At 46.0% G+C, this 117,606-nt stretch overlaps 2 protein-coding genes across 9 annotated transcripts; one reads left to right on the plus strand and one right to left on the minus strand.

Moving 5' to 3' along the window:
* Positions 1 to 24,269: 24,269 nt before the first annotated feature.
* Positions 24,270 to 83,739, minus strand: Snap47 (synaptosome associated protein 47). 6 transcript variants are annotated; one of them, XM_076855604.2, is made up of 8 exons: positions 83,655 to 83,726; positions 82,432 to 82,494; positions 67,822 to 68,365; positions 49,370 to 49,860; positions 40,413 to 40,537; positions 29,918 to 29,995; positions 26,229 to 26,398; positions 24,270 to 25,911 (listed from the first exon to the last, which is right to left on the minus strand). In XM_076855604.2, exons 3-7 carry the CDS (start codon positions 68,319 to 68,321, stop codon positions 26,252 to 26,254), a joined length of 1,341 nt encoding a protein of 446 aa, XP_076711719.1. In that variant the 5' UTR covers positions 68,322 to 68,365; positions 82,432 to 82,494; positions 83,655 to 83,726; the 3' UTR covers positions 24,270 to 25,911; positions 26,229 to 26,251. The 6 variants fall into 6 exon arrangements, with proteins under 6 accessions (XP_076711719.1, XP_076965481.1, XP_076711718.1 ...); XM_077109366.1 differs by lacking the exon at positions 83,655 to 83,726 and adding an exon at positions 83,606 to 83,621; XM_076855603.2 differs by lacking the exon at positions 82,432 to 82,494 and having other exon boundaries at positions 83,655 to 83,739.
* Positions 83,740 to 83,828: 89 nt separating this feature from the next.
* Jmjd4 (jumonji domain containing 4) lies at positions 83,829 to 91,280 on the plus strand. 3 transcript variants are annotated; one of them, XM_076856274.2, is made up of 6 exons: positions 83,829 to 84,238; positions 85,319 to 85,484; positions 87,594 to 87,728; positions 87,835 to 88,102; positions 88,431 to 88,577; positions 88,778 to 91,280. In XM_076856274.2, exons 1-6 carry the CDS (start codon positions 83,974 to 83,976, stop codon positions 89,075 to 89,077), a joined length of 1,281 nt encoding a protein of 426 aa, XP_076712389.2. In that variant the 5' UTR covers positions 83,829 to 83,973; the 3' UTR covers positions 89,078 to 91,280. The 3 variants fall into 3 exon arrangements, with proteins under 3 accessions (XP_076712389.2, XP_076712390.2, XP_076712392.2); XM_076856275.2 differs by having other exon boundaries at positions 88,503 to 88,577; XM_076856277.2 differs by lacking the exon at positions 88,431 to 88,577.
* Positions 91,281 to 117,606: the final 26,326 nt, after the last annotated feature.

Below are 117,606 nucleotides of genomic sequence, written 5' to 3' on the forward strand. Positions count from 1 at the left end.
GTATTTTCCTTGTAGACTTAACTATTGTCTGTTAGTGCCTTACAGAAGTACAACTTTCAATATAACAACCTGAGGTAATTTGAGATAGTAGGCCATCATCTATAGACAGAGAGGATGTAAGGCTAACTTCCAGTACTCATACAGACCCCCGTTGAACAGAAGGGGTAAAGTTATAAACATTAAAGTTAAAACCCAGTACTCTTTCTGTAAGGCTGATGAAACTGGCTTGCTGAATGTTTAAGACAAAGTTAAGAAAGTAAAAGGGCCAAGAAAGAAAATAGCCAACATTTGATTCTTGCCCTCCAAGTCAGTTTAAACCCATGGAATAAGGGAAATTCTCCTATGAGACCCTGGAGAACAGAACACTGCCAGTGCACATGCTGCAAAGATGGGGGGCATTGGATAAGGGAGACATTCCTGATGCTTCCAAGGGAAGCCACAGTGTCAAGGAGACCCTGGTCCATCCTGGCAAATGACACTCAAGAGGCTGATCACAAGCTCCTAAGAGTGACCCTGAGGGAACTCAGCTGATTCTTAACAGCAGATAGGAACAAGATCAGTATGCCAACTTGATCTTGAATACCTAGCAAAAACAGTCATAACCAAGTTACAGCCATTCCTGAGCATTTAAAAGAAAATACAATGGTTCTTTTAATGGAACTTAAGATGTACACTTGTGTCAGGCCCACAGCCCTGGTGTCCCCTGAATTCTGAGGCATTTTTTCCTTTGTGAAGCTCATATTTACCTGCCTACCAAAAATTGGACTGGCCTCTGTACCTTTGTCCTCAAATTGATGTTTGACCTGAAAACCAAAGTTTGCTTATCCTGATAATGGTGTACACCTGACACCGTGATGATGCATGCCTGTTATCCCAGTGACTCAGAAGACTGAGGCAGGAGGATCACGGATTCAAAACCAGCTTCAACAACTTAGCAAGGCCCTGTCTCAAAATAAAAATGGCTGGAAATGTGGCTCCATGGGAAAGTGCTCCTGGGTTCAAGCCCAAGTACAAACAAAAACAAAAACAAACCATGAAAGAAAATATTGCTCAACTCAATAGAGGCACAGAAACATAAGTCTAATACCCATTCCACATTTTTAAAAATGTCTAGTATTATCAGCCATCAGGGATGTGTAAATCAAAACCACACAAGATGCCATTTCACACCCACTCAGATGGCGATAATTTTAAAAATGAAAAATAACAACTGCTTATGAGGACATGGGAGAAATCACACCTTGCTGGCAGGAATATAAAGTATTGTACTCTGTGGTATTGCACTGGGGATGAAGTTTTCAACACAGGTTTTTGGAGAAACACATCCAAGCTGTAGCAGGTTGACTCATTACAAAGACAGAACAATTACAAACATATGTGCATCTAACTATGGCCCCCAAAACCATGCAACAAGAACAGACAGAATTAAAGAGAGAAGCAGACACAGTAACACTCAAGATTCTTCAGAAATCCACTCTCAGCAGTGTATCAAATAACCAGCAAAGTGCAATGGGGAGACACAGATGGGAGCCATACTGTGGACAGCAAGGCCCAGAAGATGGAGGGCACTTCACCCAACAAGCAGGATCCACATTCTTCTCTAGACATGTGAACTTTCTCCAGGATAGACCAACATGCAAGGTCAAAGATGAACTTTAACTCATGAAAAAGGATCGAAATTATACCAATGTGTACTCTCCCCAAAGTAGAAGTAAATATGAAAAGCAAAGCAGAAAAAACTGGAGGAAGTTCATGAATGTGTGAGAATTAAACAATATACTGTTATGTAACCCAGGATGGGGATGGGGTTCCAAGAAGATACCACAGGGTAAGTTAAAAATATTTTGAGATAAATGAAATGAAAGAATATCATGTCAAAAAAATAAGAGATGTAGCTAAAGTAGTTCTTTTTTAAAAAAAATATTTATTTTTTAGGTGCAGAGGGACACAACACAATGCCTTTATTTTTATGTGGGGCTGAGGATCGAACCTGGGTCCTGCCTGTGCTAGGCGAACACTCTACCACTGAGCCACAATCCCAGCCCCTAAAGTAGTTCTTATAGGCAAATTTATAGCTTTATCAATTAATTAGGTACTGGGTTTTATTTTTTATTTTAAGGCTAGGCTTTGCAAAGTTGCCTAGGTCGTGATCCTACTGTCTCAGTCTCCTGAGGCACTGGAATTATAGGCATGTGCCACTGTGTCCAGCAAATTTATAGCTTTAAATACCTATATTAGAAAAGAAAGCTCTCGCTCTTTTTTTTCAGAAGTCCTCTGAAAGTTGCTTTGCCTCCCACTTCCCAAGATTGCCCACAGCCCAGCTCATACACTTCGGAGCCTGGTCTGTCATCTCCCAGCCTGGTCTATCATCTCCAAGCCCATGTGTGTCCTGACTCAAGTTCCTCCAGGATCTATCTGGACTGAAGCACCTCACTAAATGCTATCTCCCACTGTGTAGTGAGTTTGCTCTGGGACTCCCGTCCCACATTCTCTCAGTCTGCAAGCTGACTCTCTTGCTCATATCTGGGCTGCACACCTACAGTGGGATTCTCAGAAGACTTCCAGACTGCTGGCCACTCTGGGTCTTGCCCAGCAGTTTTCATCTCTGCCCTCCCTCTGAGATCTTTCCAGGTCTAAACCCCTTCTCCAGTGTTCTGGACCAAGGGGATTTCCCTGAGTACACATACTCTCTCTTAAGGCCCTCATCAGTCTAGTGGGGGAGACGGATCTTGTAATATCAGGGCCCTGAGCTCCCTAACCCTCCCAAGCTTCCCAGCAACAGCACCAATAGTGCCAAGAACAGTCCACACTGGAAACAATGCTGACTAGCCCAGGAGGACAATGATGGCCCTGCTCTCAACTCTGCCTGGCCACAGAGGGTCAGAAGTCCAGGCAGGAGCAATGCTTCTCTCTGGGTCTATATGTCCCTTTTGGACTATACTGAACTCACTTCTTCATTCTTCCTTTCTTCTCTTCCTCCTCCTCTTCCTCATTCTTTTCTTCTTTTCTCCTCCTTCTTATTTTGCATTTAAGGGATGGCAAGAATCCTGCATGTTGCAGATGCAATGTGCACCAGTTGTTTTCACTTTTGTTCTCTTCTTGCTGTGATGAAGGCTATGGGCTGACCCTGCTCCACACCTTACAGGGACCTGGGCTTCAGATGTGGGTACATTCACCTTGTGCAGTGACTTGTTTTCCCCACTGTCTTGCACTACACACTGTGAAATGCAGGTTCTCAGAGCACTGTTTGACAATGAATCCCTGCTACTGCTGAGTCAGCCCCCAAGGCACAGCATTTGCATTTCCCTGGAGAATTCCTGGGGACCCTTATCCTTTCCTGTCTCCAGGCTGGGGACATCTTCTGCCTTAATTTGCAGTTGAGGGGGCCTCTGTGTCCTCTCTTGAGAAGGATCCCACATGCCCACCTGACAGGAGGGTGGGGAGGAGTCAGTGAGGAGGATCTGTCTACAGCAGTGCTCCAGGTCCCTCTGGTCTATGACAGCAGCAGGTACTATCCATGCTTTCTGCTTGGGTGGAGCATGCTGGAAGCCTGTGGCTAGGATGACTTGCTCCACCCCAGCTTTGTCCAGGGTCACTAGGTGAGTCCTCCATAGACAGAGACATGGAGGCAGGGCCGAGATTGGCCAGAGGGGGTTTCTGAGCTGGGACACTGGACACTTGGGCAGGGGATGGATCTGAGAATTGATCCCAGGCTGGACCTTGCCACATCTTGAGGCTTGAGGTGGGAATACATGTTTCCTTCCCAGGAGGGTTTGAGGCTAGGCTGTTGTGTCCTGGGAAGTTTTTGGCCTCTTTGGACAAGACATAGGGAAGGCAGGGCAGTTGTGGGCTTCCCCCAGGGAGAAGCCACTGGATGGCTAGATTCCATGTAGCTGAGAGTTGCAGGGCGGGCTCTCCATTCCTTATGGGTCTTCTGCCATGTGCATGTGCTCCTGAGATATACACACCTAGTGCTCAGTTTGGGATGACCAGCTTCTCTGGCTTTGTGCACCTGCGCCCAAACTCTCAACATGCTTTGACACTTCGACGTCTTTTGCACCCCCAACACCTGCCACCACATCATCCACACCCTTCCCAGGGGACCACCTCCTGGATCTGCCCCAGGAAGGCCCCTTCCAAGCTCCTCAGGGCAAGCCAGTGTCCCTCTTGGCACTGAGTTAGGAAACAGGATGAGGCTGGCAGAAGACCAAGTGTAGATAGGTGGAGTAGGTCAAGAGGGCCCCTGCCAAGGGCTATAGTCCATAGGAGAGCTGGGCAGCTATAACAGTGCCAGCCATGCGTCACCATGCACCATGCACCATGTGAAACATCCCAGATCAACTTCAAGGTGTGGGATGCAAAGAGCCCTGAGCTCCATTCAAGCACCCCAAAACTAGTGTCCTCACCCTCATGTTCCCACAGCCTGCCAGGGGCCAAGGACCAGAGACCAGCCCACCAAGTGGGGGTAAAGGCTCATGCCAAGTTCTTGCAAAGTGGCGGGAGCCAGCTGCAGGAGGGAAGGTGGAGATTCAGTGTGGGTGACCCAGGGTGGCAGGAAGAAGACTCACTACAGAAATGGCAACTAGAACCTTGCAGTATCTTCCCTTATAACTCTGCCTTGGCTACTCTGTAGAACAGAAGACACCCATCACAGCTATGTGACTCAGCTCCAGGTCCATACCTCCCCTTGGCCTTAAAAGTAGAAGCCCTGTGCCACGTTGGCTGGCACATGCCTGCAATCCCACTGACTTGGAGGTTGAAGTAGAGGAATTGTGTATTCAAGGCTACCTTGACAACTTAGCAAGATCCTGTCTCAAAATAATAAATGAGGCTGGGGATGTAGTTCAGTGGTACCTTGCCCTGGGTTCAACCCCTGGGACCAAGGGGGAAAAAAAAGTAGAAGCCCTTTCTTCCCAGCTCTAGGGCCAGCCTTGGAAGGTTGACCTCCCCCTTGCCCTGTAGGATAAGGCAACCCCACAGCCTTTAGGACCTGTATCCCACATGTACCTTTGAAAAATCTCTTGTACTGGGTAGGTGGTGGCACTGGAAGCCTTGCTCAGTCTATAGGAGCTGCAGGTTGTGGAGCCACAGTTTTCTGAAGGCCATGGGCATCCCTTGGGTCAGCTGAGAAATGTTGAGCCCTGTCCCAAGTTCCCATGCCCGAGTCTGTGCAGAGCTTGGTGTCCTGATCAGCTGGCCCTTGCATAAATCAGGGGCTACCAGGCCACAGGAGAACATGCCCAGCCTGTGGGAGCTTGCAGATGGTCCCTGAATCCATGGCCCACCTGCAGCCATCGCCGGCTGTTAGACAGGCGGCCCTGACACGTGGCTTCAATCACAGCAGGGCTGGGAGGAAGGGGGGCCAGACTGACGTGACTCTTCTCTTCCCAGACCAGAATCCAGACGGGACAGCACACCCAGCAGCAGGCCAGCCCACCCAGCGCTGCTGCCTGCCAACTGTCTGCCTTTGAACTTGGGGAAATCGGAGGCAGATGCCTGTGGTCAAAAGAGTGTGTGCAGGTGGGGCTCAATCCTCTGAGGGGACAGGAGATAGGGAGAGGGGCTGGGCTGGCCACACTGATCTCCCTAGCCACCTTCATGTGCCTGTTGTTTGCCCACGGCTCATCTAAGCCTCATCCATCCCAGGATGGACCTGCCAAGCAAATGATCACCCCTCCCTCAACACACACACTGACTCTGCAGGGGGAGCATCTGCGATTACTGACCCTGGGGTGGCACAAGAACATCACCCCCATCCCAGACAAGTCTCCTCAAAGAGCGTTGTCAGGAAGGGCCTGGTGGCCTTGCCAACTGACCTCTGCAGCTGTCCAGGAGCCTCGAGGCAGAGGAACGCCCTGCCTTTGTGCAGGGTCAGCCAGAGGCCTTGGGAGGCACCGCCCACCATGCCGGGCCTGTTCCCAGCCTGCTGAGGAAGGCCAGGCAACCAGCATGCCTGGAATGTTCACAGCATCCAGCTTCACCTCAGGCTAGAATGGCCCCTAGGTCACCCCTGGAGCCCCACGCTGCTTGCTTGCCCCTGGGACATGGTCCAGGGCAAAGCTGGCTCCCTGTCTGTACTTGGTCAAGAATGCACTGGGGTCTTCCCAGGACAGACAGTACTGGGACAGACTGTGATATGGAAAGGGAAATGCCCAACCCCTGATGGCCTCTGCTCAGGTGTCCTGGATAGACTCAGGTGGGAACGCTGGCAGTACCTGCAGAAGCCGCATGATAAAGCTGCCACTTTTCCGGGCCCTCGGGCCCCTCCAACCCCTCTGGTTCAACACTACAAACAGTTGCCTTTTTGTTTACTGTTGCAGATTGAGCATCCGTAATCCAAAAATCTGAAATACAAATGCTCAAAAGTCCAAGACTTTTTGAGGGTTGACATGACAACCCAAGAGGAACATTCCACATAAGACTTCATGGATAGGTCCAAGTCAGAGTCCAAGTGCACTACAAGTCCTGCCTACAGGAGTTTCAGACTGTTCTTAAGTGGCCCTGAGGCATATATGAAGTGTGTGTTGAGATGTACATCACACCTACAAGATGAATATGTGTATGTAAACATTCCAAAATCCAAAAACCAAAAATCTGAAATCTAAAACACTTCTGGGACCAGCATTTTAGACGAGGGATGCTCGTCTACTTTTCTTTATTTCTCCGTGTTTGGGGGTGGGTAGGTACGGGGTGGACTCAGTGTCACTTGCATGTTAGGCAAGCACTCTGCACCGAGCTTACCCCACCCTACAAGCTGCATGAATACACTCTGAGACAACTTCTTAAAGCCCAACATACTTTTCTGTAGGACATAATTATTACTAATGGATTTGTATTGAACAGGTAATCCCAGATTCAAGTTGGTAAGCACTGCCAAAAGCCAAAAAAACAAAACCTGAAAATAACTATTTCCACTGTGGCCAAGTGATACTGCAAGGAAATACAGTGTGTTTTCAAAAAACAGGCAGGGCAAAACCTCACAGAACACTGGAAAATATTTAGCAGGGCAAAACCTCACAGAACACTGGAAAATATTTAATATTTAAATATAATAATAGAATGACGATATGATTTTTGGTACCAGGGATTGAGCCCAGGGATGCTTAACCACTGGGCCATATCCCCAGCCCTTATTTTTTATTTTGAGACAGTGTCTCACTAAGTTGCTTACAGAATTGCTAAATTGATGAGGCTGCCCTCAAACTTGTGATCCTCTGCCTCAGCTCCCGAGTTGCTGGCACTACAGGCATGCACCACTGCACCTGGCTAACATTTTCGTAAGTTTACTGTTCTAGAAAGAGTCTTAACAACTGTTGGACACTGCACTGTGCTCTTAGCCCTGCTCCTTCTCCTCCTGCTGCTGCTTCCTCCTCTTGGCATATCCATCTCTGTATAGATTCTTGAGATACTGAACTTACTAAGTTCCATCACTTTTGATTTGGGTTTGTTATACAGCCTAAACTAACTGATCCATAGCCAATTTGTGGCAGTTGGACTTGGTTTAATCTGTCACCAAGTTCTGGGCGTGGTCGCCTCACACAGCTGCAGGTGGCAGTATCCTCCAGGGGCCTAGCTTGTTCCTCCATGGCTGTAAATCGAATGCCCATCCTCAGGCTGACCCTCATCTTTGCTACCAACAGCATGAACCTGCTGGGCCTGGGAAGAGGCCCCTCCAAGGACACAGTAACAGTCTTTCCTGGATATTGGGCTCAATCCCTGGTACCAAAAATCATATCGTCATTCTATTATTATATTTAAATATTAAATATTTTCCAGATATTACCCACCCCCAAACACGGAGCCTGGTCCCAGCTCTGGCAGGGGCCCTGGGGTCATAAATGTACACCTGAGTTGGTGGTTGTTATTTTTCTGCCTGCCTGTGTGAGCATGTGTCAAAGCCTAGCAACAGATGAGAGAGGTTCTGCAGAGAGAATGGAGCCTCCTGGGAATGTCCTTGTAATAAGAACACACGTGCCACAGTCAACTATCCTGAAGAAGTGGAGGCAAAGGGACTTCTTGAGGCAAAATGAAGAGAAGTCTATAATTTGTTCTGTTAAAATGATTCTTGGCCACAGGATCAATACTAAGCTAGGTGTCAATAACAAGAGTCGCTCTACCCAGGGTTGTACATCTGCCCAGATGTCCCTAAAGAAGTAACTTCTGTGCAAGGCTGCACTCTTCTGACAGTCCCTGCATTAGTCCCTATTGCCAAGCAGCCAGTGCGGGAGCTCTTCAGGCCTCCCCGGCTCTGCTTTGTCACTGTTTTAAACCTAATAGTTTTCAGTTGGTCCATGAGTCTCTGTGTGCAAGGGCATGTGTGCGTGTAAGGGCATGTGCACACACACTGCTCTGCTAGGGGCTGAGCCTCCACTACACTTGACTGGGGGTCAGAGAGGTGCTGGGGACTCTCCCCACAGTGGTTTTGGTGGACTGGCCCCAGGAACTGTGGCATGGAGGCACATCCAGCGTGAGTGGCCAGGAGAGCCGACTCAGAGATTTTCCCCTCTCAGGCCCTGCTCATGAGTATGGAGTGGACAAGGCTGAAATGAGTACAATGAGCGTCCCCCAACAGTCCAAAAACACATGCCAGGCTGCTCTCAGCACTCCGGTGGCCCCAAAGGGTGTCCATCATGAACTCAAAAGACAGATTCCCAAATGCTGAGATTCTCAAAGAGCAAAAATCCCAGAAATCTAAAATTCCCAAAATTGCAATCTCAAAAGATTAAAATCCCCAATATTACAAGCTGAATTCCCCCAAACTGCAAATCCCATAGGAAAAAAAGGGGGTGCTATATTCAGGATTGTATCTCAGAATCATGGGCAGCACCACAATTTATGGGAGGTTTTGTCACAAAGACAATACCTTAGTAAAAGAAGTCAGTTCAAATGTATGTTCTTGATCTCACATTGGAGACTTAAGAGGTTATTTTGTGTCTACTGTGCATACTAAAGGTCTGCAGAGGAGATAAAACAGAGAGCAATGCAGACAGACAATTTATTGATATAATGCTGATATAAGGCCAGTTCTTTTGTCTTATAATCCTTCCACAACCTGAAATTTGGTTTATGGTGCATTTATTTTTAGCACTGCTTGAGCCTTTCTCTTTTCTTTGGACTGAGACCTCCACAAAGGATGAGTGGGTTGCCCTGTTCTTTTCTTCACTGTATCCCTAACAGCAATGCTTGACCCCTAGCAGACACTCTAATAAATGTCTTATAAAGGGATTCAAATCATTTTTACAAATATACAGTGTATGCATAAAGCCTTCAGTACTAGAAAAAAGGGGGTGCACCACACTACCGTATCACAATTTGCTATATTATTTATTTTATCTTAGCATCACTTCCAACACTGGAGGTATAAGTTGTATTACAACTTTTAGAGAAAGTTCAAATTCATTTTGTGCAAATTTGACTCAGAGAAAATGCATTGACATGCTGACTTTGTGTGTACATAAAATAAATGAAGAGATGCCCTTTTTGTACATCTGCATTTACAAAAGACAATTTCTCAAGATCTGGGCTCCCTGAGTGACTGCATATTCAGTGGTAACCAATCTCAGTTTTTATCAATCTCATCAAAAGACTTAGTATTTCAGATGACTGCAGTTATAAACCTGAATGTGCACAATTACCAACCATGGTGATAATACATTTATATATTTTGCTTTTTGACCTGTTTCTTTGTAATATTGTTTACTTCCTGTAGCTACTAACCCCGTGACTGTTAGTACATCTGAATGTTCATGTTTGCAAAAATGTGTATATTATTATTGCCTATTTTATTCTGTAAAGTGGCCTACGAAGTATTCTCTTGTGTTTTCATGTTTCTCAAATAAATCTGCTTTTTTAAAAATGCAATTTGATGTCTTTAAAGAATTTAAATTTTTTTCTAGAAATATATGTATGTATACATATATATGTATACGTGTGTTATATATATATATAAATTTGATATCACAGATTGAACCCAGGGTCCCTTAACCACTGAGTCACATCTGCAGCCATTGTTTACATTTTATTTAGAGACAAAATCTCACTAAGCTGCTTAGGGCTTCACTAAGTTGCTGAGGCTGACTTTGAACTTTCAGTCCTCCTGCCTCACCCTCCTGAGCTGCTGGGATTACAGGCATGTACCACTGTGCCCAGCCCAGAATTATATTTTTAGGATTTTCTAACTCTAAAGTCAGAGTTACAGTGTTTGGGATTGTTGTTTGGGATTACAGCCCAAATCAAACTGAAAATTCATCCAAGGCTCTTGGACTTGGGCTCTGCCCCAACACCCACATTCTGTCTACATGTCTGAGTCCTGCTTGAAAGTAATCTCCTTTTCCTTATGGAGACTTAAAACACAAAGCAGGGAAGAATACTCCTATCCAGCATCCACTCCCTTTCCTTCCTCTCACAGAGTGTCAACTAATAGATTTGGAAATGTCCCCTGGAGGTGTAACACCAACAGGTGTGGGCTCTGGAGGGGACCCATAGGTGGGAATGTTCCTACACAGAAATGACTGAAGGAAGATCTTCAGGGCCAATGATAGTAAACTAGTGTTTGGATGTCAACTCCATCAGTAGAGAAAAACAAGGGAAGAACAATCCCCAGGAAGGGATCAGGGACACCAAACTTGCTTTTAGCAATGAAACAGATGAAGTCTGTATTTTAAATTCTGCAAATATTGTTATATGCTTTAGTGTATAACATTTATAAAGACAAAGACAATAAGTAAGAATATATTGAGTCACATAAAAATATGAAATCTGAGATTGAGTCTCAGCTACAATGCATTCTTGTGCGGTAAATTCGATGTTATTTTATTTGACTGGTAATATCAAAACACATTTTGATCAGATTGAACTAGAAGCTCAAGAGAAGGAACACTTTTGTTGCAAATCAGTCACAATTGCTTTCTGGGCATGGTCATCAAGAAGCTGGGTATGGTGTTATGTTACAGTCCCAGCTGCTCAGGAGACTGAGGCAGGGGAATGGCTTGAGCCCAAAAGTTCAAGGCAAGCCTTGGCAACAGTAAGAACTGGTCAAAAAAAGAAAAAAAAAAAAGTCAGCAGGAGACACCCAAAACAAGACCTTGAAACCAGCCAAATATGTGAAAGCATTCAGTTCAAACACAGGGCCAGGGCCAGAGCCAGGATCAGGGCCAGGGACATGGGCACTGAGGCACCAGGGCCATATCAAGGAGCCCTGGACCAGCTCTGCTTCTACTTCAGAGAACCCTGAGGCCTGCGCTTGAGGAGTCATGGCCTGGAGGGAGCCTCTCTCCTCCCACTCCCAAGCTTACCTGTGTCCATGTAGAGAGACAGCAGACACAATCGCTGCCCCATGTCTTGGACCCCAGGAAACTTGGTGGTCCCTGCTGAGCTCAGTAATAGCCAGTCTACTTTGTCTTCTGTTCCACCAAATGGTTGTGCTGTTGTTATTTCAGCTTTTGGTGTTCTGTATACAGTCCTGCTTGGCATAATACTATTTTGGCCAATGATAGATGGCTTGTATGGTGGAAGTCCCCTCAGACTATATATATGAAAATTTTCCTATCATGTGACTGACCCCTGCAGTTGTGGTGCAATATGTTCCTCTCGTGTTTGTAGTGAGTTTGGGAGACCAGGTGGTGTTCACATCGGACTCAGCATCCGGGCCTTTCTTCCCCTACAAGCTGTGCAGGGTGGGGGCAGCACCTTGGTTCTCTGTTGCTAATGACACGACACTGTGGGCTGGGTGGGCCATGGAGAAGACAGATTTGTTGCGGCCCGCGGTTCTGGAGGCCTAAGGTCAAGGCGCACGCCTGGAGCGGGCCTGCTTGCCAGCAGAGTCCCAGGGTGGTGCAGGGCACCAGGGGGCTAGAGACAGGGGGTGGGTGCACGTCTCTTCTGGTCTCTCTTACAGAGTCACCAGGATTCAGTCATGAGCTTACCTAGCCTGGACCACCTTCCCAAGGCCCACCTCTGAAAACCATGGTGGACAAGCTTCCTCCCTCTTTGCACCTCACAAGGGGACTGCCTTCCACATACGGAGCCAGGGCAGAGGAGCACTCAAACCATTTCCAAACAGCAGCTGTCAACAGCACTGATGTCCAGCCCCAGTGTCACAGGGGCCTCTGGATGCGGGTGCAAGAATGGCTCCCATCCAAGCCAGAAGTGACCAGGCATAGGGTACCTGGCCCAGTATTCTTCGCGGGGTCTGTGTGAGCCCCTGCCCGCCATTCAGTAGGGCTCTGGGGATCTGGCAGGAGGTGGCCTGAGTCCTTCTCTCAGCAGTACAGATGGGTATGGTTGCACTGTCCAGAACCCACCCAAAGTCTGAGGGCTGGAGGTGGGGTGTAGATGTGAGGCCCACCTCTCACAGGGAGAAATAAAGGGGACACTACATGTCAGGGTCTTTGCTCCTCGGTGGGTAGGGGCAGCAGAAGAAACAAGAGCTGGACCTCAGAGGAGCAGCTGCACCCCAGAACCTTCCAGGAGAGGGAGGAAGAGGCTGCAGCTCATGCAGGTAGGCTCTGGGAACTTGAGTCAGTTCTTGTTGATGAACTGCTGGACCCTCTGACACTGCCCTCCCTCAGAAGGAGGGGCTGTGCATTTCCAGGGTTCCTTGAGGGCAAGGTCTGCTGACATGGTTCTGGGTGGCCTAGGATTGTCTTGATTTTAGCATTACAATCTCAAGTCCTGGAAATTGCTCCTGAAGTACTGTGGCAACCCCCAAGCTAGGAGTTGAGCAGGTCCATTGGATACCACCCCACACTCTCACACACATCCTGGTACACATGTGCACACAGGTATTCATACACACAGACCTGAGTATGCCCATCACAATTGTACAAACACATATACACACACACCACAGCACACAATCAAGTATACAAACACCCGAGAACACACTTAGGTAAGCACACGTCAGCACACTCCTCACTCTTGCACACCCCCCACCCCCAGTACATTGGCCTCACCCTTGGTGTGCTAGTGCTCACCAGAGCCTGGAACCCTGACAGTCACTGGGGAGGCTCTGGGGACTGCCCAGGAAGCCCTCACACCACCTCCTCCCAGGCTCTATCTACCTGATCATACCTACCTCTGCTGAGGCTGGAGAGGCCACTCTGCATTGAGAAGTCCTGGGACTTGTGCTCTGCATTTGTCAGTGTGTCCCCTTGGAGCTGGGACCTGCCTGTGCATTCTAGCAGTTCCCCACCAGTGTGGGTGCAAAGGTCACTCAGCTCCCATGCCTCCTGGCCCTGGGCAGGGTTTCGCCAAGGGATGGTCCTGTCCTCCCATACCTGGACAGTCAGTTCCCTCCCTCCGTATGCTGGGCTCGAGATGCAGGAACCCCCACCCACCAGTCTTGGACACCCTTGCTCCACTCCCCTTATTCCCTTTCTAAGCCCCCACCATTGGACACCCTTGCTCCCCGGGGTCTCTACCCCAGTCCACCGTCCCACGGTGCCCCTAAAGCGGACACCGTGTGCCTGGGGCCCCTCCTCTACCCTATACTGCCACGGTGGGTGGATGCCCTTGCTCCCCTGGGCTCCTGGGCCGCCCAGCCAGTGGCCTGATCCATCCTTGGGATTTGAGGGTGTCCGCAGGCAAATGAGCGATAGGCCTCCCCACAAAGGACTCTGTGGACTCTTTACCCGCCGGGTGTGCAGCAGGGTGGTGTTCAAATGGGCCTCTCTCTCTCTCTTTTTATCAGGCTCCAAACATAAGGAAGGAATTAATCTCTGAGGAGGTATCATTTCCAAATCTAGAGATTCTTGTTTTGGAAACGTCTCCTTTGGAAAGCAGAGAATTGCGGAGACTCATATTTATTTGTTCAGGCAGTGCGCTCTCCAGGATAGCCTCTGGAGACCAACATCTGCTTCTCATGAGAGCCAGGGAGTTGTGGTGCCCAGCACACTGGCACCGCATCATGCAACCCGCTGGTCCACCAGGCGGTCTGTCAACAGCCCTCACTGCTGGTCACGGCAGAATTTCAGCCACAGACTAGCTCTGCCTGCTGTACAGCCTTTCCTCTTACCAGAGGTTGTGATTTCCAGGGTTTCGGTTGGCCACTGTCTGAAAATATTAAGTGGAAAATTCCAGAAATGATTCTTTTCTGAGTAGCATGGCAAAATTTCACACTCCCTTGCTCTGTCCTGCTCATTTGGGATGTGAATTGTCCCTTCGTCCAGAGTCTCCATATAGTATATGCTACCTATCTGTCAGTTACTTGGGAGCTGTCTTGGTTATCAAAGTAACCATGCTGGTGTGTAGGGGATGTCAAAGAGAAGCCAGGAAGTGCTTCCTTGAGGCAGAAAGGTAAATGTTTTTGACTTAAGCAAAGGAAAAAAATGAATATGAGGTTGCAAAGATCTACCATAAATTGTAAATCTCTTACTGTGTCTGATTTATAAACTTTACCAGTTATGTGTCCACAGGAAAAACAGTAAAGCTAAAGGGAATGTAGGGAGGAAAGGAAAAGGGGAAGCACTGGGGAAAGAAATGGAGCAAGTTATATTCATGTAACATAATCATGTATTCATATGTTGCCATGAACCCCATTATTATGTATGATTATAATGTGCTAATAAAAACCAGGAGAGCTAGAGTTTGGTACTATCTGAGGTTTCAGGCTCCACCAGGGGTCTTGAACGTATCCCTTACAGATAAGGGGATGCTGTATGGTATTTCACAGTCAGACAAAGCCAGCCAGGGAGGGGTCATCCTGTCTCAGCACCCCAGCACATTCACTGTGGGGCCACAGGGAAACTTCATTTCCCCACCCAGAAGGCCACCTTCTCCTAGATGCAGCCAGGGACCTGCCCTCCTTGTGCCCTGGTCTATGGTTCTCCCTCCTGAGGAAAGCCCTTGTGTCCAGATCCTTCCTCTCTGGACACCAGCCCCCTGAGCCCAAGACAGCTTCTTGTCCCCTCTCAAGGAGCGGGGTTGGGGGAATTGAATGATTTCAAAGCCAGAAAAGTCAGATTCTTCTGGAGCCCAAACATGAGCTCTGTGAGGCCAGGGGCCTTGTAAGATGTAGTTAGGAAGATGGGATTTTGAGCTGCAGTGTTACGAGGGGTCCCAGAAGCCCCCATATCTATTTTCCCCCAAAGCAGAAGCTATGTTTCACATAGCTCGAAACATCAGAAGTGTATTCTCTTAACTCCCAAGGCCAGAATTTGATATCAAGGTATTGGCAGGCTGTGTCCTCAACTGGGGTTCATCTGGGGCTCCCCCAAGTTCATCTAAGTTGTTGGCATAATTCAGCTCCTTGTGGCAGTAGGGCTGAGGGCTCTCTAGCTACCCTGGATGTCAGGAAGTGTTTCCTTGAGGTAGAAAGGTGAATGTTTTTTACTTAAGCAAAGGAAAAAAATGAATATGAGGTTGCAAAGATCTACCATAAATTGTTAATCTCTTACTGTGCCTGATTTATAAACTTCACCAGTTATGTGTCCACAGGAAAAACAGTAGCCTAAAGGGAATGGGGGGGGGTCTGTGTAGGGTGTCCTGACTCCAGAACCTCCCTGGTCCCATGGTCTACAACATGAAGTGTGCGAGAGTCAAAGGCAGTTGGGAATGGATTCCTCACACATGGAAAGGACTGAGGTGAGGTGAGGCAGAGAGAGCTCAGAGACCAAACCCCTCATGTCTCCATCTCCTCCCCACTTTTTCCTCTGTTGGGATTGATGTAGCCATGAGGCAACCTACACCTCTGACCAGTGAACCAAGCATGATGTCCTCCTTTAAACCAGCCTGCGTGCTGGGCACGATTCCGGGGCCCACAATTCCTCTGTCTCTTGCTGACTTCACAGCCGTAAACACATCTACCACAACATAAACCATTAAATTAAAAACATGCCTGACATGTGGAACAAATCCTGACGTCTCTGTGCACAGGCTATGCATTTACTGTCTTTTCTCACTGCGAGTCGACAAAGCAGGAAAGCCCCTCCTCTCCCTGGCCTGGAAGTTGCTGTGGCTGCTGAAATCACTCTGCCCGGGAGCTCAAAGCCAGCAGTGCCCTTGGAGGTGATGAAGCACCAACTGCCTCCTCAGCAGAGATGAAGGCACCAAGGGGTGGTCCCACTTATGACTGCACTGTGTTCTTCGTCTCCTGCTGACACCATCATGGAAGCAGGGGGTGTCTGGGAGCCTGCCAGCTCTGAGCAGCTCCTGGAACAGGAGCAGCCTTCAGGAAGAAAGTTTACCACATCTCCGTCAGCCTCTGAAGCCACATGAAGAGGACAGGAGGAACTGCGGAGAAGTGGCCCACACAAGCTGGGTCTGGGTCAGGGGCTTTGCCTAGTTGGGTCAACTAGTCTTCCGAACTGTACATGGGAGGGAGGGACATCTCCACGTTACAGATGCAGAAACAGATGTTCAGAGAGAAGTAACTTCCTGGGGCCCACAATCCATGTGGCACAGCTAGCATTAAAGAAAAAGGCCTGATATACACAGGAGAGCCTCGGGTTTTTGAGAAGGCTATAGCAGTAGAAACACAGTTTGGGCTGAAAAGGTACAGCGGCAGGACCAAGTCAAAAAGGGGTGGTGCAAATGAGAGTGGCAGCCAGAGCACGGCCTCCTGGGTGGAAGAAACACAGAGACCCGGAGGTTCTAGCCTGGTGTCCACAGCTCTTATGAGTTATCAACCCAATACAAACTAAGTGCTGGTGAAAGGTTCTGCAGATGTCATCAAGGTCCTGGATGAGTGGATCAGAGACAGGAGAGTCCCAGTGGGACTTGCGTTGTCACACCAGCCCCTTTAAGACCAAAGTGTTCTCCAGGTGGTTGCAGGAGAGACCCAGGTCTGCAGCAGCAGGAGGAAGATTTGCGCTGCTGCTAGTGAAAAGACAAAGGGACAAGGGTCGAGGACATCCAGGGTAGCTGCAGGGGATACCTCAGCCCTACTGCCACAAGGAGCTGAATTATGCCAACAACCTATATGAACTTGGGGGAGCCTCAGATGAGCCCCAATTGAGGACACAGCCTGCCAACCCCTTGATATCAAATCCTGGCCTTGGGAGTTAAGAGAACCCATTTCTGTTGTTTCAAGCTCTGCAATTTGTGGTACTTGTCAAGGTCACCCTGGGAAGTGAATACAGAAGTGGTGAGTGGCTGTAACAAATGTATAAACAAAGTGGCTCTGGAACTAGGAAGATGAAAAAATGGAGACACATGATGGAAAAAGTCTAGGCTACCTTGAGCAGACTGTTGGTAGAAACTTAGATGTTAAAGACTCTGCCAGTGCCTTCAAAAGGAAATGAGGAATATGTTATTGGAAACTGGAGGAAACTTGTTATAAACGGCAAAGCAGTTGATTGAAATGTGTTCTCCTGTTGAGTGGAAAGCAGAACTCATAAAACATATACCTGAGGAGATTTCTATGCATAGCGTTGAAGGTGTAGCCTGGTTTCTCCTTGTGCTGTTTATAGCAAAATACAAAGGAAAGAGATAAATCAAGGACAGAACTATTAGGAAAAACAAGCGAAAATAGCACTTAACAACTTGGAGAAATTCTCGGCCTGTCAGGGAGCAAAGTTGCTAAATTAGGATATTCACTATTAATAATATGCTCTGGAAAGAGGGCCAGGGTGGCTGGACAAATTTGGTGATTAGTTGTGGCTCATGATGTACGCAGCCATCTTAACAGAAGCAGTAAGAAAGATGGGGCTTCCTGGGAAAGGGCTGTAAAGAACTTCTTGTCTAATGACATTAGTGCCCATGATATGCACAGGAGACCTACAAGAGATTTGAGAATGTTTTATCATCCAATACACAGGCAGCTTGGACTGAAAGGTACAGACAGGATGAAGCAAAAAAGAAATGTTGGATTTCCAGAATCCTACAGAAAGGAGAACAGGCTGATAGAGCTGGTGGGCTGTGGACAAATTCTATCCTTAAAGGAGGAGAAAGAATGACTCCAAGGGTGGAATTCGGGGCCCAGAGGATTATTTTCAAGGCCTTGAAACCTAAAGAAATTTGCTCTGCTGATTTTTGGACATTGCTTGAGATGGATGACTCCTCCCTCCCTGCCTCCTCCTCCTCCTCTTTCTTCCTTCTCTTACTTTAAAAGCAGTTGTAGGTTCACAAAATTTGAGTGGAAGATTCAGAGTTCTTATATACCCTGTTGCTATGACATCCACACAGCTTCCCCCAGTGTTAAAACAGATCTTCCATCAAGCAGTACATTGGGTACAGTTAGTGAGCCCACATTACATTGGGGTTCATCCTAGTGTTTTTACTCTTTGGGTTTTGACCAATGTGTAGTACTGTTGTTGCCCTAAAACCCCTCTGTGCTCCCTCTCTTCCCCACAACTCCTGGAAATCACCCATCTTATGTTCCCCTAGTTTTCTTTTCCACAATGTCATGGAGTTAGAATCACACCTGATGAAGCCTTTTCAGGTCGACCTCTCTCCCTTAGGCTCTTCCATGTTTTTTTCTTGGTTTAATAAATCATTTCTTTTGAGGGATGATTAGTATTGCATTGTCTGAATGTACGCAGTTCACCCATTTGCCTACTGAAGGATATCTTAGTGGCTTCCAAGTTTGGGCAATTATGAAGAATGTGCATGCACAGGTTTTGTGTGGATATTAAGTGTTCAATTCATTTGGGTAATCACCAAAGAGCATAATTTCTGGATCATAGGGTAAGAGTATAGTTTTGGAAGACACTGCCAAACTGTCTTCCAAAGTGACTGTACCATTTTGCATTTTTCACTAACAATGAGAATTCCTGATGTCTGCATCCTTACCAACATTTGGTGGTATCTGTTTTGGAATTTGGCTATTAGAATACGGGTGTTGATTCTCTGTTTCTACTAACAGTCTGTTTAAGGTAGCCTAACTTTTTCCTCATTGCTTTAATCTGCAATTCTTTAACAACATGAAATTAGAGATGCTGAACAACTCTTCATATGCTTATTTGCCATCTGTATATCTTCTTTAATGATGTATGTTAATACACATTTTTAATTACATTTTTCATTCTAATGAGCTTTAAGAATTCTTTGTGTATTATGGATAATAGTTCTTTATCAGACATGTTGTTTGCAAAGACTTCTCCCAATCTGTGGCTTGTCATCTTTGTCTCAAGTGTCAATTGCAGGGCAGATTGTCAACTCATTCTTTCATGGATCATGGGCTTTGATAGTCTATCTAAAGAGAAGTTCTTTTTGTTGTTTTTATTGTTGTAACAGGGATTAAACCCAGGGTACTTCACCACTGAGCTACCTCCCCAGCCCTTTTTATTTTGAGAAAGGGTCTCAAAATAGTCATAAGTTACTTAGGGCCTCACTAAGTTGCTGAGTTTGGCTTTGAACTTGCACTCCTCCTGCCTCAGCTTCCCAAGTTGCTGGGATTAAGGGCATGCACTACCTTGCCCAGCAATTTGAACAGCTTTTAAGAAGCCTATCAAGGTAAATCTACTGACAACATACTCTCTCAAGTTACTTGTCTGTGGATGTCTTTATTGACGTTTGAAAGATAATTTCACAGGATAAAAATTGGTGGATTTTCCACTTTAAGTATTTTGTTCCATTCTCTTCTTGCTGGCGTGGTTTGGGAGGAAAAATCAGATGTTAGCTACTCTGTAACTATCGAGTGGTTCCCCCCCTCTGGCTTCTTTTGAGATTTAAAAAAAATATTTGATTTCCCTTGTTTTATTTTTGAATATACTAGGTATAGGTGTAGTCATTTGGTACTTCTCCTGCTTGCTGTTCTCTGAACCTCCTGGATCTATATCTTTGTGTCTGACATTAACTGGAGGGAAATTCTCAGTTATTACCACCTCAAAACACTTTCTGTTCCTTTCTTTATTCTCCTTTATTATTCTCATATGTGCATGTTATAATTTTGTAATTGTCCCACAAGTCTGGGTATTCCATTTCTGACTCTGATGAACCCATCAAAAGCATCTTGATTTCTGTTAAAAGTCTTTGATTTCTGGCACCCTTTTTACTCTTAGAATATTCGTCCTCCTGCTTTATATCATCCGTGTTTTTATACGTTGTGTCTTTGTCAGCTTTTTGGCTGCTGTAACTAAAGGATCTGACCAACACAACTGTAGGGGAGAGCTTACAATTTCAGGGGTCTTAGTCCAGAGAAGGCCAGCTTCATTCATTGGGCTCGAGGTGAGGCAGAACATCATGGCAGGAGAGGGTGGTGGAGGAAAGCAGCTTACGTCATGGTGATCAAGAAGCAGAGAGACTGCACACTCCAAATACAGATGCATACCCACAGCCATGCCCCAATTCCCACCTCCTCCAGCCACACCCCTATCATGGGATTAAATCACTGATTGGGTTAAAACTCTTACAACCCAATCATTTCTTCTCTGAACCTTCTTGCATTGTCTCACATGTGAGCTTTTGGAGGACACCCTTACCATAGCTATCATAGTATTTTTGGAAAGATCTTGGTCTGATAATTTCAAAATTCCTATTATCCAACTCGGTTCTGATGCTAGTTCTCTCTTCAGTCTTTTCTTTTTTTACTGGTGTATTATAATTATACATGATGGTGGGATTCATTATTCCATATTCATACATGCACATGAATGTACTTCTTTTAGTATGTAGTTTTTTGTTGTTGTTGTTGGAGGGACATTATGTGCTAGGTAAAAGCAACTGCTGCACACAGGATTTTGGTAATGTGGTGTAAGATGTGGGGGAGGGAACTATTCTATAATGATTAAGTCTTGGTAAGTTAATGTCCCTGGTTCATGGACTTTACGATTGCTTCTCAGCACAGACCCTGCCCCCCAACAACCTCTCAGGTAAGACAGAATGGTTGGAAGGACCTGCAGTTGGATACTTCCCCTTCCCCAGGTCAGCCAGGCCTTTGTAGAATGGTTTCTCTTGAGGTCAGAGCTCAAGAATAGAATGCTCTTGTATACTTCAAAAATGGTTACTTAATATTTTCCCTGGGGAAGCCCCAAATGGATCTTTCTCCAACGTTTACTGTGAGAACATGATTGAGCTGCTAAAGGTGAACTCACAAAAGGCCATGGTCTTCCCTCTTACCATGTCTCCTGTGGTTTTATCTTTCAGGATTGAGTACAATGAGGCTCCAACAATTTGTCATTTATGGTGCAGATTTTCCTACCCCAATTTGGTCTCCAGAGAAAATTCTGACATGAGTTTCTGCTCCAGGAAGAGGGAATCTGTCTTTGCTGTCTGTTGCCAGCAATCATGGCGGCAGTGTTGGCCCTGTGACCTCATTTCCCTGAGAGATCTAGGAAAGTCTGTTCAAACTTTTACTTCTTGTTAGGCAGAGGGATAATGCCAAGGTCCTCAATGCATGACTGCAAAGGGAAAGCCCAGTGGCTCCTTTCTAATTTCTATTTTTTCCTCTCATCATTGCAGTCATATGCCAATTCCACCACTGGATTTTGGTAGCAGACATGTTTCTACAAGTCAGGTTCCACAGGTTCATGGATGAAAGGGTTTTGCCCCAAGGAGAAGAAACCGAGCAAATCCTTACTAACAGCAGACTCAGGAGACCACAACCCAGAGTGTGACATTCTGTGGCAGTGAATGGACATGAGAGACCCTATACCACAGCATGAGGTTCTGTGCAGTAAGCACACAGGGGAGACTTCATCCCAGCGATACTGAGGACACCTGCCACTCACAGCATGAGGTCCTGCATCAGGGAGGTGTCAAGGGATGTAGAACACCCTATGTGTCACTCTGATCCGGGTCCTGGTAAATGGATGGGGAGCCATCCAAGCCAGAGACGTGGGACAGATGTGCATCCCTAGGTGGTGGGATGCCAGCAGAGATGAGTTCTCTGCTGTTGGTCAGAGGAAGTTAAGTGGGGATGGGACTCACTGCCAACATGTTCTCTAACTGCAGACCACACGCTCTGGGTTGCTGACAGTGAGCTGCACATGCTGCTCACGTGGGGTGCCTGGCAAGAGCGTCTTCTCCATTAGTACTGTCATGCCTGGCAGCATCCCCAGCACTGCCCTACTAGTGGTCTTCCCACCTGCAACTCCCAGCTCTGGAGCTGGCTTCTCCTTGTCTACCCAGGACCAAAAAGTTTCCTGTCAGGCAGTGTCCTTTCAGGGATGAACTAATGGGGAAAACAGGTGGTAATACCTCATATAGGAAACAGTCTATGCGACACGAGAAAAAGGGGTCAGTTTGAGTCTAACACCATAGTCTCCAAATGTCTGCATTTTACACTGTTGTAGCCCTAGACCTGCTCTTCAGGCTGGCTCTTCCTATGTCGATCAGATCTAACGAACTTACAGAGAGGCTCTAAGGAAGACTCTAGAAGATGTAGGTCCTGGGGCAGGTGCACACTGCCTGTCCCTTTTTTGTCAAAAGTGCACAGAGCTCTCCTTCCACAATACCAGCATTTGATTAACAGAAATGCGGCATTCAACAAGGAAGGACCTGGGTCCAGGTGGAACAGGCTGGTGCCCTCCAGGCCTCCTGGTATCATACTGGCACTCCACGTGTAGCCTCAATGTTCTCTGAGAGTTGTTTTCTACAGACTCTGCATCTCTGACACTTATCCCAGGGCCAGCTCAAGTGCTGCCTCTACAGAAGACTTCATCCTGGGATTCCCAAGTAGAGTCCCTCGAGTCTGGGATCCTCAATGACCCAACATGTGGTTTTCCAGTCACCACAATCCTATCCCTATGGCCACTGCACTGTCACATACTGGAAGAGGCAGCCCATGGTCCAAACAACTTCCTGCAAGGTACTCCTGGGGTCCTACCTGTCATTATCTGAGGGATACCCACAACACAAGCTTCTGTACCCTGAACTTTGAAGGGTCCAACATCTGCTTTCCCCATGCCCATGCTCAAAGCACTAGCTATACCAAAGGTGAATTTCTGCCACCTGGGAGCTGGCTCCTTTAGTGGCAGGGTGTGGTCAGGAGTGCCCATGCACAGGGTAGAAGCTCTACCAGGGCAGCTGTGGTTCTGTGTGCAGCTCCTCCCCCGCATATCCAGTTTTCAGAGGGTTCCGAGAGCTGAAAAGACAACGTGGATGTAGAAATCTGCGGCCAACATGAGAACTGACTGAGCAGAACTTCTGCTGTGCACAGGAGGCCCTGGGTGTTGGGAAGCATTTCCAGGAGCTGGAGTATGGTGCTTTCTCCTAGAACACGAGAGGGATCACTGTGGATGGCACTCCACTTCCACTCACCGGCCCTTTCTCAGCCTCTTCCTTTTTTGTTTTTATTTTTTTAAACCTTCATTTTATTTGTTTTTTATTTTTTTATGTGGTACCGGGTATTGAACCCAGTGCCTCACACATGCTAGGCAATTGCTCTACCACCAAGCCACATCCCTGGTCCCCGCTTTTTTTGTTTTTAATTGCCACAATAATGGCACCTATTGCCTTAGTGCCTGCTGAAGGGGGAAAACACCAACGTTTCAGTATGACATTTCAGAGCAAGTCTACCATGTGTAATGGTCAGATCAGGGGTAATTAATATATCCATCTCCTTAAACATCCATCAATTCTCTGGGTAAGAATACTCAGAATCACCTCTTCTAGCTGTTTTGCAATATGCTACTCACTAGAGTCACTCTACCATGCAAGAGAACACCAGAATCTTTTCTTTCTAACTAGTTTTGTTCCTGTTTTCTACCTTCCTTCTGACCCCTAGTAACCACTATCCATTCTACTTCTGTGAGATCAGCTTTTGCAGTTCCACATGACCAAGATCACATGGTATGAATAAAGAAACTATGGTGTGTATACACAAAGGAATATTATTCAGCTCCCCGCAAAAGATGAAATCCTGTCACAGCAATATGGATAAACCAGGAGGATGTCATGCTAATGAAATGAGTCAGGCACAGAAATACAGGCACTGCCCATTCTCGCCCATGCAGAGACAAAAAGCTGATCTCATAGGAGTAGAGAGTAGAATGGTTTAGCTTTCAAATGTATTTCATTTTTTTGCAATTATGTAATTTTTTATATAAATTATTGCACTTATTTTCATAGTGATAATACCTCAGCTGTCTGATAGAATATCAAAACATAAATAATATTAAATTCAGTTCAAATTAAATTTTGAATCTTTACCTATTTGTAAAAGTAAATGTTTAGATATTAATAAAAATCAAATTGAGAGGCTATATTATGAACAAATCTCAGATGATTAGATTTACTGGAGATTTCTTGTGATCATCAAACTTACCAGAATTTCAAGGATGTCAGAAACTATGTTGAATCAGGCATTCAGCTTTTTATAGCCTTCTAAGATCAAAGCTAAATTCAAAGATATGTGGTAAAATATGGTTTAATAGAAGAACTGGACATATAATTTAATTCTTCACTTTTCATTATATGATAACAGATTAAAGTTCATATGTTCTTTGTTATTTTTTCAGATTAAAAAAATCCACTTTGATTTACATCGTATACCATACCACATATTTTGTTTTGTGACTATTTTATTATGCCTGTGATTTTATTGTTAGATGGTTCAATAATAATAAAGGAAATAAATACACCATAATAAATGTTATAGAAATGGAAAAAAAAAAAGAGAGTAGAATGGTGATCACTAGAGGCTGGGGACACAGGGGAGAGGACAGATGGAGGGAGGCCGGATAGCAGGAACTAAAACACAGCTAGAAAGGAGAAATCAGCCTTCATGTTCTACAGCCCTGTCAAGTGACTATAGTTCACAACAGTCTGTTATCTATTTTAGGAAGAAGAAGAAGAGAGGATTTTGAAGTCTCCTAATACCAATAAATAACAAATGTTTGAGGAAACTGAAATACTTATTGCCCTGATTTGATGACCACACTCATATACATGTATGAGACTGTCACACTAGAGCTCACTGTTAGCTTACCACTGCTGTGATACAATGCCTGAGGAAAACAATTTAAAGGAGGAAAGCTTTGTTTTAGCCTATGGTTTCAGAGGCTTAGTCCACGGTTGGTTGTCTCTGTTGTTTAGGCCTGAAGTGAAGCAGAACACCATGGCTGAAGAGTGGAGGGAAGGAGCTGCTCAGCTCATTATTGCCAGGACGTGTGAGGCAGCAGGAAGAGGGGTGTGGTGCTGAGGTCAAGATGCACCATTCCAGGGCACATACCCAGGGACCCACTCCCTCCAACTAGGGCCACCTCCTACAGCTCTACACCTCCTGACACTCTACTCGATTGGAATTCCTCCATCGATTAATCCACTGGTAAGGTCAGAGCCCTCATGATGGGTTCACTTCCCAAAAGGCCCCACTTCTGAACACTGAAGCATTGGGGACCATCCATACAGGAGTGTTTGAGGGACATTCCAGTCCAAACCATAACACCCACAAACATGCAGTCATTATGTGTACATTAAATACACAGATGGGTGACAGTGGCCTGCTGTGATGTGGCTTATGAAAGGACCATCTTTCTCTCTCCCAGGGGCCCCCTGGAAGAGGTATAAGTGTCCTAAGACATAAAACATGAAGGCCAAGAGTAGGATGCAGCTGCAAAACCTATTTTAAAACTAGCATTTCTGGGCTGGGGATCTAGCTCAGTAGGTAGAGTGCTTGCCTTTCATGCACAAGGCCCTGGGTTCAATCCCCAGCACCACAAAACAAACACCACCACCCCCACTGCAAAAAAATTATCACTTTTTTCCTATTACTGGAGAGACCTCGGGTCTGTCCAGAAGACAGAACTCTGCACTTTTTGTTAAGGGTGCTGTCACTTTTCTCTTGGGGGCAAAGACCAGGCAGGTGTTTGTTGAGTGCTCTGGAGGTGTATTGGACTTCGTAACGCACGGGGAGCGACAAGAGCTGTCCACCAGAGGAAGCCAGAGCAGGATGTGGTGGTGAGTCTGTGGCTGCAGTTCCCACTGGGGGGGCTTGAGTATCACTCCCAGAGCGTGCCCGTGATGCTGTGATGGAAGAGCAGAAATGTGCAGTCGTGTTCCTTCAGGAGGACTTGGGTATTGCCTTAGTGCCTGCCGAAGGGGGAAAACACCAGCGTTTCATGTTGGATAGCTTGGGCTGCAGCCCTGCAATGGCAGCACCAGGCTGGGATCTCACAGCTTCAGGGACAGCAAAGATGGTCATACTGTATTGGCTGCCCTCACCAGGACAGGGCTCTGCCTCCATGCTCATGACACCCAGGAGGCACCTCATGTGTACAGTGGCTCCCTCCTTCGGCTGCCTGTCCTGGGGCAAGGTGGGTTCCCAGACAGGACTTCAAACACCCATAGCCCTGGAATGGCTTCCCAGGCCCTACTGCAAGGGACACACAGGCTTGGGAAGTGCAAACCTGGAGGTGCAGTGTGTCTCCTCCTAGGTCAGCCTCTTCATGCGTCGGTTATGCTTGTCCACGGTCAGGGTCGCACGGTCCACGGCTGCTGTGATGCCACCCAGGGCCTCATCCTGCCGCTCTAGCTCCGTCTCAGTGTCCAGCGCCAGCCCCTTCAGCTTTGTCAGGATCTGGGGAGAAGTGCAGATAACACACAAGCAGCTTTCCTGAGGATGTTCAGGAGCACACACACCACTCACAGACCTCAGGAGCTGCATGTGAATGCACGAAGTTTTCTGAGTTGATGGCAACAGAGCCCACAGAGCCAGCTCCTGAGCGTGGCCGCAGCATATAGAACTCAACCCTGCCAGCCGCCAGCACACAGGACCACCTGGAGAGCTTTCTCTGTCTGCCCATGCCTCTGGCCTTGTGGCAATATACTCCATGAACGTGGGTGCCTGGGTGTTGTGTCAGGTGGCTGGGAGTGTGGGGCTCAGTCCAGGTTCTTGGTCCCATCCAGTCACCATGTATGTTACCTGTCTGTGCCCATCTGGATGTGGATTAAACAAGACTTAAAAGGAAGAGCAGAGTACTGTTTTCCATGTGTAGAAGATGTCACACACAAATATAACAGGCAGAAAAAAACAAGTTCTGACATGTACCACACAGTGACTCTCCATCAGTAGTGGACTACACATGTGACAGTGGTCCCATGGGATGGTGACAGCTGAGAAGCCCTTGTCACATGATGCTGTAGCAACATCACCCTCTTCATATCTGTGGCTGTGCTTCATATCTGTGGGCAGAGCTAGTGTGCTGCTAGCATGCAAACTGCAGGGCAAGTCATCGTGCCAGCACGTGACACTTAGTAATAATGACCAGGGCTATGGTATGCTCTGGCTTATGCATCTACCATTCCACACGCTTCATGTTAGAGTGCACTCCTCCTACAAACAGTGTGCGGTGTCTTGCTGGCCACAACCTCATGCACCTTGTTACTACCTCTTGGTGGCAGTGAGGCCACAGCAGTGACTGCTCCACATCTTCTAAGTGTGTGTAGGTCACTCTGTGACGTTCACATGAGGATGCAATTGCCTCACAGCATCTTTCTCAGATTATGTCCCACTTGTCATCAACAGGATGAGGAGCTGTACAACACAAACCCACCAGAGTGGGGGCACCTGGCTGCACTGACCTGTGAGTGGGAGGTTCACTGAGCATGAGGGCCTGGGGACTGTAGGGATATGCCCAGGTCACGGAGGAAGACTGCCTGGGCCACTGCTGGCCAGCTCCTGTGTGCTGTGACTCACGTCATGTTTCATGGAGTCTTGTTCCATCTCCATTCTGTGGACACTCATCACACTGTGCAGTACTGCTGTTGACCTCATGCTTACAGAGTGCACTGGTCAAAACCTTGATAGACTCAGGCTGACAGCAGGAAGGAGAACATTTCAAAAGAAATAGTAATGACAACTACTTGAGATACACACAATCACCCACTGTCAAGGGCAGTTTCAGAGCACCATGAGGTCACTGAAGAGGGCCTGCAGGGCCTAATTCATAGGAGGAGCCCCTGTTGTACTGGCAGCCTCCCCAGAAGAGAGTTGTAGAAGATCCACTTACAGCACATTGAGTGTGCGCAAGGACTGCCTAGGTGGTGACTCTGGAGGGCCAGCAGAGCTCCTCTAGAGACTATAGCTGTGCCTGCGGCCTTCCCCAGGCCCCCAGATGACACAGGTAGGAGTTCTGAGTCCACAGGTGCCAGAGTGGGTAAGGCTGAGCCATCAGCACAGAGTTAGCTGTTACACCAGTAGGTGTCTGCAGGTATCTGGAGATGACCCAACAGATGCTCCATGGCCAAATAGCAGGCACTCAGGTTCTAGCATCATTAACCCCTTGTTCACAGGTCTGGCCTCTAAAGACAGGGAGACTTCCCTGTGCTCTGTGTCTGACCAACCAAAACAAAACAGGAAACAGGAGCCTGAGACAGTAAGACTCAATAGCTTCCCTGTAAGGTGAGGTTCGCATGAACACACCACGTAAATGAGCTCCAGAGACTGAAGATCAGATGTACAAAATCAGATGGCCACTCTGCAGATCCCAGAGGAGCCCGTCCTGAGCATGTGCATTCTGCAAGTGGGCTATGACAAAGGGGCCGTCTATCCCTCTCCAACATATAGTGCCTGCGCTGGGCTCGCTGTCACGAGACATTGCTGACTGCAGATGGCCGCCCCAGATGAGCCTTCTCACTCCCTCTGGTAACTGGTGGAAACTCCATCAGGTGAGTCATTTCTTAGGAACTGGCCAGAGCTCTGGAAAGTATACTGTGGGGTCAGCTGGCTCTGGGGGATGGGCTGGATGACCTCATACAAAAGTAGGTCTTTTCCATCTCCTAGGCCTATGACCTCACATGGCGGATGCCCAGACTGCACATTAAAGAAGGAAAAATAAACCCCAGCCCACTGCCAGGGTAGATGGGCTCCTCCCTGCCACTTTTCCTGGTCAATGACTTCTTTCTCACTTACCTCTACTCTCAGTGCAGGAGGAAGGTCACCTTGTCAGAAACTGGCACAAAGGGTTGGCCTTTGCCACCCACCTGCTTGTCACTTGATGTCCCCAGACAAGGCCCTCAGCCGCCCACAGTTGGGTCACAAACAGCCCCTGGCAGCGTGTATGTGGTTTCTAGGTCCCAAAGATCTCTCTGAAATGTGATTGAGTTTATGGCCACCCACTGTATAATGACGTCTTAATTAGTGATGGGCCTATATATGACAGGGGTCCTGTAAGATCACATAGCCTGGTGACACAGTGGCCATCTGATTTTGTACATCTGATCTGTGATGCTCCCACAGTGGTGCACTTCTCTGACTGTGTCCCCACTCTCAAGCAGATACAGGACCGTATTGGAAGTGGAGATGTACTGTGGACTGCAAAGCTCTAAGCTATGTAACCTGACTTCTTTGCACATGAGCTGAGAGCTGAGCCTTTAGAAATATACCTGCACTGGAAGTCCAAGTCCTGGCTAGAACTCTTGGTACTGAGGCTTCTGCAGGTGACATATGGGTCCTATAATCCCTCAGCCACTTGGCTCCCTTTAGTGGAGATTACTGTTTGTCTTCTTATTGTAAGAATAGTATGTGTAAAAAGAAAAAAGTTGAAGAAGAAAATAATTGTTCATGATCCAGATTATTGTCTGTCCCATTAGCATCCCTGTTCCCAAAATCCACAACCTGGACCTTCTGACCTGAGGCCGCAGTGCGCGTTCCACCCCTGGCTTTGTGAGACAGGCTGCAGCTGAAACACTGGTGCACCAAGAACTGTCCTAGGTCACCTTCAGACTCTGTCTGTAAGGTATATGTGAGACAGAAATGGATTTTGTGTTTAGAATCAGTTCCCCATCTCAAGAGAGCTCATTATGGCTATGCAAATATTCACAGTCCTGAACAATCTGAAACGCATAGGACTCTTGTCCTGAGTACTTCAGAGAAGGGTGCTCAGCCTGTGTAAATCATATCTTTTCCCATCACCATATTCATATGCCCCCACAATATCCAGGAATATGGGATTAGAGTACACACAGTTTTGTTTCCTGTCTTTTTCATTCCCTAGCCATCCTGAATAGAAGCTCATAGTTAGGAAACCCAATGTCAGGCACCCAAACATTGTTTCAAGACTTCACATGTATCATCTCAAATAATTCTCAAACAAACCTTTTTTATAAATGAGGCCAAGAAAGGCTGGACACTGGCTGGAACTCTGGGGTGCACTGGATCCAGGCTAAGCCAGTTCTAGAAGAAGCAGAAACACCTTTCTGACATCAGATTCAGAGGTCTGATGATGCACACACAGTAACTAGGACACTGCAGAAACTGCATGCTCCTGAAGAACACAGTGCAGACCTCACCAGGGGTTGGCAGGAGGGAAAGAAATGTCCCAGGGGTACTGGGTTTCAAGACCCTTGCTCTTGTCCATAGCCCTGAGCATTCACAAAAGCTCTCTGCTGAAAGGCCAGCTCAATAAGCAACTATAGATTTTTAAATACCCACATAATAAGGAGAAAAAATAAATATATCCCCAATACTACATTTCAAAATGAAGTCAATAAAAGCAATGATTGATTATGTATAGTATTTTAGTTCAACGAATGTGTATAAAGTCCTGCTATGTCAGTGTGAATGTTAGACTTAACACATATTTCAACTAGGACAGACAGGTGAACGCTGGATACACGTAACACGAGATCACAGGACCACAGGACCATCCCTCCAGAGGACCATCTCATCGACAGACCCTGTGTGGCCAACACTTATGTCTCCATCATCCTCACATAACTCTGCCCACAAGGACTATCTCCACGTTAGACTTCCATCTCCATCTTTCTGAAAGGAATCAATTGCCTTGTCCCTATGCACAGTGAAACTGTGGCAAAGGTAAGAATATATATATATTCCTTGGTCTTTGCCTAATAAGCAAAGTAATATATGCACCTATAATTCACCAGGGGCCAAAATCTGCTGACCACTTGTAAAATTTTGGGAATTTTATTACATAAATCATGAAATACAGAGTAGTTCCATTCAACTTTTGACTTGGAAAAAAGTCTCACTGAATTTTAAGCCTAAATAATAGAACTCATTCTAAATGGCCTGTTAAGACCCTTGCCCTGTCTGCCAAAAAATGCACTTGGAAAATAATTAAATATTACAAATTCAAAAGAGATCTTTATAGTTACTACGTATGCAGACAAAGAAAATTACCAAGTTAACCTTCAAAGAATTAGTACCTCTGGAATATTGGTAGCCTTTTTCCTTTAAGAGAGGGACTGAAGTAATTAAACAGCATCGTGTGCATTCCATATAACAGTATGGAAAGAATGGAGCTCATGAAGTCTGGCCAAACCTTAAAAACAGTTGTTCCCTCTGTGGCTCAGGATGACAAGCTGTCTAGTCATCCATGTTAATGTTGCCAGCCGCTGAAATAACCAGGGGCCCCTCCGATGAGCCCTCTCTGGTTGTGAGTCAAAGACCAGGCTCCAAACAAACACGTCCCCAAATCCCTGCTACACAAACAAAGTAACCAGGCAGCTTTACCTACTCAGAAATTATCTGATTGGAAGTGCTTTAATTTTGGGGAGAAAGAAACATATAGCTCACATAGCACAGGCAAGACACAAAACCATGCATGAGTGTCAGGGGAACCATTTTGGGGGGAAAAAAAAAAAACCAAAGGAATGCCAAGGGCTCTTCTGCTTGGGGCGTGTGGGCGTGTGTGTGTGTGTGTGTAACGATGGGCAGTGAGCATGGCTGTCCACTGAAGGCACTGGGTTCCCTTAGTATCTGTGGCAGGGAAGGGTAATGAATGACCTGAGTGACTCAGGCAGGAACCAGACAGGAAGTGAAAACACAACCTGAACAAATAAACTCAGGGAAGGAAGCAGACAAAGAGTTAAGAGCTGTGGCCCTTCAGGGTAGCACAAAAGCTACTGACCCTCCATGAATGACCCTCAAGGAAGACTTGGCTCTCCTGGCCCTGCCAGTCCCTGGGGTCCCTGAAAATGCTCTGGGCCAAGAGCCTACAGTCTACTGTAGTATACACTGGCCACTTTACATGCTCACAGTTCCTTGAACTCAGGATGAGATCTATCCACAGTGTCCAGGTTGAGCAATGGCACACCAGGGCACTGCAGGAGCAAATACAGAAAGAGCTCAGCCTTGCCATTTCCATTTATTCATATAGGAAATAAATTATGGAAACATGGCTTACTGATAGCCATGGGTACTTACCAAAAGAGATTCATGTGCATGCATGCACCAGCAAGGGGCAAGGCCTGTGCCCCACCAGGAATGGAGCTTGGGCCCTAACCATTGGTGGCTGTGCTGTCATAGCATAATAGGGCTCAGGAAGACCCACCCTACACTCCCAAACACACAGTGATGTATTAGTTGTTGTCTCTGCATAGAATTTGAAAGATGTTCCGCTCCACCCCATCATACAGCCCTAGGATTCAGGGTACAACTGTGTGAATATTAACAGCCTACAGGGAGTGAGTATTAGTGAGGCTGTCTGCCCTGAACTGTTATTACTCTGACTCACCTAGAAACTGAATTTTCTTGCAGTGAGAAATTAGCACCCATTGAAGAACAGAGAGGGACAAATCAAGCTGTCTGTACCTCTCAGTAGTTATTAGATGCTGTGGAGAAGACAAGGAGAGAAAGCTGGCAGTCCTGTAGCAAGGCCCAGGGGGCTTCAGGAACATGCTCTGCTGTGATCCATCACAGGCAGCACTCACAGGACACCCCAGACCCTCATCCCAGTGGCTATATTCCTGAGAGTCCCCAAGTGGCCTGGGGCTGGAAGGAGGATGGGTGGGAGGGTTCCCCTGCCCCAGGATACCCCCATACTGCAAAGACTAGTATCCCTGTGCCATTTCTGAGGGGACTTGGAGACAGCAGAGCAGCTGAGCTCAGGTCTTCAGGGATCCATGGATCTCAAGATACATCTGGGGGCTGGCTGCCAGTGAAAGCATTCTCACTTGAGGCCTGGATAGAGAAATGGTGCTGTTATATAGTAAGGGACCAGGGGATGGCCTGGGTCACACCATCTATCCATGCAACTCCCTGTTACCAGGCCATAATTCCATAAAGAGCAATAAGTTATGGTTTAGATGTGAGGTATTCCCCAAAAGCTCATGTATGAGACAATACAAGACGGTTCAGAGGTGAAATGACAAGTTATGAGAGCCTTAGCCTCACCAGTGCATTAATCCTCTGCTAGAGGTTAACCTGTAACTGTAGCCAGGTAGGCTGTGGCTGGAGGAGGTGGCCCCTGGGGACATGTCTTTGGGGTGTATATTTTGTCCTTGAACAGGGCTCTCTCTCTCTCTCTCTTTCCTTCCTGGTACCATGTTCTGAGCCATTTTCCTCCACCACATCCTTCCACCATAATGTTCTGCCTCACTGCGGCTCTGAAGGAATGGAGTTGGCTGTCTATAGACTGAGACTTCTGAAACCATGAACCCAAATAAAATTTTCCCTCTCTCATTGTTCTTGTCAGATCTTTTGGTTACAGCGGCAAACAAACAAATAAACCAAACCAAATCAAACCAAACCAAACCTGACTAAAATAGTTCTCGCTAAATGAAACACATGCTGCATCTGCATGGAGCATCACCGAAGCTCATCTCACACAAGGAAGTGCATATTCAGAAGTCATATTAAACTGGGAATCTTCACAGTGACCAGAGGCTCAGCGACACACAGGCATAGAAAGGTACTGCGTCACCTTTATTCTTACCAACACCCTAGGAATGACTGTTCTATGATGAGATGATACTGAAGCCAAGTGCTAGGACAAGGAGTGAATGGCTGAGAGTCAGCTAACAATCCCTTGCCCCATCTCAGTCCTCCTGCCCTCCTGCTGCAAATGGAACAGACAGACAGGCGTGTGCTGCTAGGGCCCACAGCCAGCAGCCACCTCAACTTTGCTTTCTCATTTAATATGATTCAATGGCATCAAAAACCCAAGGCCTGGTTCCCAGCCTAAACCAAAGACTGAATCATACCTGCTATATATATTTTAAAAGTTAATGAAAAAGATGTCAATAATGAATAGATCATCTAGACAGAAGATCAATAAGGAAACAGGACCTAAACAACACTATAAACCCACTGAATCTAAGAGACGTATACAGAACATTCCACCCCAAAACAGTAAGCCTGTAATCCCAGATTTTGGAGGCTGAGGCAGAAGGACTGCAAGTTCAAGGTCAGCCTGGACAACATAGCAATATCTGATCTCAAAAAAAAAAAATTTTACAGAAGATGCAGATGAAGAGACACATCAGTGAGGTAGGGGAAGAGGCCTTCATGCCTTCCAAGCTCCAGGAACCTCCACAGGTCCAGCCACCAGGCTCTCAGAACCCTGTGCCTTTGGGGGTTTATAGAGGTTTCTTTCCATGGGCGTGACAGATTAAATCACTGGCCACTGGTGGTCTACTCAGCCCGCAGCCCCTCTCTCTTCCCTGGAGGCTGACCCTGCCTTGGTCTTTCAGGGACCAGCCCCATCCTGAAGCTGCCTGAGCTGCCAGTCAGCAGCGGGCTCAACAGCAGACAAGACACATCACTTCAGAGACTCCCAGGACTCTAGGAGCTGTGGAAGACAGACCAAAAACCTCTATCAGTACACAAGCAGCACGCCTGCTTCAGTGCACACCAACACTCTCCAGTTATGCCGCACGGCCAGAGAGGAGTCTCCATGAATTCACCAAGACTAAACAACAGAACCTTCTCTGAACACAGTGGACCAGAAACATGGAAATCCAGAACATTCGCAAATAGGTAGCAATTAAACAGCACACTCTTAAAACTACCAATGGAAGGAAATTTCTAATTTTTTTTGACATGATTAAAAACAAAAATACAACATACTAAGCAAACCAAATCCATGTGGGACTAAGCTGGAGGGCAGGGGGCTCAACATGAGAAGACAGTGTGACATACCATATCAAGAGATCGAGGAGAAAAGCCACAAATGGTCTGAATTGACAGAGAAGCATCACCAAAGTCCCCAATCCCCTCCTGATACAAATGCTTAGAAAGCAGGAATAGAGGGCACCTCTCTAACACGGGAAAGGGTGTTTGTGAGAAGCACAGAACTGACATGGCTGCAAGCTCTCCCCCAAGATCAGGACCAAGAGATAGCCGAGACCTGTGTCCACCACTGCAATGTGGTGCCCCCACCCCAGAAGCCAGAACGGTAGGACAAAAAAGGAAAAAGGCAACCATATCAGAAAGGCGGCAGCACAGCCATCTCTGGGCAGACGACGACCTACCTGCAGAAAGCCCCAGATTCCACAAATAGCAGCCAGAACAGACACCAACCTAGCGCAGCTGAGAACCAGCACAACGGCCATCAGTCTTCATACGGCAGCAACAATCAAAGAAAGAAGTTGAGAAAATAACTGCATTTATAATGGCATTCAAAAGAATAAAACAGCAAAGTTTACCCAAGAAGGTGAAAGGTTTGTACACAGCAAAGGACAAGCACTGTTGAAAGAAGCTGGAGAAGGAAACAAATGAGAAGACATTCTCTGCTCTTGGGTTGGAAGACTTCATACTGGGGAGGACAAACAACAAGAGGGGGGAAAAAAAAGATAAACTACGTTTCACCAGAATTAAAAACTTTTGTGTACTTGTTCTATTATAAAGAATTTGATTGGCCTTTGTCCCTGGTTCCTGGGGACAAAACTAAATCTTTGAAATTTTCCTAGCAACGGGACTGTTATCCAGAGTACTGGGACCAAACCTGAGTTTATGCAAACGCAATGACATAAACACAGGAAGAGCTGGAAAGACCAGCCAGGTGACTGGAGATAGGGGCTGTGGGCCACCTGATCCCAGTCCTATCTCCTGGAAAGGACGGGGGCTAGGGATTCAGTTCAGGCATGGAACTGATGATTCAATCAATGATGCCCCACAATGAAGTCCCAGTAAAGATTCTGGACCTTGAAGCCCAATGGAGCGTTTTGGTTGGTGCCACACTGATGTGACTGGAGGGTGATGTGCTGGCTCCATGGGAGACAACACAGAGGCTCCAAACTTGGGATCCCCTGGAACCTCACTATGTCTCTTCATTTGGCTGCTCCTATCTGCACCCTTCAAAAACTAAATTTTAATAGAATACTGCTGGGAGTGGCGACGGCACACACCTCAGGAGGCTGAGGCAAGAGGATCACAAGTTCCAGGCCAGCCTCTGCAACCTGGAAAGACTCCGACTCAAAATAAAATGAAAACAGCTGGGGATGTGGCTCAGTGATAGAGCACCTCTGGGTTCAATCCCCAGTGCCCCGAACAAGAATCAAACAAACAAGCAAACCACAATGAGATACCATTTTATACCTACAAGGATGGCTTTTTTTTTTTTTTTAAATTAAAGTAAGTGTTGGTGAGGATGTACAAAACTGGAATTCTCATATACTGCTGTTAGCAAGGCAAAGTGTTGCAGCTGTTGTGAAGTACGGTGGTTTACCAAAAAGCTAAGCCTAGAGTTACCACGTGAGCCAGGGATCTCACTTCCACACCCAGGAGAGCTAGAAGTCAGGACCTAATTGCTTCTTATATGTGAATATTCACATAGCACTATTCACAGTAACCAAAAGTTAGAAACAATCCAACTGTCCATCAACAAATGAATGGATAAGCAAAATGTAGCTATCCAAAGTTATATAGCAAAATGAAGCAATGACACATGCTATAACAGACCAATAGCCATTCTTGAAAGCCATTCAGAAAAGTCATAGGCCATGTTGTCAGGAGCACTTAACAATTAAAGTACATGTAGATCCTCCCCTGCACAGGACCAGAAGCATTTTTAATTTTAGAATAATTGCATAGACATTATAATGAGATATCTTGGGGATGGGACCCAAATCCAAATGTAAAATTTGTTTCTGTTTCATGCATACCTTATACACTGAACCTGAAGGTGATCTTATTAATGTTTTTAGTGTACCTGCATTTGGATTGTGACCCATCCTGTGAGGTCAGGTATGGAATTTTCTACCTGTGGCGTCATCATATTGGTGCTCTAAAGGATTTGGATTTGGGATCACTTCAGATTTTTGGATTAGGGATGCTCAACTCGTGACTGAGATATGTAGCTGAGTTCAGCAACTAACATCTGGATTGAAATCAAAGCTGTCTATAAGAACGACATTAACTACCCTTCTCACCCCCAAAGCCGACGTCTGGCTATGCCCTGTAACGAGGGAAAGAATGGATGGTCTGGAAAGCCTTTAGAGCAAAGCTGCGGCAGTGTGAGGAAGCCGAGGAGAGGAGGCAAACCCCGCCGTGTGCCAGCACGTACTCTGCATGTCCTCCACCCTAACGCTCGAAGAGCAGAGCCTGCTTCCCTGGAGGTCAGTCTGGCTGTCCTGCCTGAGGCAGTGTGACTTCTTCCAGGACACATACTGGTTCCTTTGCAGCCTACGCTGACAGTCATGCAGAGAAACAGGCTGTCATCTCTGTGCAGACAGTGAGTGCATGGAAGCCAAGATCATAACTCACTGGTCTTTACGTTTACCTCAGGCTCAGGGACACCATCGACTGTGATCATCTGACATAGACAAAGTATACAGGAAAAGCTGAGTGATGTTTCTCCAATGGGGAGTGTACACAGAAGGACTGAGGCAGGTTTAAAGCCAGGGCACCAGGCACAGTAGGTAGGTAGATACTGAAGATGATTAAATGTGTTCCATAATTTTTTGAAAGGAAAGAAAATGCAAAGACAGAAGCACACGAATTTCTTAAGATCATCCACAGTCGGTGTAGAAAACCCCAGAAAGCTCCAGTAAACACTAAGGCAAGCCCACGTGGGGCTGGGCTGAGAATGCAGAGGGTTTCTACAGGTGCAAACACCACGACAGGAACACTGTGTCCTCCCAGGTCTGGAGCTGCCCAGGGGCCTGCACGAGCCTGGCAGGGCCACACATTCTCCTCCTCACAACCCCCCCACCAGCTGTCTTTGCTTTTCACTGAAATCACAAGACTTTTTTTTTTTGTTAGATTGAGCAAATCAAGCTGCTTTTCTTTTTTGTGTCTTGTGTTTACTGTGATAATATCACATACAGCAGACAGATAAAGTGTCCTCACATAGCACGAGAGTTCAGACATGACCAGATACTTCCTGTGCCCCCACCTCTGAGGGGCCCCTGTGCTTTCTTATCATAGTGACATGTAGGGTGCTACACACAAGGGCCTCGTCTTCTGATGCAGCCCTTCAACACACCCTGCTGCTCTTGCACCCCATGGATCCCACCCTCTCCATTTCCACTGCTGCTTCCCAGTGAAACAGGAGGTGGAATGATAGGACAGGACAGAGAAACGGACATGAAGCAACCTCTTGTGAATCTGAAATGCCCTGCTTTGGGGACAGCCAAGAGCCATGTTTTGTTTTACCACTTCCAAACCCTGCATCAATGATGTGGCCTCTGCAGATCCTGTCAACCCAGCACAGCAGCAGTTCTGAGGGGGCACAGACTCTGCGGCTAGTCGAGGGGCTCTGCCAAGCCCACCATGGGATTGGCTGCCTTCTGGCCTCCTGGGCTCATCCTTCCTGGCCACAGTGACGTGACAGATGATGGCTATAGACCTCAGGGGCCTGCAGACTGGGTACCCACAAAGCCCATTCCCGTCCCTGTGGAATCCTGGCCACCTCCCCACAGTACCCCTAACTGCAATTTAAATCTCCGGACACGTCTCCATGTAATGCCTTAATGGCATCTGCAACCACAACCACAGATGGATGGAGGATGGTTTCCTGCATTTTTGTTTACCCCAGAAACTTAACTCATTCCTACTTATGCATGAGCTCCAACTACACAGCTAAGAATTCCTCTCTAAATCTGAAACATCTGTTTCACCTCCAAAAGACCATCTCACATGAAACCAGGCCTTCCTCCTGACCAGCACACAGTCTTCATCAGCCTCCTCCCTGCTTCTGCAGCTCCACCTGAGCCCTCCCTGCCGGGCCACAGGACCACTGACCCTCTCCCTCCATCTCTGACCTTGTGCCCTGAACAAGAGCTCTGACACAGGGTTCCACTGTTCCCAGCTCAGTCACTAGGAGCCCCACCTTGCCCTCAGCCCTCTGCACGCTCATCCTGATATGTCCTATCCCATCCTCTGCTTTGGGGTCCATGGGACAGGTTGGTAGATGGGACATTTGTAAACAGGAAGGGTCCTCTCAAACTACATGGCCACCATCAGAATTAATAGGTAAATCTGTTCTTTTCATCCAAAGTATGGTTTACTTCAACCTGAACACAACTGTGGGACACAACACCATGATGGGGTAGGCATGGGAGCACCCTCAGACCCTACCCACCCAAAGCTCGCATGCTGTTATAAGCTCTCAGGAGAATGATGGGGGAAACTTGGATGCACAGGCCTTGACACACTAGTTTCTCAAAACACACAAATCTGACCTTTACCCAGTGAGTTCAGCTGTCAGTGTGACCAGTGGGGTGGCCTGCTGAGTGGACTAGTTACAACTAGCAACAGCGTGTCTGAGTGCCATGTCTGAAAATGACCCAAGTTAGACCAGGAGAAAAAAGTGATAAGTCATGTGTCCCATAACAAAGATGAATGCTGGGCTGGGGCTCAGCGGCACAGCACTTGTCTACAACATGTGAGGCACTGGGCTCCATCCTCAGCACCACATAAAAAATAAATAAAAAGTTATTAAAAAATTCTGTTTTTTTTAGAAAAAAAAGGATGAATGCTTTTCTCCCCTGAATCACAGAGGAAAAAGCTGAACTCAAAAAAGTTTTGTGCCTATGTGGACAAATAAAATGAGAATTTGTTTTTAAGCACAGGTTAACTCCTAATGGAAGTGGACAGCCTCCATGAGATATACTGCACCCCCCAAGTGCTGAGGTAGGTAGAGGCACTGGTCTGGGCACACAAGTGACATGCACTGTCACGGGAGGACTGAGACACATGACAGCAACTCAGCAGTCGTGATACAGAGGAACTCTATTCTTTTTAAAGATATGAATGGTATCATGGTTATCTTTTAACAGATCTTATCTTTTAAAGATACATATTGAAATAAATATTTCAGTGATATGATAACAAGGTACTACTACTAAAACTATCAGAGAAAGAAAAAGCCACTACATTGTCCAACAAAACTGTAGGAAGACAGGTTAAAAGGTATTTACATCAAATATTCAAATTTCAATTTCTGGAGAAAAGTGGTAAGCCTTCTTCAGAACCCAATGCTAAGTACAAAACCTGAGTAAGCCGGAGTGCATGGACCACACATGTGTACAGTGCACTATATGCCTAGCACACACATGTGCACAGTGTCTGTACAAACACAATAGGGTGCACACACATGTACAAGCCCGGCACACATGCACTGTGCACATATGCATGATTCACACGCAATACACACTCATACACACAGTGGTGGAGAGCTGCCAGGGCAACTGTCTGCATAGGAGCAGGCTGGCATGGTGTGCAAATCTACATGCCACGAGGCGCATAGATTGAGAACACTAAGGGAACATACAAACAGTGGGCCCCAGAAGCAGCAACCAGTGCAAATGAACAGAGACCCTGTCTTCAGGCAGGAGAGAGAAGAAGAGTCTGTAGGGAGGACAGAAATGCCACCAGCCTAACAGGGCACTTGGGGAGCCTTTACCTGTGTCAACTCCTGGGTTTCCCTCTCAGAGAGAAGTGGCTGATCCCTCTGCAGCTGCAGTTGCCCGCCTTCCTGGCCTCCTACAGGCAGCTCCCGCTGTGTGGTACAGCCCCTCAGCCTGGGTGCTGGAATGGAAAGCTGAGGTCAGTGGTGACATCTTTCGGAAGACACAAACCACACACAAACATTCAGAGCCTTACAGAGGAACACTGAAGACTGCCCCAGCACTTTGGCCTGGGTGGCACGTGTCCAAGCACGTTACAAGTATCCATCCCCACAACTCTGCTGAGCTGAGCGCCCCACCCAAGACCACTGTTTGGTATCATACTCATGAGATACTCAGGGACTAATTCTATAACTATCTCTAAAGAAAGGTCATTTATCCAAGAGTGATCAATTTTTCTTTTTTGGTACCAGGGATTGAACCCAAAGCACTTAACCACTGAGCCGTATCTCCAGCCCCATTTTTATATTTTATTTAGAGAAAGGGTCTCACTGAGTTGCTTAGAGCCTTGCTAAGTTGCTGAGGCTGGCTTTGAACTTGTGATCCTCCTGCCTCAGCCTCCCAAGTTGCTGGGATTACAGGTGTGTACCCCTGTGCCTGGTCAATTTATTTTTTTCTTTGAGTAAAGACTGAAGATTTGGAGTCTAAAACACAAGAACCTTTGAAACCTGGTGAAGTGTACATAAAACACATCACCAGGAAACTTCAGGGACATCTGGGATATTCCACAGAGCAAGTGGTTCCAGAGAGCACAGGAAATGACCAGCTATCAGAGCCAACTGAAACCGCATGTAAGGTTGTGCGGAGGTAGAGGGTGAGTCAGAGCTGCCCTGTGGCTGGGCTTGGCAAGATGTGGCATCTCTGAGGTTTGGGGTACCATGAGCTGCGGGACTCACAGAACACCTGCACTTTGGGCAATCTCAATAAAGTCAGGGAGGTGCACCATAAACAGTGTGAAAGTCCCCATGAAGTGTGGCTCCTGGTGGCTGCTCATAGGGGTGTCACTTGTCCTTTATTTAGAGAATAGCTCCAACTGCAACCCCAGCACTTCACAGGCCAGATAAGAGCTGCAATTGAAGTCTGATCTTTGTTCTTCTCTATAGTTCAAGCCACCCCAGATATGGAGCAGTTGGTCAAGTGGGAGGAAACAGCACTGGCTAAGCAGCCCTTTCCTTTGGTACAGGAGGGACCTGTGACCTTCATGCCTTCCTCTGAGCTGGACAAGATACAGCAGCCTGGAAGCCACTGCTATATATATCAGAAAAGAACAGGAAAGAAAGCACATAGGAAGAGGGTGTCTTGATGGGCATGAAAGGCAGGAACAAAATGGGTTAGGCTCAATACTTTCCAACAAACTGCACTTCACTGACCTCTCCAGGAAAGACACTAGGCACCTCCAGCACACACACACAAAATCTCCTCCAGTCTCATTACCTCTTACAATAATCTTTTAAGATAACCTCCCCTGAGAGTGCCAGACTGAGTAGAATTGGCTTCCCCACCAGGATGAATGTGGCTGGGGTTAGAACAGGCATGCAGGAGAACATGGGCGTGGAGCCAAGGGAGGTGAGAGGCACACTCTAGAAAGTCAGGGCCATTAACTAATGACCACTCTGCATGTCTGAGTGGCCAGGTCTCACAAAATAGCACCTTTAGGATATATCACTTGGATTGGTGCTTTCCTATTCTGTTCTTAAACAACTACAAAAAAAGAAGAGTATTTGCCAAGTGCTAATGTTGCAGATGCTATCTGCAAAGCTCCCCAGTAGCTTCAGGGCCCTGCTAATTAGCACTTCTCTGTAAGAAAACATCCAGGCACTGCCCTGCAGCAGCTAGCAGGGTGGGCAGCTAATGAGGTTGGATGATAGGACAGACACAAAAGATGTGTCTCACAGCTGTCATCAGCTTAAGCAGAGGATAGCAGGGCTGGGGACAAGACTGCAGCATGAAAAGGCTCTGCCAGGTGGGCTGCAGGAAGAACCCATCCCAGACTCAGAGGATCCCCTATTTTCTGCTCAGGTGTCTAGGGCAGTGTAGACCCCTTCAGCTGGCTTGCACTGAGCCATGCACTGTTCTACAGTCCTTGCATCTCTGCCCACAGCCTTGGTGGCCCTGGGTTGGTATGAGCTCTCCTAAGAGCCTTTCATGTGGGGTCCTAGCTCCAGCACATGCTCTGGGCAGTGGAGCCCTGGTGCTGCTGAGATGTGGCTGGGTTTTCATTCAACACCCAAGGCTATAGGGAGATACTGACTGAATGAATTCCAACAGCCAAGACTGCTTCAGCAACCAGAAGGCTGAAGCAGGAGTGTTCTTCCTGATATAACTAATTACCCACAGGTGCATGAAGGGCATGGGGATATTTTCTCTGAGCCGCAGGGTCAGTTGGGACTCAGCCAGGTCACAGGCTCCATCTCCAGGGCTGGTTGCTGACTCAGTCATGCAGTGTTTTAAAATATCTGAGGAAAAGTATGGTGGTCCTGTTGCTATCTCTTCAGTCATTAATAATCTCAGTTAAATAAAAACAGTAAAAATGGCTCTGCCAAAAAAGGGGGGAAAAGACAACTGTACCTTCTTGAAATAAGGAGGCCTGAGAAGGTCCTAAGCGAGGTCATGCTGGAAGAGGGAACACAGACACTGGCTCCAGCAATGGCCTCTGCACTGTACCAGGTGGCAGGAAGTCCCCTCCTCATGCATCAAAGGCTCAGCTGTAGCCTGGGGACTTCCCTTGCAGATGTGACACAGAGCTGTACCTCTGCACAAGTTCAGAGGGAAACCCGCCAGCACGCTATCTGGGCAGAACTTCCTCTGGGCCCAGGCCTTGGTCTCATCTGCACCCGGAGAAATGCCCCTCTGCCCAGGCTATGTGGGATGGGACATGGAAAGCTCTGAGAGACATGGGTCAGAGGAACACAAAATGTGAAGGTGCACATCCATCCGTGCGGGAAGGACAGCACAGGAAGCTGAAACACAAGGAGACAGCAGTTCATGGGACTCCAACAGACACTTGTATTTTCAAAGTGATGAAAAAGTATGGCAGAATCAGGCACGGCAGTCTCCAAGGGAGTCGGCGGACCAGGACTGAGAAGCTCCAACAGGCTTCGGGTCACGCAAGAGCACTTCATGCACAGCACATGCTTACATTCCTCAGGACCCCATCCTGGGATACTTAAGAACTCTGTCATGCATGTTGTACAGCCTGTGTCTCCAAGGACCCTGTCCTGAGACCCCCAAAAGCTCTTTGATGCAGAACACAGTGCTTGCATCCCCAAAGATCCTGACCTGGGACCTCAGGGCTCTGTCATGTATAGCACAGTGCCTGCATCCCCTCAACTGAAGCCAGAACTCCTCTGCCTAGAAAGCCAGCCAGGAGCAACTGACCCTGCAAAGACATAGTCAGCCGTCCACCACTGTGCCTCCTGCTGCCTGGCCTGCCTGGTTCTGGGGACACCATGAGTGACCAAAGGCACAAGTGCTGTGGATAGGAAAAGTTCTGGGAGCTTACTTGATCCTAGTTCTGGGAAACCTCTCTGAGCAGGTGATAGCAGTAAGCAGCTACGACAGAATCTACTAACAAATGATCCATAGAAAATGCTGTACAAGCTAAGTCATGGGATGTGAGAGGAGGGCACCTCATTGTGTGGCTGCCTTCCAAACCACACCCCAGGCAAACCACAAAAACACATGACACAGACTCTAGCAGGAACCTTGCCAGTCCTTCCAGAGGCTGTTAAGAGCACCGGGGAGGACTCTGAGGCATCATCAGAGCGGGGAAGCCCAGAAAGTCTAGGATCACAGGCTAGGGGGCTCTAGAGACAGAAGAGGATTTCAGATAGAGACAAGGGTGTCTGCAGTGGAAAACATCCATGGGTGCTCCCTGGTTGTAATGAGGAGGCACCTAACAATGGCACAGACAAAGAAATGGGGGATAAAGAATTCTGCACAGATTGAGAGTGAATATCCCTAACCCAAAACCCCAGAATCCGATCACTCCGAGCACAAAGATGACACAAGCAGAAAAATCCCACACCAAGAAAATTTGTTTCTTGTGCAAAATCTATGAAAAATATTGTATAAAATTACCCTCAGGCTGTGTGTATAATGTTTATGTAAAACATGAATGAATTCCATGTTGACTGGGGTCCTGGCCTCAAGATATCTCACTATCTATGCAAATATCCCAAAATCTGAAAAATTCAAAATCCAAAACATCTGTGGTCCTTAGTTTTCAGATAAGGGATACTTGGCCCGTACTATCTTCAGATCTTTTCCTGCAAACTAAAAACTATTCTAAACTCTAAAGGCAATTTTGAGGATTCTAAGCAGAAAAGCAGCAATCTACAACTGCACTTCCCTGAGGCAGATGCTGTCCTGTCTTCCCATTCCACTGGCTCTGCTTCTGAAGTGAGCACTGCCTCTCCCAATCTGCCTGAAACATCACTACAGTTCTCTGGAAAACTTCACCCCAGGAACCAGAGGACTGGCTGCGACACTGCGACACTGCCCCCATGTGGCTGTATGCACACAGCGCGCCTCCACCAGACTGCACCCAGGACGAGTCATGGTTTCCACCCCTACTGCCTCAGCACGTTCCAACTCCAAGCAGTAAAAACAAAGAAGACAGACACAAAACAGCAGCACATGAAGATGACAGTTCGAGGAAAGCTTCACCCCAGCCTGAGGTCAGGAACACTACTGAGTCCCAGCAACTCTTAGGCTATCTTTCCTACTGAGACTCAGTACATGCTTTCTGCAATGGTACCCACCAGGACTGGCCCCCATAGCCACCCTGCAAGGTGTGCACACCAAGCCACTGGAGGTGAGGAGTGGGGCTGAGAGTGCAGCTCAGTGGAGAAATGCTTGCCTACTACGCAGGAGGTCCTGAGTTCATTGAAGCAATGGACAGGAAAAAAGGGAAGAAATGAAGATTGACTTCCTAGAGCATACCCTCCATATCCTCCAGAGAGTTCTCCCAGAAATGAAAAATAACTGAGATGGAAACCCTGTGTCATGCCCAACACAGGATCCCTGTGACTGTCTCTTTCCTATGTTCCTTCAACAGAAACTCAATAAATACTAACATGCTGAGGCCAGAAGAGTGTCACAAAGATTTCCTACACCCAGGCCCACAACAGGAACTAGCGAGGGAGGGCAACTGTATCACTGGAGCAGCACTGAAGAGACACCTCATTTTGAAGACATCTGAAGACTCTAGAAGAACAATAAATCCACACCACCACAGGGACACAGAGACAACAGGGGAAAGAACCCTACTGCTGCATGAATCAAACCACCTATTAGACTTCAAAATTCCCACTGTCTGGGAAAACAAAAAACAAAGAACTGGTTAGGATACAACACAAAACTCATGCAGTCACACACCCAGCCACCTCCCATTGCCCACTCCTCTAGGACAGTCACCACCTCCCCAAAGGCCACACCTCCTCCACGAACTCATACACCCAGTCACCTCCCATTGCCCACTCCTCTAGAAGAGTCACCAACTCCCCAAGTGCCACATACCTCCTCCATGTAATCACACACCCAGTCACATCCCCATTGCCCACTCCTCTAGAACAGTCCCCAACTCACCAAGTGCCACACACCTCATGCAGTCACACACCCAGTCACCTCCCCATTATCCCCTCCTCTAGGACAGTCACCACCTCCCAAGTGCTCACACCTCCTCTACGCAGTCACAAACCCAGTCACCTCACCATTGTCCCCTCCTTTAGGACAGTCACCATCTACCCAAGTGCCACAACTCCTCCAGGCAGTCACACACCCAGTCACCTCCCCATTGCACACTCCTCTAGGACAGTCCCCACTTCCCTAAGTGTCACACACTTCCTCCATGCAGACAAACACCCAGTCACCTCCCCATTGCCCACTCCTCCAGGTCAGTCACCACCTCCCCAAGTGCCACATACCTCCTCCCCGCAGCCACATACCCAGTCACCTCCCATTGCCCACTCCTCTAGGATAGTCACCACCTCCCCAAGTGCCACACACCTCCTCCCCGCAGTCACATACCCAGTCATCTCCCCATTGCCCACTCCTCTAGGACAGTCACCACCTCCCCAAGTGCCACATACCTCCTCCCTGCAGTCACACACCCAGTCACCTCCACATTGCCCACACCTCTAGGACAGTCGCAACCTCCCCAAGTGCCACACACCTCCTCCCTGCAGTCACACACCCAGTCACCTCCCCATTGCCCACACTTCTAGGACAGTCACCACTTTCCCAAGTGCCATAGACCTCCTCCAAGCAGCCACACACCCAGGCACCTCACTATTGCCCATACCTCTAGGACAGCCACTACTTCCCAAGTGCCACACACCTCCTCCCTGCAGTCACACACCCAGTCACCTCCCCATTGCCCACCCCTCTAGGACAGTCACCACCTCCCCAAGTGCCACATACTTCCTCCCCGCAGTCACATACCCAGTCACCTCCCATTGCCCACTCCTCTAGGACAGTCACCACCTCCCCAAGTGCCACACAACTCCTCCAAGCAGTCACACACCCTGTCACCTCCCCATTGCCCACAACTCTAGGACAGTCACCACCTCCCCAAGTGCCACATCTCCTCCAAGCAGTCACACACCCAGTCATCTCCTAATTGCCCACTCCTCTAGGACAGTCACTACTCCCCAAGTGCCACACACCTCCTCCCCACAGTCACACACCCAGTCACTCCCCATTGCACACTCCTCTAGGACAGTCACCACCTCCCCAAGTGCCACACACCTCTTCCAGGCAGTCACACACCCAGGCACCTCCCATTGCCCACTCCTCTAGGACAGTCACCACCTTCCCAAGTGCCACATCTCCTCCCCGCAGTCACACACCCAGTCATCTCCCCATTGCCCACACTTCTAGGACAGTCACCACCTTCCCAAGTGCCACACACCTCTCCATGCAGTCACACACCCAGGCACCTCCCACTGCACACTCCTCTAGGACAGTCACCACCTCCCCAAGTGCCACACACCTCTTCCCCGAAGTCACACCCAATCACCTCCCCATTGCACACTCCTCTAGGACAGTCACCACCTCCCCAAGTGCCACACACCTCTTCCCCGCAGTCACACACCCAGGCACCTCCCATTGCCCACTCCTCTAGGACAGTCACCACCTTCCCAAGTGCCACATCTCCTCCCCACAGTCACACACCCAGTCACCTCCCCATTGCCCACACTTCTAGAACAGTCACCATCTCCCCAAGTGCCACACACCTCCTCCCTGCAGTCATATATCCAGTCACCTCCCATTGCCCACTCCTCTAGGACAGTCACACTTCCACAAGATGGCACAACTCCTTCATGCAGTCACACACCCAGGACCTCCCACTGCCCACTCCTCTAGGACAGTTACTACCTCACCAAGATGGCAAGTCTCTTTGAAGTCCAACAATTCCCCTCTTTTCAGTTTCAGTGTAGAAGGGCAGATCCATGATCCCTCTTGCCCTCAACTCACATCTCAATGGATATTTATGGTTGAGTATTATTTTTGTGACAATTTTCTTTCTCATATCAAATACCTGTATTCTGTTCTGTGTCATAGCATGTGATTTTTTACACGTTTGTCTCCATCTCTCTATGAACCCTTACCCAGTCCCTATGCAGGATTGGCTCAAGAGTTTGGTGGATGAACGCATGTCCAAATATATGTCCTCTCTTGCTGGACTCTCAGGTCATATCTAGTTTAGTGTTATGCTCCGCAATGCCCCATTGTAGAGCATCTGGAGAAAGCTGAAAGCTCATGGCACTGCCATGTTCTCAATGAAAGTATACCTGGTCTCTGGCTTGGCAGATTCATGCCTTGAGCCAGGGGAGGTTGGATGGCTGGGAGGCATGGGGAGGGTGGCCCACCAGCAGAGGTAACTTATGCCAGGTTAGGGCTATGAGTCCTCATTCTTGAATCAATCTGAGGAGATGAAGAGAGGATAGTGGATGTAGAGTTTCTTTATTCTGAACGACTAGCAATGCCCCTTCCTATGGTTCAGATGTGGAAGGTGTATATGGGGTCACGTGTTCAGAGCTTGGTCTCCTTGTAGTAATGTTGATATGTGCTGGGACTTTAAGGGTTGCAGCCTAGTGGGAAGTCTTTAAGAGATTGGGGTGCTGCCCTCAGAAGGGATTAAAGTAGTTCTTATGAGATCCTAATGAGTTCCTGAAAAATCAAGTTTTTATAAAAGTACAAGCCTGACTTCTGAATCTCTCTGGCTTTCTGTCTTGCCATATGACCTCTTCCTCTTACACATACTCCTAGTACAATATCATCTGCCATGAGGCCCTCACAAGAGATCAAATAGAAGGGACTGCTCCATTTTGGGCCTTAAAGCCTCCAAACCCATAAGATAAATAAACTTTTTTTCTTTATAATGTTTCCAGTTTCTGGTATTTTGTTATAACAACAGGTATTCACACATATAATAATACATATAGTCCTATAATAAAATACCTGAGTCAAGTTATAAAGAAAAAAGTTTTAATTTGGCATGCAGTTCTAGAGGTTCCCAATCGGAGATCAGGCAATCCCACTGTTTCTGACCTGTGATGAGGCAGCACATCACGACACAAGCACAAGGAGGAGTAAAACCATTCACCTCATCACAAGCCAGGAAGCAAAAGAGACAGGAAGGGGCTGGGGTCCCTCAATCCCCTTCAAGGGCATATCCCTAATGACCTAAGGACCTTCTACCAGGCCCGACCTCCAAGGTGTTCTACCACCTTTCAGTAGTGCCACCCCGGGGAACAAGCCTTCATTCAACACAGGGGTCCTTAGGGTATATCCAAAATCCCACTATGGCGCTGACCAGTTTTGAAATCCACGTGTCTATCGAGTATACAGTAAACTTAGCAGTCAAACTTGCAGTGTCCAGACTGAGTAGAGTAGCTAGAAACTGCTTTATGTCTGGGTACAAAGGCTATCTGGTTGGGTCACTTACCTGCATGCCAGAAGGACCAGCTCCTCTCTGTGGAGGAAGAAGCCCCTGTGCTCCTGAGCACAGAGGCCTCTTGTGGCAGCTCAATCTTCTTGCTGAACTGTACTTCTAAAAGGGGAATGACCTCTGGCATCTTGGCAGATATCACTCGATAGGCCACATCTGGTCTGCCAATAAACCGCTGACGAATGCTGATTTCATAAGGCGAGTGCACCTTAATGTCATCTAGGTCTTCCCTCTCAAACCTGTGTAGGAGCAAAGAGCTGGAGTCATGGATTTCCAACCCAGAAACCAGGATGGTGAGCCTTCCTGGCTTAACATGGAACTCTGTTCTTTGGGAAATAATAGCAGGGATTTTGGCCACGACTCCCTCCTTTCCAAATGGCTCAGAACCAGCCAGGGAGGTGCTTTCCCTGGGCTTTACTTCTACTGGTGTCTTCCAAAGCTTGGAGCTGAAAGGCCACCATGAAGGCGATTCCAGTTCTGTCAGCAATCTAAAAGTGAAAAGAAAACACAGAAAACTGAGTCAACCTGCTTTAAAAGAGTAATGATTTTTGTTTGTTAACAGATTGCTTTAACCTTAGTAAAGTATATTACCATTAATGTTTCTCACAAGCACTTATGAAGCAGAAAGAGCAGAGCTGTTAGCTCCATGGTTCACGAGGGGGATGGAGGGTCAGGGCAGTAAGGATACTTGCCTAGAGATACCCAGCTAATCTGTAGTAAGGATATGGCAAATATGCACATCAGATTATGATATTTCTCTTTCCATAATATTCTGCCTTGACCTGAGGAATTTTGACTCAAAATCAATCCTGATCTCAATTTCCGAGAGCTAAGATAACTTTCAGCAGTGTGGATGCTCTGCATTGTTCAATACAGTAGGAGTCATACATGGCAAATTGTCAACCTGAAGAAAGAAACAAGTTCCAGCTATACAGTGATGCATGTTTAGAGACACATGGTTAAAAACCCATGGTAAAAATATGAAAACACAGGTACAGTGAAAACAAAGGATTAGAAATAGATATATTATGCTCAAAGTATGAATGTTAGTTACTAAGGGTGAAGAAGGCACTGCATTATAATAAGAGAATCTATCCAACAGAAACATTTAATATTAAATGTAGCAGAACTTTAAAATTAATTAAACAAAAAATTTTAAAAAACCTGACAAGATCAAAAGGTGAAACAATCACTGTTGTAGATGTTTTTTAAATTGGTAAAGTGTCTCTGGGTTTAATCCCCTGTACCAAATAATAATAATAATAATAATAATAATTCATTAACTTAATTAAATTAAAAAATAAAAGGTTTGGAAGGACATAAAAAGGATGAGAAGAGAGTTGAGGAAGAGATGAGAGATGTCAACTTTTGTGAGACCCTATCTCAAAATAAAAAATAAAAAATAGAAAGGGCTGGGGATGTAGCTCAGTGGTATAGCACCCTTGGATTCAATCCCTAGTACGCCCCCCCCCCCACACAAAGTACTCTGTACACTAAGAAATGAAACTAGAAAATCAATAATTAAATGATAACCTCAAAATCCTCAAATATTTGGAAATTAAACACGTGCTGAAGTAATACAGGGATCCAAAAAAGAAAAAAGGAAATTAGACCATATTAAAAGTCAATCAAAATGAAATTAGAACAAACACAAACTGGTAGGAAGCAAATACAGCAGCTGTTAGATAGAAACGACAGCTCTCAAATCTTCCTGGAAAGGCTGAAGTCAGTGATCTAAGCTTCTATTTCAAAAAGTTTCAAAGCAAAGAATAAACTAAATTCAAGTGAGTAGAAAAAAGAAATGCAGAGATCAGTGAAATTGAAAACAGAAAAAAAATGAAACACTGACAAAACCAAAATTCAGTTCTTTTAATTTAAAAATTAGTAAATCACTAACAAGAAATGATCAAAGAAAAAAAAGAGAAAATGCAAATTACCAATATTGGGAATGAAAAGGGGAGAAAGATTACCATAGATCTTGAAAGGCTTGTAGATATTATTCCCAACATCAATAAATTGACAACTTATATGAAATGGAAACACTTGAAAAATCAAACATTCTGAAACTAAGGCAAGAAAAAAGTTAAGAATGTATGAATTATACCTGTAATTCCAGCAACTCAGGAGGCTGAGGCAGGAGGGTTGCAAGTTCAAGGCCAGCCTGGAAACCTTAGTAAGACCCTGTCTCGAAATAAAAAGTGCTAGGGGATATGGCTTAGTGGTAGAGTACTCCTGGGTTCCATCCACAATACTGCCACACAAAAAGGAATATGAATTGCTTTACAAAGAAATTGAATCTATAATTAAGATCTTGTCATAGCAAAAAATATGATCTAGGTGGTTTAAATAAATAATTCATTAATTTAACTTAATTTTAAAAAAAGGTTTGGAAGGACATAAAAAGGAAGAGAAGAGAAATGAGGAAGAGAAGAGAGATTCATGGGAGGAGAGACATCTCCCAAGAAGTGTCTGAGGAGTTCCCAAAGGGAGAACTTGACTCAGGACCAGAGGGGTTTTTGGCACAATACGGAAAAGAGTTTCAGAATGTGTCAGTCCAAGGTGTAAATGGAGGTGTCTTTAGGAAAGCAGATGCTCTTCAAGGAAGAATAGCCTCAGTCTCAAAAGAGAGATGTCTTTGGGTAAAGCAAGGAAAATGCACCTGAGGAAGAGGGCAGGCTCTGCAGAGGGAGAGACACCAACCTATTGGTGCGGGTGTTCATATTTATAGGGGCTGGTGCTTGGGGCTGGACAAGAGGCGGAGGCAGGTGGAGCTGTACAAGTCCATGCCAGTGCATTTCCCTCGTTTTACAAGGGTATGGGCCAGTGCACGTCCCTTGATGTTTCCCACTGTGCTTTCTGTGTCTCAATGGCTCATGGGCGTTTCCTTCAAGACTCAGTATCTCTCTATACACCCTAAATCCCTGTCTCAGTTTCACTAGTGAATTCTGTCAAACATTAAGAAAGAAATAATACCAATTGTATAAAGAACAGTGTAAGAGTAAGGGCCCTGTCCTTCATTTCATAAGGCCACATAACTCATGCACCAAGCCAATAAGAACCTTGCAAGAAGATAACACAGAATGCATAGAGGTTGGAGATCTCCACAGAGGCAGAATAGACTTCTACTTGGATCTTTCAGGCTCTTGACACATCCTGAAAAGAATTTAAGAAGAAGTCAGATTCTAGCAGAGGAAAAACTTTGTTAAAAAAGTGAAAGGTCTTGAAGATGCACATTTCTAGAGTAGAATTCGAGCCATCTCAAGAGTGAGGGGTGCCTTTTTTTAGAGGAACATTTGTGAGAAGGAGGCCTTTCTACCTACCTTTTATTTCTTCTCCATTTTACCTCATTACCAATAGGTCTTATAAATACAGAAGCAAAATTCCTTATGAAAATATCAGCAACTCACATCTGACAATGTTAGGGGAGAAACATATGAGGATACTAGGAACTCAAGGCTGAGAATGATTCTATAATTGGGCTCACTATGCACATCTGACAATGTTAGGGGAGAAACATATGAGGATACTAGGAACTCGAGGCTGAGAATGATTCTATAATTGGGCTCACTATGCTGACCCCTACATGCTTTCTTTGCCTGCAACCCTGCCTGACCTAAGTGGACAGGATATGTCACGTTCCTCAGCAAATTGGGGCAGGGGCAAAGGTCAGGCAGTCAGTGAAGATAATGAAGGATGGGGGTCCAGAGAGAAAGGATAATGCTTGGTTATCAAAGAAAGAACAACATGTTGCTAACAGTTAACCTTCACACCCCTGCTCTCAGTCCCCTATACAGAGAAGAAAGAGAAGACAATGATTAAAAAGCAGAGTCTATAAGAAAGCAAGCTGCACCCCCCCGCAGGGGATTCCAGCTCTGCAGCCCCACTTCCCTTCAGAGGAGTCTGTCTATATTACTTTCTTATATAAAACTTGCTCTCTACACTTGCTTCCTTGTCTTTCCAGGGTGTGATCTTCAACACTGGGGAGCAAGAACATCTGCAGTGAACTGTATCAATGAAATAGAGGGTATAATAAAACTTAAGAATGCGGTATTCATCTCAGGAAGATGATGTTGGAAATTAATCTATGTAATTCATCTTACCAGTAGAGAAACAGGATAACTCTATGATCACCATAACAGATGGAAAAAATAGCCTCAAGAAATTCATCACTCAACCATGTTAAAACTTCCAGAAAGTTAGAAAGAGAAGAAAACTATTCAGTTGGATCAAATATAACAAACAACATGCCTGATGTTAACAAAGGATCAGAAACAGTAAAAACTGGGCAGATTTCTAAACTTATCCAAGCTTTGAAAGCATTCCCCAAGTGTGATATAGTGAAATATATTTGGTCTTCCTCCCCTAATCAGACATCCAGCTCCTAAGGTCCTTGAAATCTCTGAAGTGATATGTCTTGCCCACTGCTGAGCCCGCTGCTGACTGGCAGCCCAGGCAGCTTCAGGATGGGACGGGTCCCTGAAAGACCAAGGCAGGGTCAACCTCCAGGGAAGAGAGAGGGGCTTCAGGCTAAGTGATCACCAGTGGCCAGTGATTTAATCTGTCACGCCCATGGAAAGAAACCTCCATAAATCCCCAAAAGCACAGGGTTCTGAGAGCCTGGTGGCTGGACCTGTGGAGGTTCCTGGAGTGTGCAGGTGAGATGAGGCAAAGGCCAGGTAGCTAATTATCAAAGAAAAGGAAATGGGTAGACAACACTCCCCATCACCTGGCTGCTAACAACCTCTGGGGGAGGGGAAGGAATCACAAGCAATCACCCCCTAAAGGGCTCTCTTCCTGCCCTTCTGGTCATTTTTGGTCACATAGGCAAGGTGGGTGAAGAAGACTCCAGAAGAAATGAAACCTGAAATCTATAAAAAGTGCAAAACACTCCCACTCTCTTGGGCATCAGTTCTGGACCCCCTCCTTTCTAGAGGAGTCTCTCTCTCTCTCCCCCTCTCCCTCTCTCCCTCTCTCCCTCCCCTCTTTCTGTTTTATTTCTTAAATAAAATTTACTTTCCGCTCTTGCCTTGGCTTTCCTCCGGGGGTTTATTCAATACGGGGGGAACAAGGACCCAGTCCTGAATTTCAAGACGGGTTTCAGAGGGCATGAAGCCTCTTCTCCTACCTCACTGATCCGTCTCTTCATCTGCATTCTTTGTAATATCCTGTGATAAACCAGTAACTGTAAGGAAGTATTTCCCTCTGCTTTGTGAACCACTTGAGCAAATTAATCCAATCCAGGGAGGGTTGCAGGAATCCCGGTTTATAGCCAGTTGGTGAAAGCACAGTTAGGAGAGCATGGCTGGAATCTGGGGTAGGGGCTACTTTGGGGACTGAGCTCTCAATCTGTGGGATCAACCTCCAGACAGACTCAGAACTGAATTGAGTTAGAATACACTCAGCTGGTGTTCACTAAAGAACTCCCTGCTTGCTGGGTGGGGGCAGGGAGGGAGGGGACAGGCCACACATCTGGTTTCAGAAGCAGTCTATACTGTAAGAGTATAAGAGAAACTGAGTCTGTTTTTCTCCACTTCAGGTATTGGATTTCACAGATAAAGACTTCAAGGAAGCCATTAGAAATGTCCAAAGAATGAAAGGAAACCATGTTAAAAAAAACTGAAGGTGAGTATGGTAATGATTTGTTAAAGAAAAACTACCAAATTTGTATTAAAAGAACCAAATGGGCCAGATGCAGTGGCACATGCCTGTAATTCCAGCAGCTCAGGAGGTTGAGGCAGGAGGATCACAAGTTCAAAGCCAGCCTCGGCAACTTAGTGATTTCCTAAGCAACCCAGTGAAACCCTGTTTCTAAATAAAATATAAAACAGGCTGGGGATGTAGCTCATTGATAGAGCACTCCCCCATTCAATTTTTAGAAACACGAACACAAACACACACACACACACAACCAAATGGAAATTCTCAAACTAAAATAACAGAAATGAAAACTTCATGAAAGAGACTAAATTTGGTTTTGCAATCACAGACAATCCTTATTTAAGACAGATATACAGAAATCACACAGCCTGAAGATCAGGAAAAAGGGGAAAAGAATAAAGAAAAGCAAACAGATCCTGGGCACCTGTGGAATCCACTGAGAGCATCATCATTCAAGCAATGTTGGTGCGAGAGGAAAGGACAGAAGGTTCAGAGAAATGACTGGCAGAATGAAGTCTTAAAAGTACCTCCATTTCATGAGAAACACTGCCCATATATCTAAGACTCCAAGCCAACCTCCAGCCACATGGAAACAGAGATGTACATCTGGCCAAGCAGGGGAGCTGGACAGGCATTCCCCCATGGCAGTCCAGTGGGCCAGTTCCCTCCCAGAGTCACAGGGTCAGGAAAGACCTGCTGGAACACTAGTAAGCACAGAGTAAGTACAGAGTCTTGTAATAGAATACTCCAAGTGTCTAGGACAGTGGAAAATCACTGGTTGTATCAAGAACTGAGAGTGTCTAACTGGGCGTGGCCTGTAAAACTGAGGCAGGAGGATCACCAGTTCAAAGCCAGCCTCAGTAATTTAGCAAGACCCTAAGCAACTTAGTGAGACCCTGTCTCTAAATAAAACATAAAAAGGGCTGAAGATGTAGCTCAGTTGGTCAAGCGCCCCGGGGCTTAATCCCTGGTACCAAAATCATCATCATCATCATCATCATCATCATCATTAAAAAATAAAAGAACTAGAAAAATCTCCATCTGATTGGGAAAAGACAAAATAGCATATGCCCAAACCCAGATGATATGGATGGTGAAATTACTAGATAAGGGTTTCAAAGCAGCCCCCATAAAAATATTACAATGAGCACTTTGGAACACACTCAAAAAGAACAAAAATTCTGAGTCTCAGTCAAGAAAAAGCAGCCATAAGAAAGTAATACATGGAAATTTTAGAACTGAGAAATATAATAACTCATATAAATCTGTCTGAATGAGAGAAATTCCAGGCTGAAGAGACAGAGAAAAGAGTCAGTGAAATCAAATATTAAACAATTGATACTACCCCATCTGAATAACAGAGAGCAAATCCTAAAACAAGAAAAAAAAATCTAGTACAGGCCCATGCCTGTAATTGCAGCTACTCAGGAAGCTGAGGCAGGAGGATTACAAATTACAAGGATTACAATCTGGGCAATTTAGCAAGATCCTGTCTCAAAATAAAAAATAAAAAGGGCTGGGGATGTAGCTCATTGAAAAAGCACTCCTGAGTTCAATCCCCAGTACCCACCCACACACAAATGAATCAGGGATAAATTTAATTTAATCAAGGAGGAGAAAGACTCGTGCACTGAAAACTATAGAACATTGATGAAAGACATCCCATGTTCATGGGGTAGAAGACTTAACTACCATTTGTTAAAATGTGCTCACTTCCCAAAGTATCTACAGATTTGACACAATCCCATCAAAATACCAATGTCTTTTTAAAATAGAGATAAAACACAAAAGACCCAACACAACCTTGAGAAAGAAGAACAAAACCAGAAACATCACACAGCCTCATTTCAAAGTACATTATAATCGAAACAGAATGTTACTGTCATAAAAGCAAATATACAGACATACAGAACAGCATGTAGACTCTTCTACCCTGAGCCCCATTCAAAACTGGTAGTTTTCAAATCACTGGGTAAATGTACAGAGTGGCATGAGGAGGATGTTGCCTCCGCAAACCCTAGACGCCCACCTAGGTGTTGTGCTCTTTCTTGGTTGGAGGAGGGGCAAATGCAACAACCTGCCCTTCACCTTAGCAGAGATATCTAAATGCGCCTCACACTGAGGGAGATGTAGAAGAGTCTTGGTGTCCAGGGCAAGATGGCGAGGGGACTAGCAGGGGACCCAATCAGACAGACCTTCTGTACTTGTGCTCCTAAGTGGGGGATCCAATATAAAAACCAAAACAGACACAAGGACACAGGGGACACCAGTCAATAATAGTGAGGAGAGCGTGGGCAGGGGAGGAGATAAGGAAAGGAGGAAATTCCAGAGACCATAAAAAGAACAGGCCAAAACTCTCCACGGACTCCTGACTCGGGGCCCTTCTCTTTGGAGAAGTCTGTGTCCCCTGCTTTTGCATCACCCTGCTGCTTGCTTGCTGTCTGTGTCCTGCTCTTCAATTCTTTGCTGAACAGAGACAATGAACCCAGCACCTCTAGAAGGTATCAATACCGCTGAACCTCTAGAAATGTCAATGAAGTGGAAGTCCTCAAATTTCTGTTAGATTTATTTCCCACTCATTGATACACAAGCATCATATCAAGAAGCCCAGAGTGGCAGCTATGCCTCTCTCACTTGGTCCAAATGCCACGGTGTCACCCACGTGTCAGACCAGTGCAGTGCCTTCTGTCAAGGAACACCACGGTGTCACCCACATGACAGACCAGCCCAGTGTCTTCTGTAAAGGAATGCCACGGTGTCACCCACGTAAAGACCAGCGCAGTTCCTTCTGTAAAGGAACGCCATGGTGTCACCCACGTGACAGACCAGCGCAGTGCCTTCTGTGAAGGAACACCACGGTGTCACCCACGTGACAGACCGGCACAGTGCCTTCCGTAAAGGAACACCATGGTGTCACCCACGTGACAGACCAGTGACCTGCCTTCTGTAAAGGAACACCATGGTGTCACCCACATGACAGACCAGTGACCTGCCTTCTGTAAAGGAACACCATGGTGTCACCCATGTGACAGACCAGTGCAGTGCCTTCTGTGAAGGAACACCATGGTGTCACCCACGTGACAGACCAGCGCAGTGCCTTCTGTGAAGGAACACCATGGTGTCACCCACGTGACAGACTGGCGCTGTGCCTTCTGTGAAGGAAAAGCAGTTGAGATCCCAGCAAGCTGGATTCTGGTGCAGGGCTGGAGAGCTGACAGATCTTTCAGGCAGAACAGAGAAGGTGACCTGCTGGCCTTGTCACCTGAGAGCAAAGTGCTACTGTAGGCTGAATGGACAGCACTTGTCATTTCTTTGTGAGAACATTCAGAATCCTCTAACTATTTTGAATTATATGACAGAGTGACGCCGGTGTGCTAGAGGCTGGGAACGGGTTCTGTTCTTTGGCGTTGAAGAATAAACACTGAGGAATGCAGAGGCAAGCACAGAGAACAAGTTTTATTTAAGTAAGGGACAGAAAAAAAGGAAAGTGATAGAGAAAGACTTCTCCAAAGAGAAGGGGCCCAGAGCTAGGTGGCTGTGGGAGCGGGTACAACTTGCTTTCTTGGAGACCCCAGAACCCCCGCCCCTCTTTCATTATTGTCTTCTCTCTTCCCCATTTGCCCGACTAGGAGCGGGAGCTAGGAGGCTGACGACCCAGAGTTGGAGGAGCACCATCAGGAAGTTAGCCACTAGCAACCCCATCGTTCCTTCTCTGATAACCAGGTGTCCCCCTGGACCCCCATCCTTCATTACCTACACTGACTGCCTGGCCTTTGCCTCTGCCTCAGTTTGCTGAGGAATGGGACATATCCTGTCCACTAAGGTCAGGCAGGGCTACAGGCAAATTGATTTGTTTTTGGCAGTCCTCATCTGTCTGTCCCTAACGATAGCATCATTGACTCTAGTCACCCTTCTGTGAATCAGAAAAGCAGAACACATTCCTCCTGCTGGGTATGACTCTGTACCTATTAGACAACGTCTCCCCACCTTCCTGCCCCTATCCTCCTCATCCTCTGGAGACCACTTTTCTCCGCTTCTATGAGTTCAGCTTTTTAGTTTCCATGCATGTGTGAAATCAGGTGATCCCATGTGGTACTTGTCTTTCTGTGCCTGGCTTACTTTATTTAACATAATGCCTTCCATCCAGGTCCATCAGTATTGTAGTAAACAGCAGGATTTCATCATTTTTATGACTTTATTGTACTAAACTGGTAAGTACATTACATTTTCTTTGCCTTTTCATGTTCTGGTGAACACAGATTATTATGACTATTCTGATCACTTCTGTGCTTCTGTTGCTCATTATGGCATGAGAAATGGAAAGTCTGAAAGTCTAGTGGTTCATTTTCAGAATACAGTATTTATCCTTAAACGTAAAATTACTGGGTATATAAGACAAATAGCCAGAGGGAAAATACAGAGTGGTTACCAGCAATTAACTCATATAATAGCACAATAGTCTGCGGAGGTGGCAGATTCAAAGTTCACACACCTGAACAGCCCCTTGATAAACAGGGTCAGCCTGATCAACAGATAGAAATACCTCTGTTAAGAAATAGTAATGTAAGCCAGGTGTGGTGGTGCATATCTGCAATCCCAGCAGCTCAGGAGGACGAGGCAGGAGGATTTCAAGTTCAAAGTCAGTCTCAGCAACTTAGCAAGGCCCTAAGCAACTCAGCGAGACCTTCTCACTAAATAAAATACAGAAAGGGCTGGGGATGTGGCTCAGTGGTTAACTGCCCCTGGGTTCAGTCTCTGGTACAAAAATAAAGAAAGAAACAGTAACTTAAATGAAGAAATAAGAACTACATATGTGCCAAAATGCGCTCACCTCAGGAAGGCTTTCCCTCCACAAGAGAACAAAAGGAGGAGACAACTTTACTGTCTTCAGTAGGACACAGTAAAGCCTGGGTGACACCTTGGCAGACTGTGCACCCCACAAGTCTCAGGCAATAAGGAACGGGGGAGAGACCCTGCATACTAGGTGGTAGAATGTGGATTACAACCATGCTGGGTGTGCCTGGTCACCAACACTCAGTCTTGCAAGACCATCACTGAAGCCTCACTTCTGCTACACCTCGTGTTTCTGAGTCCATTCTCGGGTTTGGCAGGAGACGTGTTTCTCACACGGCAACCATCCCCACCCTAAGTGCCACCACTTGGCCTGATGGCCTGGATCCACCTATTCCCACTGCACTGAAGGACCCCAGTCAGAGGCAGCAGTCCCACTGTGACCTCTGAGCCAGAGCTCTCGGGGGCTGTGGGGCTCTCTCAAAGTCTATTTCCCACAGCTATGGTGCAGGTGTGTCCTGTAGTTCTCCTAGGGTGATGAGCAGCTCTTGTGTGATACACGAATTCCGTCATTCCCATCTCCCTATTTCTTTGGATACCTTCCTCCAAGGAAAACCTGACACTTCAAATCTGTCTTGCACGGGCCACCTTTTGATCCACGTTTCAGCCAGCCAAGCAACCAAGCTATCAGGACCTTTGCTAACCCTCAAGCACTGACACTGAACCCAGAACTCTGCTCAGTGGGCCACTGCACTACCCTTGGTCTGATTCAGAGTCGCAGCACTCTGGTCATGGCCCATTAGCCCTGATGTCCATTCCTGTCCATATTCTCCAAAGTTTTGCCTGTATGAACTGGATAATCACAGGCTTCCTCATGCATCACAACTTGTACTGCATCTTTCGGGATCTGCTGGAGCTGCTTATAGGATGGGACTCTGGATTTAGTTCAGAACTTTTAGTCCTGTGGCTGTGGGAGCCATGGTTTTCCTTTTGAGCAGGCATGGGAACTTCCAGGTCGTGTGTGCAATGACCTGAGCGCACCTAGTGGAGTCAGGAGCAACCAGCCAATCTCACTGTGCTCATAAGTTTGACAATCAAATGCATGGTGATCCAGTGCGGTCCTCTGAGTGTCTGACCAGGAGCACCGTGGTGATATCTTGCATGTCTCTATGGCTACCTCCTGCCAGGGATCAGCAGGACCCTCTATACCACTGCAGATAGAGCCCTCAGCAGTTTTAACAACAATGAGGTCAGAGAATCAATTCAGAAAACTCATCCTTCACTCTTGTTATGAGAATTTGTATCAGTCAGGGTTCTCCAGAGAAACAGGACCAGTGGGGTGCATCAGTGTATGAGTGTGCAGGCACAGGAACAGAGGGAGGAAGGGATGGGGAGGGACAGAGAGGAGGAAAGAAAGGAGAAGGGGCAAGGGGTAGAAAGAGAGAAGATGGAGAAGAGGGAAGGAGAAAGACACAGGGAGGGAAGGTAAAAGGGGGAGGTGGAGAGGAAGGGAAAGAAAAAGGAAGAGAGAGGGAGGGAGAAAAATAATTTGTTTTAAGGACCTAGCTCACATGATTTCTTGGGGGGGCTGGGTGGGTACCAGGAATTGAACTCAGGGTTATTCAACCACTGATCCATCCCCAGCCCTATTTTGTATTTTATTTAGAGACAGGGTGTCAATGAGTTGCTTAGTGCCTCACTGTTGCGGAGGCTGGCTCTGAACTCACGATCCCCTGCCTCAGCCACCCGAGCTGTCAGGATTAAAAATGTACACCACCACACCCAGCTCTCACATGATTTTTAACCACCATGGGCCAACCAGTAACAGAACTATTAACAAAATTGAAAAAATCACCTTTTATTTCACTAACTTCTAACTGAAATTTTGCATTTTCTTCAAGTACATCTGTCGACAACCATCAACACAGCAGTCCCTGTGATTGTCACCAATAGAAATCTCAGATACTTTTACACCATACTATAGTCAATACAGACCTCAAAATGTGGTTTATATTCATTACTACTTTGAAATTACTTTAGCTATTAGACCTGCCATTTGTTTGTAATATCCACATTAATGAGCACATGAATATTTCCTCACGAGAGGGTAATACTGTACACCTGCTTTATTACATATAATTTTCCATCAAGATTGCATATAATTACCCAGAGTAAGCTGGAGATAGCCAAAAAAAAGTTCCTTTTTATCAAACCAGCTTTTTTGCCCAGTACTTTGCCACTAAAGGACCTGTGTAGCTTTCCAAAGGAGAAGGCCTCTCATGACAGGCATCTGGTCATCCTGGGCAGCTCTGACTACTCTCCTCTCGCGGCCAACTTCTGGTTTGCTCTTACAGAACACAGTACTCAAATCCCTATTAGTTGTTCATTCTCCCAATGTTACTCTAAGAATGTAGATGTAATACTTTGTTTACCCCAAAGGGAGCAGAATGGGGCCACCAGCATTAATTAAGATCACATAAGGCCATTCTGTCATCCACATAATTCCATTGGTTCACACACAACCAAGTCTCTATACATCCAGCAACTATGGAAGAGAGTATGGAGGTTGCTCAGAAATTTTAAAATATGATCCAGCAATCCCACAACTGAGAATATATGGAAAGGAAATAAAATTGGGTTCTTCAAAGATGTCTGCAGCCTGGCACAGTGGCACACACCTATAATTCCAGTGGCTTAGAAGGCTGCAGCAGGAGGATCTTGAGTTCAAAACCAGCCTTAGCAACTTAGTGAGGCCCTAAGCAACTCAGCAAGAACTTCTCTCTTAATAAAATACAAAAGGGGCTGGGGATGTGGCTCAGTAGTTGAGTGCCCCTGGTTTCAATTACCATTTAAAAAAAAAAAAAAAAAAAAAACGACGTCTGCACTACCACATTCTCTGTAGCACTATTCACAAAGACCAGGACAAAGGAACAACGTAAGTGTCCATCAGTGGATGAATCAACCATAAAAAGAAGGGAATACTGTCATATGTGACTGCATATACAAACATGGGGGACTCTGTGATAAAAGAAATAAGCCAGACTCAGTGAGATAAATGTCCATGATATCACTCATATGCAGATTCTGAAAAGGCAGAAGCAGAATCAGGGGCTAAGAGAGAGAAAATGGAGATATGGTTTCAGTTGTAAGGCAAGTAAGAAATCTGCCAGGCAGCAAATCCTATGTGCTCAGTACACACACATAAATTAATTGTGTAAGGGAACACACAGCATTTTCCACAATGTAGCACAACTTCAAATTATATTCCTTTAAATGCATACTTTTTGTGAGGCAGGTGGGGGATCAACCATACCTCGATAAAGCTGAAGAGAAAATCACTACTCTTAAAAAAAAGAAGTCTTTATAGCCAGGTATGGTGATGCATGCTCATAATTCCAGTGACCTGGGAGACTGAGGCAGGAGGACTGCAAGTTCTAGACCAGACTCAACAATTTAGTGAGGCATTGTCTAAAAATAAAAATAAAATTAAAAAGGACTTGGGTATGTACCTTAGTGGTAAAGTGCCCCTCAGTTCAATCCCTAGTACCAAAATAAATAAATAAATAAAAATAAAAAGCCTTTATATCAGCAGTTTATTTCCTTAGCCATTTTAGATTTTCTGACCCACTCTTTGAAATCCTGAACCAGGTCAAATCTCTTTCTTACATGTCCTGTCTCTGCACATTCTGGGCTTAGAGGACATGCTCTGTGAGGATTCCTGCAGTGGTGTGTCTGCTCACATTGACAGGCTATGGTAGAAAGAGGAACCAGATGTCCTCAGACACTGAGGGCACCATATGTCCAGTCTGCCAGTGAGAACTGTTCATGAGAGAATATAATAAAATGAGAGGCAGGAACTGGGGCCTCACTGGAACCAGCATCCTTATGGTTCCAGTGAGATGCAACCAGAGCTGAGTCAGTGGCTGCTGGGAGGACCAAAGTCTGTAATTCACTGTTCCTTTTTTTTAAGGAGTGGGGGTACTGGGGATTAAACTCAGGGGCACTGGACCACTGAGCCACATCCCCAGCCCTACTTGTATTTTATTTAGCGACAGGGTCTCACTGAGTTGCTTAGGGCCTTGCTAAATTGCTGAGTCTGGCTTTGAATTCACGATCCTCCCGTCTCAGCCTCTGGAGCTGCTAGGGTTACAGGTGTGCACCACCACACCTGGCATTCACTGTTCTTGAGCAACGTTGATGATATGGCCAACCTGAAGAGAAGTGAATGCCAGCGGGCACAGTGGCCCACACCTGTCATCCCAGCAGCTGGGAGGCAGATACAGGAAGATCACGAGTTCAAAGCCAGCCTCAACAAAAGAAAGGTGCTAAGCAACTCAGTGAGATCCTGTCACTAAATAAAATACAAAATAGGGCTGGGATGTAGCTCAGTGGGCAAGTGCCCCTGAGGTCAATCCCTGGTACCCACATCAACCCCCGAAAAAAAGAGAAGTGAAGGCCACATGTGCAAGACAGCTGAAGATGTCAAGAACAGATGAAGATGGCCACTCTCAAACATCTATTTCATTTGAAGTTGTTTCATTTAGGAAACTGAAATATGGTGATGTCCCAAAGATAGCAAGAATCTTCTCTGTGCACACGTCTCTGGCTTGGGATGATGAGGGGCTCTGAGAAGAAACATGAGCGATGCTCACAAGCCAGGGCCAATATCCTCAGGCACCACATCCTCCCCACCTTCCTCAGGGAAGCCCCTGGCATGCCCACAGTGAGCTGGGGCCAACAGGAGCTCCACGACTAGAGGACTCTGGGCTCCTTGGGCTGGGGGACAGAGAGCTGACCCATGGTCACAGGCCTATTTGCCGGCCTGAGGTGGATGTCATGCCTGAGCCATGTGAATACCCATCTGGCTGGGCCACAATACCCAGGCATTTGGTCAAGTGCAACTCTGGAGGTTCCCGAGACAGGATTCTGGAGGTCTGGATGAGACTGACACTTAAACTCGTAGACTCTGAGGAAAGCACATGATGCCCCACAGTGTGGGGTGGGCCTCCTCCAGTCACTGGAGGACAGGAATAGGGCAGAGCCCAGCCTTCTTTGGGAAAGAAGAGACCAGCAAAGGCCCTAGGATTCAAGTGAGACTCTCCCTGGGCCTCCAGAAGACTTTGTATCTGTTGTTTTCTGGAGAGCCCCAAATAAGAAAATGGGGAAAAACTAAGAAAATATTTGCTCTATGCACTTTGCTGTCTCCCTGTTTCGGGGGTAAGCATGGCACATGCCCATCTTCCACAGCACTGTCTGATTAAAGGAATCTCTCTAGCTTGGTGAGTGGGATGACATGATTGCAGTCCAACCACCCATGATGGGCACAGACTTATGCCCAAACCCTCTCCAGGTATGAATCTGTATGGCAAAGACTGCCACATCCAAGAGTGGGATGAGGGAAACTGAGCACTCTGCAGTCCCCTCATCTGCAGGGGGACACATCCTCAGACCCCCAGGGTACTCCTAAAGCTGTGGGTGGTACCAAACGGTAGAGGTGGGATTGTGGGCCACCGTGCCTGGATGAAAAAGCACTTCACGGCTTCTCTTTGGCATTCCTGAACTGCCAGCATCACTACCCCTGCACTTTGGGACCTTCATTAAGTAAAACAAACGTTACTCAAACACAAGCAGGTCTGATAACCAAGACTGCTACTAGGAACTAAGAGTAGGATAGTGCGAATATGCTGAATGGGTGATTCACACTCTGGGTGGGACAGGGCAGAAAGGTGTGAGATTTCATCATGCTACTCAGCAGAGTGCACAAGTTACAATTTATGAACTATTTTGAGAATTTTACATTCAAAATCTTTGGACTATATTTGACAGTGGGTAACAAACTGAGGACATAAAACCATAGATAAGGAGCACTACTGTTGTTACAAAAATCAGATTTCAAAACTAATTTTTGAAAAATACACCGAAATTTTTTAAAAGTCTGAACTGATATGATTAAAAAAAAAAAGAATATTTTCAAGGACTCACCTTTAGGGAGAATACCTGGGGAACTGGTCAAAGATGGCAAACTGAAAACACAAAACATCCAAAAGGATGAAGGAAAGAGACAACAGCACAAGAATAAGGAAATGGGGGACAGGCTGGCTAGACAGATCAGGGAGGTGAACTGCAAGCCATTCACAGGGTTAGGCTGAAAAAACAACTTCGCTGCTGAAAAGGAAGGGGGGCCTGGAAAGCAGGAGCAGAATGGGGCCAGTGACAGCCCAGGTGGGAGGTGGAACTGGGGAAGCACAATGACACTGGGCCCCACCTGGGCACCCACCGTGAGACACTCTGTTTGGGACGATAAGAGAACTGGGTCCACCATTCCCAGACATAGCCACCTGGGTGGACTCTGAGAGGGAGAAGAAAGCAATATAGTCTACACAGGGCAGGACCCAAGAGGGCTCAAATGTTAGGTCCCAGGTGCAGCCAAGCCCTGGTAGCCCATCCACACAGGGATCATGGGACAGGGATGCTTCTGAGGAACACATAGAGAAAAAAAGAACTCAGAGAAAGAACAAATAGGAGAAATCAGACATTAAAAAAAAGCAAAAAAGACAACTGAAACTGCCAAGATAGGATCTGGGATATAATAGGTAGGAACAATATTGCAAAACAAAAATTCCTAGAAATTAAAATACAGAGCCAGGTGTAGTGGCGCATACTTATAATCCCCCAGAGACTCATGAGGCTAAGGCATGAGGATTGCAATTTGAGGCCAGCCTCAGTATTTCAGTCAGTTTTTTTGCTGCTGTAACTAAAGGATCCAACCAGAACAATTGTTAAAGGGGAAAAGTTTATTTTAAAGTATCTTACAGTTTTAGAGGTCTCAGTCCACAGAAGACCAGCTCCATTCCTTGGGGATCAAGGTGAAGCTGACCATCATGGCCAAAGAATGTGGCAGAAAGAAGCAGCTCACATGGTGATCACAAAGCAGAGAGAAAGAATCCACTCCCCAGATACAAAATATATACCCAAAATCACGTGCCCAGTGCCCCACCTCCTTCAGCCACTCCCACCACCTCAGTTACCACACAGCTAATCCCCACTGGGGGTTAACTCACTGATTGGGTTAAAACCTCACAACCCAGTCATTTCTCCTCTGAACCTTCTTGCATTGTCTCATGTGAGCTTCTGGGGGACATCTCACATCCAAACCATGACCTCAGTGACTTAGCAAGGCCTAAGCAACTTAGTGAGGCCCTATATTAAAATAGAAAATAGAAAGGGCTGAAAATATGGCTCAGTGGTAAAGTGTCTCTGAATTCAATCCCTAGTACCAAAAAGAAAGAAAAACAAAAAGAAAAGAAATTAAAATATAAAACTAGAAGAAGAAGAGGGAAAAAAAGAAATATAAAGTAGAATGAAAACAAAAGCACAAAGCAGAATAAAGAGGAAACATACAGGAACCAGTAAGAGAGGACAAACACCCACATATCGGGAGTGACACGGGCACCTGTGTTTAAAAACAGGGTGAGAAATTACCAGAGACAATAGGAAAACGCCGCACCCTGGGGATGAACTGTAAGCTCAATGAGGGACTAGGTAAAACACATTTTAAAAAAGAGACCACGACACATCACAACACAGATCACAGCAGGAAAAGACACAGACCTCCCTGCGCCTTAGTGACCTGAGGTTGGAAGAGCAACACACCTGTGTGCAGTTGTAGAGGATGCCGGCCTCACTGCACCTGTGACCCAAGACACCAGGACATGCATGGTCTCCACACAGGAGCCAGCTTGCATTGTAGGGACAGGAGTCACTCACACAGTCATCAGAGGACATTCACCTCACTGCACCTCTTCGAACTGCTAGGGCCCCGAGGTGACCCAAGGAAACCTTATTCAGAGCACAGCCTCTCAACACGTGCAGCTCTCTGGGATGTGCCCTGTACCAGGTACACAGCCCCACCTCCAGATGCTGGGTGTATCACATAACTGGACTGCAGTAGGGATGTGCCCTCCTCACGGGGGAGGCAGAGCAGTCTCAGGTTCACCTACCTATCGGCCACATCCAGGTCTGAGTCCATCTTCTCCAGGTCCTTCATGACACTATCCAGTTGCTCACCCTGGTGGTGAAGGACCTTTGCTGTATCTTCCAGGCGCCTCTGGGAACTTGCCATCAGTCCTGTCAACTCCTGCCCCCTGGTTGTGGGGGAAGGCGTCACCTCAGCAGCAGCACCTGGCGGGGACAAGAGCAATTCCCTCCAGAAGTGCTCGATGATGTTGAAGACAGCATTGCGGCTGGGACGCAAGGAGCCAAACCAGTGCTTGAGGTGGCCCTTCTCCAGGACAGTGATGGCACTGAAGATAAAGTGTGACGCTTCCTTCCTGATCTCGACAATGCTGGAAAGGGGCAAGCCCACAAGAACCTCTCCAGCTCTGTCTGTTGTGAACTTGAGTGAGCAAGGCAACAAGGACAGTTTCCCAGGGACCCATCGCTTCTCAAGATCCAAGTAGTAGGAGCAGGGCCAGGAGTAGATGCAAACATCACCGCTCATCTGTCCTGGGTCTACTATGCCACACCAAGGCCACAATGTCTGCTCTGAGGGAGAAAAAACATATTCAGTGGGCAGGTGAGGCTAGGAATGGACGCAACACCCTTAGACTAGGAACCTGAGGAAACAACTGGTAGGAGCAGCCTGAAAGCAGCACCAGGGTAAAGCCAAAGCCTCCCCATGGCAAGCAAAGGAGGCAAAGATGGGGTAGAGAGGGATGAGAGGAGAGCCAGGGCTGCCAGGCCCAGACCTGTATGTATCTCCCCTGTCACCCCAACCTGAGTCCTTCTGCCCCATCTCACCTGGGCAAGCCCTGAGAAGGACGACCACCAGAGGCATGACCCAGGGCCTGGGCCTCACTCCTTGGACCAGACAGACATGCCATTATGGCAATGATGTCCTCATCATAGCACACTCAAGTGAGATTCACACAGGGTCACCTTGAAACCTCCACACACACATTTATTTATTTTTGGTACTGTAGATGAAATCCAGGGGTGCTCTACTGCTAAGCTACACTCATCCCTTTTTATTTTTAGAGAAGATCTTGTTAAGAGCAAACTTGTAATCCTCCTGCCTCAGCCCCCAAGTAGCTGGGATTACAGATGTGTCACATGCCCAGGTTTACATGTATTTAATCGCAGAGTAAACAATGCTGTAGACAAACATTCCAGTTTTGGACTCTAATTTCACAGTGTTCTACGTAACTATGGAGTCAGGTGCACATGTACATGTTTACGACACACATAACTTTATGAGCCACAAGCAGTGAAGGTGCACCATCTGCTTTTTTATGTTTACATTTACACTTATCAAGGCACTCTGACATGTCATGGACGACAGGTTTGAATCAACCCTCATAAAGCACGTGGTTCAGCTTGCTCATTGCACAGATACAGAATATAAGTGAAGAAAGGATGAGGACTTGTACAAGGTTCTACCGTGAGTTTAGAGCCCTGGCCTGGCAGGAGCCAGACCTAGTAATGTGAGTAAAAGTCCTCTTCTAAGTATACAGTGGTCAACATCAATGTGGTATCTTTTTCTCCCTCTCCCTCCCGCTCTCCCTGTCTCACTCTCTCACTCTCCCCACCGCCCCGTCTGAATCTCTGTCTCTCACTGTCTTTCTTACTCTGTCTCTCCCTCCATCTCTGGATGTATCTTTGCCTGTTTTACTTTTTCTCGGCACCTCACTGTCCCCCCGTGTCTGCCTGCCTGCCTGGTCATGACACTGCTCCTCCCACATGTGTCTGCACACACCGCCAGGCCAGGAAGAACCAAGACAACAGCTCACTGGTTGTGGCTGGACATTCAGGTCGCGGAGCAGAGGGAGACACACCATGGCTGAGTGCAGGTACCCTGAACTCACCTCTGCCACAGAAGAGAATCAAGACAGCAAAGCCAAGACTGCATCTGAGGAGTGTGACTAAGGGAGAACTCTGGAAATCAGCAAGGGAGAGTCAGAGACAGCACAGGGACAGTAACAAAGCATAGAGCAGCATCAACTCCAGCTCCCTGGAAAAGGTAGTTGGAAAAAGAACAGCAGCAGCAGCAGCTCTACAGTGCTAACTGCAGAGTTCCACAGACCTCATAGGCTTTCCACCAGCTGGGGGCCTGGCTGAGGTCCAAACAACTGCTTTACTCCAAAGAAGGAACTCACATTGGCCCTCTCAGAGCCCAGGACCCAGGCTGCTACAACAGCCACTGCAAGGCGCCATTTGCCTGAAGGTCTGACCACCAGTCTGATGCCACTAAAAGCCTTAAGCCTATGAGTGTCAAGAGGTAAAAGACAGACCCACAGCGTCTTGCAGTCCTAGGAGAGAGGCTACAAGTACCATATCTCCCTGCCTTGCCTAGCCTCTCCCAGTGGGAACCGGGAAGATCTCCCTCACAGCTGGATGTGATGGCACACACCTGTAATCCCAGTGACTCAGGAGGTGAGGCAGGAAGACTGCAGTTGGAAGTCAGTCTCAGCAGCTTCGCAAGGTCCTTAGTTATTCAGTGAGACCTTGTCTCAAAATGAAAAATAAAAAGGGCTGGGGATGCAGCTCAGTGGTAGTGCATCTCTGGGTTCAAATCCCTAATACCAAACAAAAATAAAACTCAAGGGGCTGGGGATATAGCTCAGTTGGTACAGTACTTGCCTCACATGTGTAAGGCCCTGGGTTCAATCCCTAACATAATAAAAACAACAATAACAAAAACCCCAAGAAAACAAAACCCAACTATATAAAAAACTCACTTCATTGGTAAAGATACAGACTGAAAGTGAAATGCTGTAAAAACATAAACCTTGCAAATAAAAAGTAAAATAAGCAAGAATAGCTACAGTAGTGTCAGATAAAGCAGATCTAAAATAAACAATTATAAAAAGAAACAAGACGGGTACAGTGGCACACATCTGTAATCCCAAGAACTTGGGAGGCTGAGGCAGAAGGATCCTGAGTCCAAAGCAGCCTCAGCAACTTAGCAAGGCCCTAAGCAATTTAGCAAGACCCTGTCTCAAAATAAAATATTAAAAAAGTGCTAGGGATGTGGCTCACTGTTTGAGTGCCCCTGGATTCAATCCCTGGTACCAAAAAAAAAAAAAAAAAAAACACAAAAACACACAACAAAGTGGAAAATCTATAGATACATGGAAAATGAACATGCTCCCAAATGAACAGTAGGTAACTGAAGAAATTAAAAGGTAAAATTTTAAATATTTTTCTTTTTCTTGCTTGTTTGTGTGTGTGTGTGTGTGTGTGTGTGTCTGTGTCTGTCTGTCTATCTGAGATTTAATCCAGAAGCACTGGACCACTGAGCCATATTCTCAGCCCTTTTTATTTTATTTATTTTTTTTATTTTGAGACAGGGTCTTGCTAAGTTGCTTAGGGCCTCACTAAGTTTTTGGCCTTGAATTTGTGAGCCTCCTGCCTCAGCCTCCCAAGTAACTGGGATTACAGGTGTGCACTACCACACCTGGTTCCAATTTTTCTTAAACTATTCCAAAAGTTGAAAAAGAGGAAACTCTGTTAATTTTTTTTTCTTTTATGAAGCCAGCATTACCCTGTTACCAAAACCAGACAAAAATATAATTAAAAAAGAAAATTACAGACTAATGTCCTGGATGAATACGAATACAAAAATTCTCAATAAATCACTAGAAACCCAAATCCAACAGCACATGAAAAAAGACCATACACCATGATGAAGGGGTACTCATCCCAGAGGAAAAAAGATGGTCTGACACTTATAAATCAATAAGCATGACCCAGCACACCAACAATAAAGTACAGAAACCATACGACAATTAAAAATACAGAAAAGGCACTCAAAAAGATCCAACTCCCCTCCTGATAAATACTCAACAAAGTAGGTACAGAAGGAACACATCTCAGACTACTAAGGTCATATATAAAAATCCACAGCCAATATTATACTGACTAGGAAAAAACTGAAAGCGTTTCCTCTAAGATCTGGAATAAGACAAGGATGTCCACCATCACTACTCTTACTCAATACAGTACTAGAGGCTTAGCAAAAGCAATTAGGGAAGAGAAAAAAAGGCATTCAAATTGGAAGGAAGGAAGTCCAGTTATGTTCGCAGATGATATGAATTAGTGTAGAACCCCAGGTCTGCCAAGTACAGTGGTACACACCTGTAATCCCAGTGACTTAGGAGACTGAGGCAGGAGGATCGAAAGTTTGACACCAGCCTCTGCAATTTAGCAAGGTTCTAGGCAACTTAGTAAGATACTGTCTCACAATAAAAAATAAAAAGGACTGGGGACATGGATCAAAGGATAAGTACCCCTGGGTTCAATACCCAAATATAAAAACAAACAAACAAAAGGAGGGACAAGTAAGAAAGAAAACCCTAGGTTTACAGATTTAGCTCAGTGGGAGAGCACTTGCCTTGCATGTGTTGGGCACTAGGTTAGATCTCCAAACAAAACCCTAATGACCCTATCAAAAAGCTGTTAGAACTTGATAAACAAATTCAGTAAAGTTTCGAAACACAAAGTCCACATACAAAAATCAGTAACATTTTACATTCTGACAACAAGATTGCTGAAAAAGAAATCAAGAGAGCAATCTCATTCATAATACTTATAAGACAAGGATGAATTGGGGATAACTGTAACAAAGGAAGTCAAAGATCTCTACAAAGAAAATTATCAGACATTGTGAGAAATAGAAAGTCTAGTGGTCCACTTTCAGAATAATATTTAGCCTTAAATGTAAAACTGGGATTAAGAAAGGCAGCCAGAGGGGAAAGAAAGCAGAATGCAAAGACACACAATAGCACCACACCTATGTATATGGCAGATCCAAAGTCTATGCACCTGCATAGTCTCTTGCCAAACAGAAGGTGGGGAAAGGGGTCAGCCTAACTAACAGAGACAGAAATCTCTGTTAAAGAAATAGTAATTTAGGGCCAGGCATGGTGGTTCATACCTATAGTACCAGCAACTCATGAGGCTGAGGTGGAAGGATCAGAAGTTCAAAGCCAGCCTTAGCAACTTAGTGAGGCCCTAAACAACTTGGCAAGATCGTCTCAAAATAAAAAATAAAAGGGGTTGGGGACATGTCTCAGTGGTTAAGTGCCTCTGGGTTAAATCCCCCGTACAAAAAAAATAAATAAATAAATAGAAATAGTAACTTAGGTAAAGAAGTAAAAGCTATACACATGGTAGAATGCATGCACCCCAAGAAGGCCTTCCCACCACAGGAGAACAAAGGGGGTAGGAACAGCTAAAAGTACATTTCTTTAAATAACCCAATAGGAGACAGTAAAACTTAGGTAACATTGGGAAAGACTGTACATCCCATTGTACTCAGCCAGTGAGGAACTCGGGGAGGGACTTTGTGCACTAGGGGTAAAATGCTAGTTGTACCCAATCTGTGTGTTCTTGCTTGCCAGATTTTTTTGGTAGCACATCCTTCTACAGAAGTAAATTTTGCCTTGCTGAGTTAATTCTGAGCACGTGTTTGATTCCTGACAGCACCCGATATTTCTAACAGATACTGCTAAAAGAAATTATAGAGGACATACACAAAAGGGAAGATATTATGTGTTCATGGGTTGGAAGGATATTATTAAAATGCTTATAGTACAAAAGTGACCTATAAGTTCAATGTAGTCTCCATAAAAATGCCAAAGGTATTCTTCACAGAAGTAGAAAAACAATCCTAAAATTCATATAGAACCATAGAAGACCCAGAATAGTGAAAATGAGCAAAACAAACAATAAAGCTAGAGGCATCATAATGTCTGACTTAGAAACATATTCTACAAGGATTGGGGATGTAGCTCAATGGTAGAGTATTTGCCTAGCACGTGGCAAGCCCTAGGTTCAATCCCTAGTACTGGAAAAACAAACAAAAAACAAAAGTAAAATCATATTACAAAGCCATAGTAACCAAAGCATGGCATAAAAATGACACTCATACCTTTGGAACAGAATAGAGAACCCAGAAATTAATCCATGTATGCAAAGCCAATTCTCAACATAAGCTTGCAGAAGTACCCCACTTCCCCACCCCCGATGCAACCACAGTGTTCTGCCCAAGTTGAGAAGAGCCACCTGGCCCTCTCCTCTCCCTGACCCTAACCCTCTCCCCTCTCTTCCTTCCCACAAGGTGGGGGTAGGGGTGGGGAGGGGGTGTTGCAGAGGCTTAATGCGCTTGGGACATGATTTGGTACCTCTGGTTTGTTTGACTGGAAGCTTTGGAGAATGAAAACCACATTCTATTCTGAGTCCTTGTTCAGTGACTTCTTTATGACAGGCACTCATGGTTTGCCACATTTGTGCATCTGGGATTCTGGGGCATTGATAAGGTTCATCCTGCTGAGTGGCCACCTCCTGTGCTTGGAGTCCCACTGACAGCAGTCTCCATCAAGTACTGTACAAGACAAACTGAACAAATCAGAGTGACATAGCAGCTGGTCAGTTAGGGGTCTGAGGAGACTGTCACTGTGTCCTGAATTCTCTATGACTGGTAGGGCATCACCATACCCAGAACCTGCCACCTGGCTTTCATTTTTACCACGTGATCAGAGTTGGCCTCAGACAACAGGTAGCCACAGAAACAAGCAAACGTGATGATGAAGATGAGAAGAGGAAGAAGGCAAACTTTACATAATGGCATGCTCAACATACACAAAATTGAGGGGCCAGGTTAGAGCTAAATAAAAATTCCAACAAGTCTGCTCTTAAATAAATTCAACTTCTCTGGTAATACAATTCATCCCAGGCCTTCTCTTAGCCACATTCCCCAGATATGAGCAAAGTACCAGAACACAGCTCTATCAGTTACTAATTCCTGAAATCAAGACACACTGCAAAAAAAGCTGATGTACTAGATTTTGTCATCATCAAAAAATAAAATGAGTCTTAAAAGTAACACAGTTATCAGGGTTGAAGAAACCTTAGAAATAATCCCAGATCACAGATGGGACCTTGGTCCTTCAGGGATCCTAAGCTAGGCCTCCTAAGAACCTGTCCTTAGCCATACCAAAGGGAACCTCCTCATTAAAAATAAACAAAATACTTTTACTCTCACTCTAAGAAGGCCAGGAAGTTAACAATCTGATGTCACTGGAACACTGAGGAAATTTTCTCAGTTATAGAAGACATCTTTTCTTTCTGTATAGAAAGTAGTCTTTTTTTTTTTTTTTTTAGAAAGAGTGAGGAGAGAGAGAGAGAGAGAGAGAGAGAGAATTTTAATATTTTATTTCTTAGTTTTCGGCAGACACAACATCTTTGCTTGTATGTGGTGCTGAGGATCGAACCCGGGCCGCGCGCATGCCAGAGGGGTGCGCTACCGCTTGAGCCACATCCCCAGCCCTAGAAAGTAGTCTTGAATCTGAGGAAGAAGTGCCTCTAGCAGGACCACCCTCCCCACAGTTCCCAGCATACCCCAGGTCCACACAAAAGTTCTCCAACAGGACAAGCCTTTCCAATGTCTTAGTTTCTCCCAACACATGGATAAATCACAGTGAATCCTGGGCAACAGGTCCCTGAATTTGGAAACATACACTGGAACCCTCCACTGTGGTGACTCAAGAGACAGGAACAGCCAGACCCAGTGGCACACGCCTGTTATCCCAGCAATTCAGAAGGCTAGGGCAGAAAGATTGCAGAATAGCAAAAATGGTCCTGAGCAAAACAAACAACAAAGCCAGCCTCAGCCACTCAGTGAGACCCCATCTCAAAATAAAAAATGCTAGAGATGTAGCTCAGTGGTAAAGCACCTGACTTTTTCAATCCCATATTAAAAGTGGGCAGGGGCAGGTGCTGAAACATTTAGTGCTACAAACAACCTGCATGTACCCCAGTAAGTACAGTGGCCATAGCACAGGCAAAGGTCACGAGTGTCACCCTCCACAAGCCAGTGGCACCACTTCTCAAAATTAGAGGAGGTGGAGCTACTTCAACTCAGCCATGTCCTCAAAGTCTAAGAAAAGCACCAAAGATGAAGAGCTCCATGCTTGAGTGCCAGTTGGCCCCTGAGGATGGCCTTGCCCTGTTGTTTCAGCTAAAAGGGGCTCCTTACTACCTGGTCACACCCAAACATGTGGGGATGGGGTGATCATGACTCATTAAATGGTTCAATGCCTGGGTACATGCAGGGGAAAAAAAAAACAACAAACTCACATTGGGTTCCTCCTACTATACTCAACAAAGATCACTTCTGACACCACATGTACAGTGGGTTTTCCCCACACCCCATCCAGCTATCAGTTCTAAAGTGGACGGTTCTCTAACCCAACTCAATTCTGACACTGCCTGCTTGAGACAGGATCAGATCCCACAGGTTGAGGATTCAGTATCCTAAGATGGTCAATTTCATGTCAATTGCCAGCCCAGGCTGCCTTAACCTGTGCTCTGACGCCCAGCTATAGATCTGAATTCTATAACCCTCTCCCTGGGTTTGATCAGCTTGCTCAAGTGGTTCAATGAACTCTGGGAAACACTTGTGTAAGGTGTGGGGAAGAGGCCTCCATGCCCTCCCTGGGTACCACCCTCCAGGAACCTCCCCACATTTACCTACCAGGAAGCTCTCAGAATCCTGTGCTTTTGGGTTTTCATGGAAGTTTCATTCCATGGGCTTCATAGATTAAATCACTGGCCATTGCGAATCAAATCAACCTTCGGCTCCTCTCCCTTCCCTGGAGGCTAGGGATGGGGCTAAAATTCCCAACCTGGAACCTGCACTTGGTCTTTCAGTGATGAGTCCCATCCTGAAGCTACCTGGGGCTGCTGGCCAGCGGGGGCTCTTCAGCAGACAAAAAGACTTTATCATTTCAGAGACTCCCAAATTTCTCAGGAGTTGACTGCCAGAAAAACAGAAAAAATATATATTTCATTCAATCACACTGCTACACACATTATGGAAAGTGAATAATTACCTGACCACAAGTGACTTCCTGAGCATATACCTCATGGAGGTAGTCCATGAGTGTGAAGTGAAATTGTTCACAAATTCCCCCAAAGAATTACCTTACCTAGCATCAGAGAAAGCTTTCTGAGGCTCCTACTCAGCTCCTTCACTTTATCACAAACTTCATAACTTTGGAAAAGTGACCTCACCTACTGGGCCTCTGTTTACTCTCTCTGGTAAAATAACTAAAAGACTTCAGAACACCACCAGCAGTAAGACACTTTAAAATTCAGAGAAAAGGACAGAAAAATAAAAGATGAGGAAGCACTTGTCCTTATGTCCTTATGACATTATAGATAATAAATAGGAGAAAAGTATTCAAATGTGAAATATCAAGAAAGCAGCAAAAGGAGAAATGTGTGGCCACAACTTTTCCTACCACAGATCTCCAGGGCACCTTTCCCAGAAAACCAAAGTAAATGGACACTAAGTGGAAGGACAGAAGTGATAAAAAAACATTCCCACCATGCACGGGAAATCTTCCAAGTGTGTACAAAACCTCCGTGTCCTTCCTCATCACCTCCTGCCCCTGACACACAATCACTCATGCAGACTCCTCAGGAAGGGGGTCCCTGCCCTCCTATAAGCCAAGCCTTCCTCCTGAGCTCTCCATTCCAACCCACTTCTCTCTAGCACCAATAACTGCATCTCCCCCGTACCCAGTTCTGCAAACTTGATCTGTTACAAGCCAAATGGCAAGTACTTTAGATCTCACAGGCCATGGGTCTGCCACAGTCACTCACTTCTGCCACTGTAGAGGGCAAATAGTCAGACAACACATCAAAACAAGGATGGTGGGTGTCCCAATACAACTTCATTTACAAACACGTGGCAGCCAGACATGCCCTGCAGTGTGCAGTCACCCTGACCCCACCACCTGTTCTCTGCCCAGCAACCAATAAAACAGAATTATGAAAAGTGACTCTTCTGCACAAATCCCTTCCCAACGTAGAACAGGGATGTAGCTCAGTGGTAGAGCACATGCCGAACACCAGCAAAGCCCCAGGTTCCATCTCCAGCACCCCTGTCACTGAAAAAGAAACAACCACAAAAACAAAAACACCTTTCCAAGTGTGCTTGGAGTAAGTCCAACTCCTCACCACAGCCAAATGCATTCTGCAGCTTAATTCTGCTGCCCTTTCCACTAGCTATTCTCTCTGGAAATGAATGATACTTTTCACTTCAGGCCTCTGCTCAAATGGCACCTGAGCCCTTCCTAATTAATCCCCTGAACCATCACCTAGCAAAGCATTCCCACACTCCAGAGTTTGTTCACATTTACAATGCTATCAACTAAAGTCAGCACACAAGAGAAAGAGAACATCACAGCTAACAGGCCCCCATGCATGTGTGCTGAATGAGCCACATCCCACCACATGGAAATAAGGACTCTATCCATTCCCTCGCATACTGCCTAGCTTTCTGGTGATTCTCCATTCCCAGAGTCGTTATTGGGATGCTGCCTACTGCAAGCTGGAACAGCCTACACAGCACCAACATGAACCTGAAGACCTGCATTGACCCTGCCGTGTACAACACAGATCTAGCATGGGAGGTCACGGCATGAAGCTCTGGGGTGTCTGAAGCTAATATATACAAGTGACGCTCTTGGGGAACAAGTACTTGGTCACACAGCCAGCACTACTAACATCATGGTTGGCATAATGCATGTCTTTCAGCATTTCCATCATACAGGAGCCCAAGTGAGACTCAACAGTAAGTAAACACCCTATTTTTAGTTCATTTCCAAAGTAGCAGAGCTAGAGACATTTTACACACCTCCCACTACCTCCAAATTTCAAGGCTGGAAGAGAAAACAGAGGGGCAGTGTATGTGGTGGGGCAGTGCAGCTGGCTTTTTCCTATTACCTGTCCTCCCACTCTGCAGTATATCCTCTTTCCACTCCCTCAGAGGCTCCCAGCCCCACCCTGGAAGGCTCAGTCATGCTGTCCGAGGGCATTTCAACCCAACACCATGGCCTACTCACAGTGCATGTGCTAGCTTTTCAGAGAGAGCTGATTGTGTGCTGTTTCCACTGCACTTCCTCCAAAACACTAACTTCAACCCCTTTCCTGTTGCTCTTTCAGGGATGGCACTAACCAAGAGGGTCAGGTTCTGTAAGTCTGAGTGGGGCCAAAGGATGTGCATCACTAGCTGGTTCCTGGCTCTGCCAGGGAACTTCAGCGACATATACCTGTATTCCAGACCTCTCTTCCCTCCCACATGTACAACAGTGCTCACATTAACACCAGAGGGCCATCATGTGGATAAGGGGAAATATGGCAACAAATATCTGGCTCAAGAGTCAAGGTCCTATACACAACAGTGAATCTCACCACTGCGTACATCCACAGACTTGAATCCTAAGTAAAATTACATATTTTCATAATTATATCAAAATGGATTCTATTGTCATGTATAACTAAAAAGAACCAATAAAAAAAGTTTAAGGTCCCAGACATGTGGGTAAGAGATTAGTTGTCCCCAGAGATCTTGGGGTGTATGTGGATGTGCTGGCCCTGACCTCCTCTTTCTCAGAGAACTTGGTCTCAGGCACAGAAATTCAGCCTGGGAAATGCTTATCTGAATTTCAAACTGTGTGGGGGAAAAAACAAACAACCCATTCTGCCAGGCATGAGGGGGCATGCAGGTAAGTGATCTCAGTGACTCTGGAGGCAGAGGCAGGAAGATCACAAGTTCAAGGTCAGCCTGGGCAACTGAGCGAGACTGTCTCAAAATGATAAAATAAAAAATAGAACAAGCGGCCTTACCTCTGCTCTCACACCACAATCAACACAGGAGACTTCTGTGACCCCAAAAACTATAAAGGTTTTGCCCCACCTGCAAGTGAGCAATTCTGCAACAAGGGACACCAACAGGACATGCTCTACTTTGATCCAATTCTGATTCAGCCTGGAGATAGCATCAGATCCTAGTTTGAGAGCTCAGTCCTCAAGATGCCAATCACAAGCCCCAGGCTGACTTGCCTGTGCTTCTGACAGAGTCCCATACATAACCATAACCCCTTTTTGGATTGGATTTCCTCAAATGGCTCAAAGAACTAGGGAAATACTTACTTACATTCACTGGTTTATCATAAAAGACAATACAAAGAATACAGATGAAGAGAAACGTAAGAGGCATAGGGAATGGGTACAGGTTTCTACACCCTACCTGTGCACCACCTTCCAGGTACCTCCCTCTATGCGGCTACCTGAAAAATCTCTGAACCCTTTCCTTTCCAGTTGTTATGGAGACTATAGCACAGGCCTGACTGCTAATAGAAAGGGTGAGGAAACCCAGTAAGCCCATCTATTCAGATTATTTTTGACATCTCCAAGAAATTCTAGTTTCTATGGTTTGCCCTGTGGAGGGAATTATAAGCCAGGAACCATGGATTAAAAAAAAAAACAAAAAGCTGGGCGCGGTGGTGCATGTCTGTAATCCCAGAGGTTTGGAAAGCTAAGGCAGGAGGATCACAAGTTCAAAGCCAGGTGCAGCAGCAAGGGCCCACAAAACTCAGTGAGACACTGTATCTAAATAAAATATGAAACAGGGCTAGGGATGTGGCTCAGTGGTTGAGCGTCCCAGGTTCAATCCTTGATTCCCCAGTAGAACAGAACTGTATTTATTTTTATATGTGTGTGTGTGTGTGTATATATATATATAATATCAATACACATACCAGTGCATTTTTGTAGTATCCTTTATAATAAATTAGTAAATGTTTTCCTGAGTTCTGTGAACCACTTGAGCAAATAAATCAAAATTGGGGAGGGGTTATTGGGAATGCTGATTTATAACTGGTGGGTCAGAAGCCCAGATGAGTCAATCTGGGCTTGTGAGGTGAGGTGGCAGGGCAGAAAATGATAACTACATAAAATATGTTGTTAACCTGAAATAAGTCTCCCAGAAAAAAAAAAAAAAGGGAGAAAAGAAGGGGGCTAAATGAGTGAATTCACACATGCCTAGAAACACAGGCTCTATACCAGAAAAATTTTAAATGGTCAACTATGGATGGGCTTATGATTGAGTCTCTCTCCATTTTAACTTCTGTGTACATTCCCATTTCCTACCATGGCCTAGCCCACAATGACATCCATGATAGGGGACAGACAGAAGCAACTGGTGGTAACACAAGGTTAACTGCATATTTTATGCAGGTATTATTCCATGGGGGGTGTGTATGTGTGTGTGTGATATATATATATATATATATATAGATAGATAGATAGATAGATAGATATATAAAGTATCACACATACTTTCCTCATGAGGCAAATTCTGTGATGAATCATACTTCTCACATACTGAGACAATTATAAACACTCTGTACCCCACTTTTCCCATTGGCCTCCCCAGTCTGCATGCACAAGTGAAAACAAATACCCAAAGGACATTTAGTAAACACATGGAAAGATCGTAGTTTATTGTTAAGTTTTTTGAAAACTATATATACATATATAGAGTGTTAAGAGAAATTTGTGTGTGCACATGTGTGCAAAACACAAAACTCAAAATTGGTTTCCCCTATATTCTAACAACACACTTTGACACATGTATGGGAGTTTCACAGACACACACACACCAGGAAGCAAACAATTCAGGAATTCAGCAGAGGACACAAGTTGGATGTTCCCTAATTCAACTCAATTCTGATATTGTATGCTTGAGACAGGATCAAATCCCACAGACTGAGGGCTGTCCCTCCACCACTCCCCAACCCCTTCTGCCTCCCCATTCCACCTCACAAGCCCAGATTGACTCACCTGGGCTTCTGACCCACCAGTTATAAATCAGTATTCCCAATAACTCCTCCTCAATTTAGATTTATTTGCTCAAGTGTTTCAGAGAACTCAGGGAAATATTTGCATTTACTATTTTATTATAAAGGATACTACAAAGAACACAGATGAAAAAGAACACAGATGAAGATGATTTTATATATATATATATATATATATATGATATATGGGGGGGGGTGTAGGTAGGTAGGTGGGGGTAAGGTATGGGAAGAGGCCTCTCCACGGGCACCACCCTCCAGGAACCTCCCCACATTTACCTACCAGGAAGCTCTCAGAACCCCGTGCTTTGGGGTTTTATGTAGGTATCATTTCATGGGCTTGATGGATAAAATCATTGTCACTACTGATCAACACAGCCTTTAGTCCCTCTCCCCTCCCTGGAAACTGGGGCTGGGGCGTAAATTCCCAATTTACAGTCAGTCTTTCATTGACAAACCCCATCCTAAAGCCACCTGAGGCTGCTGACCAGCAGAGGGCTCAACAGCAGACAAAACATTCATTGCTTCAGATATCCAGGAATGAGAATGAAAACACATACACAACATAACATTATGCCTACATAAGACTACACTAGGGGAAGAAAAAAGGGAAAAAGGAAGGGGGCTAAATGAGTGAACGCAAACATGCCTGGAAACACAGGCTCTATACCACAGAATTTTAAAATGGTCATCTGTGGATGGGCTTATGACTGAGTCTTTCTCTCCATTTTAATTTCTGTGTACATTCCCATTTCCTACCATGGCCTAGCCTACAATAATGACATCCATGGTAGAGGACAGACAGAAGCAACTGGTGGTAACACAAGGTTAAGGGAGTAATTCCATAGAAATGGGCCCAATGTGCTGACCCCCACATGCTTTCTTTTCCAAGAAGCAATTTACCTGCAGCTCTGTCTGGCTTAAGTAGACATGATGTGTCACATTTCTCAGCAAACTACATGTTACCTGCAGGAGAAATGCAAGTTTGAAATAATGTCTCTAAAAGGAATCCAAGTGACCCTGAAAGAGGAGATTTTGTGACCCTTTCCACAGACCAGATTCTGGAACTCAGGGAGATAAAGGATAGTTCCTCCTAACCATAAAACCTGTAAGAATTTAGAGTTAAGAATCCATGGGCCAGGGGGTTGTGGCTCAGCAGTAGAGCTCTTCTAGCATGTGGGTTCGATCTTCGGCACCACATAAAAACAAATAAATGTCCAACTACAACTTAAAAAAAAAAAAAAAAAAGAATCCACAGGCCAAGGTGACAGAGTTGTCATGACAGCGGGGACCCAAAAGTCCGATGTCATCCTGCTGTCAAGTCAAGGGGGGATTCCCTAGAAATTTCACTGTGATCCCCAATAAAACTGGAGTGCAGGAGAGGCACGCTGTCCCTCTCCTGAGAGGACCTACTCTCTCCCTTGAGTGTCCCCTTTACCCTTTCCTATCCCTTCACTAAACTCATGCATGTTACTCGGAATGACATGTCTGAAACCTTTGATTTGACAGGGTTTGAAGGGGTGCGCGTGCGGGGTCAGTTTCCTGAAAGGCCCCAGCTCAGTAACCTCCGTCCCCAGGGGTGGTGGCCACACCTGTAATCCCAAGTAACTCTGGAGACTCGGAGAGGAGGACAGCAACTTCGAGGCCAACTCGGCAAAACTCTGTCACAGACATTTTTAAAAGGGGCTGGGACTAAGGCTCAGTAGTACATCCCCCGGGTCCAATCCCCAGGGCCGGAGGAAGAACCAGCCTCCACGCCGTGCCCACGGGAACTGAGGCCACCAAGCCCGGCCGCAGCACGCCGGCCCCGACCCTGCCCGCGACTCAGTCGGCCACCCTTACCGCTCTACCTGGAAGCAGCCCCCAGGCTCCTCCAGCCTCCCGAGCCTCCCGAGCCTCCCGAGCCTCCCGCTCTTTCGGGACAAATGGTCCTCTCCTTCCAAAGGGCCCCCTCAACGACCCCGGCCCGGTCTCCCTCCGTCCGGCCGCCCCCTCAGGCCCCCATGGCCCCTCCGCGCCCCGCCGTCCCCTGGAGACCCCTAGGGGCTCTGGGTAAAGAAAGGCTCAAACTCGTCACCGCGTCAGCCATGGCGGCCGGGCTATCCCGGGGCTGGGCAGGAGCCTACCAGGGCGCAGCCGAGGCAGCGGGGAAGATAAGTGCCAAGTCTGCCGGGTTTAACCGGACCCGGAAGCGACCTCCAGCGTCAGCTGGTCAGCTGTGAGGCGAAGAACTCTGCGCTTGCGTGGAGAGCGGCAGTGTGCCGGGCGCATGCGCGCAGGGCGGAAGCGTGCGGCGCTTCGGCCAGAGGTCCGGGCGGAACGCGGCGCCACCAGTCTTGGTTCCGGCCCCGGTCCTGCAGTTTCCACTTCGCAGCGATCTGGGCGACTTCTCTACCTCCGCTTTCCTTGGGGAGTGTGAGTCCGAGCCTGCCTCCGCCGCGGCCGATGGACCGTGAGACGCGCGCCTTTGCCGAGCAGCACTTCCGGGACCTCGGGGGCCAGCTCTATGGCGGCGGCGGGCAGGCGCCGAGCGGAGTGGCCTTCATCAAGGAACCCGCCACCTTCTCCTACGCCGACTTCGTGAAGGCATTCCTGCTGCCCAACCGGCCCTGCGTGTTCTCCAGCGCCTTCACCGAGAACTGGGGCAGCCGGCGGCGCTGGGTGACGCCCGAAGGGAAGCCCGACTTCGAGTACTTGCTGCAGAAGTACGGTGAGGAAGAGCGCCGGGGACACAGGGAGGGCCAGACCCGGGACAGCCGGGGACACAGGGAGGGCCAGACCCGGGACAGCCGGGACACAAGGAGGGCCAGACCCGAGACAGCCGGGGACACAGGGAGGGCCAGACCCAGGACAGCCGGGGACACAGGAAGGGCTGATATACCTAGCCTAGTTCTCTCATTAGATCAGAAGCCAGCTTGTCACAAGTTATGAAGGATTCATTTCTTTTTCTGTAAAAATATTAGGATGTCTGTATGGCCTGGCCATTAGTTGATGTTGTAAAGCTGACTTGAATGCCTGCCCGTGCCCTGAACTCACCCATGTCCGGTTTTCCCTGACCAGATAACAACCCTTTCCTAAACCTTAGTGACGCCTCATAAATTCTGGCCTTCCCTGGCCGGATAACGACCCTCTTTGAGTCTCTAAGATCTCCTTAAATTCTGATGCCGGGGCCAGCAAAAATGTAAACTTGTGTTATGCTCCTCAGAGTGTTGTTGTCTGTAACCCCCCTTTGTGTAACTTTTTGGGCTATAAAACTGGGCTGCAAAGAAGCCTCCCCGCTGTCCTTGGCTCCCACGATTTTGATGGGCAAGGCAGCCCGGCCGGTCGAAATAATAAGCTTGCTTTAATTTGATTTTAATTGGAGTCAGTGGTCTTTTCTTGCGTCGTGGTCTAACAGGGCCAGACCCAGGGACAGGCAGGGACACAGGGAGGGCCAGGACCGAGCTCACACCGCACACAGGGCCCAGGGACACCGGACTGAGGTGGGGGAGGATACAGGATGTATTCCAGACCACAGCTCAGGTGGGTGGGGCAATAAGGTGTCCAGAACCCAGAGGGCACAGGAACAGCCCACACCAGACAAGCAAAGAGAGCCAGGATGGAGCTTAGGCCCCCAGGGAGATCCAGGAAAGAGAAGGAGACATGGGAGCTCAGCTGAACTACAGAAAGGCATCGTGGAGGGTAGGGAGGGAATGGAGTCTGGTCTCCTGGGGAATTCTCCTGCAACTGGTTTGGAGAGTGGCCTGCGTTCAGAACTTGCAGCCAAGTCTGTCTTGCTGTCTCACTTCAGGAGATGTGGTTGTACCAGTTGCCAACTGTGGGGTCCAGGAGTACAACTCGAACCCCAAAGAGCACATGCCCCTCCGAGAGTATATCAGTTACTGGCTGGAGTATGTCCAGGGGGGCTGCTCCTCACCCCGGGGCTGCCTCTATCTCAAGGACTGGCACCTGTGCAGGTAAGGGGGATGCTGGCCATGGGGCACCTCCCTAGAACTATGCCTCCCAAGGCCTTTTTGACAGGGTGACTGCTGCTCCAGCAGAGTTCCAGCCTATGTCTCCAATGTGGTGGGAAGGTCAGCTCCTCACCAGGCCTGTGCAGTGCTGGCCACCACAAGGAACATGGACTTTTTGTGGGCACAGGTGGGCTGTGGTCTCATCTCTTTTCTTTATTATTTTCCCAGCTTCCTTAAGAGGATCCCCTGGGACTGGCATTTTCTCCACCCCAGTGAGGAGGCCAGGTCTCTACCTGGAATATGCAATGGTCTTTAATGTCTTCCTGCCTCCTTGCTGGTCTCTCCAAAGGAGGAGGTCTACCTCACCTTAAAAATGACCCCCACCCCAGCCTCCATGTGCTATGTACAGATGACAGATTTTTTTTTTTTTTTTTTTTGTAGTGCTGGGGATCAAACCCAGGACCTTCTGCATTCAAGGCAAGCACTCTACCAACTGAGCTATAACCCCAGCCCTGATAAGATTTTTAGCCTTGGGCAAGAGTGATCTGCATTCAATAGAAATTAAAGAGAATGGAGTCTCCTTTCCCCAGGCTAACAGTATGTGGTCTGATCCATAGTTCACAGTAAGCTTCACCATTCCAATAGAGAGCACTCCTCATTCTACAGTGTCTTCAGTGTGCTGTGTTACTCAGCAATGATGTTTGTTCAATTAGTGATATTGCTTTGTTGTTGTTGTTGTTGTTGTTTCTTGGTGCTGGGGATTGAATCCAGGTTTTTGCACATGCCAAGCATACCCTATTAATGTATTTTTAATTTATGGTATTTTCAACATGGACATATGAGAATATGAGCCCATTGTAAGCTGAGAGGCATCTATAATTCATCTGAAAAGTTAACCCACCCCAAGACCCAGACACACAGTGTTCACTCTGGGAAGCATATACATTCCTCTCCAAGGTGGTCCTGGGATTTTGTGTCCCTTGCTGGGTATGCCTTTCACAAGAAAAGGCTGTTATGCTCATACCCTCAGCAGTGGGTACATTGTGGGGTTCAGGTAATGTTGAATGAACCTGGGAACAAATTCCTGGGTCACTTTGTGCAAACTAAAGCTCAGAGCAATGGAGTGAGGCCCTTGCAGTTCCCACCAGGTCACGAGAAGCACCAGGCCCAACTCACCCCATCACTCTGCTGCTTGCTTAGAGAGCGGTCCAGGTTCAGCCAGAGGCTGGTCCTGGCCCACAGGCATCGCCTGAACCAGCAGTGCAGACAGACACAGACCCAGGCGTGGTTGTGCACTGTGCTTGAGGTACTAGGTAAACAGATGGGTCTTGATCATTTGCTAAGTGTTTCTCAAATATTGCATGTGACATATGTATGCTAGAAAATTGTTCATTGTGTATTTGGAATTCAACTTTTGACTTTCCTGAATTTTATCTGACAGGTCCAAACAAAAAGGGCAGAGGAAGACATGGGGTCCTACAGTCGGGAGGACACAGGGAGTGACACCTGAGCAGGATCTTTGTGGATGAGCAGACTTTGCTGGAAGCTCAGAGGCATGCTAGGCAGAGGGACCCTTGTGTGTTTTAGGACCCATTCGTGGTTGTTGCTGCGCATATCCTGCTCTGTCATCATCTGACCAGCAGTTATGTGCGCTTGAGTCCAGAAGTTTTTTCCAGCACAGTGTTGGTTGAGCTGTGCCTTCTCTAGGGCCCATTGATGGGTTGAGAGGGTCCATGGATAGCCCTTCTGCCTGGGCCTGCCACTTAGAATCTACTAGGCAAAATGTGGTCTGCTGGTACTGGTGAAAAAGTGAAAGAGGCCCCCAATTCAGGAGTTGGGAGGATGCCCACACAGTACCAGAACCCCCAGCACAGGCACACACCAGAGCTCTGGGTCTGAGGGAGAGTGCCCACTGCTTGCATGGGTCAGTTGTGCTTTGTCACAGGCCACCCCCAAAGCCACCTTCCACCTTGCAGTTCTGGGCTCAGCAGTTTGAGGGGTTCAACTCAGATTTCTCAGGGCTATCACTGTCCAGTAGATCCAGGAAGGCTGGGACTCTTCGGTGGCCTTAGTCTGTGGGTGAGCTCCTCACAGCCTCTTGGCTCTCCACAGGGACTCATCTGCAGAGGACTTTGGGGACGTGTTCACCTTGCCTGTGTACTTCTCCTCCGACTGGCTGAATGAGTTCTGGGATGCCCTGGATGTGGATGACTACCGCTTCGTCTATGCAGGGCCCCCGGGCACCTGGTAAGGCTGAGTCAGAGCTGTAGCTGCCCCACTCTGCTTGGAAGCCCATCAGAAGCAAGGCCAACCCTGGAAACCGCAAGGCACCAACAGTGAGCTCTTGCCGCAGGTCACCCTTCCATGCTGACATCTTCCGCTCCTTCAGCTGGTCCGCCAACATCTGCGGGAGGAAGAAGTGGTTATTCTTCCCACCGGGGCAGGAGGAGGCGCTGCGAGACTGCCATGGTAGCCTGCCCTATGATGTGACATCCCCCAAACTCTTGGACACACGCCTGCACCCTATGCTCCAGCACAGCAGTCCACCTCTCGAAGTCACACAGGAGGCTGGCGAAGTGGTGTTTGTGCCCAGTGGGTGGCACCACCAAGTGCACAATCTGGTAAGGTGGGCTTAGGCAGCCCAGCCCTCTGCCCACCTGGTTCCTGTCTAGCTGCCTTTCCACAGAAAGGCAGCAGAGCACCCCATGCTGTGGATGAAGCTGCAGAGGTCCCAGCCCCTGGTTCCATTCCCTGCCCAATTCCTGCCCTGAGGAGTGCGCTCCTCAAACCCTTGCTGTGCTGATGCTGCCTGGAGGTGGGAGTGGCCTTTCCCGGCTGAATACGCTAACCCTCTGAATAGGCATGTTGAGGCCCCCTGCCCAGGGCCTGATATGGGCTATGGGACATTGCCTCTGCTGTGGGCTCAGCCAGCCTGCTCCTGCCCTCCAGGATGACACCATTTCCATCAACCACAACTGGGTCAATGGCTGCAACCTGGCCAACATGTGGCACTTCCTGCAGCAGGAGCTCCGGGCTGTGCAGCAGGAGGTCCATGAGTGGAGGGACTCCATGCCTGACTGGCATCACCACTGCCAGGTGGGTGCCCATATGGGCTCAGTCTGGGGGCTGGGGCAGACACCAAGGCCAGGTTGCATGACTCAGAGTCCATCAGTCACCGTCTGGCCTCAGCATCTGTGCCTCATGGCTCCTATGTTACTCCCTGAGAACTGCTTGTTAGGGTGCTGTGCAGACATGGCTGTGACCACAAGCTCACTGTCCTTTCCTCTGTGGCCTAGGTCATCATGAGATCCTGCTCAGGGATCAATTTTGAAGAATTTTACCACTTCCTCAAGGTCATCGCTGAGAGGAGACTTCTTGTCCTAGGGCAGGGGTCGGAAGCAGCTCAAGAAGAAAACATAGGCCTAGGGCTGGGCTTCCAGCAGGCTGCATTTGATGTTGGCCGTCTTGCAGAGGTGCTCGCCTCTGTGGTCACACACCCTGACTTCCAGAGAGTGGACACCAGCACATTTTCCCCAGGGCCTGAGGAGCTGCTGCGTCAGCTACAGGATGCTGTGGCTGCTACTACCACCCTGTAGTTCCTGAGGGAGTTCACATGGGGGCACCAGCACAGGGTAGCCTTCTCCTCCAGGACCTTCTTGGAATACAAGCCATCCTCATCTTTATGGCCTGGGGTGTGATCTTGCTGAGCAGAAGCAACCTCCTGGAAGGTCTGATGTGGCCATCTCCCCAATGTCCTGACTATGGGTCTCTGGGGCTTCATGGTTGGGATGAATAGAGGCCTTACTGCAGGGCCTGACACTGGAAATTACCCTTTTTTCCCTGTGGTAACCCTTGACTGTGGTCTTCCTGTTGACACGTTTTCAGAGGGTTGGAGCATTGCACTCACAATGAGAGCACAACACTCTGAGATAGGCTGGGGGTATCCCTCCAACTTGCCTGTAGCAAAGTCTGCCAGGAACTTGGATGGTGGCCAGGTGAGCAGGTTTCTGTGGATCTCCCAGCGCCCCCTAGTGAAGCCTGGGCTGCTAAGTGATGAGTGTCCCATCTGTCTGCCTTAGGGTCTCCCCTTTCTGACCTGGCCCATCCCATTCCCTGATTCCTGGGACACATGCAGCAAGCCTCCCTCCATTCCAGCCTTATCCTCTGGCTGTGCTTCAGGGGCTCCCATCGCCAGCTAGGCCAGGAGTTGGGCACTGTGTGACAGGTTAAAGCCAGCTTCTTGAGCTGGTCATCATTCACCATGTCCAGAGGCAAAGGGCTAGGTGGCTGAGAAACCAGGCACTGGCCCAGCCAGGTGCCCAGAGTGGAGGATATGATGCAGGAGGAGGGCTTTCCTTTTCCATAGCACCTCTGAGAGGCCTGGGCTGTGGTGCCTGCCCAGTCCCGCCCACAGACTGCCCTGGTAGGGTTGGGCTGCAAACAGAGCAGGAGCTGAGGAACACCTCTCCATGGCTGCCTCTGGTAGTCCAGGAGCCTGACACAGTCCTCTGTTCCTGGGCCCTGGCGGGGTGGTGCTGGCTCTGTTTATCATATTCACTACAAATGGTAAGTGCTCTGTGCATGGAGAAGGGGAACAGGCAAGCCACCCGACCTGGCCCACACAGCCCTCCAATACCCTGTGTCTGGCCACCTGTTTTCCACTCTGATCTCTTTCCTGGTGCTTTTTTGGGAGTGCTGGGCATACCTGAGGGCAGAGGAGTGAGATCAGTGTGACCCAGTTGCTCTCTCTGGGCCTTGGCCTTGGCCCAGACACATGTGAATACATGGGGCTGGAATGGAATGGACTCACAGGGCCCCCCAGAGCCCCAACTCACTCCACAGGGCACCTGGTACCCCCAGCTCTGCTAAGCCTCAGCCCCTCCCTTGTGACACAGCCTCTCACAATCTCAGGTGTTCCCATCAGAACTGGGAAGGCTGTGTCTGCCCAAGAGGGCAGCAGAACACATCTTAGACACTACCTGCTGTGATGTCCAGTGGGATTGGATGAGTCTCATCTAGAATGGAAGCCCAGGAGAGCAGGGACTTGTTTTGTCCAATAAATTATCACATAGTAAGTGCCTTGTGTGTCACATGAGGCCCCAGCCAGCACCTTCCCAGCTACCTAGGATGGCCTGACCACACTGCCAATGCCGAGTCTGAGGGATTGCAGATCTTTCTACCAATAGAAAGGAGCTTTGCTCAAACCCAAGTTCCCAAAAGCTGAGTCTGGGGCTTCATGGTTGGGATGAATAGAGGCCTTACTGCAGGGCCTGACACTGGAAATTACCCTTTTTTCCCTGTGGTAACCCTTGACTGTGGTCTTCCTGTTGACACGTTTTCAGAGGCTTGGAGCATTGCACTCATGGGCACCCTGCAGAGTGGCCACACTCGGGTACACTGAAAATGGGGAGGAGTGATTGCCATCAGGAAGGTGGGCTTCAGAGCCCCACCATCCTGCCTACCTGCCCTGACTGTCCACAGGGAAGAGGTCCCACCTCAGGGGTACCACCAAGGTGCTGCTGAAACTAAGCCCAGGCCTCGTGCCTCTACCCCAGGAGGCACATGTACAGTGTTAAAAGTGCACTTACGTGCTTGGTGCCTTTAAGCCATTTGCTCACAAGTAGGGAAAACACTGTCATAACTGGCACTACAAGCTCCGTCCCGTCACCAGCAGGCGCAACAGGGAAGCATTAACAGCCAAGCAAGTCTAGTTCTTGTGCTGAATTTGAACTGATAAAACTTTTTTTTAAGCTGTATCAGTTTTATCTAATCAAATAAAACCCAATTTGTCTTTAAAAATCATTCTGTCGGAGATTTGCTTTAGAGAGTGTTAGCTAGAGTATGCAAACCAAGGCATTGCCATTTGGGCAGAAAACTCATCATCACATTTTTTAACATCTTTAGGGTGTTTTTTAAAAGGTATATTCCACAGAACTGTAAAAATTTTGAATGTAGACTATAAGAATTAATGCTTATATACCAGTTAGGAACATAATGTGTTTCTGCATACATGTACACACATTATCATGTCTTACATTTGCAAACTAGATTGTGTAAACAGTATAACTGAGAAAACCTGAAAAAAAGCTAGTCATTAAAATCTTTAAATTCTTGAGGTGGAAGATGGACAAAACAAAAGATGCCTCTAAACTATAGACATGACTGATGGTACTTAAGATGACTGTGAATAATGCATAAAGTCCTATTACATAAAGAGCAAGACACAGCAGGACAATTTAGTTACCTCTGTTGGCTTTTTCATCACGGATCAAATTGCCTGACAAGAACAACTTGGGAGGCAAGATTTGTTTGGGCTCACAGTTCAGAGGTCCTCAGTCAGCCAAGTCCATTGCAGGAACATGGTAGCAGGAAAGCAAAGTGGAAGGGGCTTTCCAGGGCTCCCCCAGTGACCTACTTCTTTCCTCTAACTAGTTCCCACCTCCCAGTTCTTCATCCAGTTTTCAGATTAATCCATCAGTGGATTAATCCAGTGCTAAGGTCAGAGCCCTTAGGATCCAGTAGCTGCCTAACCCGCGCCCCCCCCCCCCCGCCCGCCATGGTAGTGCTGGGGTTTGAACCCAGGGCCTTGTGCATGCGAGGCCACTCTACCAACTGAGCTACATCCCCAACCCCAGGACCCATGCTTTTAACCCTTGAGCTTCTGGGCTTTTGTTGCAGATCTGCAGCATAACAATGACCTTCATTTACAGCATTATATGTAGACTATCAGATTTTAAAATTACTATTATTAGTAGTATAAGGGATTGAACCCAGCGTGCTTATCTACTGAGCCTTATCCCAAGTTCTTTTTTGTGTTTTATTTTGAGACAGGGTCTTGCAGAGTTGCTCAAGGGCTCGCTGATGAGGCTGGGTTTGAACTTGCAATCCTCTTGCCTCAGCCTCCTGAGCCACTGGGATATTAAAAGAATGGACTATCAGATTTTAAAGCTTTAGAATATATCAATAGTTTCATTGTGAAAATAGTTCATTTAACCAGAGTTATAAACTAAAAAGAGACTTTAGGACAAATATTTGAATTAAACCTAGCTAAGGACTTAATTTTCATAACCAATCAAAAACTTATCAACAGAAAGCAGGAAATTGTCATGATAAAATCTTTGTTCTTGGGCTGGGGTTGTGGCTCAATGGTAGAACACTCACCTAGCACGTTCAAGGCCCTGGGTTCGATCCTCAGCACCACATAAAACTAAACAAATTGTGTCCACCTATAACTGAAAAATAAATATTTAAGAAATTAATAAAATCTTTGTTCTTTAAACCATTTCTTTGTAAACTTTGCTAAAGCAGATCAGTATTTTTAAAAATCCTTATAGTTTTAAATGTGAAGTATGAGATTCTGATTTCTTATCTGTGTATTATACATACATTTTTCCTTAATCACCCTTTCTAAGAATATTTATGTTTTTATGAAAGATGTATCACATTGCTTTAATAGTTTCCGTTTACAACAGTGTCAGTTTGCTGTGTCATCATTGTGGGCAATGCCATGCTGCTGGATCCTCCCTATAAATGCTATTTAAGTTACTCTAAGGTTGCCGAGCATGGTAGGGCATGTCTGTAATCCCAGCAGCTTGGGAGGCTGAGGCAGGAGGATCCCAAGTTCAAAGCCAGCTTCAGCAAAAGTGAGGCCCTAAGCATCTCAGTGAGACCCTGTCTCTAAATAAAATACAAAATAGGACTACTGGGAATGTGACTCAGTGGTTGAATTTCCTGGAGTTCAATCTGGTACCAAAAAAAAAAAAGTTACTCCAAGTTCCTCTAGAGCTAAAATATTAAGCAAAGCAGAAAGGTGAAAACCATTTTCTGTATTACTCTAAGCCGAAAGATATTCTTTATTTCCTCAACATTTTTCCCCCAGAAATTTCCATGCCAGTTATGTTCATTTGTACAAAATAGGTGTGTTCTGGCGTACAGTTTACATTTGGGGGGCAAACTCTATCATTGCCAGGAAGGTGTGATGACTCCAAGGTATGTGAGAAGAAAGTGGAAATGGGAGCCGGCCACTTAGCCTTATCTTCAGGCTTTAGGGGATCGTCATCATGGAGCAACTTGGTTGTAAAATGAAGGAATATTCTCAACATCTGCCGAAACCCACCTGTCCATGGACATGCAGCCCATCCTGGGGGTTCCCCTTCCTGTGGATGCTGTGTAACCCTCTGTTTTTGTCCTGGCCTGCCGCCCCAGAAGTACCTAAATCAATGTGGTGGTGTTACCAAAAGCGCAATCCTTGTCCCCGTGCCAATCCAATAACTGGGACATGGCTTTGAGAAAACGAAAAAAGTTTTATTGTTCTAATAGCAAAGGAGCAGCACAGAGGCTGTGATTCTGCCCCTCAGAAGGGGAGCAGGGGCCTGTTAAAGAGGTGATTCAGAAGCTAAATTCCAGATGTTCTGTCCAGAGTTGCAATTCACTTGTTAATATGAGAGTCCTTTCTGAGATCATCTGGTGCCTCCCCAAGTCTGAATTACTTGTTCCCCTGTGGTGGGTGTGTCTAGAATGGGGAGGAAAGGTAATCCTGTTTTCCTGAGTAAGTCATGGTGGCAGAGCAGCAAGTAAGTCATAAAGCGAGCCAGAGTTATGTTGGGAGAAGAGATGTCTTCAGAAAATGTTTAGGAGCTCCCAGAGAGATGGGGCAGGTGACTCAGGACTCCAGGATGGAAAAGAATTTAAGCACACACCAGTCCAAGGTGTAAATGGAGGTGTCTTTAGGAAAGCAGGTGCTCTTCAAGGAAGAAGAGCCTCAGTCTCAAAGGAGACATGTCTTTGGGTAAAGTAAGGAAACTTCTCCCCGAGGGAGAGGGCAGGCTCTGCAGAGGGAGAGACACCAATCTATTGGTATGGGTGTTCATATGTATAGGGGGCTGGTGGTGCTTGATGCTGGACAAGAGGCAGAGGCAGGTGGAGCTGTACAAGTTCATGCCAGTGCATTTCCTTGTTTTACAAGGGTATGGGCCAGTGCATGTCCTTCGACGTTTCCCACTATGCTTTCTTTGTCTCAATGGCTCATGGGCATTTCCTTCAAGACTCGATATCTGTCTATACACCCTAAATCCCTGTATCATTAACAGTCCAAACCCTCGGGTCCAGCCCTCCAACTTCTGTCTTTGGAACTGGAAAACAATTCACTGGGGGTCTTTGCAGCCTGGGGGTTGAAGAACTTTGCTTTGAACCAGGTATTTAAGTCTAATACTTACTTTTTAAGCCTAGTTATTGAAAGAAGAGACATCTAGAAAACCTTAAAAATCTTTCAAGGAGCTGTGCTTGGAGGTGCACACCTATAATCCTTGAAACTCAGAAGACTGAGGCAGGAGGATCATTAGTTCAAAGCCAGCCTCAACGACTTAGTTCCTAAGCAACTTAGTGAAATCCCATCTCCATAAAATATTGGGGGATGTGGCTCAGTGGTTAAGTGCCCCTGGGTTCAATCCCTGGTACAAAAAAAAAAAATTCTGTCATATAGCTGGGGAGTAGCTTTTTAGGTACACATTGGGCAGTCCTGGGCAGAGCATCCTCTCTATGGGTTTGTTAGGGTTCTCTAGAGGGACAGATTCAACAGGAAGTATAATTATAAAAGGGGGACTTATTAGGTTGGCTTTCTCGACCAGAAGCTGGATAGTCCATGATGGTCATCTGCAGGTGGAAGAACCAGTAGGTGTGCAGTCCAAGAGGCTGAAGCCCCAGCACAAGAGGGACCAGGTGCTGCCCTGGTCTGAGACCAAAGGCTTCTGAAGAACCACTGACAAAATCTGCTTTGGAAGAGCGAGAATCCAATATCCTCAGACAGCAGCAATCAAGAACCCGATCAAGAGTTGAGCTTGCCTCTGCGGCTACGTCCTTGTTCTTCCAACTTTTATTCCATCCAAGCCTCCAGCCCACTGTAGGATGCTACCAATTTCAGTTGGCTATCCCACATGCAATTGTTCCTAGACACACCCTCTTGATATTCCAATAATGCTCTTAATCCCTGGCATCTCTTAATCTAATCAAGTTGACAGTTCAAATTAACCTTTGCAGTGGGTAAAACTCCAAAGTCTGATTCCCAGTGGGGCTCCTTAATACCAGTTACAGCAAAGGCATCTCTGTTCTAACAACAACCCGAGGGACATACTGATCCCCCCAAGACTGGCCAGAACCCTGAAGCTAGGAAGTGACAACCTTGAGATAGGTGAATGACTCAGTGCTCTAGAGCCAGCCAGTGAGCCCACCCCACTGAGAAGGCAGCCTTTAGTAGTTGGTCCCATCAAGGTCACCACAGGCACATGATCAGGGACGATCTTTAATACTTTCCTTAGCCCTTTAGTAACTTAATGCAGAAAATAAAAAGACATTTAAAATTATACAAATCCTGAAGGGTAAAAAAAGGTACAATGACATTTTAGATCTACATTTACTGCCAAAAGAAATAATTATTTTTCTAGTGAATAAGGTTTTACATTTAATTGAAACAAACTAGACTTTGGACATCAGATATAGCACAAGAATCATTTAATAGTTTTGAGGGACATTTCAAAAAGTCATTAAAGGACTTTGTTGACTAGAAAAATAAAACCAAGGTAGTTTGTGCAGATACAGTATTATAGTTAAAGCTTCGTCCCAGGGTTTCATAAACTGACTTCCAGACCACTCACGTATAATCGAATCAAGTCTTTATTGAAGCACACCAGTGGCAGCTGACCAGAACATAAAGCTGTTCCCCTGATCAGCCCCGAACAATTGCAAGGGCACTCCTTATAAGCCTGAAAACTGCAAAAGGGATGTTCAGGGGATCTAACCAATGCAAGCAAGCCAGGTTACAGAAGCGGGACAGTGCAGTCAAGCGGAGGGAAGCTTAACCAATCACAGTTAGCTCAGTCACCCCAGTTACAGAAACAGAGCCCTGTTACCCTAGTTACAGAAACAATACCCCATTAGGTAGTTTTGTGTTCTTAAAGGTTTTTATAGCAAAAGGAAAAGAACATCTTGCCCCAGTCATGACTCTTCTACTTGGCATGGTTGTTTTACAGGATGAAGTCATAAAACAAAATGGAGTCACATTTGCTCCTACTATCACAACAGTATCATAAATGAAAAGTACTACAGGTAATATCATATAAATTCATTTTTGGCTAGGCACAGTTTTGCATTCCTGTATTCTCAACAATTTGGGAGGCTGATGCAGAAGCATTGAAAATTACAGTCAAGCTTTAGAAATTTGTCAAGACCCTGTGAGGATTAGAAAGTTTGGTGGTGCATTTTCAAAATGTAGTATTTTGCCTTAATTGGGATATAAAATCCACTTGTAGCCATTTTAACTATAGCCCTTCCCTTTTGCCACCCCAATTTTAAAATTAGCCAGTCATGTAGATTGAGATCCCAAGTTCTTATCAGGGCAAGGGGGAGCACTGTGTTAGGAATAAAAGCAGATGGACTGCCCACCCAGGCGCAATTGCTGGCTGGATTTTCTTTGGAAACACACCCTTCAGCAGAAGTAAATTTTGCCTTGTCCAGATACTTCTAAGCACATGTTTAATTCCTTGTGGTACCCCGCTATTTCTAATAACCTGTGTCAAAAAAGGGGGGAGGGAGCTGAGGAGGTAGCTCAGTGGTAAAGCATTGTTATACGGATACTGAGACCCTCAAATAACTCTCAGACCACACATTGCCATTCTAATTAAACCTTTATTGCTGGCCAGCGTCAGACACTCTACTCTCTAAAAGCCAGTTAGTCAGAGTGGAGCGCCCCCTTCAGTTTGGTGTCATATTTTTTTTATTGGTTGTTCAAAATATTACAAAGCTCTTGACATATCATATTTCATACATTTGATTCAAGTGGGTTATGAACTCCCATTTTTACCCCGTATACAGATTACAGAATCACATCGGTTACACATCCACGTTTTTACATATTGCCATACTAGTATCTGTTGTATTCTGCTACCTTTCCTATTCTCTACTATCCCCCCTCCCCTCCCCTCCCATCTTCTCTCTCTACCCCATCTACTATAATTCATTTCTCTCCCTTGTTTTTTCCCTTTCCCCTCACATCCTCTTATATGTAATTTTGAATAACAATGAGGGTCTCCTTCCATTTCCATGCAGTTTCCCTTCTCTCTCCCTTTCCCTCCCACCTCTCATCCCTGTTTAATGTTAATCTTTTTCTCATGCTCTTCCTCCATGCTCTGTTTTTAGTTGCTCTCCTTATATCAAAGAAGACATTTGGCATTTGTTTTTTAGGGATTGGCTAGCTTCACTTAGCATAATCTGCTCTAATGCCATCCATTTCCCTGCAAATTCCATGATTTTGACATTTTTTAGTGCTGAGTAATACTTCATGGTGTATAAATGCCACATTTTTTTAATCCATTCATCTATTGAAGGGCATCTAAGTTGGTTCCACAGTCTAGCTATTGTGAATTGTGCTGCTATGAACATCGATGTAGCAGTATCCCTATAGTACGCTCTTTTAAGGTCTTCAGGGAATAGTCCGAGAAGGGCAATAGCTGGGTCAAATGGTGGTTCCATTCCCAGCTTTCCCAGGAATCTCCATACTGCTTTCCAAATTGGCCGAACCAATTTGCAGTCCCACCAGCAATGTACAAGTGTACCCTTTTCCCCACATCCTTGCCAGCACTTGTTGTTTGACTTCATAATGGCTGCCAATCTTGCTGGAGTGAGATGGTATCTTAGGGTGGTTTTGATTTGCATTTCTCTGACTGCTAGAGATGGTGAGCATTTTTTCATGTACTTGTTGATTGATTGTATGTCCTCCTCTGAGAAGTGTCTGTTCACGTCCTTGGCCCATTTGTTGATTGGGTTATTTGTTTTCTTATTGTTTAATTTTTTGAGTTCTTTGTATACTCTGGATATTAGGGCTCTATCTGAAGTGTGAGGAGTAAAAATTTGTTCCCAGGATGTAGGCTCCCTATTTACCTCTCTTATTGTTTCTCTTGCTGAGAAAAAAATTTTTAGTTTGAGTAAGTCCCATTTGTTGATTCTTGTTTTTAACTCTTGTGCTATGGGTGTCCTATTGAGGAATTTGGAGCCTGACCCCACAATATGTAGATCGGAGCCAACTTTTTCTTCTATCAGACGCAGAGTCTCTGATTTGATATCAAGCTCCTTGATCCATTTTGAGTTAACTTTTGTGCATGGTGAGAGAAAGGGATTCAGTTTCATTTTGTTGCATATGGATTTCCAGTTTTCCCAGCACCATTTGTTGAAGATGCTATCCTTCCTCCATTGCATGCTTTTAGCCCCTTTATCGAATATAAGATAGTTGTAATTTTGTGGATTAGTTTCTGGGTCCTCTATTCTGTACCATTGGTCCACCCGCCTGTTTTGGTACCAGTACCATGCTGTTTTTGTTACTATTGCTCTGTAGTACAGTTTGAAATCTGGTATCGCTATACCTCCTGATTCACACTTCCTGCTTAGAATTGCTTTTGCTATTCTGGGTCTTTTATTTTTCCATATGAATTTCATGATTGCTTTATCTATTTCTACAAGAAATGCCATTGGGATTTTGATTGGCATTGCATTGAACTTATAGAGAACTTTTGGTAATATTGCCATTTTGATGATATTAGTTCTGCCTATCCATGAACAGGGTATATTTTTCCATCTTCTAAGATCTTCTTCTATTTCTCTCTTTAGGGTTCTGTAGTTTTCATTGTATAAATCTTTCACCTCTTTTGTTAGGTTGATTCCCAAGTTTTTTTTTTTTTTTTTTTTTTGAGGATATTGTGAATGGGGTGGTTTTCCTCATTTCCATTTCAGAAGATTTGTCACTGATATACAGGAATGCCTTTGATTTATGCATGTTGATTTTATATCCTGCCACTTTGCTGAATTCATTTATTAGCTCTAGGAGTTTCTTTGTAGACCCTTTTGTGTCTTCTAGGTATAGGATCATATCCTCCGCAAATAGTAATGATTTAAGTTCTTCTTTTCCTATCTTAATGCCTTTAAGTTCTTTTGTCTGTCTAATTGCTCTGGCCAGTATTTCAAGAACTATATTGAATAGAAGTGGTGAGAGAGGGCATCCCTGTCTTGTTCCAGATTTTAGAGGGAATGCCTTCAGTTTTTCTCCATTTAGAATGATGCTAGCCTGAGGCTTAGCATAGATAGCTTTTACAATGTTGAGGTAAGTTCCTGTTATCACTAGTTTTTCTAGTGTTTTGAACATAAAGGGATGCTGTAGTTTGTCGAATGCTTTTTCTGCATCTATTGAGATGATCATATGGTTCTTATCTTTAAGTCTATTGATGTGGTGAATAATGTTTATTGATTTCCATATATTGAACCAGCCTTACATCCCAGGGATGAATCCTACTTGATCATGGTGCACGATCTTTTTGATATGTTTTTGTATCCGATTTGCCAGAATTTTATTGAGGATTTTTGCATCTAAATTCATTAGGGATATTGGTCTGTAGTTTTCTTTCTTTGAGGTGTCTTTATCTGGTTTGGGAATCAGGGTGATATTGGCCTCATGGAATGAATTTGGAAGTTCTCCCTCTTTTTCTATCTCCTGAAATAGATTGTAGAGTATTGGTATTAGTTCTTCTTTAAAGTTCTTGTAAAACTCTGCTGTATATCCATCCGGTCCTGAGATTTTCTTGGTTGGTAGTCTTTTGATGGTTTCTTCTATTTCCTCACTTGATATTGGTCTGTTTAGGTTGTTTATATCATCCTGACTCAATCTGGGTAGTTCATATGTCTTAAGGAATTTATCAATGCCTTCACTATCTTCTATTTTATTAGAGTATAGGGTTTCAAAATAATTTCTAATTATCTTCTGTATTTCTGAATTGTCTGTTGTGATGTTGCCTTTTTCATCTCGTAAGCTAGAAATTTGAGTTCTCTCTCTCTTCTTCTCTTTGTTAGCGTGGCTAGTGGTCTATCAATCTTATTTATTTTTTCAAAGAACCAACTTTTAGTTTTGTCAATTTTTTCGATTGTTTCTTTTGTTTCAATTTCATTGATTTCAGCTCTAATTTTAATTATTTCTTGCCTTCTACAGTTTGGCGTCATATTTAAGCCAAAAACCCACAAAGGGATGTTAGGGGGGTTAGCCAATGCAAGCAAGGCAAGTTACAGAAGCAGGAGATTGCAGCCAGGTGGCCAGAGGCTTAGCCAATCAAAATGAGCCCAGTTACCCCAGTTACAGAAAGAGAAGGTTGCAGTTAGATAGTTCTGTGTTCTTGAGGGTTTCCACAACAAAAGGAAAAACAACTTGCCCCAATTATGACCTTTCATGTCCTCATTACTGGATTGACATTGGGGACGAGGATGGAGTTTTTGGTAACTCCTTAACCTCACCTTTCTAAGCCTCACAGCTGTTATCTATCAGTACATTTTTAGTTTTGAACTATCTTGCCTGATGTTAGGAGAGGTGCTATAGTACAGCTTGCTCCTCTGCCTGTCTGCATGGTGGATGGTTCACACCCTTTTGTTCTCAGGCTCTTTATACATTTGCTCCCAACAGTGACCCCTGTAGATAGCACAGAAGTGGGCCTTGTTTTCACTCGGTCTGTTGACCTCTACTTGGGAGAGGGTCGTTCATTCATTCACATTTAATGTCACTGTTGATACAGTGAGGTTTAGGTCTGCCCTTTTACATCCTTCCATTTCCCCATGTCTTTTTTGTTTTTCTATTGCTCTCCACTGAGTGTGTTTGTATTTTACTGGGAATTGAGCTCTAACACTGAATGACATCCACTGCTCCTTTTAAAGTTTTATTTTGAGAGAGGGTGAGATAAAAGTTCTGAGGCTGGCCTAGAATTTTTGGTCCTCCTGCCATGGTTTGTACCAACATACCAGGCTACTGCTCTATTTGTTTTTGTTTCTTCATTATTTGCTAACATAGAATTTCTTCAATGATTTTTTTTTCAGTTTTTTATGTATTGGCCTAGTGATGAGTTACCATGTGTGAGAAATATGCTCACTTGTCCAAACCCAAAGAATGGACTTGTTATAGACATAGGAACTTCCAAGAAACTCAGGCAGTCTTAAGAACCCCTTCAAACCCAGATTCTTGCAATCAAGTCAGAAAGTGGGGGACAAGTCCACAGAGTACTGCATAGTGGCATACATTAAGGGCACCTGAGTGGCAGGCTGCTCCCTTCATGCTAGGCACAGGAGCAGCAGGCCACCCACCCGGTAAGCATAGGACTATTCACGTAGGATAGTGCTTGCTCCCTGGCCCCCTCCTTGATTGGTTGCCCAAGGACAGTTGGCAAAGAATTGTGTTGGTGGCTGCCTATAATCTGCTTAGCTATAGTAGCCCGAGTCTATGTACATGGTAAATATGCATTAAAATCAGACCTGCTTCCTGCTTGGTCTCCAGGGGTCTTGAATCACGACTCTACAGCCACATTCTCCTCTACCCTGTTCCATAGACCTCCTCGCTGGACAAGAGAGAGCCCATGCAAGAAAGAGTTCAGACATGTCACCCAGTAATAGACATGAGCTAGTTGAAGGGATAGGAAAGGAGAAAGGGGATACTTTCAAGGTAGAGAGTGAGTCCTCTGAAAAAAGAGAGGGACAGTTGCCTCTCCTACATTCCAACTTTACTGGGGTTCCGGAAAAGTTTCCAGAGAGTCCTGCCCAGGTTCACCTCTTGACTTTTGACTGACTGCAGGGTGTCATCAGACTTTCAAGTCTCCACTGTCATGGCAACTCTATGTCACCTTAGCCCATGCTGAGTAGTCATAACTGGATTCTTAACCAAAGAATTATCCTTATCTTCCAAAATCTGGTCTTTTGTGAAAAGAGTCACAAAAGTCTCTCCCTCCAAAGTAATCTGGGTTCCTCTTAGGTTGTTTTTGCCTGCATTTCTCCTGAAGCTAATAGGTAGTTTGCTGAGGAATGTTACATATCCTGTCCACTTAAGGCCAGGCAGGGTTTGCAGATAAATTGCTTTTTGGCAAAGAAAGCATGTTGGGGTCAGCACATTGGGCCCATTTTATAGAACTATTTTCTAAACCTTGTGTTCCCACAATTGTCATCTACCTGTCCCCTAACATACTGAGAGACAAAGGTACAGAGAAAGCATAGCTTTTACTGACAGGCTTGCAAGATGGAACGTCTGGGGGAGCAGGCACACCCAGAGCAGTTATGATCAGCATTTTACCCTCTTGTGCACAAGGTCCCCTAACCCTCCCCCATGCTCCTCTGGCTGAGTACTATGGGGGTGGTGTACCATCTTCCATATCATCACTTGGGTTTTACATTGGGTCACTTAAAGAAATATGCTGCCGGGCACAGTGGCACATGCCTATAATCCCAGCTGCTCAAGAAGCTGAGGCAGGAGAATAGCAAGTTCAAAGCCAGCCTCAGTAATAGTGAGGTGCTAAGCAACTCAGTGAGACCCACTCTCTAAATAAAATATAAAAAAGGACTGGGGATGTGGCTCAGTGGTTGAGTGCTCCTGGGTTCAATCCCTGGTATCCCCCTCCCACAAAAAAAATCACACCTCCATTGTAACTAGTTGCCATTTTCTCTCCTGAAAATGTGCCCTCTGATGCTTAACTCTGCAGCTTAATATAAGACATTGCTGGTGCATTGAGGTTTTTTCCACATTTTGTTTATTTTTGCTTTCACTTTGGATCTGCCACATGCACAGGCTGTGGTGCTACTGTGCATTCACTGCTTGTCACTTTCCATCTGCTGTTTCTCTCTCTCTTTTTTCTTCCCCCTCACACCATCTTATATATAATTTTGCATAACAATGAGGGTCTCCTACCATCTTCCGTGCAATTCCCCTTCTCACTCCCATTCCCACACACCTCTTGTCCCTATTTAATGGTAATCTTCTTCTCATGCTCTTCCTCCCTGCTCTGTTTTAAGTCGCCCCCCCTTATATCAAAGAAGACATTCTACATTTGTTTTTTAGGGATTGGCTAGCTTCACTTAGCATAATCTGCTCTAATGCCATCCATTTCCCTGCAAATGACATAATTTTGTTATTTTTTAGTGCTGAGTAATATTCCATTGTGTATAAATGCCACATTTTTTTTTTATCCATTCATTTATTGAAGGGCATCTGGGTTGGTTCCACAGTCTAGCTACTGTGAATTGTGCTGCTATGAACATTGATGTAGTGCAGCTACTTTTTCACATGTGTGAGAATATGGCTCTTTATACATTAGCCCACCTTGTCCATGGTGATACTGTTAGGTAAAATGAATTTGGGCCAGTTGTAGGATGTGAAAGACTTCACAAAATCTACATTAAAAGCAATTTATTTATTTATTTTTCTTTTACTTTCCAAGAGGGGGATAATGGACAGCACCACAGGCCATATTGGCCCCGAGTGATAAATGTTTGGGGTTTATATGCAGGCTCTATGGGCAGAGCTGAGCAGGGTTTTTGTTTCTTTCTGGTTTGACTATCAGTTGAAACCAAGGAAGCTGAGAACACTGGGTCAGCATCTGGGGGTATGTTGCTTTCCAGGCAGGAGCAGGTGAGTTTGTGGGTTTTTTTTTTTTTTTAATGTGTCTCTGAACGATTGACATGGGAAGAACACATGGGAGGGGGACTCCTCCTGAGGGACCAAGTGAGGTCAGTCTGTGCAATGGAGTTATGGGTGTCAAGGAGACAAATGAGCATGAGCTCACAGACATGTTATGGGATCCATGGATCCACAGATGCCTGAAGCCACAGATAAAAGCAATCCCTACCTAGAGTGTTTCCTATATATACCTGCCTATGATCACTCTTTCTATAAAACCTCAAAGTCCTTGTCAGACCCTGAAGACAGGGCTAAAGACAGGGTTCCCTTGTCTTCCTGGTGCAGCTGCACTACTCAAAGTTCCTTTCCTGCTTTTCATCATGACCTTTTCTATTTGGTTTTGGGGTAAACAGCTGACCTGACCTGTGGGATCACCGAGTCAGGCCGCTGCCTAGGGCTCCCTAATAGTAGAATGTAGAACATCTAATGAAGCACAGGCACCCAATTTATTTCCACTACACCTTGCTGTCCTAGAGGATTGCCTCCTTCCCCCCACCTGACTTCTGCTGGGGATGGGACACTGAGCCAAGGCACCAATACCAATTGCTTCCTTTCATAGATCAGTATAAAGAGGAGAGGCCAGGGGGTAATGAGAATTATTAAAATAATTGTCAAATTGTTTTCATTTATAGATATCATATGTGTGATATATCTGATATCTTAAACTTGTTTCAACAATGTTGAGACTTGCTAAGTTGCGTTGAGGTCACCCCAGCTGATACCATATACCATATATCTGTATGTCTATATCTCTATATCTCAAGATATCTATAGCTCTAATCTTTCTCTTTCTCTGAGGTACTGGGGATTAAAACCAGTGGGGTTATACCTCTGAGCTAGGTCACAACCCTTTTTATGATTATTTTTAAGACAGGGTCTCACTGTTAGCAGATGCTGACCTGAACCTTGGGTCCCTCCTGCCTCAGCCTCTCTGCGTGATTATTGGCATAGCTACAGCCATCTTACTTTCACCCAACCTCATTTATAACTACTGTTCCTATTAAGAAATAATTGCCATTTCTGTTCTCGAGAAATAGAAACTTTCCCATTTCTGTTCTTGAGAAATAGTAATTTGCTTTCCACAAATTCAGGTGATGCTTACTGTGCCAACCACAAAGACTAACCCTGCCACTAAAGGAACTCCTCCCGCCCACCACCATGACCTTGCCTATTAAAGGAACTCTTGAGAGGAAGCTGCTCTGTCCTCTCTGTGGGAGATGGCCTGTCAGCCTTTGCCTTTGCCTCTGATGTGCTTGTGTGATCAGTCCTGCGCCAGTTGCCAATCAATGGGGCTGTGCCTGGGATCCAGGCCCTCCTGTTGACCTTGCTCTCTCCTCTGGGGATCTGAGCTGCTTCAGGGCCCAAGACAATCACCACACACCCCCTTCCATCCATGGAGTGCCCGCCTACATCCACACACCAGGGGTATTTGGGTGAGTGACCCTGCCTTTACCTTCCCTGCATCTTGGTGAGTCTGCTCTGGGAGTCGACTTCCAGCTAGGGTCTTGGTTCTCTGCAGGATGCTCCCCGGGAGAGCCACAAAAGCCCTGGGTCCAGGCACTCTTGAAGATTTTTGCCTGGGACTAGTGAAGTGGGGGACGATGACACCCTTCTCTCAGTCCCAGAAAGGCTTTAGCATGGGGCAGTGAATTGTGTGATGATGGTCCCCCTTCACTGCTGTCCCCTCTTTATTCTGGTTTGGTCTAGAGCTGGGCATGCCTAGCCCTAGCCACTCCAGACTAGAAACTCACCATGGGGACCCTCAATCCAAAATTCCATATTACCTCTCAGCTGCCTCCTCACCCACTTAGTCCCGATTTGTTTGGCTCTAAATCTAAGGGCTTATCAGCTGTTCAACTTTCCACCCAGTCACGGCCCTTTCATGATCTAAGTGGATATAAATGGCCACCTAATGGCACCTTCGATCCCAACATTTTACAGGGTCTTTACACTGTTGTGACACTTGGGTAAGTGGAGGAGAGCCCCTGGTGACAGGCTTTCTCTTCTCTTTACTCTAAGCTTTCCCTTTGCTCTTCTTGCTCCCCGCCCAGCTTTTACTTGCCTCCAAGACTCCAGATTTCTCCAAAGACCCTACTCCTACACAAAGGACCCCGAACCCTCATTCCACCCCACTGATGAGACCCCACCTTACCAAGCCTCACCAAAACCACCTGCTCCCTCCACATACCATCCCACCCACTCCCAGTCCCCGTCACTCAACCTCACACAGCTGCCCAGGAACCTGCCCTTTTACTCCCTCTCTGTGAGGTCGCTGGGTCCAGGGGGTTGTTAGAGTTCTGTGCCCTTCTCAGTGATCTCTCTCAAATTGAACAGTGCCTGGGGTCCTTTACCTTCACCTCTGCCACATGTACCAAAGAACTACAAACACAACACAAGCCTATGACCTTACCTTTCATGATAGACACATGGTCTTATCCTACACCCTCCTCCCAGAGGAGCAGAGATGGGTCTGAGAACAAGCCCACAATTACGCCAATGAAGTCCACCAAACTACCCTACCCACCCCATCGGCACTGAAACAGTCCCTGATCAAGACCCCACCTGGGTCTATAATTCCCCTGGGGGTTGACAAGAAGAGACCAGTTCACCACCTGCTTACTGGCAGGTCTAAAAAGGGCAGCTCATAAAGCCGTCAATTATGATAAACTCCAAGAGGTCATTCCGGATAAAAATGAAAACTCATTTTCCTTTTAAAAAGAATTTGCAGTTGTAGATGGATAGCATGCTTTTATTTTATTTGTGTACTTTTATGTGTGCTGAGGATCGAACCCAGTGCCTCACACGTGTGAGGCAAGCACTCTGCCACTGAGATACAGCCTAGCCCAACCCTCTTCCTTTCTAAACCGCCTGACTCAGGCCCTACCCCAATACACCAATTGAGATCCTGAGTCACTGACACCAGACCTACTTGTGACCCACCTGCTCCAATACACCAATTGAGATCCTGAGTCACCTGATAGCCAGACCTGCTTGTGACCCACTTCTTCTCCCAAAGTTTCCCTGACCTTAAAGCTGAACTTGAGAAGCTGGAGCAAGTCCCCTCACCCCGCAGGCCCAGGAACTTGAAGTAGCCTTCAAGGTGTACAATGGTGGAGATGAAGGGCCCGCAAGGTCAAGTACCAAATCATAGCCAAAACATTTCAACAATCGACCACTGGAAAACCTACTGGTTCATGCTATGAATGTGGTCAATTGGGCCATTGGGCCAGCGCCTGCCCTAATCCTCACAAACCTCCTGTCCTTGTCCCAAAAGCCACAAGGAGGGTCACTGGGCTGTCAATTCCCCTCTTGCCCAGTGAGTCAGGAGGTCATATGATTCCACACACTGCAGGCAGACCTTCTGGGCCTAGTTATAGATGACTGATGAGGCCTGGGGTCCTGACACCCGATGACCACCAGCAAAACACGGGAACCCAGGGTAATCATTGTGGTAGCAGATAGGCCCATCTTTTTCCTTCTGGACACCAGGGCTTCATTTTTGATACTTGTCCAATTTTGGGGACCCAACTCTACCTCGACACCTCCATTGTCAGGGTAGAAGGCAAACCGTACCAACCATTAAAGACCCACTTCTCACATGCTCCATTCACGAGATCCTTTTTGCCCCACTCTTTCCTCATCATCCCCTAATGCCCTACTCCCTTATTAGGTTGAGGCCTTTTAATTAAATTAGGTTCATCCATTTCCTTTAATCTTCCTATGCAGGGCTCTCTCCCGGACTTGTCCCCACGCCCACTCCTCCTCCTTCTATCACCTTCAACTACTCCCTCATTAACACCCTTGCCCCCATCCTTGGTCAATCCTCAGGTATGGGACATACACAACCCCTCTGTAGCCACATGCCAAGATCCCATCCACATCACACTTAGGACCCACTCTCTAAGGTCCAGCTCTCACTTCCCACCGTCATGGGCTTCCAACTGACCCCATCCCACAAGGCCATTACGAGGGAGCAGAAAACCTCATTTCTCCCCTTCTGTTCCCACTACCAAGGCTGAAGTACTCTCATTTCTGATATGAACAGGATTCCTTAGGGCTTGGATGCTCAACCATGCTCTGCTGGCCCGACCCCCTTACCATACCACAAAGGCCCCCACAAAGAGCTCCTCATCACACCCATCAACACCCCCTTTCAGGCCCTCCAGAGCCCTCCTGAAGGCCCCAACCTTTCACTTGCCTGACCCATCCCACCCCTTTTTCTATATGTAACAGAAAACCAAGGATCTGCCCTGAGGGCACGAGGTCACCAGTTGGGACCATCCTTTGTAGCAGTGGCATTTCTCTCAAGATGCCTTGCCCAGCAGTATGGGGATGGGCACCTTGCCTTCAGGTACTGGTCTCCTCAGCCATCCTAATCCAGGAGTCAAGGAAACTGACATCTGGGTCACCTCTGACAGTCCTCTCCCCACCACTGAACTGAATCACTCTCCTATGCTGGTCTTCAGACACTACCCCTTCCCGCATCCTTTCCCTCCAGGTCTCGTGGACTGAGGACCCCACTGTGACCTTCAAAACGTGTCTACCCCTCAATCCCAGGGACACGGATTCTCATAAGCCTCTCCATTCCTGCATAGAGACCAAAGAACAATTACTCTCCATCTCTCCCTTATTTAGGAAGGACCCTCCTACACCTGGTTCAGGGATGGGAGCTTCTTTTCCTATGAAGGCCTCTGAATAGCAGGCTGCACTGTCATCATGGCCGTAGAGGTGATGGAGGCTAGCCCCTCACCTCCTAACACCCCAACCCACAGGCAGAACTCGGAGCTCTAACCAAGCACCTACCTTAGCTAAGGGGAAGTCTCTGACCATTTACACAGATTCCAAATACAGACACTGTATCAGAATTTCTTGGTCAGAGGTTTCCTTTGGACACCTCATAGGGTCCCTTGTCCCCAGTCATTATCCTTTCCTGGGGCTGCCACAAGTGCCCACACATGCCTTGTTCCCTGCATGATGCAGGGAATTTCAGGCCCTGGATCAGCTTCTCCTAGAGAACAGCCTAAGGTGTGGGTTGCAGCCTCTCAGGGGAGCAGCTGGAGTCCCTGGGGCTGAGGAATCTTCTGGAACAGACCTCATCTAGAGAGCTACTTCCTTGGGACATCATCTCCCCCAAGCCCTGTTCCCATTCCTTGGAGACAGGTGGACAGTGAGCCTGTGGATGCTGGTGCTGAGGGGCCAGGTCAGCAGTGATTCCTGCCCTTGCATTCTCTCACAGTTGTGACGGAGGAAAACTCTCCCAGAGCATAAGGACTACCCACCCCAGTGCAGTGCTATGCAAACCTGAAAAGACTCGTAGACTGGAGTCATGGTCCAGGTCTCCTGGGAGGGTGATCATGGAGTGTTTCAGTGAGCAGGACCAGGTGGGAGATGTCCAGCTGGCAGGGACCTTACCTGCCCCTTGAGTCTGACATGTCGGTACTCCCTCAGCACCAGCCCTTTCTGTTTATCACTGAAATGATCTGCTCACTTATTTGAGGCTCAGGTTTACTTATTCAGAGTCAAATATGATGAAATTATTAAAGAGGCAAGGAAAAGTGGATTAAAAATCTAGTTATATTTCCATTTGTCAAAAATCCTAATTTATAGACAGGTGCAGTGGTGCACACCTGTAATCCTCGCTGTCTGGAGGCTGAGGCAGGAGGATTGCAAATTTGAGAACAACCTTAGCAACTTATGAGGCCTTATGCAACTTGGTGAGACTCTGTCTCAAAATAAAATATAAAAAGTATTGGAGATGTGGCTCAGGGTAAAGTGCCTCTGGGTTCAATCCTGGTACCAAAAAACATAAAACAAACAAACAAAATCCTAATTCACCTTTTGCTACCCCTGAGTATGTCAGAAAGTTTCTGAGATTCAGTCTTGTCTTTTCAGTGCTTTCGAATTGAAATTCAGGTCCTAGACTCCAGAATCCACTTAAGAAACAGAAAAACTCCATCTTGCATTATTGCTGTAGAGCATGAAACCATATTTACAAGAAAAGTGGTGGATAAATTTATCAATGAGGATCCACGGAAACATCAGTTTCTGTCCTTTACAAGGTGGAGAATGTGACAGGGGATGAGAGCTCACTGTTGTTGTCTGGACTTGGCAGGTTCATGTTAACTGTGTGGTGTTTTGGTATCAGGAATGGAACTCAGAGGTGCTTAACCACTGAGCCACATCCCCAGCCCCTTTTAAATATTTTGTTTTGAGAAAGGGTCTTGCTAGGGGCTAGGGTTGTGGCTCAGGGGTAGAGCACTTGCCTAGCACATGCGAGGCCCTGGATTCGATCCTCAGCACCACATAAAAATAAATAAATAAAGATATTGTGTCCAACTTAAAAAACCAAAAAATAAATTTATATATACAAAGGGTCTTGCTAAGTTGTTTAGGACCTCAGACCCCTGAGCCACTGGGGTTACAGGTATGTGCCACCACCTCTAGCTTCATGATGAATTTTAAGGAAAATCTGGGCAATACCTGAAATACCCAACTATGATCATTTGCTGTGCCCCTCCCCTGACTCAGGCAATGGCAAGGCCCTACTGAGGTGGATGGCGCAAGGCGTCCATCCTCTGGAGGAGCGCAGTATGTTTCTGGGAATGGGCTGATTTGTTTTTGTATTCTTTTAATAAGTATAGTTGTGACTTCTCATATGACCATTAAGTATGAAGGAAAAAACATGACTTTCCCAATTAATGCAACTACTTCTAAAGAATAGATCTGTTTGCTCTAAATGCAATGATTCAGCCGTGGAGTGTAAATTGTTAATGTCTAATGAAAAACTCCCTGTATTTCTGTCAAGGATGTTTTTGAGAAATTAAATTAAAATCTAGAGAAGAAAAATTAATGTTAAGAAGACAGATTAGTGCTTAGTACTGGGCAACTTGTTCTTGTTCCTGTGCACAATGGTTTGTGCTCTTACTCTTGTTTGATTAAAATTAATAACAAGTCAACCACTTGCCATAACCATGGCACCGGTTCCAGTCAGTAAGTCAAGAAAGAATAGTCAAGGTACAGGCCAATAGTTTGGGACATTTGTAACTATTATTAAAAGTTAACTAAGCAGAAACAGCTCAAAGCAAAATGCGAACTGAAAGTACAAATGTTTGCTTATGCATAAGCCAAGATACATTCTTCTATTCTGATTGTAGCTAGGTAATATTTTGTTTCTTTGAATAATGATTCCTGTTTTGTAACCACAAAGTACTGTGAGCCTGCCAAAATGAAAAGTATATATGATCAACTTCACAAGTAAAGATTGGGATCAACACCTGCACTTTGGTGTCTGTGTTGTTTCTCCACCCCTCTTTCGCCGACTCCTCACCATCCGTTCGTCTCCTGAGACCCCCTGTTGGAGCTGGTATCCGACAATCATTTAATCAGTAAATGATTTAAAATAGTAAATGACACCTGTTTCTAAATAAGAGTGCTGGTCCCCTTCATGAGCACTCCCACAATCTCATCTAATTCCTGTTTCCTCCCAAGTGCCTCCTCCTAGGGCCCCTGTTGAGATCCGGCCTTTTAGCTTAAGAAACTTGGGAGTTATATAAATACTTTGTCTACACTCGCTGTGTTCTCTATGATATTTTGGCTAGTCTTAGATATGGCCTACTATTTCCACTTTTAGAAGTAGTTTTTCTTAAGTTCACCAACATGCACAGCAAAACTGGCCCTGAATTTTACAGAATTTACTAAAATGCTTGGTGTGTTTTCAGAGAGTGTAGATCATGGGATGTTCAGTCTCATTTGTAAGAAAGTGTTTTGTCTTTCCATTGATTTCATTGTATTTTATACCTCTCACTGTGTACCTTTTCTATTATAATCATTTTATCACCCATTAGATGTATTTTAGTTTAATTATTTTTGTGTATGTGTGGACTGCTGGGGATTGAATGCAGGGCCTCATGCATGCTTACAAGTGCAGTACTACGGAGCTACTCCCCAACCCAAGAAAATTAGTTTTATAGACTGTTTTTTATTGATTTACTTATTTATTGTGAAGGATTGAAGCCAGGGACTTGCTCATCTGAAACTTGCTCATGTTATCCTCCAGAAATTCCTTTCAACTTTGCGAAAGGATTTTGAAGGTGGGTGAGTGTTTGACTGGGGATTAAACCCGGAGGCACTTGACCACTGAGCACATCCCCAACCCTTTTTATTTATTTATAACCTTTTTGTAGTTGTAGATGGATAGAATGCCTTTATTTTGTTTAATTTTATGTGGTTCTAAGGATTGAACCCAGTGCCTCATGCATGGTAGGCAAGTGCTCTGCTACTGAGAGACAGCCCCAGTCCCCCCATTTTTATTTTTGATTAAGACCAAGTTTCACTAAATTTCTGAGGGTCTTGCTAAGTTTCCAAGACTGGCCTCAAACTTGCCATCTTCCTGTCTCGATCTCCCTCATTGTGAAATTACAGGTTCACACTACCACACCAGTAGTTGGAATGACTTTTAAAGATAAATCATCCTATTTCTCTCTAAATGGAAACAGTATTGAAAATTAGTTTCCTTGGGCTGGGGATGTGGCTCAAGCGGTAGCGCGCTCGCCTGTCATTTGTGCAGCCCAGGTTCTATCCTCAGCACCACATACAAACAAAGATGTTGTGTCCGCTGAAAACTAAAAAAATAATAAATAAAATTCTCTCTCTCTCTCTCTCTTAAAAAAGAAAAGAAAAGAAAATTAGTTTCCTTGCTTTCCTCCATAGTTTTGAAATTTGTATCTATGGCTCTTCCTTTTTACTTCAGTCTTGTATTACTCTGGAAAAGGTATTCAGTGTGTGATATTGTATATGTCTGTGAAACCTCCATGGCACGGCGTTTATTCAAGGCTTCATTTTCAGAGTGATTTTTTTCCTTTTTTTTTTCTTTTCTAGTCTTATATAGTGTATTAGTCAGGGTTCTCTAGAGGAACAGAATCAACAGGAAGTATGATTCCAAAAAGGGGATTTACTAGATTGGCTTACTCCACCAGAAATTGGATAGTCCATAATGGCCATCTGCAGGCTGATGAGCTGGAGAACCAGTAGCTGCACAGTCCAAGAGGCTGAAGCCTCAGAGCAAGAGGGATCATGGTGCTACCTAGTCTGAAACCCAAGGCTTCTGGAGAATCACTGGCAGAGTCCACTTTGGAAGCATGAAGAAGGGAGAGTCTGATATCAAGTGAGCAGAGCAGCAATCAGGAATATTTGAGAAGAATCCAGCTTGCATCTGCTGCTACCTTCTTATTCTTCCAACTTTTATTCTATCCAACCTACCATCCTGTTGGACGGTGCTGCCCATGCTTAGGGAAGGTCTCCACTTCAGTTCCCTATCCCACATGCCAATCATTCCTAGACACAGCCTCGTGGACACACCCAGAAACCTCTTAATCATTAGCATCTCTTAATTCAATCAAGGTGATAATTCAAATGAACCATTACACATAGTATCCAATACCCCTTCTCTCCAGCTTCTAGTGTCCTCAGTTTTCAACATCTTGCATTGGTGTAGTATGTTTGTTAGTTACTGAACCAGTATCCTATATTTGATGAAGAGAGTGGAAGAAGCAACATTTTATCATTAGCTGAAGTCCACCTTTTACCTTAGGGTCCTCCTCTGTGTAGTGTGATTGTGTGTGTCACGTATTCTGCATAATGTCATACAGAAGAGTTTTACTGCCCTGGGATCCTGTGCTCCCCCTGTTCATCCTCCTCCTGTCTTCCTTCTAACTTTGGGTACTTCTAGATATGGCTGCTATAGTCACTGCTGTGAGGTTTTCTGTGCACATAATTTTCATCTCTTTTGGGTAGACACCTGGGAGTGTGATGACTTAATAGTAGAGTGCGTGGTGCATACTTTGTACAAGCATGACAGACTGTCTTCCAAAGGAGCTGTTGTTGCATCAGCAAGAACAGAGTTCTTCTGATTCATGCTTTCACCATCTTTCGGTGCTGTCAGTGTTTGGCATGTGGCCCCTCCAGTGGGTTCATGGTGGTACCTCATTGTTTAATTTGCAGTTTCCTAATGATGTGCTGGTGAACATCTTCTCACACACGTATTTGCTGTCTGTATTTATTGGATGAGTGTCTTTCCAGATCTTCTTGCTTGCTTTCTTATTGAGTGTTCTTCATGTATTTTGAATATCAATCCAGCGTCATTATGTGCTTTGAAAATATTTTGTCCAGTTCTCCAGCTTGTCTTCTCATCCTCTTAAGCGTATTTTTTGAAAAACAGAAACTTCATTTCAATAAAGTTCCATTTACCAGTGTTTCACTCACAGATCATGTTTTTGATGTTGCATATGAAGCCATCATGATAAACCCAGATTTGTAAGTACTTCTGTGTTATTTTTGTGAAGTTCTAAATTTTGTATTTAGCTTTAGAATGTATAGGCTTTTTTTTTTTTTTTTGGTGCTGGGAAGTTAACCAGGTTCTTCTAGGTGGGTGTTGTGCTAGAGCCTACTTTTTGACTGATGCTCCACTGGCAGCTGACTTTGTGACTTTTGTAAAGTCAGTGTATTTCCTTTCTTTGCATGTTAATGTCCAGGTGCTTTGGCAATGTTTTCTAAGAGTCTTTCCATTAATTTTCCTTTGTTGAAGATCAGTCAACTGTATTTATATTGTGCAAAAACCATTCTGTCTCAAGGATTGTAGTTTTTTAGTAGTTCTTAACCCCAGGTTTTTTAAGGTCCTGCGAATTTAGTGTTCATGACTGTGTTGGTTCTTCTGGGTCTTTTATTACTGAAAACATAACTTAAAAGATTTGGGATTTTATTGAATCCACAATTGAAATTTGTAACAGTTGATAATACTGAGGCTTCCTATGTATGAACAGAAAACATCTCCATATATTTACCTTATCTTTGACACTCTCATTAGAAGTTTGCAGTTTTTGTCAACAAATTCTTGTCAGGTTTATATATGAGTATTTCTTTTTTAATTTTCTTGGTGCTATATAAGTGGTGTGTGGTTTTTTGTTTTTGGGGGGTTTTTTCGTACTTGTTTAGAATTCACTGATGCTCTACCATCAAGCTACATCCCCAATTCTTTTTATGTTTTTATTTTGAGACAGAGTCTTGCTAAATTGCCCAGGTTGGCCTCAAAGTTGTGATCCTCCTGCCTCAGCCCCCTGAGTGGCAGGAATCACAGGCATGGCCTCCGGGCCCAGCTTGCTGCTGTCATCAGTATAACAATAGTGCTATTTATTAGCCTTATGTTCTACAACCCCGATGTCATCTTGTTGATTTTCATGATTCTCTGGTGCATTCCACATACAGTAGAGGACAATGCTGCATCTCTATAAAGACATTTGGATTTTTCTAAGCTCGAGTGCTTTTTTTTATTATTCTTTTTAAAAAATATCTTTTTAGTTGTTGATAGACCTTTATTTTATTTATTTATATGTGGTGCTGAGAATGGAACCCAGTGTCTCACACATGCAGGCAAGTGCTCCACCACTGAGCCCCAGCCCCAGCTCCCCCAAGCCTTTTTTTTTTTTTATTCTTGACTCTTTCTTTAACTATTGATGTAAGCATTTCATTTATTATTTGGGTTTTTTTGTGATGGATAAATTTAAATGTTTTTTACATTTTGAATCAGTCTTGCATAGCTGTAATAATTCTCTCTTGGTCATGGTGTACAATTCTTTTTATTTATTTTTTGACTCAATTATGTAATTTTTGTGCAGGAATTTTGCATTTATGATCATGATCATAAGAGTAATTCATAGTTTTCTTATTTTTCTATTTAATTTTGATAATATGGTAACCTATGCCTCAGAATGAATAGGGAGGTGTTTACTCTTCTGCAGTTTAGAAAAGAAATGTAGAAAATTGGTGGCAGCTCCTAAGTATTTTATGGGAGCCTGTATGAGATGTTGGAGCCCTGTCTTTCCTTTTTTTAAATATTTTTTTTTAGTTATACATAGACACAATATCTTTATTTTGTTTATTTATTTTTATGTGGTGCTGAGGATCAAACCCAGGGTCTCACACATGCGAGGCGAGAGCGCTGCCGCTGGGCCCCAGCTCCAGCCCCTGTCTTTCCTTTTTTTGTGTAGTAATTAATTGCTGATTCTATTTTTTCCACAGGCATGGGCTCATCTGTTTTGCACACTTCTCCTTGTGTGTAAGTTGTAGGAGATTGTCTCTCTCAAAGAATTGGTCCAGCTCCTCTAATTTATCTAATTTGTGTCAAACTGATGTTTCTGATAGTCTTGAATTGCACGTGGATTCATAGCAATTGCTTTTAATTCTAATTAGTAGTTTCTCTGTTCTGTTTTCTTTTTTCTTCAATATTATTGTATTATTTATACCTTTATTATATTTATTTATTCCAAATAACAAATTGATGTATTTACTTAATATGGTGCTGAGGATAGAACCCAGTGCCTCACATGTGCTAGGCAAGTGCTCTACCTCTGAGCTACAACCCCAACCCCTGTCCTCTGTTTTCTTAGCCTCATATCAATTTATCAGTGATGCTGATGTTCATGAAGAACTTGATTTTGCAGACTGCTGCGAGTTTCATGATTGCAATTTCATCAGCACTTTCTCTATTAATTACTTTCTTGTGTTTAATTTAGGTTTACCTTGCTCTTATTTCTCTGGTTTCCTGAAGTGGAAGGTTCAATAATTGCTTTTACCTCTTCTTTTCTGAAATGTGCTTAGGATGACTTAGACACCCTTGAAGAACCACCTGTGCTGTTTTCTGCAGATTTCATATGATGCCCTTTTACATTTCATTTCCCTAGAAATGGTAGACTTTTCCCTCGGGTTCCCTCTTCCACCCATGTCTGTTTAGAGCCCAGTTTCCCCTCCCATTGCCTGGACACTTTCTAGCTGCTTCTGGTCTGGGTTCTGCTTTATCTTCCATATTCTTTGAGCACACTTGGGATTTCACTGGTGTTGCACCTTTGTTGGGGTGTGGCTTATGGCATAGAATGTGGCCTGTCCTGGGGGGTGTTGCTATGACCTGACAAGGCTGTGTGCTTCGCGTTAGCTGAAGGCCAGTGAAGCCTTCCTGTCTGCTTCTCTGCTGTGAGGTCTCAGTACTGACACAGTTGTGCTGAAGCCTCCCAGTGTAACTGTGGATTCTTCATTGTCCTGGGCAGTTCTGTATGTTTCTGCCTGGTGTATTTTGACTTTATTTCAGGGGCATACATATTAAAAATTTGAGACAGTTAATTTAAAGTTTAGCTTGGGATGGACACAGTGGTACATGCCTATAATCCCAGTGATTTGGGAGGCTTAGACAGAAGGACCAATATTCAAAACCAGCCTCAGCAACTTAGTGAGGCCCTGAGAAACTTAGAGAGAGCCTACCTCAAAGTAAACTAAAAAGGGCTGAGGATGTGGCTTGGTGCTTAAGCACTCTTGGGTTCAATCTCTGGCACAAAAAGAAGAAAAGAAAGAAAGGAAAGAAGGAAGGAAGGAGATGGAGAAAGAGAGAGAGAGAGAGAGAGAGAAGAAAAGAAGAAAGAAGTTTAGCCTAGGGATAAGACAGCTCTCCTGGGACCCCTGAGCTCTGCAGCAATTAAAAGAAACAAGGCTCCCCCTGCCCCCGTCCCCTGCTCTGACAATCGGGGAGATGCAGATCAAAACTGCACTGAGATCCCATGTCACCCCAGT

The sequence above is a fragment of the Callospermophilus lateralis genome, chromosome 5 (assembly GCF_048772815.1).
Source record: "Callospermophilus lateralis isolate mCalLat2 chromosome 5, mCalLat2.hap1, whole genome shotgun sequence".
Classification (NCBI taxonomy): Eukaryota; Metazoa; Chordata; class Mammalia; order Rodentia; family Sciuridae; genus Callospermophilus; species Callospermophilus lateralis.

Bases quoted from the DNA above. Each gene is read 5' to 3' on its own strand.
- Snap47 (XM_076855602.2), bottom strand. The intron at 29,996-40,412 runs GTAAAGGCTCCC...TGCTTCTTCTAG, and splicing joins AAACCCAGGAGTTGACACAG to AACTGGCTTAGCCTGGATCC. The intron at 26,399-29,917 runs GTTTGTTTGAGA...ACTTCTCCCCAG, and splicing joins TGGCCTCATTTATAAAAAAG to ATCCTGACAAAGCTGAAGGG.
- Jmjd4 (XM_076856274.2), top strand. From the start codon at position 83,974: ATGGACCGTGAGACGCGCGCCTTTGCCGAGCAGCACTTCCGGGACCTC. The intron at 85,485-87,593 runs GTAAGGGGGATG...GGCTCTCCACAG, and splicing joins AAGGACTGGCACCTGTGCAG to GGACTCATCTGCAGAGGACT. The intron at 87,729-87,834 runs GTAAGGCTGAGT...CTCTTGCCGCAG, and splicing joins GCAGGGCCCCCGGGCACCTG to GTCACCCTTCCATGCTGACA.